This window comes from Nannobrachium achirus (genome assembly GCF_963921795.1).
Source record: "Nannobrachium achirus genome assembly, chromosome: 19".
Lineage (NCBI taxonomy): Eukaryota > Metazoa > Chordata > Actinopteri > Myctophiformes > Myctophidae > Nannobrachium > Nannobrachium achirus.
The window spans coordinates 14351337-14495515 of NC_137826.1; the positions used below are offsets into that span (position 1 = coordinate 14351337).

Sequence of the window (144179 nt, forward strand, 5' to 3'; positions counted from 1 at the left end):
AATAACGCAAAGGCCCTGCCCTCACCCTCATGTCAAAGTAGTCAAAGTAGATGTCATTATGTTGATGAGGACATGTGGAAATACACTTATGGACCCAGAGAAACTGCCCTAAAAGCTAACAGTTGCTGTTTGACAAATCTTGGGTTAATGGGTCTACATTATATCAAAATCCTACTCTGTGACCCTTATAGGTTACACCAGTGGTCCCCAAATTATTTTGTGGGGTCCCCAGATGATTACCTTAATGTAATTTTCCCACCCCCACTCAATGGCAAACAAACCAACAAACAGTATACCGGTAAGTGTATACAGGGTATCTGCACATTTATGAAGTGACAATTTAAGGACTTTCAAGATTAAGTAAGCAAGAGGCGAACATTGTGAAAATAGCCGATCTATATGCTCACAACGCCTCTTCACAATATTTATCTGTGGAACCGAGTCACATTAAATGTAATACCTACAATTCCAAGTGCTTGTCAGGGTGGGCGTCCCCAGTGCAAATATGTTTATTTTGGGGGTCACAGCCTAAAAAGGTTTGAAACCCCCTGGGTTGCAGCGAGGTTCTCTTACCTCTCATCCCCTCCCGCCTCTCCCTGCAGCTCCCTCCCCACAGAGTCTGGTGTCTGCTGCCCCGAGGACCTCTCGGCGCGCTCGTCGTCGTGTCCCATGTGGCACTGCGACGGCCACCGCGGGTCCTCCTCGCCCTCGCCCTGCTCGGTGGGCTCCAGCACGATGGAGGGCAGCCGGTTCCTGTGGTACAGGATCTCGTCGCTGAAGGGGCTGTCGGAGGAGTCCTTCTCCGTCGGCGTCTCAGGGAAGAGCTGGACGGAGGAGGTGAGGTGAGGTGAGGGGGGAAGGAAGGAGAGAGGTGATTAATGGATGATGAATGTGATGTGATGTGAAATGACAGTGAGCGCAGGAGTACTGGAGCATTGTTTGCACTGACATGGGGGATGTTACCGCAGACAATACAGGAAAACCGGGAAAGCATCTGTGGCATTTTAGATCTTAGCTATATACTGTACTAACGATATAGAAAATGAATCGACAAATCTATTTTAATTTGCAATGATCTAGCCTACTACTTACTGTATATCAATATGCAAAAGCAAAATATCGTACCGTTTGGCTTTGTATCGAATCGTATAGTATTATGTTACAATGCAGATAATCGGTATCGAATCGTATCGCCATGAATGAACCAATATCGTCCGTGTATCATATCGTCAACCATGTATCGTATCGCTATTAAATGTATCGTCACACCCCTACTATATACATGTATATATAGCAACATAAGCTTTTCAGAACAGCGGTTTAGAACAGTGCGGTTCACACAAATAGCAGATATACAAGCGTGTGCATCTGCTATTTTGGAACATGAATGAAAAATCTTGAAAGTGCTTGAAACATTTAGAATAAATTGTTTAACTTCTGAGGGTCCCTGGCCCAAAACACTTTCAGATGGTGGGTCCGCGGCCAAATACATATTATCTTGGGTGGTCCTTGGCACAAAAGAATTTGAGAACTACTTGTAGACTCTGCCTCAGGTTATGCTGGGTTAAGCCACAATGCGTGTGCAAGCCCACCACTCATGCTTCTCAGCGGGACAGAGTGCTGTGATGTGCGTCTGTGAGAAATGTACAGTACGTGTTCGTTAATAATGCACCTGGTAGACTCTGCTCCCTCTCCTGGGATTCTCTTCCATGGCTGAGTCGGCCGGGTTCAGAGCGGGGACCACACTGCAAGGACAAACCAAAGGTCAAGTCAAGTCAAGTCACATTTATTTATATAGCACATTTCACACGACAAGCGCAGACTCAATGTGCTTACAAGAAAATGCCAGAAAAGACAAAAAAAAAAATCCCAAATAAAATCCCAAATAAAATAAAAAACAGTTAAAAACAGACAAAGTGAACACAATTACATATGATTAAATAAGAGTTTAAGCAATACGTTCAAACCTAGATAAAAGCTTGTGAGAATAGGTAGGTCTTTAGTTTGCTTTTAAAAGAAGACACTGTTGTAACAGACCTTAGATCAGCTGGTATAGAATTCCACAGAGTGGGACCATAGTGACTGAAAGCACCATAACCTGATTTAGAATTGCTCCAGAATTCAGTGAGGATACCTTTGTCAGATGATCTAAGGGTTCTGGTAGGTATGGTTCAAGCATGTCAGAAACATAGGAGGGAGCCAAACCATTAAGAGATTTAAAAACATTAAGAAGAACTTTAAAATCAACTCTTTGCTTAACTGGGAGCCAGTGAAGAGAAGATAAAACAGGAGTAATATGTTCAAATGTCTTGGTAACTCTAGCAGCAGCATTCTGAACAAGCTGGGGTTTATGTTGGAACTGTTTTGTCAGTCCAGTGATAAGAACATTACAGTAATCTAATCTACTCAAAATAAAAGCATGAAGGTGTCACGTGTGTCACAATGTTCCTCGATGACAATGCTGTAACCGACGCACTCGCTACTTAGCTGTGCTTACAGATGGTATACAATCTCGCCAACTTCACAGATGTAAAAGAAAGGCTGGTAAAAAAGAAAACGTGACCAGAGATCAGAGAGAAACCTCTCAAGAGGGATTACAAACTCAAACCAAGCCTATAAAGCAATGTACCAAAAGTGAGCCTTACGTTGGGTTAGGTGAAGACTAAGGAAAGTATCGGTCTCTGTGCTTGCATGTACTGTATGTCTGTGTGGAAATTACCACATTATAGGAGGCAGCTAGGCTCTGGACAGACCCGACTGGATATGAGTATGGAACAGTAAATAGAAACCAGGCAGGCCGCGAGGTTAAGCCAAGACGCACTCAAGCACACGCTAACGCAAAAGGGGTTCAACTTAGGGCTGCAAGCAGGGCAACCGTTTCAACAATGCACTAATCTGCAAGTAAGAACTTAATGAGATAACAGACCTGAAGTAAGAGTGACTCTTCAACTTGTAGGAATGGAGGAATGGGGGGGAAGGGGTTGTACGATGATGAGGCAGAATATTGTGCATCCAAAACCATTTCCCGCCATTGGCTTGACTTTTAGATTTCAAATTGACTTACGTTTTCTCCAAAGTCATTAAAACGTTAGAATTTTGTTTGGAAATGCACCACAGACTATTTTCAGTTGGACTTTTCAAATCAATCCTGCATGCTCTAAAATGCATAAAGATGCTATGATAACATAACTAAGAATAACTGCACAGTGATATTTTGTGAGTTGGATTACCTATCTCGATTGAGTTTCAAGTCTTAAGGCTAGCTGAGTTTCGGGGCGCCCGCTGGCCTACTGGTCCAGGCGCATACAACAGGCATTGCCACATAGGTATTGATGCCTGGCGGCATCGCCGGTTCGATTTCCGATCTGGACGACCTTTGCCGCATGTCACTCCCCATCTCTCCCCCCATTTCCTGTCAGTCTACTGTCCTATCAAATAAAGGCCCAAAAACAAATCTTAAAAAAAGGCTAGTTGAGTTTCATACCATACTGAAATGAATGGAATCCAATTGCTTCCTCGAAAATCGAACAAACCATGTAAATGTTGGGCAGTAATATCAAGTGTATACCAATGAGTGATAGTCAATGGGCTGCACCACTAGTATGCAGATGGATAATGGACCTGTCATGGGTCTTCAGCAAGGCTTTAATACCACTTTTCTTTTTTTTTCTTTTTTGCGGTGCCTCAGCGCTCCAATGCTTGACCGAGTGTGTAGGTATGTAGGCCTACTCATACGCCTTAACATTAATGGACAACAGAATAATTCATATAGTTTAACAGTACTGCTCAAAGCATTCACTTACCCAATCACTGCACATCTATTGCAGTGTAAATTCTAACAAATCTAAGAAATTCCATAAATAAATCGTTATTATTAAGGAGTAGTGAAAATAGCAGATCTACAAGCGCTTGTAGAGCTGCTATTTTCAGTAGTTTGGGTCCCAGGCAAACTTCTAATCTCTGTTTTGGATCTCGAGCTGAAAGGTTTGGGAACCACAGGTACAGAGTGTAACATATGGTATACAGTGTAACATATGGTATACAGTGTAACATATGGTATATAGTGTAACATATCGTCACTGCCGGGCAGAAACCTCGTATCTCCAAGTTTCAAATTTGTACGTTTTTTCGCAAAGTAAAGCCCTGCTTCATCAGGCAAGGCCGTCGCACAAAAGTAGTGAAAACAGCAGATCTACAAGCACACAACGCCTCGCGGTGCGAGGCGTTGTGTGCTTGTAGATCGGCTGTTTTCAGTAGTTTAAATCATTTTTAAAATGATTAATGCAAAACAAATGGTTTTGGACATACAAGGTTTTCATCCGACAACAACGATATGGTACATACAGTGTAACATAAGGTATAGCCCGTGTCGAGGCGAGGCCTTACCTGTGTGATGCAGTGCAACTCATCTTCACTGGGCCTGACAAGGACCCACTTGACAGGAGCAGGGAATGGGGATACAGCGGTCCACTCCTGTGTGTAAGAAATCACTTTCCTTCAAAAACCAATGCAAGGTGCTCTGTCAGGTCTCATTCTTCCTCTGCATGTGGTCCTTTTCCCCTCCCTCTGTTCCAGGGATGTCTCATTTGGTGACGCACATGAGCGCACACACTGTACCGAGAGAGACACATGCAAGCCAGCTTTACCGACCAGCAGGCTTAGTGTCAGATCCAATTATTAACCAGGCGCTGGATTGCACTGAGTGTAGGCCCACAACAACGCGGGCACTCAGATTATGGTGAAACTCTCAGCAGGGATGGACTGCATGATTTGATATTTTACTGATTATTTTACATCATAACTACGCCACAGGCTCTTCCTTAACTGTGTGTCAATCGCCCTTAGTTGTTGCCTAAAAAGGCCACCAATTGGGGATCTTGGTAAGTTTCCTATCAACACTAAACTTCCTCCGTTTAATGAAATCAAGAAAAGAGGTTATTTAGTCCACAAGAGGCTTATAGCCACCAATAACACGTTTGTCATAAGATCTACATAAGTCTGCATGTTTTATTTGGACCTACATTTTGACAAACAAACCAACTCTGTTGTGGGTGGTATAGGTCCACTTAGTGCCAATGCAGAATTAAACTAAGGATCTGGAGACCAAAGGATAAAGACATCTCCTTCATTTCCTCCTGTACTGATTAATGTCCTTCACATGCAGTCAGTCAATCATCTATCTGCTCTGCAGTTATAGGTTAAAGCATTATAAGAATACACACATATCCATCCGGGCCTGTTACTCCAATCTGTTCCTCTGTTCCCTATTCAAGGCCTGACAGTATGCTGCCCCAAAGCTTTGAAATAGTTTGGCACTTTTTATGCCCCATCCTTTGAAATCCTGTAGCCTATAAAGAATTGTTTTCTTTTGTGTGTGTGTGTGTGTGTGTGTGTGTGTGTGTGTGTGTGTGTGTGTGTGTGTGTGGGTGTGTGCGCGTGCGTACGTGCGTGTGTGTGTGTGTGTGTGCGTGCGCGCGCGTGTGCGTGCGTGCGTGCGTGTGTGTGTGTGTGTGTGTGTGTGTGTGTGTGCGTGTGCGCCTGCATGCGTGCGTGCGTCTGTGTGTGTGTGTGTGTGTGTGTGTGTGTGTGTGTGTGTGTGTGTGTGTGTGTGTGTGCAAAGACTATAAAAATGGGACCCAATCAAGGGTTGGATTGGGGGGTTGATCACCACTAAGGTCCAGGGACTACAGATGAAAATTAGCCTGTGGCTAACTCTGGCTCATTTACATTGAAGTGGAAACTGACATGTCCATTAATGAGTACTGTCCCTGTCAAATAAACAAACTTTCAACTTTCAACTTAAAGTGATTAATAATGTTATAGCACTTTAGTCAACTTTTGTTGTTTTCAAATGTACTTCTTTACTTCATTTGAACACCTGTAAACACAGGTGATGTGGGTGGCGATGAGTAATGCCAAGGCACTTTGACCCAATCTGTCAACTCTAGATGCAGTTATAACCTTTTCATTTTCTCCACCTACACTGAAAGTCAATAGAAGTGTTCTGCTAATGCTGGGAGTGCTTGTTAGCGAACAAGTAATTGGTGTGACAAGTCATTTTCTGTCCCAGCCACAAGGAGGCACTAACACATTTGGGGCACTATTGGATTTAAGAACTATGATATGCTGTACTGGATAGGACACATACTAACACAATGACTTGTATGTATGTATTAACTCACAAATCACAACGACAACATTCCCTTTTATTAACCTGAAACTTTATGATAGACAGACAGACAGACAGGCAGACAGACAGACAGACAGACAGACAGACAGACAGACAGACAGACAGACAGACAGACAGACAGACAGACAGCTAGGCCTATATTGTTCAATCAATCGGTCATGTTTCCTAGAAAGCAATGCCAAAGTGAAACTGCAGTTATTTTATTTCAAACCCTTACACAGTGAACTTGTGGAGTGCTGTTCCCTAACTTTTTACAGTGCTTCTTTTATATGTATTGTTCATACTGTACAACTGTCCCAAACAGGTACACAAGAACTGCAGTAGAAGTCAAGTATCCTGCAAGACTGAGATTCAAATGGCGTATGTATGCAAGTAATTCAGTGAGGCCTTCTGAAGGCATTTGTGTCAAGGACCCCCAAAATGATAATATAGGCCTACATGTGGACCCTCCATCTAAAATGTGTTGTGCCAGGGACTCTCAGAAGGGAAACCTAAATATTTCAAACATTTTCAATATTTTTCAAAAATGTAAAAAAAAAAATACTTATATTAAAAAAACACCCATGGTATTCCATTTGAATGGGATCCTGGGTTATAGTTTTATAGAGTAGTCATTATAGAAGCATCTACAACTCTAAAAAGTTGAGAAAGGTAATGCTTTGTTTGAGGGCTATAATTTCCGTTAAAATGTCCTTTTCAAATCATCTAACATTTTAACATCATGTAACTGCCCAAATGGTTGTGAATAAAGTGCAATAATATTGTTCTGGTAATACTACTCCCCATGGCAAAAAAATAAATAAAGAAAAACACACACAAGCTCAAATGCAGACACAAAACACACGTGATGCTTATGTTTCCATGTGAGTGTGTACCCTCCCCTCTTCTGCAGGCTATAGGCAAAACAATAATACAAGCACATGTACAAGTGCCATGAAACACAAGTTCAGCCAAAGGAAAAAGGCACAACATTTTCAACCAGAGAGGAAAGAAATCACACCCAGTGTGAAATGAGTGGTGCTATTTATGAGATAATTTCATTAAGTGTCCCGCGAAGCTTGGCCAATATGTGACCCTGGTCATACAAACAGACACCAATTGACCAATCACAGTCCGGACAGACACAAGACAGACAAAGCCATGCAGATCAAAATCGAATTCACCACCAAAACCCCAGCATCCATATCAGGGGTCATCACCATGCAAGCTTGTGATGGACATTTTCATCTATATTTTATGTTTGCCACAGACATACAAAATATCTGATAATCTTTTCACATTATGAACTAGTTGTCTGTGCCACACATTTTACACTGATAGTCTTAACCACTGAGCCACAAAGAAACGTAAGCCATTGTTTTGAAAGCCAATCAACAAGTTCACAACACATTACATCATAATGAGAGATTGTAGACCCAAAATGGGAGGTGCTGGGGTTAAAGAGGTTACCTATTCTGAAGAAAACCTTAAGACTGCCAGGAGGCTAAGACAGGCATTAGTGGAATGGTGAAAGTCTATTCCGTATTTGGGATTTCAATAATCGGGTCTAGCGCTTCCATCGCACATTACATGAACAACGGCCATTTAGGTGCAGAGAGTTGGTGCGTGTCATATTTGTTGTAGATATTGCTGGATTTTCAGAGGACAGCTAAGGTCAGGAGAAGATCAAGTTCTACCAGTTCTAACCTTATCCAAAACTCTTTTTTGTATGGTAGCTTTGACAGTTGCGGTTTCTTCGGTGGATCTTGAAGACACATCTTTTATCATGATGAGGAAGTCTTAAACCATACAATGTAAGATACGTGGAACAATGGAAATAGAAAGGTCATGTACTGTACATAATGAGTACATGATACATGACCAGCGATTAAGGATAAAGGGCATGACAGGATTTAAAGGAATGCAGTGTCACTTTCAACTTTGCCTGCTGCACCAGCAGCTCTGTGGTCCCATTGTCTTTAGTTGTTTAAATGTCTGCCCACAGCATATGAATCCATTGTCTCAAAAAAGTAGGTTTCTCTCCAACAAAGGATTAAACCCAGTTTTCAGGGAATTAAAGTAGTTATTATCAAACATTACTTTTGGCTGTCTTGTCCTCACCTGATGCAATCATGTGCAGTAGCATGTACAATACCACAAATCTCCATGTGAATGAGCATGTCATCTTAACACAATTATGAGTCACCAAATGATTAAAAACAAATTGGATTCAAAGATTAGATTGTGAATATTTAATATGTTTTACATTATCATGAAAAAACAAAATCCATAGACTATACGTTTCATTAAAAAGAAATAAACTAAAATAAAATGGGCCACGGACATAGACAAGTCTTGCCACGGACGTTTGTCAGTGTACGTAAATGTTGATGACCCCTGATCCATATTGTGGGCTCGCGTTGTGAGCCTGTCGATCTGCTATTTTCAGCTAAAAAGAAAACATAAAAGACGCTGGTATAGAGCCCTGGGGAACCCCGCTCAACCATATGGGGTTTAAGTGGTTAATTCATTAAGTTACAGCGATGAAACGGAGAGGCTGACAAAAGCAACATGGGAGCGCGAGGCTGCACTGTGGCGTATCTGAACACAGAGAGGAGGAGAGGGAGGAGGAGGCAGGTCGTCCAAAAAAGTCAAAACAGAAAAGTTGGGAGGAGGGAGGGAGGGAGGGAGAGGGACAGTTTAGACTTTAGACACACAGGGAACCGCCACAGGGGAAGGACAGAGTGAGCAAGAGAGACAGTTTGGACAGACACACACTGAACCGCCACAGGGGAAGAGGAGAGGCGCAGAGTGAGCAAGAGAGACAGTTTGGACAGACACACACTGAACCTCCACACAGGCAACGAGGAGAGGGACAGCGACAATGAACGGATGAAGGGACACGTACTGAAGTGGAGGATTTTCAAAAACCAGTGAACTGGGGAGAGAGAGAGATCACTGCTGCATCAACAGAGTGAGTGTGTGTGTGAGGGAGGGAGAGAGAGAGAGAGAGAGAGAGAGAGAGAGAGAGAGAGAGAGAGAGAGAGCGAGAGAGAGAGAGAGAGAGAGGGACAAGGAAAGACAGAGAGAGAGAGAGGGACAAGGAAAGACAGAGGAAGGCCGAGGTTGACAGACACACAAGTGGGAAAAAAGAAGCGAGAGGGGTGGGACACACAAAAACTGAGACACCAACAAAGAGTTTGGATAGTTGGCAAAATAAGAGCTTTGCACACTTCCAAACACACACACACACACACACACACACACACACACACACACACACACACACACACACACACACACACACACACACACACACACACACACACACACAGAGGGTAAAGAGCGTCCCAGTGATCCAGGTCAGTGGTTCCTGTTTTCTCTGCTAACGGGGGAAGCTATGTCAGTGAATGAAGACAAGGTAATGACAGAGAATCATTAACACGTGAGCGGAACTTCATAGATCATTTTGAACGCGGATGCACACGTTTGTTTGTCTGTGTCTGTCGGCTTGTTGAGCTGCAAAGTTTTGGAGCACTTTGAATCAAGGGAGTGGGGGAACGGGTGAGGGAGAGAGAGAGAGAGAGAGAGAGAGAGAGAGAGAAAGTGAGTGAGACAGAGAGGCTGAGAGACACACACAGTGCACACACCAAAAAAGGTCTGGAGTCAGCGCTGGAAAAAATTGCAGGCTTGACAGATGCTGCACAACCATGGGGAGAGAGACATAAGGAGAGAGAGAGAGAGAGAAAGACAAAAGAGAGAGAGAGACACACACATAAAGACAAATAGGACAAGAGAACTAATCAAGAAGAGAACAAAAGAAGCAAAGGGAACAAAGTGGTAGAAACGAGGGGAACACAAACTGTTTTAAGAGGATGTGTGCATGGGAATATAGAGAACACACGACAACGGCCTAGATATAGAAAGAAGAGAGAGGGGGATTACCCAGAGAGAGAGAGAGAGAGAGAGAGAGAGAGAGAGAGAGAGAGAGAGAGGGAGACAGGGAGACACAGGGAGACACGGAGACAGAGACAAGAAGTCCAAAAAGATGGTGACAGGGGGAGCTATTACTGTAAGTGTGAAGGGGTGAGGGAGAGAGAGAGAGAGAGAGAGAGAGAGAGAGAGAGAGAGAGAGAGAGAGAGAGGGAGGGAGAGAGACAGCGGGTGACTGATATCAAGCAGCAGCAACCAGTGAGTCAAAGGTGCAGCAAAGCGCCAGCAGGCGTTTGCAGAGACGTTCCACCCATCAGCTTAACACACACACACACACCCAGCAGGACTAATAATGGACGCCAGCAGGGATTCCCACTCCCATCAGCACTGAAGCCCACAGCCCGGAGGCCCTCTACTCTGCGGCTGCTGCTGGGTGGTCATGTCGACAGGCCCGGGACACGGAGGGCATGAGTCACCAGGCCTGGTGGCGGCATCAGAGGGCATGATGCAGCTGTCCACGGGGCCGGTGGGCCTGCAGACACTGCTGGACCTGCTGGTCGGAGTGTACCAGGAGTTCTGCTCCTCGCCCCTCTCCAGGGAGAAGTACGTGTCAGGCTTCCTGCAGTGGGGTGAGTGCTCACAACTCATGGAGACAGCAGGGACGTGCTGAGAATGTTAGAGAGGCAGCGGCTGACATTTCTAAAATGGCCTTTTGGTGGAAATGTCGAAAATAGCAGGCCTCCAAGCTCACAACGCGTTGGAGGTCGGCTATTTTCTGTGCTTGATACCACACTAAACTAAGCATAATCAAGTGAATACTGGAGATGTGGTGTACTGCATGGATTCTACACGGAGAGGGAAATTCTTTCAACATAAGATGCTGCATTCAAGTTCAGGAGAGTTTGGACAAGGCAATTCTCTTGAATGCTGCCTTCAGGTATTGCATGAAAAGAGGGCATTTGCGTTTCTTTCACCCCAGTGAAAACTGCATTCATGGTCTGGAGAGGGCACTTTTTACAGATGGGTAAAAGGGCAGGGGCTCAAGCCCCATTTGATGTATATGTGTGCAGGTGACTGGTGCTCACAAGACGTATGGGTCAGGCTTCCTTCAGTGGTGTGACAGTGAGTGCTCCTCACAACTTCTGAAGCCACGATGATATGCTTTGTCGTACGGCTGTGTCATGTGCCGGAAATAGCAGATCTACCATGAGAGGCGAAGCAGAGTTTGTGAATTTTGCTATTTTTGGCACGCCACAACAGTGTACAACAGAATATGGAAAAGTGTGTGTGCATGTTTTAGAGAGAGAGAGAAATAAATTGTTTTAAACAATTAACCCAGGCAAGTTTATATGAGGGGGAAAAAAACAAGAAATTAAGGGTTTTATTTAACACCACAGTGACTTTTGTAAAGCTTCCACTCTTTCAGTTGGAACGTGTGACAAAGATTAACACACAAAATGTTGATATAAATAACCAGTTTTTAGATGTCTTCGTTTCCTAATCTCCCGACTATTTGCAGTCTCTGGTGGGTCTATACGTGCTCAGTGTAGCCTAGGCCACAGCACATTTGTTGACATCGCCAACAGGGTGGCACATGTGGTTCATCAGAGAGTACTACCACTCTGATTATCTGTTTTAACAGATGAGTTCAAATAGTTGCATGTACAGCTGTAAACAAGTTGTTTACTAATGGGTACAAAATGTCCATACATTTGACAAGCCATAGGTTAGAGATATATTATTGATCTACTCACGACCTATGGCCAAGAATACAGTTTACATTAGATAGCAGTACATTAGATAACGCATGGAAGCTCCCTGAGACACTTGAACATCTAGCCAATGTGCTCTGGCTAAAACCACTTACTGTATGGAGTCACATACAGCACACAGTATACAAACACATAACATAACCCACACTCAAGTGTCCATGGGGACATCCCCACAAACACATAATTTATTCTCAAACATACACATGCACATACAGTAGTGGGCACATGCACACACACACACACACACACACACACACACGCACGCACGCACGCACGCGCGCACACACACACACACACACACACACACACACACACACGATGGCTCAGAGAAATGTCCCATGGCACAGGCTTACTGGCTGACTGCCATGATCACCCTGTGTTCCTGCGCTGTCACCTGTCACATCTCAACTCCCCAGATCCATCATCCCTGTGCTCTTAATCTCTCTCTATCCCTCTCTGTTTGTCTTCTCTCTCTCTCACACTCTCTAACACTCTCTCTCTCCTGTGACTGTGCATTTGCGTCCTTATGAAGGGAGGGTGTCATGTGTCCGTAGTGATGGGACATTCCAGTTTTAACTGCAGCATGTGCCTGGAGATGAGGCTCCAGTGTCACGGCTGGCTAGCTGACCTATGATGATGAGGCAGGTTCCTGCATGGCTTCAGCCAGACGCGAGGCCTGCAATCTGGAGAGAACGAGCCTTGAATCCAGGGGTGACAGTGCCTTTTCTGCTGCTGCTGCCCCCACGATCTGTTACAGCCTACCTCTCCAAATTAGAAGGGCTCGATCAGTCTGTTGGGCTTTTCAAATCGCTCCTCAAGACTCATTTCTTTTCTCTCGCTTTTAATCATGTTTGAATCTTTGTCTTTTACCTTGTTTCAAATGTTTTCTTTTCTTTTTGCTCCATCCTGTGATTGTTGCACAGGTCTTTTTTTGTTGATGCCTTCCATGTACAGCACTTTGGTAAATTTTGATTGTTGTAAATTTGCTATACAAATAAAACTTGACTTGATTTGAATTCGCTGTAGGAGCAAGGCTCAAGACAACCTCATATATAGGGTGTATGTCTTGTCTAGCTTGTAGATCATCTGCTACATGTTCGGAGGGTATCACTAGCAGCCAGCGCCACCAAGTATAAATCAGACTGAAGTTTGCCATGGTTTAGACTTAGAGTAAAAAAGAAAGGTGGAACGATTACCGTAGACGTAGTGCAAGTCTGTAATGGAGGTGAATTCATTATAGATTATAGGGCACTGAGGTCTGACGTACTTCACGCAACCTACCTGGTTTATGTTATTTTCACCCTTTCTGAATTCCCATAGACGTGTTTAATATTGCGTCATATAAGAACTGTGTCCTAAAACTAAACAAATAAGTGACTGACTATCGTAAACGATACAGAGACACCTCCCTGAGAATAGCGTCGGGACAATTTGTTTATTCTTGTACCACGATTATTATATGAGTCGAGACAATTCCAAGATGACCCAATGTTATTCTCCATATAGAGAAATGACTTCTGTGACCGTGATCAGGACTTGGGTACCGAGCTGAAACATCCAAGATGACTGTGTTGAACGTGTCAACAGATCAAGTCGACAAATAGGATTCCTCTTATATCTGTTTTTGTCATGTTGTTTCATGCTACCTTTCAGTCTGTCGGTGTCTATGAGTCTGAATGTATAGGGTCTGGTCACTGTCTGTCAGTATCTCCCTCCTATTATGAGTCTTCCCACTATGAGTTGGTGAGCGTTCATGCTACCTTTTCAGTCTGTCGGTATCTACCTCCATGAGTCTGGGTGTATACTGTATAGTATCTTTGAGTTTGTTGGTACCTCGTTCCATCTATGAGTCTGGGTGTACATGGGGTACCTTTCCATCAGTTGGTATCTTCCTGCCTCTACCAGTCTGTGTGTGTGTGTGTGTGTGTGTGTGTGTGTGTGTGTGTGTGTGTGTGTGTGTGTGTGTGTGTGTGTGTGTGTGTGTGTGTGTGTGTGTGTGTGTGTGTGTGTGTGTGTGTGTGTGTGTGTGTGTGTATGGTCCGGTCACTCCCTACATGGCTTTCCGAACAGGACAAGCAGTCGATGGGGACAAGGCCAGAGTCAACATTCGCAGGAACAAGCCGTGACTCTGGCTGTTTTTCCACTCTGCTGTGTTTTGACCACAAAGAAATCGTTAGTAAAAGCAACGTTCTAATAGTGTTGACAGTTTATACGGGTGGTGCGTGTCCAGTGTGGTGGTAACTGGTAACATAATATAATTTTGGCCATTGGCCTATATACCGGTACGTAACTCTATAGTTAATACTCAAATTTGGAGTAGACCTATGCTCTCTGGTAAATGGAATTGATTTAGTCATTGATGAATAACCTCTTGTGCTTCAAATCAATGGTCCTGGTAGCCAAGTTTGGAAAATTTTATATTTCAATATATTATATGATTTGTGAACTCGCCTGTTTGATTTAACCTGATAGTGGGATGTATTATGACAGAAATGCTGGGTAAATGTGAATCATCGATATTTACCAGAAATGGTATAAAACAGGCTGAGGGCAAAATGTTGTTGCTTTTGCATCCTGCGCACATGAAGTAGCAGCAGTTATCAATTGATAATGCAAGATAATTGCCATCAAAATCTTGTCAAAGTAAATTAATGTGACATGGCTTTCCAAAATATCCCCATCATTAAAAGAGTGTATGGTACAGTAGTACAGTATGCGCCATTCAAAGCAAGAGTGAAAACACCCAGCAGTGGAAATTAACTGAAAGAACTGCCATAAAGTGTAGGTAAATTTGCACACATCCAAAAATAAATTATTGTGCTTTCGTGTCAAAATTGAGATGCTGAGTTCCATCCAATAGACATCATGTGAACAGCATCACTTTGGGCAGTGTTCCATGCACCATCAAAGCCAACTCTCTGAAGAGCAGCGACAGTTCAGCAATCGTGCGCGTGCAAGACACCAGTCATGTTGGCATACCTTAGCATACCTTAGCAACAGGCATGATGAATTTATTTTAAGAAGTACATTACATTACAAGCACATATATTTTTTCCCCCTGTAGCCAAGGTGTGGCAGCTGCCATTCCTTGCCATACCCAATTAGCCAGTAGTAGCTATGCCCCTCCCCAAAAGCTTTTGTCCAATGCTAGCTTAGCAACCGGCAGCTAGCATTGGACAAAAGCTTTTTGGGAGGGGCATAGCTACTGGCTAATTGACTACTCTGCAGCAAAGACCGGCCTGAAAATCAATGTGAAGATAGAAGCTATTTGACTAAACAACAGGAACTCCCAATCCACCTACAGTACAGGGAGAAAACATCAAAGAGATCCCATAGGTCATAGAACATCAAAGATGGTGGATCAGATGATGACGTCAAACAGAATCAACAAGAATCCACAGGGGAAGAGAAGCGTGGGGATGCCAAATCAGATCAGGAGAATAGGCAAAGACAAACAGACTAACTCTGGGCCCAGCTGAAGAAAACTGCCCAAAACGTCTGGCATGGTTGTGACTGCAGTGCCATGTTATAGTTCCGACCTCCCATTATTCCGACCCGACCATCTAAATCTAACCTTAACCCTAACCCTAACTCCAGAACTAATGCTGGTGAATGCTAACCTGGTGAAATGCTAACCTGGTGAAATGCTAACCTGCCGACGCTGGTGAAGGCTAACCTGGTGAAATGCTAACCTGCCGACGTTGGTTTAATGCTTACGTGGTGAATGTTAACCTGGTCGGACTATTGAGAGGTCGGAATTATGATCAGTCCCCGTGATCATAATAGAACCTTAATAGAACTACAGCAATAGGTCAGGTCAATTAAGTCAAGCACCAGTTTTCAAATACATGGACACTTGCATATATCGTCATTATAGTTTTAATTTTATGTTTAACCGTGGAAAGGCTTCCAGAGAGAGCGCTTAAATACAGCTGTTTTACAGTTACATTTTCAGAACTTAATTTCCATATATTAAAAAAATTATCTTGTCTATTATCTGAAGTTGTCCTTTAACTGTTGTCCTACAGTAGCTGCCTTAAAGCTATAGTGGTGTATAGAGGCATTCTAGAATGCATGACCCCAGTGGTATTTTCAGCGCACAACTTCACAGACATGTTTTGGGGACCTCGGAGACCTAGATTAACTTGTTGAAAAGGAGCATAAGTGACCTTGTAGCTCAGCGAGGTGCACGGCATGCTCGGCATGGTCACTTTATATGCACTTATAACAAAGCCCCAGAAGACCTAGAAAGTGAAAGTATTGTTGCACTTTGGTTTCCCAGATCTAGGTCATCCATTTCCATTTGCCTTTCAGACAGTAGGAGCCTGGAGCCAGTGACCATGAGCACACACGCTCTTCTATCAGTACTTGTGGATGGATAAATGATGCAAGACGTATGACAGTGTTTCTCTATAACAATGAGAAAAGCCTGACTTACAAGGTATTCCGTATAGGTCTAAGAATAGCATGCCATCATTCATGAATTAAGGCAAGGCATGTTTATTTTCCTTCCTTCCACCTCCTCTTGCGCCGTGGAATGCGAGCGAGACAAGAGGCATATTGTAAACTGTTTCTCAGAGGAGGAGACAGAGCAACTCCCAGACTCATTTTGTCACCCAGGCCTTAAAAGCTTCCCAAAGTGTAATACTGTGACAATAATCCTTTATAGCCTCTTATTATGGAGTCCCGTGGTGGAGCGCCAGACCGTGACGGGTGCTGTCCTGTGGTCTTGTGTTTGTCTTAGATGTCTCTGGCCATTAATGTTTCACAAAGCAAAACAGACATGATGGAGCTGCTTTTTGAGGCATTCTGAGGACAACCAAACCGCGAGCATGTCAGCAATTGTGGCCAATATCCCACTTTGTTCCAGTTATGTAACTTTCATTGTTTCCGCTGGATGAAACCTACCCGTCTAAAACCCATTATCTTTGTTATATAAGAAGAAAGAAAGACAACAACTCTGCCTGATACTGAAGATGTCCCTGTCAGTACAGTCTGAAGATTATTGATCCAGTTGTAGCTGTGTGATCAGTGCCTAATCGATCCTCCTTTTAGTACCAAGGATATGTTTGCATTGACTTCACTCCAGGTTTCAACTTGCTGACTGTCCCATTTCAAGTTTTCAAAATGTATAAACATCTTTTGAAAATAGCAGATCTACGTGGTTAATGTATGTTTTGTAATAATAATCTAAATCTATTTCTAAATAGTATAACCAAAGCTTTCAAAAGTACAGTGGTGGAAATTAACCAAGTACATTTACCTAAGTAAATGTACTTAGTTAATTTCCACCACTGGTTGACCCCTTGATGGGCCACATGCAGGAAAACGCTGAATGAGGAGTGAAAAGCAGAGAGAGTGGGTACTAGGAATGGGAGGAGGACAGTGGATCCTGTCCCATGTCCTTCCTGCAGCTGTATCCTCCCAGCGAGCGAGGCCTTGGCCTGTGTTGTGCATATCGTCGTTGTCGGGTGGAAACCTTGTATGTCCAAGACCGTTCGTTTTTATCATGTTAAAAATGAACTAAACTAGTGAAAACAGCCGATCTACAACGTTGTCTGCAAATGAGAGGTATTCAAGTTGTTTAACGAAGGTCCACAACAGGCACATGCACACATAGACATCAACGGGGGCTTGAGCCCCTGCCCTTTTACCCTTCTGTAAAAAGTGCCCTCTCCAAACCATGAATGCTGTTTTTACTATGGTAAAAGAAATACAAAATGACCTCTTTTCATGCCATTACTGAAGGCAGCATTCAAGAGAATTGCCTTGTCCAAACTCTCCTGAACTAGAATGCAGCATCTTATGTTGAAAGAATTGCCCTCTTTGTGTAGAAACCCATGCCGTTATGCCACATATCCAGTATCCACTTGATTATGTTTAGTTCAGTGTGTTATCAAGTACCGAAGATAGCCGACCTCCACACTACGCGTTGTGAAGGTCTGCTATTTTCAATATTTTCATCAAAAGGCCCTTTTAGAAATGTCAGCCCCTGCCTCTCTAACATTCACTGCACGTCCCTGGTCCACAACATGAAAATGAGCTGATGCTCCCCATGCTCACTCTGGAACTCATTACCTCCACACAGCTGTCATCTCATCCCCATGTCATATCGTTGCTGTTGGGCAGAAACCTCTTATGTATCTCCATCATTTTAAATGTGTGTATTTTTTCGTAAATTAGTGCTCTGCTTGATACCACAGCGTCACACAAAAGCATAAAAAATAACCCAACATTGCCTCTATCCGGACTATTTTAATTATTTCCCACTTGATGTAGCAGGGGGAGAGGCAGTCTGAATCTCAACGGCTTGTTGACATGTTTTCTTAGCTAGGCTAGGCAGTCCACAAGAAACATACTGGTTTGTCATATTTCACAGTTTAGGCACATCAGAGACCTAAAAGTATGTGCCACAGTACTGAAAAAAGTGAGTTTTTCATAATATGGGGCCTTTGGAGTTATTATTATGCCCAATCTGCCTAACAAAGGATAGACTGAGGTATTTTGAACAAAATGTGTTTTCTCTCATCTCCTCTCGGATCACAGCGGAGCCCCTGGTGAGGCAGGTGAAGAAGACTCGCATCAAACGGGACGACTTTCACATCTTGAAGGTGATTGGTCGAGGAACTTTCAGTGAGGTGAGAGCAGATTCGGTAATGGATGAATCAAGCTAAGCCAATCAGACACTTATACTTGAGAGCTTGTAGATCTGCTATTTTTGGCACAAGTTCTCCACGGAGTATAGGGATGCGAGGGTTCAATTGTTCATTTAAAATAATTATCCTATCACACAAGGATGTGGTGGCCCCCCTGCAGTAACTCTGGGGACCCCTAGGGGTCCCGGACCCCCTGTTGAAGACCCCTGGCATAGACCAATGTTAAATTGCTGCTCTGGGGGCATTTTGTCAATTGCTGCTCTCAGAGCAGCTTAATACAAATTAAAATAGTTGCCATTCTCAAACAGTGTCTCACGCACTGTACTTTATACTTTGTGTGCCTATGCCACGGCCAAACATGTTACATTTAAAGCTTGAAAACCAGTTATTATTATTGTTGTGCGACAAAGTATAAAATAGAGCTATATTATCCTGATAAATTCATTCATTGCTGGACACAATCTGTTGCCTCTCTTGCAGGTTGTTGTGGCAAGGATGCACAGTACCCAGCAAGTGTATGCCCTCAAGATTATGAATAAGTGGGATATGCTGAGGAGAGGAGAGGTAAAGAAGGACCCGTGACACATTCACAGCATTTCTTTGTGTTAAAGCTCAAGTCCAGAGAAATAGCTATAAGTAATATATGGAGTGGTAGGCAACTTGAAGCTATATTACTCCACATTTCCACAGTAAAATCTTACAAAACTATAATCAGAGGTACAGTGGGACATTGTTGAATGATTCCCATTGGAATGGTGAACAAACCTATGGAGGAAGTTTTTTTTGGTGTAAGCTCAAAGTCCAGAGAAATAGCCTAAGTAATATATTAGTTGTAGGCAACTTTGGAGCTATATTATTTTTAAGTAGTGACATGGTCATGTTTATCTGTGCACCTGTGTCTTTGTGGTTGTTCTGTTTCGAATGTCAATGTTACAAAGCTCCATCTGACTGGAACGATCTTCCTCTATCTCTTAGATCCATTTCATCCTTCTTTAGCTTCAGGACTTCCCTATATTCACATCTTGATTCAACTTGTTCATGCTTCTAATTGACTGTACTTGTAGGGACATATACATTATACACTGATGTATTTGCACTGTATCTATGTCTGTTGTTCATGTTTTTATGGGACCCCCTAAAAAATTAATTGCTGCATCTAAAGATCTGAAACTCTGTTTGTGTCGTGTGCAGACCGCCTGTTACCAGGAGGAGAGGGAGGTTTTGCTGAGGGCGATCGCCGCTGGATCACAGAGTTGCACTACGCCTTCCAGGACGACAACTACCTGGTAATACATGCAGTGTCACTATAGGGCTGTCACGGCTATGACATTTTACTTGACAATTAATTAATTTACGATTTCACTGTGTTGAACTTTGGAACAAGAATAAAATAATACATTTCCGTTTGGCTTTTAGGCTTTGAGAACAAAGTTGCAAAGTTGCACAGGGCAGATAAGACAAATAACATACATATTTAAAGTTGTAGGGCCGACACTTTGTTTACATCCTAGTCTATAGACTAGAATGTAAAAGTGTCAGTCTGACAATGGCCAAAATAATTATTTTATCATTATTTTACGCTTTTTGTGGTCATTTTTGAATAGAAACACATATATGAAGCTTATTTCTTTATAAAATATTTTCGAAACATTTTGGAAATGATTATGACCATTGACCCTAACTACTGTGACTATCTCAAAAGTTGCAATTGTTATGTAATAATGTGACAGGCCTAAGTCTCACATGACTGATTGATTATACCGTACGTTCATTCACTGCTGTCTGCTTAATTAAACACATGTCTTGTATTTTGATTGTTTATTTCGATCCTCATCAACAGTATCACATAACATCACACTCTGTAATCCAACACTTCAGCTGGTTGATCGAAAAGGCATAGGCTCAAGCTCAAGGCTTATTTATATCTATCCTTTATATACATGACATTCTGTTTAACATATACTGTAGCACTATACAATGTTCATAATGAACAAACACTCAAAACTGTTCCGCATTTATATCCAAGACTTGCATGCTCTAGTCTATATGCACACAAGCACTCACAAACCTAGATTATTACATCCATTTAAACACATTCAAATATACATAGGCCTAGACAGTGTTGTTTTTGACAGCAAATTTTGATTTAGTTTTAGTCATAGTCTTTTGAATAAAATGTAATTTAGTTTTAGTCATAATTTAGTCACCTGAAAAGTTTTAGTTTTTATGGCGACTAAATCTACAGTTGATTTAGTCAACTAAAAAGTATTTTGGCAGGCCTTGATGGCATCGTAATGACGATTTTACACTTGATGTGCATGCTGAAAATAGCCGATCTGCTATTTTCAGCATGCAACACCTGAGAGCAACCAAACATAAAATGACTCTTCAGCACTAGTCCCTCTCTAACGTTTTAGTCTAGTTTTTATTTTGTTGACAAAATTGTCAATATCATTATTTAGTCTTAGTTTTAGTCATCACAGCTTAGTTTTTATTTCGTTTTTATTTAGTTTTTGTCAGTGAAAAAAACGCGGTCGACAAACATTTTTCGTCATAGTTTTAGTCGACAAAATCAACACTGGGCCTAGATATACACACACTCATTTATCCACCTACGGCCCAGGCTGCAGCCGCTCTTCACTAAACCACACGGAAAATGCCTTCTTTTTCCAGTACTTGGTGATGGACTACTATGTGGGCGGTGACCTGCTGACGTTGCTCAGCAAGTTCGGAGACCACATCCCTGAGGACATGGCTCAGTTCTACCTGGCGGAGATGGTCATGGCCATCGACTCCGTCCACAAACTGGGCTACGTGCACAGGTAACACTACACAGGGGATGAGTCGCATCGTAGTTTTCAGTTGGAAATCTGTTGTCTTCAACGAACGCCATATGACGAAGTATGAAGCAGCCAGCAGAGTAGACCATTAGGCCAACATCATCATCATCAAGTCTAAAAATCCCATATAGCGGCTGTGCCACACTGGAGCATTGGTTTGAAAGGATGACATTGGCATCCTTAGAGGGGGGGCGCCCATTAGTCAGACAGATCTTTCTGATCTGTCCCAATAGTCCAGTGATACTTATTGGAACACTGGACTTAATGGTGCTGTGTGTGTGTGTGTGTGTGTGTGTGTGTGTGTGTGTGTGTGTGTGTGTGTGTGTGTGGGGGGGGGGGGGGGGGGGGGGGGGGGGCATGGGGTCACATAAATCAGTAGGGTTCATCCTACAATGTGCCAATTAAACTGAGATATGCATAGTTGACATTTTGTCCTGAAGGTCAACGCTGCTCATCCTGCATGCACTCAGCAGGTTTCATGCTAAGTGCAATTTTGAGATACCTGGGCTAAACAGCAGGCTCTTCCTGCCTTGTCCTGCCCTGGTTCCGCCTTTTTTATGTTGAATTTGCCAAAACATCATTTTTAAAACATTTAAAAACATGCCCAGTCACTATACTGCACCTGGGAGGCTCCTTATTTACTGAAACCAAGTTTAAAATGAGAATTGAATACACCGAATAACAATAAGAAGCAACTGCATTTCAATGGTAGTGGATGGGGAGAAAGGACCGTTGTCCCACCAAGACACAGCAACCAATGGGTGCGAAGAGGGACAACGGTGCGGGACTTGACCAAAGGTGAATTCCTCTGAAGTGTCAGGCTGTGAGATGTCACAGAACATCACAGCTTGTGGCTGTTTTGATACACGCACAGGTGATAGGCCAACTCCCTTGTAGGGGTGTTCTATTGTCTGCTGGAGGGGCGGAGTAATCACTCGTCATGCTGCTCAGCTTGCAAACACTTGCCTGTAGGAAGCATCAATGTTCCCTATGTCCTACCTCCTCATTGGTGCCTCCTGATCCTATTTTCCTATGTCCTTCGAGCAGGCATAAGAGACTTGGATGTAGGAGATAGGACAGGTCAGAACAGGGGCGTCAATTGGGTATGGCAGGGGTATGCAGCTGCCATACCCTGGGTCTAGGGGGAAGAATAAAAGTTACTTTTAAATATAAATAAATATCTCTTTGTCTTTCTGTAATGGTTATGTTGTTAAATTACAGTAAAATAACTACAAATGCAAAATTTTACAAAATGGTCACTTTAACAAGGTATTATAATTATATTCTCCACACTTTTATTCTCCCCATCTTGATAAAATGGTATAGTCCCAGGTTCCGCAGGTCAGCTGCACAGGTGCAATGCATTATTGTTAATTGTGGCACGTTTACTATATTATGCCAAGTTTAGCTGCACTTGAACAACCGTTCCAGGCAGCCATATCCAGCCCAAGAAACCATAGAAACAGGATAAAAGTAGAATGTACTTCTCAAAATTAATGTATCATGCAAAAAGCTAAGGTATGGCAACATGACTGGTGTCTTTGCAAGACACCAGTCATGTTGCCATACCTTAGCTTTTTCTGAACTGACGCCACTGGGTCAGAATAAGGACCTGAGACCCAGCCCTTGTGTGCATTGTAACGAAAAAGGCCAAGGCCACGGGCTCAGCTAAATCAATAGGGTTTATTCTCCCGGGAGCATGATGGAAATGCATGGCAAATTCCATGGCAATCCAGCCAGTCGTTTTTCACATTTAATACTGTAGCTATGTTGTTTGGGACCAAAATACTGTAATGAACCGACCAACAGACCAAAATAACTATCCTTAGAGCCTCTCCGCTAGCGGGGGCTAAAAATAGTGTTGACTACGCATTCTTGCGATTATGGGGCTTGTATCATGATAGCAAAAAGCTTATGCAACCGTGCTGCTATGAAGTGAGCTCGATACAAATCACCCACCCTCCATCAGTTTCTTATCAACCAAGCGAAATCTATAAACTATGTCTAAGCTCCTAATTCAAACTGACCCGAGATTAATGTCCCCCACAGAGACATTAAACCTGACAACATCCTGCTGACAGCAGATGGACACATCAGACTGGGGGACTTTGGCTCCTGTCTCAGACTTCTGGAGGATGGAATGGTAAGCGGACAGCCGGACATGAAAGGAATCTCACTACATGTGGCCAGGGGCGTCACAAGGGGGGGGAAAGTGGGACTGAGTTACTAGGGCCCAAGGTGGAGGGGCCTGAAATTATTTTATATTTTAGCCATTGAAAAATAGCAGATATACAATCTCACAGCAAGCTTGTAGATCTGCTATTTTTGAAAAGTTGTGAAAATGTGTGCAAATCTTTGAATATATATATATTTTTTAAGCGAACATTTGTAACTCAAATTTTGCTTCTGGGGGGTCCGTGGCCAAATACATATCATTTTGGGGGTCCTTCACATGAAAAGGTTTGAGCAGCACTGACATAGGATTTTCCATAAACCTCAGAAGGATTTGAAATTTTGAAATTTGGTGCGACACCCCTGGTAAGCAGACACGAAAGGAATCTCACTACATGTGGCTACCGACAACAAATATATATCCAGCAACAAGCGGGGGGCGCCGTGAAGGGGGTAAAGCACTGAATGATTCAGGGCCGAGACCCAGACATGCACCCTGGAACACCCAGACAAACGAGGCTAAAATGCATCCCCGAGGACCAGTTCTTGTTACTTTTGGAGTACTTGATGGTACCGTTTGATGCCATTTTTTGTTGCTTGTTGCCAGTAAATTTAAAGAGCTGTGTTTACAAGTGGCCCCCGAAGGGACAGCTGCGTGTTTCTAAGCAACATGATGGATCCCATAATTATTTAAGACTATAGGAGGGATGCGGCAGCTGTTCAAATACCATAACCTAGAGTTACGGGTGCATTGTAATTGACTTAGAGTCGTTAAACAACTGCTAGGCCATACGTAGTTAATGAGTCGTATACTTTTAGGATATCTTACTGTAACTTCAAGCCGTGGAAATCCTGCTCAGTGTTGCATTTCATACACTGTATTGGCGAGTACTTTAATGTGTCAGTTTATTTGTTTATTCATATTATTAACACATCGGATGCCCACGTGATCTCTGACGTCTAATTTGCTGGTGCCCATGGCAACGCGCCAAACGCGTCATTTTACCTACCGGCGAGAGTACTGGCGAGAAAAGTAATCCGAGTAAATGTAATCCGAGTATGTCCTGTTTATTTCGCGAAAATCTTTTCTTTCAGTCAGGACCGTTTTTTATCATTTCTAAGCCACAGTGTTTGTGTTACGGCAGGTAGAAGAGGCTGCCGTTTTAAAATGAAAGTGATTTAAAAGCTATTAGGAGAAAACAGCGTTTTTGTGCAGCCGCTAGACAGGACGTCAACGAGACACTTGCGCGCTGCATGTTGGGAAATGGAGTTTGTTTCATCACCGCGGTAGCCAAGTGCAGTAGCTACAGTACAGTATAGTTTACTGTACAACGCGTCAAACGCGTCGTGGGCCTCCAGCGACATCAAAGAAATTTACTTGTAGACACCACGTGGGCACCCGATGTGTTAAGGTACCCGGGAGCCCAGGATGTATATGCACACCTCTGACTATACTGTACTATCACTCCCACAAAGGGCTATATTTATTGTCTACTGTAAGTGGTGGGTGTACCAATAAATATAGATATTTGAGTTGACGATTGTCATACAAATAATTGCGATTAGAGATTGAGCTGTTTTTTTGGGGGGCATTGAAGTTGAACATTTGAACACAATGAATACAATATAATTTGTGTTTAGGCTTCGTAAATCGTAATCAAAAATTGCACACAGAAGATACAAAGAAATCACTGACAATAATTGTATACTTTCCAAAATGTTTTAAAATGGGTGCGTGTGTGTGTGTGTGTGTGTGTGTGTGTGTGTGTGTGTGTGTGTGTGTGTGTGTGTGTGTGTGTGTGTGTGTGTGTGTGTGTGTGTGTGTGTGTTTTGCAGGTGCACTCGACCCTGGCAGTGGGGACCCCTGACTATTTGTCTCCAGAGATCCTGAGGGCGGTGGAGGGAGGGGGAGGCTATGGCTCTGAGTGTGACTGGTGGGCCCTGGGCGTCTGTGCCTACGAGATGCTGCTGGGCACCACGCCCTTCTACGCAGAGTCCATCTCCCAAACGTATGCCAAGATCATACACTTTCAGGTTTGTTGGCCACCGGGCAAGTGCACACATAGAAAAAAAGTGCCCTCTCAAGACAATGGATGCAGTTTTTACTAAGGTGAAAGAAACACAAATGCCCTCTTTCCATGCCATACCTGAAGGCAGCATTCAAGAGAATTGCCTTGTCCAAACTCTCCTGAACTTGAATGCAGCATCTTATGTTGAAAGAAGTGCCCTCTCTGTGTAGAAGTCATGCATTGAAAATAGCCAAGCTGACCTCTAAGCTCACAACGCGTCGCAGCGCGACACGTAGTGAGCTTGGAGGTCGGCTATTTTCAATATTTTCACCGAAAGGCCCCTTAGACATTTCGGCCCCTGCCTCTCTAACATTCTCTGCAAGTCCCTGTTGGCCACTCATATGTTGAGTTCCACTGTATGGTACGAAGTGACAAGCTGTGAACTTATATATCTGCTATTTTTGAGAACCACTGTTCTAAACACTAGGAACAGTCCATGCAAGTCCAATTTGAACCACATTAGCCACGTTATGCTCATTTGTTAATCCAACATTCCATTCAGATTTATCCAAGGAGTATAATAAATATCAGCTTGGATGACAAGTGACAACACTTTAAAATTAGTTTAGAACTATTTTAAGTGTGAAGTATTATTCTTAAGTAACTACACTATTTTTAACATGAAGACTGAGTAACATAACAAATGTTGAATGGATATTTGCCAGTGACACTCAGAGGCAAGTTAATGTTAGCTAGCTAGCCAGCAAAAAAGAGGGAAAAATATATTTACTTAAGGGTGAAGTCATGACATCATTTTGAGGAAGAGACTCGAGAGGGAGGCCATTAAAGCGCCATTCATTCCGCTCGCACTTACTGTAACTAACGAGCGTTGCCAAGTCTGCTTATTATAAGGACTGTGGGCTTGTTTTTATGTAATAAAAGTATATAGTTGCTTATTTGGGCTTGTTTCCTAATGTTTAAAACAGTGGTTCCCCCAAGGACCCTAATATATACATTTCTATGCATCCCCATCTTAAAACATTTTGTGCCAGGGAGATTTGCGTTGTTTTCCCCAAACCTTTTCAGAAAATGGGTAATCTATTGTCATATAGCTGATGTATACAAGTTTAGAGTGCTCATGTGGCATAATCATAGTAGCTTCTTTTGGGTTTGTTTTCATAGACCTGGTTACTTACTGTATTCTGCTCACAAAATCTGGCAACACTGTAACTTACCCCAGCTGACCTCTCATGCAAGTTATGCTAAAAGAGACTTTGGTGAAGTTGGCTCTTTCCATATCTGCATGTTTACAATGCCTTGTCTTTTATTGTTTGGAAAGAGGATGTGTTTTTCAGCTATTCCAGTAACAGTCATGGATGACATGACACCACCACATTAATCACTGCTATAACTATAAAACATGATGTATGATGTGCAGCATTCTAGCAAAGCATACTGTACAAAGAGCGAAGGACCTGTCACAATTCTAATCCTGCAGAGAGAGAGAGAACAAAGGCCATATAGCAGGGGTCTTCAACGTTTTCAGGCCAAGGACCCCTTAGTTGAGAGATGAAGCAGGGACCCCCACAACCTGTTCATAGATTCCATATAGTTTCATTGTTTGACAGCACAATCATCAGTGTATTTTGGATTCATGTCGATTTGTGTTTTCAGTTATTTAACCAGTCATTACCTAATAAACTTGACCTTGCACTCTGTACTTAGTCTGCTCTTTTTCCCCTCTACACCAAACCTCTTTGCCGAAAATAGCTGATCTACAAGCTCACAACGTTGTGAGCTTGTAGATCTGCTTGTAGATCTGCTATTTTTGGCTACAGTTCTCAGAATATGGACACTAGGGTTCAAATTGTTAATATAAAAAGGATTGGAAGATTTGGAGGACCCCCTGTAGTAACTCTGAGGACCCCCTAGGGGTCCCGGACCCCCTGTTGAAGACCCCTGCCATATAGTATACAAGAATACATCACATTCAATTCAACGATAAATCTACAAAGAAAATCCACAAAGTATGAACATTATGGTGCCGAAGATGAAACATTGGATCACCATGATAGTAATGATTATTATTACTAACTCCCATATCATCATCATCTGTTCTTAACGTCCGGAGACTCCCTTCCAGGACGGGCTTCAGACGTGCCTCCTGCATGCAGACTTGGCTCAGATCTGAACCCGTTTTATTTGGCGTTAGGAACGCGTTGAGACTGCTCTCTGCACTTCCTTGCATGGACCCCGAGTATGGTTCCAACCCACAACCTTCCACATGAGAGGCGTATGCTCTAACCCAGTGGTTCTCAACCTGTGGTTCGGGACCCCCAGGGTGGTCCCCAAATTATTTTGGGGGGTCCCCAGATGATTAACTTGATGTGAAACATTGTTTTCTCCCTCAAAAGTAGATAAACTAACATGAAGTTTAAGTGTATAGAGGGTATCTGCACATTTCTAAAGTGACAATTTAAGGACTTTTTTAATAGAGGCAGAAATTGTGAAAATAGCCGTACTGTTCTATTTTCCCAATAGAACAGTACAAACAAAATGTAATGTCTCAACTATAGTGCTCGTCAGGGTGGGGGGTCCCCAGTTAAAATATGATTATTTTGGGGGTTGCGGCCTGAAAAGGTTGAGAACCACTGCTCTAACCCACTGTAAACATTTCCAAAAGATTTCCATGAATTAAAAATGGCATTAATAAATAAAAGAACAATCTAAGATATTCCATAGATTTGAAAACAAAATGTTTTAAAAAGTTATGAAAATAGTCGATCTCCAAGCTAACGACACTGTGCGAAGCGACGCGTTGTTGTGGGCTTGTAGAACTGCTGTTTTCAATAGTTTGGTTCCCTTGCAAACGTCTAATTTCTCCTTTGGGTCTCGAAGCGAAAAAGTTTGAAAAACCACTGCTCTAACCGCTATACACTAATATAAGACTTTCATTATATTTCCCTGAAATAAAAGTTTCCTTCTCGTTGCACAGGAGTGCTTTGAGATTCCACCGTCTGGCCCAGAGCTTTCGGAGGAGGCTCGGTCGTTCATCGCGGGGCTGATCTGCGAGAGGGACGTGCGTCTGGGAAACAAGGGTTTCAGCGACTTCAGGGGCCACGCCTTCTTCCACGGTCTGGACTGGGCCTCCCTGCATAAACTACCCGCGCCCTTCCGGCCGGAAGTGTCCAACTCAACCGACACCTCCAACTTTGACGTACTGGACGACTGTCTGAGTGACATGGTATTGTTTCCGCAGGATTATTTATAATCCTAGTCCTATACATGCCAGAATAGAGCCTAAAGCTGTGCTCGCAATAGTGGCGACAAAGTAACAGCCCAGTAAGCATTTTGAGGTGTATTAGTTGCCTAATAGTCGTGTTTTTATCTTCTACACCACGCGTTGAAAATCAGTGTTGTAAAGGTCTAGATTTGATATTTTTGACTAGTTGTTTAGTCGGCTATATTTACACGGGTTGCTACATATACCACTATTAGTCGGATACAAAAAGTCTACATTTCGCCGTTAGCGGCCGTCGAAAGTAGTGAAAAGTAGGGCGACGGTGGGATTCGATCCACTAATCTCTGACACTCAAGTCGGCGACGCTATCCACTCAGCCATCAATGCTGATATGATAGTATAGACTTTCTGGCCGTATTAAAAGGTGACATTGCCCACCTGTGTTCATTTTAGTGTAGTGCACATTGTTGAGGAAACTAAATGTTAGCGTGTGTGTGTGTGTGTGTGTGTGTGTGTGTGTGTGTGTGTGTGTGTGTGTGTGTGTGTGTGTGTGTGTGTGTGTGTGTGCGCGCGCGTGTGTGTGTGTACGCCCCGGACTCATTTTTGAAGCTTGTGATTGGCTGAACCGGACGTAGGGAGCGCTCCGTTGTAGTCACTTGGACCGCGCGAGGTGCACCAAAACCCAATTATCATGGCGTTTATCGTGCGCTTGCCCAGGCCGTAAATATAACGATTGCATTCACCACGGCTTCGTAACTCGCGCGGCGCTCCGCCGGCCGCTTGCAATGTCGTGGACAATAACTGAAAACGAGCGCTCTTTGCCGTTTCCATCCATCTTTCCCAGTTGGATCCATAATCACGCGGCACTGCACTGTCTGACTGACAGACGAGGAGTTCATTTCATCGTATATTTTTGTTTTAAATACTTTATATTGACATTGGTTTAAAAAAAGGCGTTGAAAAGCCGGCTATACAACGACTACACCCAGACAAATAGCTTAATGATCGGATGGCTATTGGAATCATTTTACACCAATATTTCGAGATCAGTTCTGCAACGTGGAGTTGTTTTTTTAAAGAAATGTTTATTGAAATATGGATTAAATCTAATTGTCTAAATTCGGTGTAAATATAAACGTTGATACGGCGACTATAATTAGTTGGCTAAATCTCGGCTAGATCTAAACTATACTTAATAATGATCAACGGATATTATAATTATGTTAGTCCAATATTAGGAGATCAGTTAAGCACCTTACTGTTGTTTTTTTTAATAAATTGTTATCGAATCATGGAATAAATTGCAAAGTATATTTTCGGTGTGAATATAACCGGAATCTAGCCGGGTGAAATTAAGGCTAAAAAAAAACTAGTCGTGTAAAAAACGACTATTGCTCAGTGGGAGACAAGTGTGGTGGAATTCAGATCAATCAATAATCATGAGAAAATGAGGAGATAATGTATTAGGTGGTTGGTGGTGGTCAAGTTTATCGTCACTGTCGGGCAGAAACCTCGTATCTCCAAGTTTCAAATGTGTAAGTTTTTTCGCGAAGTAAAGCCCTGCTTCATCAGACAAGGCCGTCGCACAAAAGTAGTGAAAACAGCCGATCTACAAGCACACAACGCCTCGCGGTGCGAGGCGTTGTGTGCTTGTAGATCGGCTGTTTTCACTAGTTTAGTTCATTTTTCTTTAATGATAAAAAACAAACGGTTTTGGACATACAAGGTTTCCACCCGACAACAACGTTATGTAACATGATATCAAGGACAGAAGTACAATTAACACTCTGGGCAGTGGTAAAGTAGTTCTGCCCAGAAGAATGGTCACTAAGTTATACTGGCTTCAAGGCCTCTGGGACGAGCTGTACCATAACAATAGCTACTCAGTCCTAGTGCGACATCTAGACTACTACAAGCTATCCAGTATCAATGCTGTATCATAAGAGCTAGGTATTAATATAATCAATGAACACATGATCTAACGTCACACATAATCAATCATGATAATCTCTAATCTACTACACAAGCTACACGTCATTTTCAATGGAAGCCATAATATGATGTGACAGTGGTGCAACAGCGATTGAGCGTCAGTGTTTGCTTTGCACCATTTTGTTGCCACTACTGGCCTACTTTATTAATACAGTAACAAAAGGATGACACAAAAAGCCTGGGGGCTTGTTTCCATTGTGGTGTCCCTATTTTGGGTAGACCATTATAGGTGAAAAACATATTGATTCATCTTTTCAAACATTACAAATTTGTCAAAATGTTCAAAAATAGTGAAAATAGCAGAGCCCACAACGGGTCCCAGTGTGATGTGTCCCAATGAGCTTGTAGATCAGATAGTTTCACTATTAAATAAACTTCAAGCATTTGTGTCATTTATGACAGCATACCCGTTGTTTCCTGTTGAGATTGGCACATTTCACCCAGGTTTTTTTTTTCATCTCACTCACGTCACTTTGTCTGCTGACCTCGCTCAGCAACGAAACGAACAGAAAATAAACAAAAATAAAAATAAAACAATTCACAGGAGGCAAGCAGTGCATCACCCCATGATGCACTTTTTGAGAGTGAAAAAATAAGAAGACACGTGTGACATGGGTGATCTGGGCAGCTTGCCCCAGGACATGTGCCAAGCTCAATAGGGAACAACGTATTAGAAATGGATGAGCAAATCATTTGAGCTCATAATTCGTGGGGATTCTTACATTTGAAATGCACTTTGTCGCCTACAGGAGACGCTGTCGGATGTTATGGACAGGGCTCCGATTGGGGTACACTTGGCTTTTGTGGGCTACTCCTACACGGCCACCAGGTGACTCTTAAATGTATAAATATTGACATGCATGAGGCAGACATGTTTTGCCTATAGGGCTGTCACGATATGACATTTTACATGACGATTAATTGTTGCTCAAATAATTGCCGATTAACGATTTAATTGTGTTTTTGTCGTTGACAATTACATTTCTGTTTGGCTTGTAGGCTTTGAAGTTGCACATGGCAGATACAACACATAACCTAAACATACAAAGAAATGACAGGCATATTTGACAATTTTATAATTAAAAAAGAACATCGATAGTGGAAATAGACGATCTACAAGCTCACAACGCGTCGCGATGCGACGCGTTGTGAGCTTGTAGATCTGCTATTTCCACTATTTCTTACGTTAAAAAAATATATGAAAAAGTTTCAACATGAAAAATAATTGCGATTATGTCAAATAATTGCGATTATGTCAAATAATTGCGATTAGACGATTATGTAATAATTGTGACAGCCCTATTTGCCTATGACGCTGCATGGCGTTCCTGTGGATTTGGGGGTCATAGCTGAACTGGGCCTTCCTTCTTTTAGCCTGACAGGTGCCGTGGACCGCAGTCGAGACATCATGATGCAGATCGACCACAGGAGGCTTGGGGAGTGCGAGAGGCCGTACTCCCCAGAGAAGCAGGTGAGAAGGCCCAGGGGCGTCAATTGGGTATGGCAGGGGTAGGTATGCAGCTGCCATACCCTGGGTTCAGTGTGGAAAATAAAAGTTACTTTAAATATAAATACATGAATGTCTCTTTGTCTATCTGTGCTGGTTATTATGTTGTTAAAGGTTTTATAATTGTATTCTCCACATTTCAGCTCCACAGGTGCAATGCATTATTGTTAATTGTGGCACGTTTACTAACATGCCAAGTTTAGCTGCAATTGAACAACTGTTCCAGGCTGCCATATCCAGCCCAAGAAACCGTAGAAACGGGCGGAAAAAAGAAAATGTACTTCTCAAAATGAATGAATCATGCCTGTTGATAAGGTATGGCAATGCCATGCCTTAGCTTTTTCTGAACTGACGCCACTGAGAAGGCCGCAGTCAGAATGAGTCGACGTGGGTGGGTGTACGAGTCGAGCTACACTATGTTTTGAAAAATATGTCACAGCAGCTGACCTCTTAACCTAACCACAGCCGAAATGTGGCGATCAGCTGTTCCGAAAGCAGCAAAGCTACTTCCTGAACAGATGCTGTCTTGAATTTGACAGGTGTGGCCTACAGTACTTCTGGCAGACTGATATGCTGGTATGCTGGGACACCATCTGATTACTGATTGCCTTGTCTTTGTGCCTGTATGCTTGTGCGTGTGTGTGTGTGCACGCGTGCGTGCGTACTTGTTTTGTGGGCTTCAGAATAATGTCTGGCAGCTTAGAGAAAACGTGCGGTTAAATCTGCCCGCCCTGCTGGAGCTCCCCCTAACACTGGGGCAGGGTACTGCATCCTCTACCCACTCTCCCCCAGCGGAGGAGGAAGAGGAGGAAGAGGAGGAGGAAGAGGAGACTGACCAAATATCAGGACTCGATGAAGACTTGCACAGGTGATTCAGTACTACCATATACACAAACAGTCACTGTGATGTTACTTAAGAAGGCAATTCCCAAACAATTTTCTTGCATGGTACAGTAAGCAAGCCATGATGTTAAGTCCCTGTAACACATAAAGCCATCATTGGGTGTCCATGTTTAATTGAACTGAATGAAGCACAAGTACATAATATGGTAATGAGGCTGTCTGACCAATAGGGTTGGGCAACTTTGATGATAGAGAGGGCCACTGTATTTCCACACTCACTCCAGGGGGCCACATTGCATACTGTTGCTGTCAACAGAAACCTCTTATCTGCATATTTGAACGTAACTTATTTCGTAAATTGATGTCCCACTCCATCGTTCTACTGTCACGAATGAGTAGCTAAAAATTGCCAGTCTACAAGCGCTAAACGTGTCGCAATGGGGCGTGTCCTTTATTTAGTTATACTTATATTATGTTAGGAATAAGTTGGATATTAAAAAAAATAGTAAAATATTAATACTAGTCATCAAACTACTAATATGGACTGAAGTAATTAAAGGAAGTCCTGTTTTGCATGTTTGGAATTCATATACCGGTAACATATCAGTATTCCGATATTAACCTGTGGTCCGCTTTAAGTGAAGGTGGGGGCCGCATGTGGCCCCTGGGCCGCCAGTTGCCCATGTATGATCTAAGTCACTCATATCTGTATTCTGTATGTCACTCGCAAACTTGGGGTCAAAACCCTGCTCAACTATGCACACCTCTAGTCGTTTTAATTTCAAGGACTCGATGGATGTGAGTATGCATGATTAGGCCACGGATCCGGAGTGTGTACAAATGTAAACACATGGACCCTCTCGGAGTTACAGACATCTATGGGTCCATTTGGTTCCCCAGCTATCAATCATTTGACCCCACTTTGTGAACCACCATTTACCATACCATACCTTACCCCCCCCCCCCCCCCCCACAAACACACACACACACACACACACACACAAACACACACAGACACACACACACACACACACACACACACACACACACACACACACACACACAGAGACACACACACACACACACACACACACACACACACACACACACACACACACACACACACACACACACACACACACACACACCCACACACACACACACACGCAGTGTGTATGACTGCATAACCCTCATACACCCATATTCCCATCCGCTTCCTATTTGAAAACCCTGCATTGCCCATCTGTCCTTCATTTCCTAGACGGTTACAAGAGGCAGAGAGGAGATACGGTGAGCTGGAGAAGGAGATGGAGAGCCTCAAAGGAGCCATGCAGGACCGGAGGACCCCCAAGGAGACAGGCAAGGAACCAACATCCATCCACGCTTCCTTGTGGCATCATCATCCTCACACCTACTGTAGTCTGTATCCATAACCACTCTTTTTCTATCATGACACTGACACGAATCATCGACAATGCAGTGTTGTGATCAAATCAGACGTTATCACGACATACTGTAGCAGAGAAGAGTATCACAGGTGGTTCATTCATACCACAGAAAATAATACTTAAGAAAATCTATTATACCACTTAAAACATCATAATACTTAAATGACGAGGTCCCCCAAGGGTCTGTGCTTGGCCCCTCATTTTCTCCGTCTACACCAAAAATAAAAAGATTCACAAGCACACAATGTGTTGTGTTGTGATGCACTGTGAGGTGGTTGGTCTGCTGTTTTTGGCAAATGAATGTTAGCCTAGCTATTATGATGACTAGGGCTGTCACGATTATGACATTTTACATGACGATTAATTTTCTCTCAAATAATTGCGATTAACGATTTAATTGTGTTTTTGTCGTTTGGCTTTTAGGCTTTGAAGTTACACATGGTAGATATGACACATAACCTAAACATACAAAGAAATTACATATTTGACAACTTTATACTTAAAAAAGAACATTGATAGTGGAAATAGCCGATCTACAAGCTCACAACGCGTCGCGATGCGACGCGTTGTGAGCTTGCAGATCTGCTACTTCCACTATTTTTGACATGGAAACGATTATGACGATTATGAAAAATAATCACGATTATATCAAATAATCACGATTAGACGATTATGTATTAATTGTGACAGCCCTAATGATGACCTTCTCAAAATAGGGACGCTCAGGTTTATGTGGTTAACCCACAATGTTAACAACACTGATCACTTTTCCACAGTGATGGAAGAAGTATTCATGTTTTAACAATGTGTTGCAAAGCGACTCATTGTGAGTTTTTCAAAAAGCCAAAGTATATAGGTAGAGAAGTGGTTGATGCATGTTTTGTAAAACTCGTGACTACTTCTTTCAAATAATTGTAGTGGAGTAAAAGTACAGTATTTGTCTCTGAGATGTAGTGGGGTAGAAGTAAAATTATTTAAAATGAGAAAACTCTTATAGTAAATTGAAAAATACCTCAAATTTGCACTGAACTACAGTACTTGAGTAAATGATAGCCTACTTGGCCTATCTTTCCACCACCGCTTTTCCACGCGTATTCATGGAAAATCTGTGAAACTGCAAACATTTTAAGCCGAGGCCATTTAGAGGTAGTGTTTGTATCCGCACAACGCATTCAAATAGTTACTGAGAGACTCTCGGGTCTATTTTCAGAATCCCAGGTATTTGTGTGATATTACCTAATCACACAGATATCCATACAACTTGAGGACTACTTTACAGCCCCCCCCCCCCCCCCCCACAGTACCTAAGAACAACATAACTGTTGAGATGGAAGGAGTTCCAGACAATATGAGCCACTCTGAATAAACAGAGAGCCGCTGGTGCCCCGGCAGCATCTGCTTATGTTGGAGACCTCAGCTAGAACAGGGGGGGATAAATATCCTCTCTAAGAATAGGCTTGGTATGCACTGCAAAGACCTCGTGTGCCCAGTTCCATAAATCAATAGAGTGTCATGAGCTTTTTAAAGACGCAATGTTAAGACGTCTCGTCTGAAGCCCGGGCCCATCAACCGACGGATGGCATTTATTATGCATTCTTGCCACAACGCTGATCGATAACAGCGTGCGGAGAAAGCATGATAATAAGCCCCAGCTCTCCACGTTCTATCCGAGAACGTGTGTGAGGCGGTGGCCTCCCTCCTTCGAGCAGTGGTGGAAAAAGTACTCACGATTTTTACTTCATACTTGAATATACAACAGTATTTGTATCAAAATGTATTTATTTTAAAGTACCAAAAATAAAAGTACTCATTATTATGCAGGATGTCCCATTTCAAGTTTTCAAAACTTATACAAATGATTTGAAAATAACAGATCTACAAGCTCACAATGTGTGTAGATATACCTCAATACCTGTACAATACTTGAGTAAATGTAGGCCTACCATTGCCTTCGAGTACACCCTCTTTCCCTCCACCACTCCTCCTCTGTCTGTCTGACTGTCCTCGTCAGCTTTTCACACACCCGCTCGCTCACTGCAAATCGATTGCAAACCTTTCCATCACCGCAAACCGTGTTGTTGTGGTTCTGTCTCTCTCTCTCTCTCTCTCTCTCTCTCTCTCTCTCTCTCTCTCTCTCTCTCTCTCTCTCTCTCTCTCTCGTGTGTGTTTCACCAATTTTTGGCTGGCCAGACGCGCGCCCAAGGCAGAATGCCTGCGACAGCGCCGCTGCCGCCTCACATCACTGGCTCTCTGATTGATGCACCTCTCTCTCCTCCACTCACAGAGCTGAGTATCTGCCCAGCATCTCTTGCTCTGCCTGCCCACTGTGTGCTGGACTCCCCGGGGGATGTAAGCCTCTTCACTCCACTCTTCATCGTCACCTTCCTTTTGTGAAATGTTTTAGTTTAAAAGAAGGCATGTAAACCTGTTTGGCTGTCTAATTCGGTGTTTCTCAACCTTTTTTTCTGCATGGGCACACTTTTCATGTCCCAAGAATCCATGGGCACACCAACATAATACGGGGGTGTAAATATCGTCACTGTCGGGAAGAAACCTCGTATCTCCAGGTTTTAAATGTGTACGTTTTTTCACAAAGTAAAGCCCTGCTTCATCATTAAGGCCGTCGCACAACAGTAGTGAAAACATCAGATCTACAAGCACACCTAAGTGTGCTTGTAGATCGGCTGATTTCACTCGTTTAAATCATTTTTAAAATGATAAATACAATACCAGCTTTCAGGCAGTTTCAAGGGGCACACTTGACCCTTCTCAGGGGCACACCAAAGCCGGTCCCCAGGCATAGTGGTTGAGAAACACTGGTCTAATTCAAGTGTTTCCCATACACTGGGTTGGGACCCTTTCGTGGGTCGCAGACAAATTTTTCTGGGTCCCTTTGTTTTTTGTTTCCTACCTTCCTATATGTGTATATATGTGTGTGTGTGTGTGTGTGTGTGTGTGTGTGTGTGTGTGTGTGTGTGTGTGTGTGTGTGTGTGTGTGTGTGTTTTTAATCATGAATTAAAAACAAAGTATATGATTTTTTTCTATGATTTTTTCAGTAATTTCTTGAAGAAATCAAAGATTCCATAAAGTAGAAAACAAAAGTTTAAGAATTAGTGAAAATAGCCGATCTATACGCTCACAACGCATGTGTTGTGAGCTTGTAGATCTGCTGTTTTTTGCTAGTTTGGGTCCCTGGCAAACATCTCATTTCTCTTTTGGGTCTCTTGAGCTAAAACGTTTAGGAACCCTAATTCATTGTCAAGACACCTCTGTTGTTGTTGTGAACACAAGAGGTCATATTTATCATGGAAATAGAGGTGAAAATAGAGGTGCCGAGGCCCCTTTGTCTTGTGTGACCGTGCCTCTATTTATATTCTCGCAGAGAGGCTGTTGTCCGTTCACCTGCCTGACTTAACTGTGTTGCAGAAGCAGAGAGCGCCCCCTGCCTGCCATTACCCACTGGTGACTGCTCTACACCGCCACCTGCTCCTGTTCAACAGGGTATGTCATATGATGGACATGACTATGTGAAGTAGGCATGGGGAGTCACAAGGGGGGGAAGTGGGACTGAGTTACTAGGGCCCAAGGTGGAGGGGCCTTAATTATACAAGCTCACCCAGCTTGTAGATCTGCTATTTTTGAAAAGTCGTGAAAATGTGTGGGAATCTTTGAATATAATATGTAGTTTTTAAGCGAACATTCTTAACTCAAATTTTGCTTCTGGGGGGGGTCCCTGGAATTAAATATTTTGAGATGGGGGTCCGTGGCCAAATACGTATCATTTTGGGGGTCCTTCACATGAAAAGGTTTGAGCACCACTGACTAACATAGAAAGAAGGATCTGAATCCCCTATGAAGAACATTCATGGGGGGCCGCGGTGAATCCTTGTACCCAGGGCCCAGAATTTGGTGCGAAACCCCTGGAAGTATAGGCCTATAGAGCATCGCAGCGGAAGTGGATTCCTGGGGTCACTTAATATTCCCCATTCATTTTCGCCATAGACTTTTACAAATATATTTATAACAATTATGTTAAGCCTCGAACCAAGCCATCCAGGATGGAGGTGAATCATGATCATATAACCTTTGATCCTATGTGAAAACATATTTTAATATTACATTATTTGATATACTACATTTAATAACCCTTTGTTTAGCGATTTTCAAAATGTTCTTTTCATAGAAAAAACGGTTATATGATCATGATTCACCTCCATCCTGGATGGCTTGGTTCGAGGCTTAACATAATTGTTATAAATATTTTTGTAAAAGTCTATGGCGAAAATGAATGGGGAATATTAAGTGACCCCAGGAATCCACTTCCGCTGCGATGCTCTATGGGGCTGTTAAGTCTGACATCATTTTGTAGGCAGAGGAGAACTCTGCCCCCAGCGGCCGTGAATCTTTTTACTATTTTTACTGTTTACTAATTTTTCTACTCTTTGTTGTTGACAGGAAAGTGGTAGAATTATACTTTAGTCGTTATTTTTGTCTCGGATCTGTTGAAATAGCGAGGGACAGAAAATCCTCTGGGGGCAGAGTTCTCCTCTGCCTACAAAATGATGTCACAGCTTAAAAGCCCCATAGCTAAAGCTATCTGAGGGATGATCCTCCTGACTGCCTCGTTTCTTCACTATTAAGCAATTTTCTGTTGTTTTGTTTGTTTGAGGATGGACCCGCGAGCATCCCTCCCTAAAACATGATTATCAGGAATTATGATTATACTAGGAGGAAGATTTTTTTTTCCAAAAAAGTGTACAGAAAGAGTTAAAATTATGTTTTTATGTGGCCACACCCACCAGTTCATTAAGTTGTCTGGTGCCTGGTTGTCTGGTGGGTGGTGACAGCTGAAGTTAACCACACCCACAGTGTTGGGTCTATGGTAAAAGGGGAGGGGATGAGTTTATGATGTCATTAAATATGTGTTTTTGATCTGGCCTTTTGATTCAGTGGCTTTCAGCTTTCAGGAAGAAACCAAAAATACACAGGGAAGGCATATTTGCCTTCCCTGTGTATTTTTTGTTTCTTCCCACATACCACACCTGGGGTTCTGTTAGAGTAATGTTAACTCCATAGACACATACAAAACAGAAAAGGTATACAAAACTATGCTGCCCTACAAAGGCAGAGTGCAGTAACTACGACTACGTACAAGAATTTCACTGAAAAATGGGTTTAAAAGTGTTACAGCTGAGCAGCCAAATGAGACACAGACATATAAGTGATATTACACTGATTATATATCTGTTCTTGAGCTAATTGTTCATCCCCCAATATCATGAAGACACAAATAAGTCGTGGTGTGTCCGAAAACGTAGTTACTGCACTCTTGCCTTTGTAGGGCAGTATGGCACCACCTCTTCAACGTGTCACTGCCCTTACAGCAGAGATGTAAAAGAGTCTTTGATCTCGAGTCAAGTCCGAGTCACGAGTCTTTGATCTCGAGTCACGAGTCGAGTCGAGTCTTTAGTGGTCAGCCCGAGTCGAGTCACGAGTCTTTCATCACGAGTCACGAGTCGAGTCACGACTCACGAGTCACATAAATACCAAGTTAGCTGAAGTAAAATAGCTGATGATGAGCTAAACATGTGTGTGTTTTATTTCGCCGTTTTAATATTTAAATCTTACAATGAAAGGTCCATGCAGACGGCTGTGTCTGTGGCACCAGAGAGGAAAGAAGAAAGGAGAAGTAAAGGCCAATATATGTCGGGCTTGTCATGCATTATAGTGCTTAAAATAAAGATTGTTCACAAGTCTTATGAGCTCGAGTCGAGTCGAGTCGAGTCTCGAGTCTTTGAGGGGCGAGTCCGAGTCGAGTCTCGAGTCTTTGAGGGGCGAGTCCGAGTCGAGTGACGAGTCTCCAAAAACGCGACTCGAGTTGACTCGAGTCGCGAGTCTTTAACTCGAGTCCCCATCTCTGCCTTACAGGTGCACCTGCCACAGGTGAGGAGTGAGTCGTACCTGCTGGTGTGTGCAGTGGGTGGAGAGCTCCAAGCCTGGGAGAGACAGCGCTACACCGAGCTCTCCTGAGGGCCCCCCATGCCCTCTCCGTCACCCTCTCCCAGTCCTACCATACTATTGCACTCACTGTCCTTCCCTGGAACCCCAAAGGCCTCCAAAAAAACAAAAACTCTCAAGACTATAGAAGGCTGCAAAGTGGGGAGAAGGATGGGGGGAACCATGAGAAGAAGAGAAGGCTTCAGGAACGCTCGAAGGAGATTTGTGTATATCAAATATTTACTTGCAGGGGCGTCACAAGGGGTAGGGAAGTGGGACTGTGTTACTAGGGCCCAAGATGGTGGAGGGGCCTTAATTATTTTATATTAGCTATTGAAAAATAGCAGATATACAAGCTCACAGCGCGGCACCGAGTGCCGCGCTGCAAGCTTGTAGATCTGCTATTTTTGAAAAGTCGTGGAAAATGTGTGCAAATCTTTGAATATAATGTATTTTTAAGCGAACATTTGTAACTCAAATTTTGCTTCTGGGAGGGTCCCTGGGACTCAATAGTTTGTCTGTAGCCAAATACATACCATTTTGGGGGTCCTTCACATGAAAAGGTTTGAGCTCCACTGACATCGAAACATAGGTTTTTCAAAAAAAAAAACCTTAGAAGGATTTTAAATATTCAAAGATTTTCATGATTTTTCAGAAATAGCAGATCTACAAGCTCGCAGCGCGGCACTCGGTGCCGCGCTGTGAGCTTGTATATCTGCTATTTTTCAATAGTTAAAGCACAGGGGCCCCACAGTGAATCCTTGTACCCGGGGCCCAGAATTTGGTGCGACACCCCTGTTTACCTGTGAATGTTACGGATTATGAAAGTTCAAATGCGAACTGACCGTCTGAGATGATCGTTCATCATGTATTCACAGTTCAGTCCTTGGGTGTGGTGTGATGTGTCGTGAACACTAATAACAGGGAAATGGAATTAAACCAGCCAGGAGCTGTGGAATGGTCAGGCTGGCATGGATAAAAAGGGACAGAAGACACCACAAAGTAGTGGAAGAAATATGTAACAAAAATAGGCTAATGTGTTCACTTCCGGCAGAAAGCGTGAAAATTTGCACCTAGGGGTATTTTTGTGCGCCGAATTCAAAAATTGACGGTCCCAAGCCCTTTTCCCATGGGATCTGGTGGCTCTAATTCACTTACCATACTAGGGAAAAAAGACCCCCCAAAAATCTTCTTTAAATAGCATGTGAGGGGTCTATCTAGGGGGTTTTCATGATTCTGAATCCATTGCAAGCATTTGTTTTGCACGAAAAACATTCCTTGGGCAAGAAATGGACCCTACACAACTGTGAAAAGTGATGACTCATCACTAAACCATAGTTTTGTGGGGTCCATTTCTTGCCCAAGGAATGTTTTTGTGCAAAACAAATTCAGAATCATGAAAACCCCCTAGATAGACTCCTCACATGCTACTTAAAGAAGATTTTGGGGGGTCTTTTTTTCCTAACCCTAACCCTATGGTAAGTGAATTAGAGAAAAGTGAATTTGAGAAAAGTGCTTGGGACCGTCAATTTTTGAATTCAGCGCACAAAAATACCCCTAGGTGCAAATTTTCACGCTTTCTGCCGGAAGTGAACACCTTTTTCACATATTTCTCCCACTAAAGGAAAAAAAGCTTATAGTGACATCTGCTGGTCACATGGGAGAGCAACAGTCTCAAAGGATCATTTGATACCTGGCAACAATAAACAAGCAGGGTATAACAGGCCCGTGAGGCCCATCGGCTGTGCGTCTATCACCAGCCAACTTTAGATTTTACTGGTGCATTTAGTTGTTACAGTGAATATGATTTCTTCTTTGTATCCTCCTGTATCTGCACTCGGGGGTTTGGTTTGTATGTACTTGGTGTGTTGCACTACTATAGGCATGTTTTTGTTGTGCCTGTTTTGAGTAATTCAAGAGATTAATTATTAGTGGCTCTTGGTGTTTTAACGGTATCTGCATATCAATTAAAGCTGTAAATGAATGGCTTTCAGGGTTAAAAAGGTGTGCACTGTGATTAAAGGAACACATGGTCAGAGTCCCAAAGAACACAAAACACTGGTTTCAAAACCAACGGATAGAGAGTTTTCATGAAAGAATGTGATGTCATGATCATTTCTGCATGCACTATTCACAGGGCTCCTTGTTATATTAGATCAGGCAACATCAGGTGATTAAACAAATATTTTGAATATTTATTTACAGTGTCAACAGAGGTAATAGAAATATAGATATACCCCTACACATGCTGGAAAGACTTTGTATATACAGTAGTGCATTAAAAGAAACGTATCACTCACAATGGAGGTTAATTTACACTTATGTATTAAGTAAATATTAACATTTTGAGTATTTGGCAGGATTCTTGGTCATATGTGGTAACAAAATCTGTTTTAACTAATAGCCTCTATCACACATGATTTGTAATAGAGAATACATTGTGCCTTTTACATCGCGTCTTATAATATATTGCATTACATTTTAGGCTATTAATTAGAGGCCCTACAATGTAATTGAACATTGTGTTGTTCCTATTAAACAGTAAGAATCAATCAAGCTTTGACAAAGGGTTAAAGCGATTAGTCTTTTTAATTATTACATTCTAGATTCTAGAAACGTATTCAAAGCCTTTCTGTTTTTCAGAGAAATGACTTGAAGCAGTGATTGAAATTATTTTGGATTAGAGTGACTGGGACATAAACCTAGATTTATCATTCCGATTGAGCTAAAAGCCTCCTAAAAGCCTTTAGACTTCTAAACTGTTATGTATAATATACTATATTATGTCATATTGTGTGGCATACCCACAAACACGTGAGAGACAAGCAAGATTTCCGTAGTATATGTGTTTTCTACAACTCTTTTCCTATTCCCCAATACAGGATCCATGTCCCCTTTTTCTGTATCTGTCCTGTTTTACACTGCTGTATTGCAAATGAATTCCGCACGTAGGATCAATGAAGGCCTATCTATCCCAGGTCCAGAGAAAGGGACCAGCTATGTTCATCAGCTTGGGGTTGGTGTTAGTCAGGGCTGAACATACTGTACTGTAGTGCTGAGGGACTATACTAGGTAGTATGCAGTACTACTAGGGGATTACACCAAAGCCAATGAAGTCATAATATTTGGTAAGCGGTAGGGCATTAACGAAAAAGCCGACAAGACTTTTTCTCTATCATTATTTTTGCTCCATGTGTGCGTCTGCAGCATTCAAACAGTAGGATTGCTTATATTGTCAAGGACGGAATGATCCAATATTACAGTGCTACATTACATTTGGTTCTATTGTGAAAATATTTTCACAATAGAATAGAAGAGGCAGAAATTTCTCACAATTTCTGCCTCTAATATTTGACAATTTGGACAACGTTTAATTTGTCATTTTAGAGGTATTAAAAAGTCCTTAAATTGTCACTTTAGAAATGTGAAGATACCCTCTATATACTTAAACTTTATGTTGGATTGTTTACAGTTGAGTGAGAAAACAATGTTGCACATTAAGTTAATCATCTGGGGACCCCCAAAATAATTGGGGGGTCGTGTGTGATGTGATGACGTCATCAAACGATAAAGTCGACTTCAACTCAACTTTTTACTGAGTCCAGTCGACTTGCAAAAATCACAAGTCGTTAATGCCCTAGTAAGCGGCCCATTGTGCACACTTGAATGTATATTCAAATCTTTGGCCATAGTGTATGTCGTAAACAGATCTCTTTCCCATTAATGATCACTGATGGTTAATATGCATATCATTGCCCAGTTAATAAGTCATGGGGTTAGGGCAAGCCCCCAGAACCCAGGGCTAGATTTGAAGCAACCCCTATGGTGGCCAAAGTTGGAACTGCAGCCTAAACGCGCATTTTGGCCCCGCCCCCTCCACTCCAGACAATCCTTCCTCTGAGCGGAGAGCAGCGTGATGTCATTTTTGGCCACTAGGTAGTGGCCAATTTCCCCCAGAATGCACCTGGATTAGCTACATGCTAGCATGTAGCCGTTGCTTCAAAACGCCACTGAGCACTTGCATTGAAATGATAGTGGGGGCGGGGCCGGTCCGCTCTCTATTTTATATATACTCTATGGGTTAGGGTCATGTTTGAATGTAGTTCCTAATTCTACCACTTTTTCTAGTCACATGTTCAAATACTGGATTCTGATTGGTTTAAAACAGTGGTAAATAGGCCAACAACCTTGAGTTGGCTCATGGACCCCGCCCACTGAAACAATTAAGTTACAACTGTGTTTTCTTTCAATTATATGGAAAAAGTGGTAGAAAAGCAATTTACCATTCGAGGTCGTGGTTGCGGCTCGTGGCACAACCCTGAAACAGTGGTAAATCAGCCAACAACCCACTCCCTCTCATGGTAAATGGCTTACATTAACCACCAAACTACCAAGCTATTACTTGACAGTTTTATATGACAGTTACACCCTCTGTTGCACTCTGTTTAACACTCTTAATATCTGTCTGACTTTTCAAGTCACTGAAATGCCCTTTTGTCCATCACATTATATTTTACACTAGACATTATTTGATATTGAAATGTATTGTTTATTGTTCTGCACTGATCTCATTGAGCTCACCTTTTTTTTTTTTATCTCCGCCAGGCCAAAAGGCAACAGGGGGATTATGTCTCACCCGTCTGTCTGTTTGTTGTCTGTCCTGTTTGACTGTCCGCGCCTATAATCTCGCAAAGCACTGGACCAACCAGCACCAAGTTCTTGTTCTCGCCGCCAATAGGCCAAGGAAGTACCTCTGTCCACATACCAAATGTTATACTGCTTACGTTTTTTTTGTTTGTTTGTTTTGTTTATTTTTTTTTAACTTATTTTACAATGCAGGGGTCTTCAACAGGGGGTCCGGGACCCCTAAGGGGTCCTCAGAGTTACTACAGGGGGTCCTCCAAATCTTTGTGTGATAGAAGCTTTTTTTCTCCTTTTCTATATTAACCACTTGAACCCATATTCTGAGAACTTTAGCCAAAAATAGCCGATCTACAAGCTCACAACGCCTCGCGCTGCGAGGCGTTGTGAGCTTGTAGATCGGCTATTTTTTGCAAAGAGGTTTGGTGTGGAGGGGGAAAAGAGCAGACTAAGTACAGAGTGAAAGGTCAAGTTTATTAAACATTGATGGTTCAAGTGGTTAAATATCTGAAAACACAAATTGACATGAATCCAAAATACACTGACGATTGTGCTGTAAACTATATGGAATCTATGAAAAGGTTGTGGGGGTCCCTGCTTCATCTCTCTCTCAACTTGGCCTGAAAACGTTGAAGACCCCTGTTATAATGGATGTGAATGGTCATAGATGACTGACGTCACAGATTGGACACCCGGCCTGGTGGAGATAAAATGTGCTCCACCTCCACCTGTCGTTTGTGAATACATTCCAGTGATAGATTTATTGCTGGGAGGTTATTTATCCATCACACCAAAAGGACTCAAACAACTGATTGATTCTGATGGACACAGAAAATGAAGATGACAGACATGCTTGGGTCCTTATGGTTAAGAATGTGAATATACTGTCCATATCACCAATGCTAAGGATGAAAATAAATAAATGTCACCGATTGCATTTTCTTTGAGGGGTGTTCTATTTACAACTTAGCAGCAAGAACTAAAATAAAGACAGCAATCTAACATACATGATTACAAAATAATGAATTAATACAATACTAATACAGGCTAAAAAGAAAAACAGCAACAAAGATTAAAAAAAAGTGTAAAAGTGAAAACGGCAAAGTGCAGTAAACATGAGAAAACTCACATTCATATTAATATCAATCTCCTTCCTTAAAGGAGTAGTTCAGCACCAAAATGACTTTTTTTTTTATTGATTACTCATGCCATGGAGACTTGAGTTCAGTAATATTTTTTTGATTCATAAGAAAAAATAAATAAAATAAAAAGTACCCTGACGGTTTCTCCATCCACTGCCATTCATTTGGGTCCCCATCCAGAATCAATGGGGGTAAATTTACTATAATCACATTTTTGTCTCAGGAATGCGACAAATACAAAAAAGTATGATTGAACTCATGAGTAATCAATAGAAAAAAAGACAGTTTGGGGGTGAACTAAAAAAAAACTTTAAACAACGTTATATTCAGTCTCACATGAAGTATCCGGGTGTCGAGTAGAGCAAATAAGGGTTGAGTTTACGTTCGGCCGGGACAAAAGTGGCGTTCTCGTGGGCCTGGCGTCGGTAATAGCGCCGCAGGGCGGGGCTTCCCGGGTGACACTGGCGCATGTGGAGGAAGTACTCGTCGGGCCGGTTGGAGGTGTAGCCGCAGTCCTCGCAGACGAAGATCTTGGAGCGTCGCTGGCGATAGGCGTACTGCTGCTGCACCCCGTGGATCTTCCTCATGTGGGACTCCAGAGAGCAGCGCTGCGTGAAGGCCTTGTCGCACAGCTCACACCTGTATGGACGGATGCCTGCAGCAGCAGAAAGGTTGCTTTAGTCCAGTTTAGTTCTCCAAACTCCCATCTGAAGATGTTTTGTGCCTGGGACCTCCAGCAAAGGAGTTCAGTTAAAAAATGTATATATTCAAAGATCTGCACAAATGTTTTTCAAAAATCGCGGATCTACAAGCTCATAGTCACACATGATTATATATATATATATATATATATATATATATATATATATATATATATATATCGTCACTGTCGGGCAGAAACCTTGTATCTCCAAGTTTCATATGTGTACATATTTTCCTGAAGAAAAGCCCTGCTTCATCAGACAAGGCTGTTGATCAAAAGTAGTGAAAACAGCAGATCTACAAGCACACAACGCCTCGCAACACGAGGCGTTGTGTGCTTGTAGGTCGGCTGTTTTCACTAGTTTAGTTCATTTTTTTAAATGAGAAAAACAAACAGTTTCGGACATACAAGGTTTCCCCCCGACAACGACGATATATATATATGTTACCGGATGTTTGGGTAACGCAGGACGTTCTATGTAAGAGCGCTTGTTTTGTCGTTCACCACACACCAATCACCACCAGGTGGCGACAACAGCCATTCACTAGTGAAGGCGCTGACGTCACTCGTGTGCGACTCTATTTGCGACTTTATTTACTAACCTAGCCTAGCCTAGCCTAGCCTAGCTTAGCCATTAGCTCCATTGTAGTCACTTGGACAGGGCGTTTATCGTGGGCTTGCCCAGGCCTTACGGCCTGGACATAAATATAACGATTGCATTCACCACGGCTTCGTAACTCGCGCGGCGCTCCGCCGGCCGCGCGGCCCTGGCCCGCTCTTCGCGGCCACTCGCACCTGCGGTGCTCGGGGGCGAAGAGCAGGACCAAGGTCCGCTGGCCTGCGCGCCGCTTGCAATGTCGTGGACAATCGAGCGGCTCCGCTCCGCCCCGTGCTGCATGACGAGTGCTACGTTTCTCGACCGTCCTGTTTCTCTATCATCCGGTGACATATATATATATATATATATATATATATATATGATCTGCTATTTAAATGATTGTGGCGCTAATTTTGCTGGGGGTCCCCGGACGCCACTTTGTCTATTGTCTATGTATTCTGCTTCTAGGAATCGGAGAGATACTTTGCATATGTGAAATCTAGGGGCAGGAACAAGCTTATTATATGTAAACCACCTGGAAAATTCACTAATACAGTATGGCTGTGAGTATATTATATGATGATATGATGATGAACACTGAAGTGACTTGGACAGTTGGAGCCTTTTCTTACATTTTCTCAAGGGTGCAAGAATATGTTACAACTTCTATTAATCATCCTCAGGTTATGATGTGACGAAGATGTACTGACATGACAAAATAATAATAATTGCATTTTCCCCCCTGGACCCAGGGTATGGCAGCTGCATGCCCCTGCCATACCCAATTGACGCCCCTGGACGGGACTGAACCTGGCCTGTAGTAGTAAATCTGGGTGTGTCCCTCACCTGTGTGTGTACGCATATGCCTCTTGAGGTCAAATGTGTCGTTGAACCCCTTGCCACAGAACCTGCAAGGGTGTCTCTTGAGGAGGCTGTGGCACTTGAGGTGCCGCGTCAACATGCGCTGCAGGGGGAACACTTTGTGGCACACCGAACACAGGAAGTCCCCGGAGCCAGGGGACGAGCGTGGACGGGACTATGGATGGGAAAGAGACAGTAGTACTGGGTGTTTTGAACTGCTCACTTAAAAGCAATGAAACACCCGCAATAAAAACAAATCCAAATCAGAACTATTTCGATTTCAGATTTGTATTGAAGGGATATCCCCTTGAGATGCAGCATCTAATTCAAGGGGGACCCATAAAAACATGACAAACTAAAGAACATTGACAGCAGACATAGATACATACAACACAAGTATACAGATACATTCAAGCTCCATTAAATGTTTTGTTTAATTTGGAGCAACAAACATAATCTAGGAACTTCATTTATCCATGTAAACGATACATTTGTGTTTTTAATTGAAATATTGATCAATGTTATTCAGATTAGCCATTAACAAATGTTTTTGATCAGGTATAGCTTTAGCAAGCAACTGATTTTGACTTTTTCCCCCCGGGAAAAGCGAGAGCAGAAGTCAGCCCACATAAAGAGGGGCGTCACAAGGGGGGAAAAGTGAGTTACCAGGGCCCAAGGTGGAGGGGCCTTAATTATTTTATGCTTTAACGATTGAAAAATAGCAGATCTACAAGCTCACAGCTGCGAGCTTGTAGATCTGCTGTTTTTGAAAAGTCGTGAAAATGTTTGCAAATCTTTGAATATATGTATTTTTTAAGCGAACATTTGTAACTCAAATCTTTCTTCTGGAGGGTCCCTGGAACAAAATATTTTTAGATAAGGGTCCGCGGCCAAATGCATATCATTTTGGGGGTCCTTGAAATGAAAAGGTTCGAGCACCACTGACATAGAAACATAGGTTTTTCAAAAAACCTTAGAAGGATTTGAAATATTCAAAGACTTTAATAATGCGTAATAATGCGTTCCCATGTTTACAAGGGTTAAACCCCCTCCCCCATATGAAGAACATTCATGGGGGGCCCCGCAGTGAATCCTACCCAGGGCCCAGAATTTGGTGCGACGGCCCCAGGGACGTGCTGGCCATTGGGAAAAGCGGGACAACTCCCGAACGGCCGGTTCATTCCCGGCCGGTCCAGGCCGGCCATTAGGAAAAAAATTAAAATAAAGTGTTCCATTTTGGGGTCTGGGCGGCCAACAAAGTAAATCGTCACTGTCGGGCAGAAACCTCGTATCTCCAAGTTTCAAATGTATACATTTTTTCGCAAAGTAAGCCCTGCTTCATCATAAGGCTGTTGCACAAAGTATAGTGAAAACAGCGCTAGAGAGAGATCTCTATAGCGCGCAATGAGGGCCTCTACAACTCTTTTTCTCCGGCTGAATCAGGGGCCCAGCATGTCCCTGGACGGCCCTGCACATAAACAACACTTCACAAACATACCTTAGCTCGTGTTGCAAGTGCCAGTGCGTTAGCGTGGTAAAAGGGGCCCTGGGGCAGCATGGTGGGCCAGTCCAGGCTTGTTTCTGCAGCTGATCCCCCTGGTCCTCCTCCTGACGGTGGCTCTGGACCTTCAAGCCCCGGTGTCGCCACAGACTCTAAGGCAAGCAATGGCTGAGTGAGAGAGGCAGGCTTCGGGGCACCGGTGTTGACGAGGATCTGCTCATTGGCTTTGCGTGAAAAGAATACAAGGAAACAATTGACATTGTCAATATACAGTAGTAGTACATTTTTGTTTGACCTAAATAGCATGAATTTACTTTATCGAGAATCGCAAAGGTCCAAAACATTATGATAAAAATCTCACCTATTGCATTATGCTCTTTCCACTCAGTGTGCTCTGGCTCTTTCCATCGCCACGCTCCACAGGCTGCCTGCTTCTTTTTAACAAGGAATGACCGTGGCATCCTTCCTCCCAGTTCCACTTCTTCCTTACGATTATATTTCCTCTGATCTGATCCGAGTCACAATGCTCCACCACTTTTACTTTTTGATCAGCCTAACCGGGGTCTGGATATTACCTTCCCCCTCGAGCTTAACATCCTACAGTAAGTTCAACTTGCACCAAGCTACAGATCAACCCAACCAAAATCACTGTGATCATTTACATAACACTCTCTGCGATGAGTGGCGAAGACATGGATCTCGGGGAGGATGGTTGGTGTTTTGACTGGTGCACACCTGTGCTGACTGTGTGCATGTGCCTCTTTAACTGGTCCCCCGCTGGTTTTGCATGTCAGGCATTGAGAATCCGGGGTCCTGCGCATTCAAGTGGCCCTCGGCATGCAAATACGGCTCCCGGCCAAGCCCTGGTCCCAGACAAAGGGCACGGTCTGAGTAACAGGAGCATACACAGAGGAGCCACAATCTTAACTGCTAGGTAAATCAGCCATTTCGCTTTTTCTCCACCTCCTGTTGTTTTAATTGTTTTGTGGGATTAAGGAGATTCAGAAAATGCAGACAAAAAGCTTTTCAAACGCATTCAAAAGATGTCAAGCCAAGCGTATACTTTTTACTCTGTTGACAGTATTGTCTAAGTAATGGCATTCACCATCCCTGTGGATTATATAAACACACACACACACACACACCACTCTGCTTCTAAGAGTGCACAATCTAAATATTTCAGGTGCAATGAAATACATATAACTGTCCAAAATTGGTTAATGATTTAACATTTCTTAGACTGTCTCTCTTTTAAATATTAAATAAATGGATAAAGCTCTAATCCTTGTATTTGACTCAAATTGTGCTCGATACATTGTCTGAAAGGGGGTAAAAACTGCTGTTGAAGAATCAAACGTTAAAGCTGTCCACCTTGTCAGTTGTCTAATGATCTGCGTGGCAGAGCGTGCCGTGCATGTGAGAGTGTGCATGTGAGTGAGCTGCCTGTGTCTTATTTCACTGGACTCTGCATGGCAAATGCAGCTGCTACCGGCAGCTAAACCCCATCATGCAAATACCAACAGAGGTCACTCCAAGAACGCCAACACATCAGACCAATTATACACTAACCCAGGGCTGTCGCACCAAATTCTGGGCCCTGGGTACAAGGATTCACTGCAGGCCCCCCATGAATGTTCTTCATAGGGGAGGGGGTTTAACCCATTTATACTGGGAGCGCATTATTACACATTACTTTGTGCTTTAACTATTGAAAAATAGCAGATATACAAGCTCACAGTGCGGCGCTGCAAGCTTGTAGATCTGCTATTTTTGAAAAATCGATTCATAGTTCCAATGACTATAAGTCACATCTGCACAGTGTTGAGGTATTTTCTTTTTAAACTTTACTGAAATGTTTCCAATTTGTTATACTTTTTTTTTTTTTTAAGATTTGTTATTGGGCTTTTATGCCTTTATTGGATAGAACAGTAGACTGACAGGAAATGGGGGTAGAAATGGGGAGTGACACGTGGCAAAGGCCGTCCGGATCGGGAATCGAACCAGCGACACCACCAGGCATCCATCTTATACTTTTACTTCTACTACCTACCATTACTTCTTTCTACTCCATTACATCTCATATTGTACTTTGTCTTTTACTCCATTACTGTTATTTGAAAACTTAAGTTTAGCTACTTTGTAGATTTTGATTATTATTATTATTAATTAATTAAATAAACCATCTACAAGCTCACTGGGCGATGTATACTGTAGAAATACTCGCAACAAGTATTGTGTGCATGGGTGCAATATATTGTGTTGGATGGCAGATATGTCATGTTAAAATTGTATTCTATGAGATATGAGTTTGGTGCAACATTATTGTTTGCAACAAAAGACAACTTTAAAGGAGTAGTTCACCCCCAAAATGACTTTTCTATTGGTTACTTATGCCATGCAGACTTGAGTTCAATAAAATGCATTTTGGGTCCCCACCCGGAATCAATGGGGGTATATTTACTTTTTGTCTTAGGAATGCGACAAATACAAAACATATTTGGGGTGAACTACTCCTTTAAGTTAAAAAGATACTAGTTAAATTGCAGGAACTCTGAGACTAGAAGCCTACTATTTTATTTTACTTTAAATATCTCTGTGGCCTGAAGCATTTTAATTTGTGCAATATATAAGGCTTTGCCTTTGCTGTTAAACAGAATAATAAAGAGCTCTTGTAGTAGGCTCATTATTCAAAATCAACGTGCATCACGCTACTGAACGTATCGTATCGTATTGTGATCTGTGTATCATGATGCTAAGTATCATATCATGAGGTTGTAGGCAATGTCCTAAACTTGGTATTCCCCAAAATCTCTTCAATGATGTTAACATGCAGTGTAAGCATTGTTACTGACAGGAGACTGTTGACTGTACTGTGTCATGCTGCCGTCCGGAGCTGCGCTCTAACTGTATGCAAAGTTCCATCCCTCTGCAGCAGCAGCATGGAAATCAAATGGTAAAAAGGCAGATCCTCTTCAATTTGCACACAGATATACAGAGATGGGCCAAATCAGCTCTTAGTAGGCTACTCTCATCAAAAACAGCCGACAGAATGGCTCTCTGATCCCACTGAGGATTTCTTGTGCTTGCCGACACAGGTATCGATTCGATACAGACAACAGAGGTATCGATACGGAGGCTACTGTATTGATACAATTACTGGTAATTCTGTGTATGATGCAGTTTTTGAAAATATACTGATGACATCAGGGATCTCCATATACGGGCATAAAAGGGACAAGTACTGACCAATCTATCAGCTTCATATGAGGGCAAAAAAGGGGAGAATGCCCATATATGGGCATATACTGATGATATCAGGGTTCTCCATATATGTGCATAAAAGGGACAAGGACTGACCAATCTGTCAGCTCCATATAAGGGCAAAAAGGGGGAATGCCCATATATGGGCAAATACTGATGACACGAGGGATCTCCATCCATGTATGGGTATAAAAAAAGAAAAGGACAAAGAATTACATAGGCTAATAGATCTCCATATATGGGCAATTGGGCATATCAGCATGCCCATATATGGGCATATATTGATGATATCAGAGATCTCCATATATGGGCATGGACTTACAAATAAATAAATCTCCATATTTGGGCATATCAGCATTACCATATATGTGCATATACTGATGACATCAGGGAATTCCATATATGGACATAAAAGGGCCAAGGCCTGACAGATACAGATATCTCCATATATGGGCATAAAGGGGACTTGGATTGACAAATACAGATACCTCCATATATGGGCATATCAGTCAGATCGGCGCTGCGATGTAGGAGTGAGGGCCTCGTAGCGGTCCGAACCTCTTATAGGTTAGTTGTAAATTGTGTAATAATGTCTTCCATAACGTAGAACTGCAATATGACTTATTTAGTCATAGTTTTAGTGATCATAGCTTAGTTTAACATTTTTGTCAGTGAAAAAACATAGTTGACATAGTTTTTAGGCAACAAAATGTACATGTGCTTTGGAATGAGAAAGGAGATTTACACTTAGTGAACAGATATGCCAGGGTACAAAGGAAATCCCTGATGCCATCAGTATATACCCATGAATAAGCAAGACCCTTTTGTGCCCATATATGGAGCTGACTGATTTGCTTGTGCCTGAATGCCATCACAACACAATAAACTAATACCCCTACAGTATATGGAGATCTCTGATGTCATCAATATGATGTCATAGCACAACCGGATCTCCATACTCCATACATACTGTATATGCCCAGACTGTATATGGGCATATCGGTCGGATCTGTCTATTTCCCTTTTACTGTGTGCCCATACAGTATGGAGATCACTGTAATTGTCTGTCTGCCTGTGTCATGCCCATATGGGGAGATTTGTGTATGGTCTGTCTGTGTCCCTTTAAAGCCCCTATATGGAGATCTCTGATATCATAAATATGACGTCATAGCACAACCAGATCTCCATATATGCCCATATATCGGTTGGATAGGTGGTTCTGGACAAACTAAGTCCTCATTGCAAACTGCAAGGGCGCCTGAAAAAATCGGCTTTGTTAGGAATGCACGGCAACGGTTTGTGTTGACGTGTGTGATGTCAGACCAGGTCTGCTGATGTCAGACCAGATCAGAGTGTGATGTCAGACAAACCTACCTGTATAAAAGGGGCTTGTAGGGGAAGACATATTATCATTGATGACCAAGAGAGATACAGTGAAATAGAAATACAGACAAAGCCAAAGCGAGAGAGAAGAAGAGATAAACTTTTATCATTTTACCCTAAGCCATGTCTCCCCGGTATGCCTTGGGCATTCTCTATGCCTTGTGCATTCTTTGTGGATTCCTTCTCCCTTCTTGTAGCGCATTCAACAGTCGCGACAGCATTCCACGAAAGACTGTGGCCTACCACAACGAGTTGAAGATGTTCCGAGAGGATGGCGTATGGAACTATACCACCATGCTCATGAGAGAGGATTTGGGTTTGCTGCTTCTTGGGGCCAGAGATGCAATCTATGCCCTGAATATCGACGACATCACTGACATGGAAGCTGCAGAATATTGGCCAGTTACTGAAGCTCAACGGACGGAGTGTGAAACGAAGGGACTGGATCTTGACGTGAAATGCCGTAACTACATTCGGACCCTACACACACTGGATGACACCAGAATGCATGTGTGCGGGACAAATGCTTTCAACCCCAAATGCCGTAACTTGGCGTATTCTGATGGAAAGTTGAGTCTGGAGAAACTGGATGACGGTAAAGGGAAGTGTCCCTACAGCCCTTCCTATAGTTCCACCTCCCTCATGGTTGGAAATGACCTGTATTCCGCTACAGAAACCAACTTCCTGGGCACTGTACACAGTTTCAGCAGGTTCAACATAACTCAGCCTTCAACGCAGAAGGCCTTGAAGACTGAGGACGGGTGGCTCAAGAATCCCAAATTCATCTCCATGGACCAAAGTGATGGTGAAGGTGATGACGATAAGGTCTATTTGTTCTTCACAGAAGTGGAATATGCCCCCCACAGCAATAGCGTGGTGTCAAGAGTGGCTCGTGTCTGCAAGGGGGATATGGGAGGAGAGAGGGAATTGCAAGGGAAATGGACTTCATTTCTGAAGGCTCCCCTCAACTGCTCCGTAGAGGCCAACAGCCTGCCCTCCCTTGTCCAGGATGTGTTCCTGCTTAAACACCACAACTGGAAAGAGAGCGTCTTCTATGCCGCCTTTACACCGCAGCCGAGCTCGTCAAACATGTCTGCAGTATGTGCATACAGCGTGTCTGACGTTGAAAAGGTGTTTAACGAAGGAGCTTTTAAGAAGCCTGTCATTATTGAGGGAACATTAGAGGAATGGTGGGTGAAGGACTTGGGTGATGTACCTAAAAACAGACCAGGAGCTTGCACCAAACACTCATTGGCCCCTACAGACATTGACAAATCCCAGATGTTCATCAAGAAAAAGCCCATCATGGATGAGACTGTTCAGCCACTCACAGGGGGCCCGCTGGTGGTGAAAAAGGGGCCCTTGATGACGCGGATTGTAGTGGATACTGTGTTGGCACTAGATGGAGAGAGATACCCAGTTATGTTCATCGGCACTGAAAACGGCTACATTCAGAAGGCTGTGAACCACGAAGGGGAGATGTTCATTATCGAAGAGATTCAGCTGTATGAGGACTCTACTCCTGTCAAGACTCTGCGCCTCTCTTCCAGCAAGGGCCAGTTGTACGCAGGATCAGATGTTGGTGCTGTTCAAATGCCAGTCAGTGACTGCGGTCGCTATGCGTCCTGTGTGGACTGTGTCCTGGCCAGAGATCCTTACTGTGCCTGGGACTCCACCTCTGACCTCTGCCGCCAAGTCTCCAGCTTGTCTTCCTCTGACACTGCCATTCAGAGTCTAAGGGAGGGGGACATTTCACAATGTCCTCGTCCAGGAGAGCCAGTCGTAGTTGCTGAAGACGTCACCCTGGTTCCAGGGAACAATATTCTTCTGCCTTGCCAGCCAGACTCCAACTTGGCACAGGTCCACTGGCGTTTGTCGGACCAAACGCTTCACTCCGACAGCAAATACCACATCTACAATGGACACCTCGTCATTCTGCACACCTCAGAATCAGATGCTGGCTTGTACACCTGTGAATCCATAGAGGAGGTCAATAAGAGAAGCTACAAGAGGACCATGGCAGTGTATCGACTACAGCCTCACACTGGGGGTCTTCCTACAGTGGGTCTTATAGTTGCTGTGGTTCTGCTGTCTTTGCTGCTTCTATCCCTAATTGGGGGATTTTTGATGTTGGACCGCTGCAGAGGATATTTTGGGAAGGTTCAGAATCCCACTACTACTGTTTAATGACATTACTGCGAGACTGAAGGGAATGATTGTACTGTAGTTTTATGGGTCGCGAGTACATGTACCCCTATTTCATTTCCTACATTTTCAAAAAAAAATCTAAAATGTAAAAAAAAATTAAAAATCGCACCCGTGCGAAGTGAGCGGTGCAAATATATTTAGGGAGATACATTGTGGACAATTTTCAAGCCTTGTTTTTCTTTAAACTAGACCAGGTCAACCTGGTTGTGCCAGACCCCCTGTCTGTCATCATCATTTATGACATCATGCCTTTTGTAGGCATGTCATCATCATGTCATCATCATATATACCCTTTATATAGAAAACCCGGACAGACCGACATTTGCTTATGTAGGCCTACCCATTTCATGGGTCTGGCAATAATCATATATGCTTTGTGTGTCTTCAATCAAATGGCCGTGATCAATCAATAGCTGTTCTAACCATGAATTAGCCGAATTCAACATGAGCAGTTTAGTATTCACAATCACAACAAGTCAGCATTTATCAGCATCGTCAAGCTAGCATTCACAATCACTAGGTTAATAATTAATATTCACAATATACATCATCAATATAAACCAATTCCATTCAATCATTTACATGATGTCATTTCTACATCACAATAGATGATATATAGGAAACATGATCAGACTTCCAACAATTAGGAAGTCTCCATAATAGGGTTAAGGTTAGGGTTAGGGTTAGGGTCAGAAGACAGTGTTGTTAAAGAGGTGGTGCCACAGTTTTGTACTAGTATAATACCTGATGATCGTATTTTAGGGGGAGTGAAATCATGGCACTTCATCTTTAAACCAGTATCGGTTTGAAATTTAGTGCACTGCTAACAGCCAGTTAGCCAGCAAGAGGAGCCTCGGGCAAAGTCTCTGCCAGAAAGAGACCAGAAGGCAGGGGATGGGATAGACGGTGCGTGGCCTGCCTGGCGGAGGACTGTCAGCTAGGTCCCGAGATCTAACTAGGAGCTTTTGAGGGGGGGCTATTGGTCCGTGCACGTGCACTGCTGGCTCACCTGCTCCAAGGAACCTGACCCACAAAAGGCCACCCTGGCAAAGTTGGTACATACGCCAAATAACGGTTCTGCTGAGCTCGTGGCTCTCCAGAGGGACCAGGGTGAGGATGGCGAGGAGATTCTGTCCTTTGAGTTTCAGAAGATCCGCTACGTCTTCGACCGAGAGGAGAAGAAATGTTTCCTCTCTGTCTCTCTGTCACTCAGTGCTGACATCCGCAAGGATCTGCCAAACATGACATTATTATAGGTATCACCTTCATGATCACTGTCCCAGTTTAGCCAGAAGGCCGGCAAGATGAGAGACCGATTGTACAAAATTCAACAGTAGTTGCAGATCCAAAGAGGAGAAGGAGGTTCTACTGTATTTTCGCTCCCATGAAGTGTCCAGGATATGGAGTTGGTTAGGCGTGGTAAAGCTCGTACTTCGATCTACATGATAATCATAAGCTGTTTATTTATATTCTTTGAATTTCAAAATTGTCTTGAGCTGGATATCTCTATAATACATGAAAACAAACCACACTTTTAGACAGGGCCCTGTGATTAAAGCGCTCTGTCTAAAAGTGTGGTTTGTTTTCATGTATTATAGATAATAAATACATGACTCATACAATTGAGAAATTCAAAGAACATCCTGACCTGACTCCTGTCCTGTCCTGATCTAATACAATTTTGAAATTCAAGGTTAGCACCGCTCAATAATTTTTTATGACGTATTTAGGCAGCCTAAACGCGTTCTAAATCAGAGTTAACCAATCGGGTGCCTATGTGACTATGACATCATGGACAGATCAACAGAATCGAAGTGTTTCATTGGTCTAGCGGACTCATGTCATCATCATTTGTGACATCATGGTTTTGGTAAAAAAGCGGTCTATAGGAGCGGTTAGCACCGCTCAAAAATAATACTACTCTCTCAAAATGTTTCGTCCAAAAATATGTAATAAAATACAAAAACAAAAAAAGATCTACAACCTCACTGATATTGTAGATCGGCTATCTTCACTGGTTTTGGTCCCAGAGAGACTTCAAATTTGACTGACTGTTAGTTTTATGGGTCGCAAGTAAATATCCCCTTATTTCATTTCCTACATTTTCTAAAATTTCTAAAATGTGAAAAAAGAAATCAAAAAGGTTTTGTCCAAAAAAATGTTGGAAAAATACAAATAAAAAAAATGTATAAAAAAAGAATTAAGACAAATTTTTAAAAATTATCACTTGTGATATTGTGGATCGGCTATCTTCACTGGTTTTGGTCCCAGGGAGACTTCAAATTTCTCTCGGTCCTCAAGCTAAAATGTTTGGGAACCACTGGTACAGACCTTTCCGTATGGATTCCCAGATTGTGTGATTTCAAGTACGTTTAAATTTGTTATATAAATGTAATTTTATATTTAAACTTAATGCAAACAGATATCTCCGAACAGATATTGGATTACGCTGACAATGTTAATCTTATTACATTCTCTTGTTAGTGCATCTCTGGTAACGTCATCATTAACAGCCAATGAGGGACCAGCATTCCTGGTGATGCCACTGGTGATGTCAGCAGAGTTCGGTACATAAGAGCATTCCTAGACCTGGTAATGTCTTCATGAAGAGCACACCTCATGACACGCTCTGCTGGCGCACAAATGGACCATGTATGGCCTACTTGTGCACAAGAGGCAAGTTGGTACCTCGACAAAGTGCAGTTCTAGTTTATGTTTTTGAGTAGTGCTCCTACATCTGGCTTTGTCTCAGTGGCGTCAGTTCAGCAAAAGCTGGGTATGGCAAAGATGGGAGTCCTCATGGAAAATAGGCATTACATTTCGGATAACACGGTTCTATTGACAAAGAGACATTCATGGATTTATATTTAAAAGTAACATTTATTTTCCCCCCTGGACCCAGGGTATGGCAGCTGCATACCCCTGCCATACCCAATTGACGCCCCTGCTTTGTCTGTATGCAAATATGTCCCACGCATGTCCCGCCATCCCACATTGGCAAAGCTTCACGGGACGCTTAATTAAATTAACTCATAAATAGCGCTGCTCATTTCACACTGGGTGTGATTTTTATATTGATATTGATATAACCGGAATATGTATTTATTTCTTTGTTTTATGTGTTTTGTAATATGTTTTTGTGTAAAGCCCAGTAAGACTGATTGACATGGCATCAGCTACTGGGGATCCCTTTCAAATAAACAAATCAAATTTAAAATAATAAAGGTTTTACACCTGTATCAATTTTGTTGTTTTATTGATTCTGATACTATTGTTTCAGATTTGTTAAGCTGGTACGATTGGGCTACGGTCTACAACAAGAGGAGACACCGACATACATACATACATACCCAGCCGATTACAGTACACACACACACACACACACACACACACACACACACACACACACACACACACACACACACACACACACAAACACACACACACACACACACAGATATCTCCATATATGGGCATAAATGGGCCACAGACACAGACGGGTACAATGGGTATAGCATAACTGGGTGGGGCATGCATTTTCAACTTGCAGTGTTGCCGACTCGCATTGTTTGAGTAAGCAGAAAGATATGATAATAAATTAGACGGTTCAAGTAATAGTTGCAGAAAAGGCAGTGTGCACCTAATACTAAATACTGACACTACTCCTAAATCATTATATAATCAATTCCATTTCCATCACAGCCGATCATCCGATCTGGTTCTGTTTTGTGCGTCTTCCTCAATCACTCCAGTCCGTCCTGCCACATGCATGCCCTGCCTCCCCCACCTCATCCATAAACCTCCTCTTGGCCTTCCTTTTCCTTCTCATATGCAGCTATATATAGGTATAGTGCAATATGTAGTGCAAAACTGAATAACATAATTGCGCAATGTGTCATTTCCTTCACAGAATAAATGTATGCCTGCCAACCCATAGACAGACTGTTAGTTTTGCTCATATTATAGGAGGATGAAGACATTGTTGACCTACATTACTTGGCTTCTCAAGTCTGACAGACTTCCTCTGACAACAAGAAATTACAGTCCTTTTATTCCAGCTTGTGCCTTGGACTAGCCTTGTGGAGCAATTTAGTGGCCTTGTGGAATCCACTGGGAACTGAATTCCGTCTAACCATTTATATTATAAATGGTAAGATATTATAATATCAAATAATAATATATACATTCACACTTGTTCTCCTCCTTCTTAGCCATATGTGGTAAGAATTCTGGAGATGTTGCCATACTGGATGACGTCATCGGCTGATTATCTGTAGAAGACCAGCCTTGCAAGCTGGTAAAAAGAACCCCACAGGTGTCCATCTGATGAAATCCAAGAGCATCATCATTCAGGTATAATTGTTTATTTTACTGGCGTTTGCATATCCTGCATCACCATGCCTATTACGGTCAAGTATGTTATCTTAGATAACATACTTGACCGTAATAGGCATGTATCTATGGGGTAATTGTCACATACTTGACCGTAATAGGCATGTATCTATGGGGTAATTGTCTTTTAGATAACTTATCTACTTACAATTACCCCATAGAGAGGGGTCTGTATTTATGTTGGCTAATAAGTGTGATTGCTATAGGCAAGAACTTTTGTGTCACCTAAAGTAAACCTGTTTTCATCTAACTTTTCTTTAATCCCAAAAGTCCATTGAGTTCAATGGAAGTTTTTTGTAACCTTTTCTGTAACCCAAAACCCCAAAAGTCCTTTGTGTTCAATGGACTTTTTCTGTCCCTTTTCCGATTGGACAATATCATGTCCTTTTATGCAACAATGTTACACAAACATACTGTTATTATGTATGTTCAAGCCAGACTTCAGTCAATTGCATCTATTTTATTAGTATTCATTTTGCCTGTGTGAAAATAAACGATATATTTGATTGGTTTAAGTGGTATTCTAAGTTGCATGTCGTGCCAATGCTTGCCCAGCAGGTGGTATCACATGAGAATAATGAAACTGTGACACAAAATGTGACATTGTGGCATTTGGAGGTTCTCAGCTTAATGGGCCAACAGCGCAGGTGCAAGACACACATTCACACCCACACGCACACGCACACGCACACACACACACACACACACACACACACACACACACACACACACACACACAGGGAGGCCATGGTTAGTCTGGAAGAGGCACCACATGTTCTGTAAACAAACAACATAACATCTCAACTCCCACAAAGGCATGAAGGGAAAGGGTGGGTTGAGAATATGCAGTTGAAAATCACACAATAAAAGCCTTATTAGTGTCAATTTGTAATCCTGAGAGTGCACAAACAGTAGTAACCACATGGACTGTGAAAGGTGTGACAGGTCTATTTGGTTGTATTCATTCAGTGTTAAATTACTTTTTTATGATGGGTTTTACAGTGTATGTGAAGGGGGGTTGGGGTGGCAGTCATGAACATGTATTGAACGTGCAGCGTGCTGCTATGCGCAGAGATGAGACTAATGCAGGAGGAAGAGCGAGCAAACAAAAGCGGTCTAGGAAGTGAGCAGCAGACAAGGTCAGAGGTTGTGGCCGTGTTGGCTGAGAGCAGAGAGAGGTGTAGCACAGTGTGACAGCGCATTGAGCTCGACAGAAGGGGAACTGACGAGGAAAGAGGAAGCAAGTGAACTTAAAAGTCACTGAAAGACGTAGATGCATGGTTGAGTCGAGCTAGATTTGCCACCAGGCAATCATCACAGTATCGCAAACATGGGGTGAGTACAGCTGGCTATATGGTCCATATTTCTGTCTCTACTGATACTATAGCGTGCCTGGTAGTGTAGAAGCTTAGATTCATACTTTATAAATCAGGCAGAAGTCAGGAAAGAGGAGATATTAGCACCTGTCATGGTGAGCTATTATTCCAGTATTCATTATATGTAATCAGAGTGGTGTTGGTAAACCATTATTTAATGTATTTCTCATGCAAATTTGTTTGTCTGTGCATGAGGAATTGAATATGTTATCCATAACAGGAAACAGCTGTCGAAATATTATGCTTCCTATACTCTTCGGACGTGCATCCATTTCATGAATTATCTGCAACACTGAGTGGATGTTGTCTTGATTGCAGTTGTCATTGTAGATCATGAAAATGCATCTGATATTCATAATCAGTTGGTAAGATACTGAGATCAGTGAGGCCACATCAATGTGTGTGCGTGTGTGCGTGTGTGCGTGTGTGTGTGTGCGCGTGTGTGTGTGTGTGTGTGTGTGTGTGTGTGTGTGTGTGTGTGTGTGTGTGTGTGTGTGTGTAACTCTACTTGTTTCAGCTAGAGATTACTTCTGCTTCAGAACAGTTAATAAGAATGTATTTGTATATATTTGGACATCTAACAATGTTTAGTTATTAGTCAGTTTAGTATCACTACCTGGCAGGGACACTGAGCCACTCCATATTAGGCAGTGTGGTGGTAAACACAGGAAGTGGTCAGACGAACCTGAGAAACTCTGGGGAGGAAGCAGAGCTTTTACAAAGGCTTCGTGTCTAAAACTGTAACCCTTGTCTTGGCACTTGTCGGGATGCCAAGACTACAATTCACTTTCTCACGGATAGTTTACACATTTCCACAGTTTATTACCTTAATATGTGACACATTGAGCACATGCTCACATAAAAATGACATCATATATAATGATAATTATAACAATGTTGTTATAACATTGTCCTGAGGACTTATTTTAAATTCATTATTATAAATACTGTACATGGGTCTTTTTCTCCTCTCCTCTCCTCTCCTCTCCTCTCCTCTCCTCTCCTCTCCTCTCCTCTCCTCTCACAGTGAGAACAGTGTCTGCCAGGTGCGGGCTACAGTCATGATGTATGATGACACCAACAAGCGCTGGGTGCCAGCAGGATCTGATGGCCCGGCTGTATTGAGTCGTGTTCAGATATATCACAACCCTGCCAACAACACCTTTCGGGTGGTGGGCCGCAAAATGACGGCCGATCAGCAGGTAGGTCCCGACATATGCATACTGTATTAGTCCAGGAGTCTTCAACGTTTTCAGGCCAAGGACCCCTTAGTTGAGAGAGAGATGAAGCAGGGACCCCCCACAACCTTTTCATAAATGTAGTTTCATTGTCTGACCGCACCATCAACTGTGTGTTTTGGATTCATGTTAATATATGTTTTCAGATATTTAACCACTTGAGCCGTCAATACTTAATAAACTTACACTGTACTTAGTCTGCTCTTTTCCTCCTCCAAAGCTTTTTGCCGAAAATAGCCGATCTACAAGCTCACAACTGCGAGGCGTTGTGAGCTTGTAGATCTGCTATTTTTGGCTAAAGTTCTCAGAACGTGGACGCTAGGGTTCAAGTGGTTAATATAAGAAAGGGGACAAAAAACGAGTTCCTATCACACAAATATTTGGAGGACCCCCTGTAGTAACTCTGAGGACCCCCTAGGGGTCCCAGACCCCCTGTTGAAGACCCCTGCTGTATAGTCCCTATAGGGCAGAGAGGGCACTGTTCTTCCCTTTTCTTTGATGGCTAGCCAAATTGCTATAGGGCAGAAAACGGTTGCTTTCCCTGAAGTGGAAAATAAAATAACCAGTGCAGTTATCATTTACATTCTCTCTCGATTAATGCTAGCGCCTGACCAAGATATGGCTACTATATACAGACATATCTTGGTCACTGCATTCTCATGTTGTGTTTCTTAGTTTTGTTTTCTTGACCATGGTTTAACTGGTATCCTGTTCCTTGAGGCGTTACACCAGTAAAGCCCCACGCATACTCCAGTTTTAGGTGAGTAGCATCTCACCTTTTGGGTGATAACACTGTTGCGTTGGTGATTCAATGTTTGAATGCAACACTGGGTGATAACCTTATCACCTAAATGGTGATAAGGTTTAGAAAACTACAACGCAGTGAGTTGCTATTCACCTAAAACTGGAGTATGCATAGGCCTTCAGTGGGGTCCAGGGAACCCCAGGGGTCCTTGGGGGGTTTCCAGGGGGTCCCCAGCATAAATAGTTAATATAGCATCACAATCATTTTAACCATTAAATCCAACTAGAAAATACATTTTCGAAGATATTTTAAGTGTGCCTGCAGCTCGCTACTTTGGCTATTCATCATAAATAGTAGATCAGTGCATCACTTTCTGCAGCGCAAAATATTTTCAGATGGGGGTCCGTGCCCAGATACATATCAATTTGGGGGTCCTTGACATGCAAAGGCTTGATAACCACTGCTCTACACCACTCTCTCTGCGATTATTTGTGATTATTTAGCCTTGCATATGTTGTGCATTGCTCTGGATAAGAGCTTCTGCTAAATACCTACATTGTAAAAGGTCTCAGTCATTACTAGTCTCAAATTTCTCAATAGTGCAAGGCATTCCAGTGAACTCAAACCACACAGTATTTCACAAGCTAGTTTTGGTGAAGAAACAACATTGCATATTGCTAGTGTGAACTACAGTTATAGATCTATGAGGTGGGTTTAAACATAGGCCTACCTTGTTGAAAGCAAATTCTTTGTGCAAACCTTTTTTCTTGGACTAAGATTCCCTACAAATGTGTGCTTGTATGCATGCCTAAGATTTTCAGACACATTTTAAACCACTTAAAGGGATATTCCACTTTCAAAAAAACTTTTGGTCATTTTATCGTCTAATCAGGCTTTTATGAACACCCTGAACAGTTTTTAATTTACTTCATTCAATATTTAGATATTTGATGTAAATGTTATCAGGCCCTTCAGGCCCAGTTCCTCTCCACATACACACCCATTGTAACTTCAAACTCCATTTTAACCATGATAGATTAATTAAAAACACCCATTATTTTTCTGGTGACTCATAGTAACCTCCTAATACGTGAGCAGGCCGTGTTTTTTCAATAACTTCTTTAATTTATTTTTAATAATCCTTTTGGAAAATGGAAAAAATATTATTAAAAATAAATGAAAAGGTTATCGAAAAAACACGGCCTGCTCAAGTATTAGGAGGGTATTATTATGAGTCACCAGAAAAGATAACAGGTGTTTTTAATGAATCTATCATGGTTAAAATGGAGTTTGAAGTTACAATGGGTGTGTATGTGGAGGCCTCCTGCTGGAGGAGGGCCTGGTAACATTTTCATCAAATATCTAAATATTCAATCAAGCTAATTAAAAACTGTTCAGGGTGTTCATAAAAGCCTGATTAGACAATAAAATGACCAAAAGTTTTTTTGAAAGTGAAATATCCCTTTAAGCTCCATACTTATCGCACGATTAACACAGAAAACAGCTGAGATAGCTTGTAGACATGCTATTTTAGCTATTTTAGATTGTTTTGAAACATTTTCAAAAATATATATTTCCAGGGTCCCCAGTTAAAATATGATTATTTTGGGTGTCACGGCCACGAGCTGAAAAGGTTGAGAACACTGCTGTAATGTGTTCAGTTTAGCAAGCACAGGTGGAAGTTAGTGGTTGTGTAGTCTGGTGGCGTTATGAAGCACCATGACTAACTTCCTGCTCTCCAAAATCTCCTTTCAGTGCTTGAGGTTTTACAGCACGATCACACCACACTTTTATTCTACCTGGATGCATTTCAATGGGAATGGTGCGTCTTTTCGCAGAAATCCACAACTGACAGTAAACCGCTCCATTCCCATTCAAAGCAGCCAAAGGTATGGCTCCTCCATACCTCCAAAACCTGATCAACCCCTAGTCCCCTACAACCCCACCCGTTCACTCAGATCAGCCAACACAGGGATGCTGACAGAACCCTCGCTAAAAACCCCAGGACAAAAATCCACTCGTCCTAGACAATTTGCCCTCCTGGCCCCCAAAAACTGTGGAATAAACTCCCTGTCGCACTTAGAACTACAGACTCACTCCCTAGCTTCCGCCGTGGACTGAAGACTCACCTCTTCAGACTCCACCTAAACCCATAGCACTACTGTAACACTCCCCTTCCCTCAATGACCATACATGAAGCTAAATAGCATTTTTAGGTTTTAGAATTTTATTTTTACTGATTAGGTGCATGGTCTACCTATGTTATTGTTTTTCTAGATTGATATTCCTATGCATTTGTTGCTTTGGATTAAAAGCGTCTGCTAAATGCCTAAATGCCTAAATATTTAAATGCATTGGCAGAATCCACCCTCATAAGTACAATAAAGGTGCGGTGTGACTGTGCCCTTGCTGTATTTTCTCCAATGGTGGAAAAAGTAGTCAGATTGTTTTACTGAAATAAAAGTACCAATACTGCAATATAAAAATAGCCTACTCTGTTACAAATAGATGTCTGGAATTCAAAATGTACTTGTGTAAAAGTACAAAAGTATTGGCATCAAAAGTAAAATGTATACTGTTTTTGAAAATGGCAGATCTACAAGTTAGCAATGCTTCGCATCACATTGTGAGCTTGTATATCGGCTACTTTCAGATGGCCACACATAGGGCTGAAGTGGTTAGGCCTGCCCTACTGTAGGTTTTATAATAATAATCAAAATCTACAAAGTAACTCAAAGTTTCAAATAATTGAACAAACAATATTTGCCTCTGAGATGTAGTGGATTAGAAGAAGTATTGAAATTTGGTAATACTCGTACTTTAATACTAGTAAAATACCTCAAAATTGTACAGTAAGTAGTAAAGTAAGCCTTGAGTAAGTACTTAGTAAATGTACTTACTGTAGTTATTTAAAACCACTGCTACAGTAACTTCCTGCTCTCCAAAGTTTCAGTGCTTGAGGTTTTACTGTATTTTCTCTGCTTCCTGTCTCCTACCAACACAGTCCCTGCATGGTGCGTTCTTTCTGGAACCTCTACTAGGTTCTAAGCTAAATGCTGGTGATGCATACTGTACATAGATGCTTCTTAATATTCATCTTAAATAGATGGTTCATATTTCAGTAAAGTGCAATGTTCTGGTAGAAACACACACCAAAAATAAATAGGTGCACACACTGGGCTCTGAATTTACCAACATTTACATAAATACATTGAAAATGTACAAACGTTTGAATCACATTTTCCTTTTTATGGGGCTAACATTTGGCGAAGATAGCAGCTCTATAAGCTCAGAGCGCGTCCCATTTGTGATGCGTTGTGAGCTTGCAGAGCGGCATGAATTGGTGCAGAGGGGAAACATTGCAGAAGTACAGAGCCGATTCTTATCAACTATTATAGACGGATATGTTGCCCTCTTATAATGAGCATTTAGTGGAGACCAATTAGCCAAATCAGCAAATTTCTCAGCAACTTCCTGGTGCTGACGTCAGTTTTGAAGGGGAAACTAACACAGAAATCGCTGGACTTAAAGCCAACAAATCATTATTTTGAACGGTAAAGTAAATTATAATGCTTTGTGCCTTTTACTATCTTATGTTGTTGATCATGCTAGCCGTATTTTATACTTTACTATTCGGAAATTGCATTAAATTTGCGATTCCTGTGTTAACTCTATGGGCTTTTAGCAGGGTTATACCCTTCAAAACGTGACTCCAGCACCAGGAAGTAGCTGAGTGCGCAGGCCGTGAATAGGGCTAATTATATATAGATATGGTTGAAAAAGGCAAAGTGTTCCTTTAAACATAATTTCCAGGGTCCCCAGTTAAAATATGATTATTTTGGGGGTCACGGCCACGAGCTGAAAAGGTTGAGAACCACTGCTGTAATGTGTTCAGTTTAGCAAGCACAGGTGGAAGTTAGTGGTTGTGTAGTCTGGTGGCGTTATGAAGCACCATGACTAACTTCCTGCTCTCCAAAATCTCCTTTCAGTGCTTGAGGTTTTACAGCACAATCACACCACACTTTTATTCTACCTGGATGCATTTCAATGGGAATGGTGCGTCTTTTCGCAGAAATCCACAACTGACAGTAAACCGCTCCATTCCCATTCAAAGCAGCCAAAGGTATGGCTCCATATACCTCCAAAACCTGATCAACCCCTACAACCCCACCCGTTCACTCAGATCAGCCAACACAGGGATGCTGACAGAACCCTCGCTAAAAACCCCAGGACAAAAATCCCCTCGTCCTAGACAATTTGCCCTCCTGGACCCAAAAAACTGTGGAATAAACTCCCTGTCGCACTTAGAACTACAGACTCACTCCCTAGCTTCCGCTGTGGACTGAAGACTCACCTCTTCAGACTCCACCTAAACCCATAGCACTACTGTAACACTCCCCTTCCCTCAATGACCATACATGAAGCTAAATAGCATTTTTAGGTTTTAGAATTTTATTTTTACTGATTAGGTGCATGGACTACCTATGTTATTGTTTTTCTAGATTGATATTCCTATGCATTTGTTGCTTTGGATTAAAAGCGTCTGCTAAATGCCTAAATGCCTAAATATTTAAATGCATTGGCAGAATCCACCCTCATAAGTACAATAAAGGTGCGGTGTGACTGTGCCCTTGCTGTATTTTCTCCAATGGTGGAAAAAGTAGTCAGATTGTTTTACTGAAATAAAAGTACCAATACTGCAATATAAAAATAGCCTACTCTGTTACAAATAGAAGTCTGGAATTCAAAATGTACTTGTGTAAAAGTACAAAAGTATTGGCATCAAAAGTAAAATGTATACTGTTTTTGAAAATGGCAGATCTACAAGCTAGCAATGCTTCGCATCACATTGTGAGCTTGTATATCGGCTATACTTTCAGATGGCCACATATAGGGCTGAAGTGGTTAGGCCTGCCCTACTGTATGTTTTATAATAATAATCAAAATCTACAAAGTAACTAAAAGTTTCAAATAATTGAACAAACAATATTTGCCTCTGAGATGTAGTGGATTAGAAGAAGTATTGAAATTTGGTAATACTCGTACTTTAATACTAGTAAAAATACCTCAACATTGTACTTAAGTACAGTAAGTAGTAAGTAAGCCTTGAGTAAGTACTTAGTAAATGTACTTACTGTAGTTATTTAAAACCACTGCTACAGTAACTTCCTGCTCTCCAAAGTTTCAGTGCTTGAGGTTTCACTGTATTGTATCTGCTTCCTGTCTCCTACCAACACAGTCCCTGCATGGTGCGTTCTTTTTGGAACCTCTCCAAGGTTCTAAGCTAAATGCTGGTGATGCATACTGTACATAGATGCTTCTTAATCTTCATCTTAAATAGATGGTTCATATTTCAGTAAAGTGCAATGTTCTGGTAGAAACAAACACCAAAAATAAATAGGTGCACACACTGGGCTCTGAATTTACCAACATTTACATAAATACATTGAAAATGTACAAACGTTTGAATCACATTTTCCTTTTTATGGGGCTAACATTTGGCGAAGATAGCAGCTCTATAAGCTCAGAGCGCGTCCCATTTGTGATGCGTTGTGAGCTTGCAGAGCGGCATGAATTGGTGCAGAGGGGAAACATTGCAGAAGTACAGAGCCGATTCTTATCAACTATTATAGACGGATATGTTGCCCTCTTATAATGAGCATTTAGTGGAGACCAATTAGCCAAATCAGCAAATTTCTCAGCAACTTCCTGGTGCTGACGTCAGTTTTGAAGGGGAAACTAACACAGAAATCGCTGGACTTAAAGCCAACAAATCATTATTTTGAACGGTAAAGTAAATTATAATGCTTTGTGCCTTTTACTATCTTATGTTGTTGATCATGCTAGCCGTATTTTATACTTTACTATTCGGAAATTGCATTAAATTTGCGATTCCTGTGTTAACTCTATGGGCTTTTAGCAGGGTTATACCCTTCAAAACGTGACTCCAGCACCAGGAAGTAGCTGAGTGCGCAGGCCGTGAATAGGGCTAATTATATATAGATATGGTTGAAAAAGGCAAAGTGTTCCTTTAAACATAATTATAGGCAACTTTAAGGGACAACTTTTACATATTATTTACATGCTAGACGATATCTAAGCAACAATATATTTTTGCTCTTTTGGAAACGACAAAAAAAGATTGAAACATTGTAGGTATAAAGATCCATTACTCCAGCCAAAGACACTATTGATAAAAGAGGAGCACATAAGGTCAATTTGTTACTTTTGACTTTTGTCTCAGCCCCATCTAGTGGGCATTTACCCGTATTGCAGTTAGTTCAAACTAATTTATATTGTGACACAAAGGTAGGACACACACTGGAAATTCACATCCTCCCTGCAACCTCGCAACCTCTCAATTCAACTTGTCTTTTTTTTTTCTTTCTATTTCTTCGTTTTGTGCCAGGTGGTTATCAACTGTCCAATCGCTAAAGGGCTGAAGTACAACCAAGCTACTCCAAACTTCCACCAGTGGCGGGATAGCAGAGGGGTGTGGGGGCTGAACTTTGGCACCACTGATGATGCCACTTTGTTTGCCAACACTATGACACATGCATTACAGGTGGTCAGTGGAACAGACTCGGGTAAGTGCAGCAAAGTGAGGATTGGACCATACATATGGTTTGGATTGCATAGCTGCACTGAACATAAACATAGATGCATATTAGGCCTGAAAGGATTGTGAATAGTGGGTCTTAAACCACCATTTATAATTATTATTTATTTTGCATTGAAAGTGGGGCTTTCAAACATTTCTCTACAAAAAAGGAGAGCCTTTAAGATTATTAAAGATTGAAAAAGAAAAGCTTCATCATGATTGACTAATCAAAGTCTATAGCACAGAAACTCTCAGATTGTAACCATTGAAATGTTTTGTCTAATGGGGGGGTTTTAAAGTAATTTTCAGGACAATTATAATCTCAGAATTAGGGGTGCCTAATTTTATGTAGAGAATATGATGGCTCATATGGCTTGACAACAGTCCCGTTAACATCTGCTCTCCACCAGGTCAGTCGTCTCTTCCCCGTCCGAGGAGTGGACCCACCCCAGAGGAGATTGAACAACAGAGGAGGTATTTATACCTGTCATATTCATTGGCCACCATTGCCGCTCTAGATCAGTGGTTCGCAAACTTTTTAGCCCTTGACCCAAAAGAGAAATTAGACATTTACCCCTCAACCCAAACCAAACTAGCGAAAATAGCAGATCTACAAGCTCACAACGCATCGCTTCACTCCGCGTTGTGAGCTTGTTTATCAGCTATTTTCACTACTTCTTAAACATTTGTTTTCTAATTGATAGAATTACTTAGAATTGTCTTTTATTTATTCATTCATCTTTTTGGGTCATGATTTCTTTTTTAATAATAACCAAAAACAAAATGAAGGAAACAAAACATTAAGGGACCCATAAAAATGTGTCCGCGACCCACTGTTAGGGAACCAGTGGTCTAAATAAAACGTATCCGTCTCGTCACACACAGACTAGAGCAACAGAGGCAAGAGGAACAGGAGCGGGAACGCCTCGAGAAGGAAAGGCAGGCCGCCGCCGCCAGACAGGCCGCCGCTGCCCCACCTCCTCCTCCCCCTCCGCCCGCGCCTCCCAGTGGCGGCCCCGCCCCACCGCCGGCCCCACCCCCGCCCCCGGCCGGGGGACCGCCCCCGCCCGCACCTCCACCGCCTCCCATGGGTGGGGGCGGTGGAGGTCCACCAGCACCCCCACCACCCCCAGCCGGAGGAGGAGGTGGTGGTGGTGGTGGTGGGGGAGGAGGGGGGCTCGGCGGAGCCGGAGGGCTGGCATCGGCTTTGTCCGGGGCTAAGCTGCGCAAGGTGGCCAAGGTAAGGGCTCTCCAGAAAACGTTATTCTACATCAGTGTTTCTCAAACTTTCAAATTTCAAGGTCGTCCCCATAATATAACTCTGACAGTGTACAAATGGAACCAAATGAACCCGTGAGGGTTCATTTGGTTCCATTTGTACACTGTCAGAGTTACAGATTTGTGTGGGTCAATTTAGACCCCCCCTAATTTCGTGTGTGGGGCCTCTTAAAGCTTCGGACAAAAGCTTTTAGGGGAGGGGCATAGCTACTGGACTTAAATTAAGTAATGCAAATGTTTAACAATAATTTAACTCTTGAGAGTTGAGACTGTAAACTGAAAACCAAATGGACCCGTATGGATCTATTTGGTTTCATTTACATCCCCGTCATTTAGCTGGGGACCACCTGGAACCCTCCCAAGGACCACTGCATGGTGGTCCCTGGACCACTGGCTGAAAACCACTGTTCTACATGACCAGCTCGAAATAAGCTGCTGTTGAAACGCAACGGCTTCATGCAATGTCTCTGTGTGCTCATAGGCTACGGATGGAACGCCTGCCCCAGCAGCAGCTTCCTCTTCAGCTTCATCTGGAGGAGGAGGAAGGGGAGGAGGGGGAGGAGGAGGAGGAGGAGGAATGATGGGAGAGATGGGTGCCATCCTTGCCAGACGGTAACTTAACCACTTATAAGTCCTATTATGTACATCCTCAGAAATAGTTGGTGATCTTGCCTGGGGCAGTGGTTCAAAACCTTTTCAGGCTGCGACCCCCAAAATAATCATATTTTAACATGGAACCCCCCCCCACCCTGAAGAGCACTAAGAGTTGAGGAATTACATTTTTATGACACGGTTCTATTGTGAAAATACCGTAGCAGATTTACATGCTCTGTGAGCATGTAGATCGGCTATTTTCACAATTTCTGCCTCTGATATTTGACAACTTGGCCTATGTTTAATTTGCCATTTTAGAGGTATTCTAGGTATTAATAAGTCCTTGAATGAATGTAATAATGTCTCAATAGTAAAGAAATATGACTTATCACTAACTTTTCTCTCTGTGCCTAAGACAGCAATGTGCCAAACCACACCTAATTTTAATACATACGGGGCGTGCAGATGATGCAAAAGTACACTAAACAAAAATTGTAAGAGAGAAAGGTGGGATCTGAACAGGAATTGTCTAAAAAAAGCAATCAATGTTCGCTCGGTACAGTAAGTGGTAAGGACGGTTGTGGTATGGCTATGTGTACCTGTGCACTGGAGCTAAGGTACGCGTGTCTGAATGCGTGTGTTGTGTCTCTCATTTAAATAGAAAGAAGGCTTCAGAATTGGCAAAGACGGCGGAACCTAACAATGTAAGTCTCCTGTCAGTTACGTTCTGTTGAGCAGCACTTATTTGTGATCACATGGCACAATACAATGTAATCTAATATTACCTGTGTCTACAGGATGTTTCTGAATCCAACAAACCTCAGGAAAAGTCTGCCACCATGCCTAGGTAAGATTCCATTCCTTTAATTGTATATACTGTAGGCCTACAGTACATAGTTGCAGCCGTACAATCAGGTGCAGATATTTCAGTTAATTACAGAACATCACGGCCAAGCATTAACATAATGAACAATAAACTATGCCCATGGAAATATGACAAGCATGATGCATTGTGAGCTTGTAGATGTACTATTTTATTTAGTTGTGTATTTTATACTTTTAAAATGTTCGCCTACAATGATGTGCCCAAAATAGGGAAGTCATGAGTGAAAGTGGTTCATTTTGTTTCTGCATGTTTTGAAACAGACCCAAGACCTCGTCAATGAACAACCACGGTCCCAGCTCCTCTGCTACCTCGAATACCACTTCTACACCATCCTGGTATACACTCCTTTATATTTTGTCACTTATCTTGGCTACACAATCAAATCAGCAGTGTCAATGAGAGTGTTCAAATGTTTTTTTATACACTGCCATGGTGTCAAACAGTGAAGTGAATAGTTCAATAGCATTTAGTGGAGGCTGTGGAGTACTTGCCGAAGTGTTGCTACAGCAGTTGGTGAACATTGTTTTGTGTCCGGCCTTGTAAATAAGAATTTGTTCTTAGGTGACCTGCCTGATGAAATAATTTTTTTTGTTTTGTTTTAAGAATAATGACGAGTGCGTGGTCAGCCATGTACAGTTGGCCTACTGCTTTGGCAGTACAATATTCTGAACTACTGCCCAGTGGTCTTTTGCCAAAACGGCAATGCCCACTGCTGTATTTTAGTCAACAACTCGCCTTGATTCAATATTTTTTTACGCTCAATACGTTGCTCCCCTGCACAGTACAGCTTGTGCTATGGTACAGAATACTCTTCTGTTCACTGTTGTTTAGCTGAATGCTCAACTTAAGGTAAAAATGAGGTTACTTATATGTGACATCTTTACATCATTTTAAATTGGAATGCCACTTTTCATTCCTTTGTGAACTTTTTAGACCAGTGGGTTTTCAGAGTTATCTGGTTCAGGGCACACTTGAACATCTTGAATGGGTGGGCGGCATTTGCATTTACAGAGCATGTTTATTCCGGCTTGGATCAAGTAAATACAGTACTTCGAGTTCCAATGTATCTGTATCACAATGACAATTCAACATTTTAAAGGAACAATATCATGACATTCTAAGTATATATATATTTTTATATTAATGTTATGCATCAATACAATCATTGTGTGTTGCCCATTATTTGGGGGGCAATTGCAATATCCTTATGGCCCACCAGTGGTTGGGAATAGCTGGGTTAGACATTAAAGCAGTTGTTGTTCTCTGTCTGCCATTTTTTTTTTATCTTTATGAATTTTTATACATAAATATAGTGTGTAATGATTATCATGTAATGTGTCCTGTCCCTCTCTATCTATCAGGAAGAAGCCTGTGAATAAGGCCCCGTCCTCAGATGCCGGTGCAGGAAGTGACCGAGCTGACATGGAACAATTGAAACAGGTTGGCCATCCACTTCTGCTCAGGGCACATCACAAACCCAAAGGCATAATGGTATGCTGTGTTTTTCCATACTGTACAGGCGACTAGCTTATCTGTCCAATGATGTCTGTTTATTTGTGTGTTTTTAAAGGAAATCCTTGAAGAAATGAGAAAGGAGCTTCAAAAAGTTAAAGACGAAATCATCGCAGGTGAGTTCCAAAGGAGGATGGATTATCACACTCTGTTTAATGGCATTATTATTAGCTTTTGAATCCCACATAAAAGCAGTTGTTACTGTTTCTCTCTGGACATTGGGAAATCAGAGTGGTATTCCATTAATTGTCATTAACATAGCTAAAGTATTATGTATTAAGTTATTCTTTTAGTTTCCTCAGTGTTGTATTAAGGATTTATACATGTGTTGTTATCATATAAAAAGGAAGCAGCTGAACTGATGTAAATTGTGTCTTATGCATGTTATTCCTCACTGTCTTCCAGCATTTATTCAACACATGCAAGACAGGGCGGTTCACGGATGAATAATCTACTTGCACACACATCCGGTCATCAGGCAATAGAAGACAAATAGATGTCAACTTTCAAGATTCCAGAAAGACCCAAACATGGATATAGAATTTTTTCTTATTCTTTTTTTAATCTCCAGTACCCAAGTTGGCTATTTTGTATTGTACCATTTTCACATAGCCTAAATATTTATTTTATTTGTATTTTATCTTTTATTTAATCAGGTGAATCCCATACTGAGATTGTTATCTCTTTTACAAGGGAACCCTGGCCAAGAAAGAAAACAAGCAAGGTTTAGAACATAAAATACAATACAACGCATAGCCAAAAACTGAAATTACACATGAATACTTATTACACATTAGTACAAACACAAGTAAAACAGCTGCAGATTCTGTAGACGGGTAGTGGCAGTTGATGGCTTTACAAATGTCGCATTGTGATCTTTATATATATATATATATATATATATATATATATATATATATATATATATATATATATATAAAATGTTTTTTAGCACTGTTATTAGTGTGCTTCACATGAGCTAGCAGCTAGCTATGCTTTTGTGCAACATGTTCGACTACCAAACAGGGCATCATATCCCCCCGTGATCTTTGGCGCCCCCTCAAGGGCGGCCCGGAAGTGGTTGGGAAACATTGCTGTATAATGATAAAATCCAAACGTATGCTTCTTTTCATCAGGTTTCTGTAACTTAGGCCTACAACCTGCTTTCCTCGGCATGCTATGTGCTGTGCACCAATTGTACTGCACTTTTGTATTTTTACTGCAAGCACTGTGAAACAAAATGGAAACTACTCTTTTAATGATAATAAATTAACATTTTTATTTAAATATCATTGAAAGATGTTTTTATTATGCATGTTCAAATTGATTTGGAGAAATTCACCAATGCCCAGCACAAATAATGCCTAATTTATCCTCCATCTCATGCCAGTGTCACATGCTGAAAATATCAATTCTCCAAGCTCAAAATATGCTGCATCCATGACACCTGTATGCAAGAATGTTGTATGATGAACTATAGATCAGGCTTATTGCTGTGTGAGAGGGTTATGAACTATGGGTTAGAAAATGCTACTGTATTGCCATGGAAGGGGCGTATCAGACAACAGACCTCCAGGCTCCAGCACACTCATCTTATATCTTGTTAAGCACTGATTTATCATTAATGTGAAAATAACAATGTATCTGTAGCAAGCAGGGACGTGCAGAGGATGTTAGAGAGGCAGGGGCTGACATTTCTAAAAGGGCCTTTTGGTGAAAATATATATAATATATAATGTGCTCCTTCTATTTGTGCTGTGTTTTTTCTGTATGGGCTATGGGATACCTGAATTTCCCTTCTGGGATTAATAAAGTATCTATCTACAGTATTGAAAAACCTCAGCACTTGAGTCAAAGTAGATATTCCTGGTCAAAAGGGAAAGTTGCTCTGTCAAATTTGTTAGTGACCACAGAGAAACTGTCAATGCAAATCAGTAAGTCCATGTCCAAAAGAGAAGATTGTGATTACTGTGTCCTAGTGTGATTGTGTAAAGAAAAGAAAAGAAACAAAACACGTTTGTTTAACTTAGTAATCTGTGCAGTTTGCAAGAAGTTAATAATTGTGTAAATCTCAAAAAATGGCAAGCAAAGGTTACTAGCAGGGGCATATGTTGTTCCTCAAGAATATTTGTTTGACAATGTGTGCAATGCAGTCTAGGACAGTGATGTCCAACTTCAGGCAAGGTGGATTTCTTCTCTAAAAACAGTAATAATATTATTACTGTTAATATCGGCAAAATCGCGCTCATTCGAACGACCATCATTTCGACCAGAGGATTAGTGACTCACTCCACGGAGGTTAGGGTTAGGGTGAGGGTTAGAGTCGGGTGTCGAAAAGATGACATATAGTAACAGTGACACGCGCCCGTTAATATATGCCATTTTTGAAAACAAGAAAAAGAAAAGAAAATTAACAAAGCATGTATTGGAGTTAAGACTCACAATGCTTCCAAGGAAATTAACAGCAAGACATTATTGTCATATAATATCATACAGTATGTAGGCCTAATACATCTGCATTATAACTCCTATGGAATATACCAGGGGTGTCGCACCAAATTCTGGGCCCTGGGTACAAGGATTCACTGCGGGCCCCCCATGAATGTTCTTCATAGGGGGAGAGGGTTTAACCCATTTAGACTGGGAACGCATTATTACGCTACAATTTTGTGCTTTAACTATCGAAAAATAGCAGATATACAAGCTCACAGCGCGGCACCGAGTTCTGCGCTGCAAGCTTGTAGATCTGCTATTTTTGAAGAGTTGTGAAAATGGGTGCAAATCTTTAAATATATTTTTTTAAGCGAACATTTGTAACTCAAATTTTGTTTCAGGGGTCCTGGAATGTCAGTTTGGTGGTGAACTACTCCTTTAATGGTCAAATCTTAACTAAAACACTGGTTCTCTACCCATGGGTTGGGACCCCCAGGGGCGGTCCCCAAATTATTTTGGGGGGTCCCCAGATTATTAGCTTAATGTGAAACATAGTTTTCTCACTCAACAGTAAACAAACCAACATACAGTAAGTGTATTAGAGGGTAGGCCTATCTGCACATTTCTAAAGTGACAATTTAAGGACTTTTAAGACCCTTTTAATACCTCTAAAAGTCAAAGTCAAATAGGCAGAAATTGTGAAAATAGCCGATTGTGAGCATGTAGATCTGCTATTTTCAGATTTTTCACAATAGAATCTACCAAATGTAATGCCTCAACTCTTAGTGCTCGTCATAATTGGGGGCTGGGGGGGTCCCCAGTTAAAATATATGATAATTTTGGGGGTCGCGGCCTGAAAAGGTTGAGAACCAGTGGACTAAAAGACCAGAGGCGTCAATTGGGTATGGCAAGCAAGTATACCTTGGCTACAGGGGGAAATAATAAAATGTACTTTTCATCGTGCCAGTTGCTAAAGTATGGCAACATGACTGGTGTCTTGCACGCGCTTGAGGGCGCGCGTGCAAGACACCAGTCATGTTGCCATATACCTTAGCTTTTGCTGAACTGACGCCACTGTAAAAGACGAAGCAAAAGAAGAAGACTACTGCCACCTACAGGGGGCAGTGTTCCCTTCAGTAGTCCTACCGTGTTGTAGAGTCCGGACCGGGTAGAAGAAGACAGATTCCATGGTGTTTTGCAGTTCTCGGGTGGATGGATGGCCTGCTCTGGATTTATCCTGTCAAAACTGCCCTGAGAGACACCCGCAACGTGGGGTAAACACACGCACGCACGCAGACACTCACTCACACACCGCTTAAACACCATTAAACATACATTAACTGTACGTTTTCCGTGGGACGGGGCGACACGACACTCGCCGCAGATACACGCACAACGTAAAGCTACTCTGGAGAGGAGCCTCCATTCGCTGCTAGCAAGCTAGCAAGTTCATGTATGTAAGACACCGTTTGTTTACTAATAAAACACAAAAAAAGACGTTGTTAAGGTTGCTTTTTAAGAGCACGGAGCGCCGTGGTGTTTGAGTGCGTTAGTAATACAAGTATTGGAGGTGAACGAGGTGAAATAGTTTGGTTCTGAGGATAGATAAACTGTCTTGTCTTGTGTGATAATGGTTAACTGCAAGGCTATTGTTGTTGGGCAAAGTGGAGGTTAAATATAAACGTGTCCCACGTCGCTCTACGGTCCAACTAACTGCCGCGTTGTTGACTTTTCGTCCAGTCTAGCGTTCGTGTGTTGTTTTATGGTGACTTGAATCTCGCTGCTGCTGTTTGAAGTATTGTACGTTAATTGGTGTTGCTGCTGTTTGTTAGCTCGATGCTAACTGCTGTCAACTGTAGCTCCAGACAGTTGTTGTTGGCGTCCATGAGAAAACAGCTCTACGTCATTTCACTGGACGTAAATGACGTCATGGCCTGCTCTCAGTACATGCATGCTGCATGTGATCGGTTACAGAGTAGATCCTGAGTGTTACTTTAACTCTGATATGAGACATGAGTGTACAATTGGATGGACGGCTTCTATTTGTACAGTCTAAAAGTCTACAGTTAAACATTTACAAATTGACACTTTGTTGTGACTCGTCATCAACAAAGCAAATCTAATTTAGTTTAAGAAGATTCCTTCTATAATAATGGCTCTCAATTAAACAGACATAATTGATTAACCCTTATCTTGTGTCTTATAATGCACTGCAAAACACACTTGATGGTATGTAGCTCATATAAAGTATGTCAGAGAGTAAAACTGAAATATAATTAGATATATCCTGAATTTGGTGTTGTAATAGTCAGTGTGATTTTGCCAAACAGATTGTTGCAACTATTAATTCTTTTTGATAGATCAATAGAACAAATGTTTCCTTTTTCGATTGATCGAATAAGCATGGAGCGTGATTTCTTTGTATATATGTTATTTTTTTATTTATATATATCAATGAATCGATTAAGCACTACTTACTTAACCACTAAAGCATCTGTATTCTGGAAACAAAGTAGCAGATTGATAAGGTCAGATTTCAGCAGAGGTATTTAATGTAGAGTGAAAACAGAAAAGACACTAGTATATCGCCCTGACTCGTATGGGGTTTAATATTTTATAGATCATCACACAATTATGTAATGCAAAAATTGTTAAAATTGCCGTTCTTCAAGCTCACAACATGTCATGGCGCGTTTTAACTACTTTACTTTAGATTAATATATTTTCTTTATTTTTTTTTGGGATGCAATGAGTGACATGCCCAAAATAGCCTTCATCATTATTGTATTAAATATCGGTTACCGTTTATTTATTTATTATAAGTAATCGATTACATTGATTAGTTCAATTAAATTGTTACAGTCCTAGTTCCAACGTTAATACGGTGCTGCATGAAATGAAATCTCACCCATCATCTTTTGTCTCGTGTTACGATTTGTGCCATTCCACAGGTGCTGTTAGAAGAAGACACTGAATAAAAGCTGAGCAGCAACAACAAGACGACAAAAAGACAAGATCCCCTCCCCCGTCCTCCTGTTCCTGACCCTCTCTGAAACAAACCCATTTCACCATGAATGAAGTCAGTGTAGTCAGAGAGGGCTGGCTCCACAAACGAGGTGAGAGAATCTGTATCGAGGTTTTGCTATGCTAACAATTAATGCTATAAAGTTGCGTTTCGGAAGTGGAGGAACCGTATGCAACATTGAGTCAACCATAGTTATGAGAGTGTACAAATGGGGTCCATTTCCCACCTATCCACCTGTTTCCGTGAGAATTTACTGTAGAATTATGTGTGGGACACATCCGGAGAACAGCAGACATACAAGCTCACGTCGCATTGCAGATGCAACGGTTGTGAGCTTGTAGATCACACTCAGCTGCGACACCGGAACTGCCGCACACCTTCTGCGCAATGCACGATGGGACGTTGGAAACTTGTGGATAGGAATCGTCAAATCCTAAAGGATCCCAACCCTAATCATGTTATCAGTAGGAATTGAGTTGTAGCTGCGTTTGATTGGAGTTCATGGTTAAAATGCTCACAAAGGATATAATTAAACATGTAGCCTTCTCAACAATGCATCTTCTTGTCTTGTCAAGGTGAGTACATCAAGACGTGGAGACCGAGGTACTTCATCTTGAAGAGCGATGGGTCCTTCATTGGCTACAAGGAGAAGCCTGATCTAACGGACCAGAGCTTACCTCCACTCAACAACTTTTCAGTGGCAGGTCAGTAAGACGGCTGCATACCAATTGCAAGAACCTCACGGTTTCACATTGCTCTGGACTATTATTGGCATCTCTTCGATTTCTTTCATACATACATTTCCTGATACAGACCCTGATCTCAAACTATGAACTAACTAAATGTTGAATTGTTCTTTACATACAACTAGAATGCCAGTTAATGAAGACTGAACGACCCCGTCCCAACACATTTGTCATTCGTTGCCTGCAGTGGACCACAGTTATTGAACGCACCTTCCATGTGGACAGCAACGACGAGAGGTGAGAGCGCAGTTATGTCACCGAATGTGTTTAAACGAATGAACCTTAAGTGTCCCTATGAAACAAAATTTGAACTGTACCGAAAGTTATGTTTTCTGTCATGGTGGACAGCATGGCAAAATGTTCACTTTACTGGAGTATATCCAATTGTATGTACTTCTACTGAGAAAAACAACAACAACTATAAAACCAGCCTAGGGTTTCATGCCCCTTCTAAAGGGGAACACACACCGGAGGCGGCACGGACGCAGCGTGTCAAAACATACGCCCCCATTATTTTCAATGAACTAACCCACACCGATACGCCGCTGTTCTATTTTTCCAGCGGCACTACGCGCACGTCAATACTGTGACGCGACGCTGCGCAGCCACCCGCGTCCAGTGTGTGTACCCCTTAAGGACTCATGCAGAGCGGTTATGGGTAATCTGTGATGTGAGATTGTGCGTTTTTTTGTGCCACAGAGAGGAATGGATGCGAGCGATTCAGTCCGTGGCCAATGGCCTCAAGATGCGTGAGCAAGAGGACGAGGAACCCATGGATGTGTTTGGCTCCCCCAGTGAATCCAGCCTGGAGGAGATGGAGGTGGCTATGTCCAAGAGCCGGAGCAAAGTGGTGAGAGGCCCTGCTGTCATGGGGTGTCGCACCAAATTCTGGGCCCTGGGTACAAGGATTCACTGCGTCATTTTGTGCTTTAACTATTGAAACATAGCAGATATACAAGCTCACAGTGCGGCACCGAGTGCTGCGCTGCAAGCTTGTAGATCTACTATTTTTGAAAAAAATTGAAAATCTTTGCAAGTCTTTGAAGGTTTTTTGAAAAACCTATGTTTCTATGTCAGTGGTGCTCAAACCTTTTCATGTGAAGGACCCCCAAAATTACATGTATTTGGCCTTGGACCTCCATCTCAAAATATTTAGTTCCAGGGACCCCCCAGAAGCAAAGTTTTAGTTACAAATGTTCGCTTAAAAAATGCATATATTCAAAGATTTGCACACATTTTCGACACGACTTTTCAAAAATAGCAGATCTATAAGCTTGCAGCACGGCGCTGTGAGCTTGTATATCTGCTATTTTTCAATTGCTGAAGTATACAATAATTAAGGCCCCTCCACCTTGGGCCCTGGTAACTCAGTCCCACTTCACCCCCCTTGTGACGCCCCTGCCTGCTGTCATGCAGCGGGAAACACAATTATGTTTAGGAATGCAAATGATTTATGTATGAATAATTGATTGTAGGAAATGTAGCACTGTACTAATCTTGTGACTCTATTTGCGAGTTGTGGCACACCAAAGACATAAAATATAAAGGAGTGTCCTCTTGTTGCTACATAGTGTGACAACAGTATTGTGTCTAAACAGAGTTCATCCTGAAGTAAGATGATGACTTGATTAGAATGAAGGGCTGGGCGATGTGGACAAACTCACCTCTACCTATTTTGTGGCCATATAATATCATATTGTAATAATGATATATACAACATTTTTGTCATATGCTATATTCTCCCCAAATCCCAGACGATATCCGGTCTCGTGACAAGATATCGATATATTTCCCAGTCCTCATTCAACTCCACAATTCATGTTCATGTCATTGGTAAGGTATTTTAATGCAGCCCTTTTCTGCTTTACAGACAATGAGCGACTTTGAGTACCTGAAGCTGCTGGGTAAGGGAACGTTCGGGAAAGTCATCCTGGTCAAAGAGAGATCCACTGGTGTACATTATGCCATGAAGATACTACGCAAAGAGGTTATCATAGCCAAGGTTAGTCGGCACATTTAAAACCATATTATTGATTGTATCTTTAACCATATGAACCATATTCTGGGCACGTCATAATAGGCAAATATTTGGAAGACATTGCAGATCTACAAGCTCACAACAGTCTCTCAAAGGACCTACGTCAAATGACAGATTGACTTTGTTACGTAGTAGTTGATACAGTTTTCACTTTTTTTTCGTCAAGATTTTTTTCACCCTGTGTCAATGTCTAATGTAATCATGGGCGCTACACTCCCTCTGCCAACTTGGGGAGAGCAACGTCAGAGCAACCTATACACGAGGAGTCCAAGCTGCTTCTTGGGGGAGTTTCCCCAGTTTGACTTAGCGTGTGGATTGTGAAATCATCGGGCGCCCCGGCTGGCCAGGGGGAGGCAGTATAGACACCAGGATTACTGCATGGTTTTTGTGAGGGTAATACCTACCCTAGCGGACACGGGGAGAACATGCAAACTCCACACAGAAAGGCCCTTTTGCCAACTCCACCTAGGGTACTGATGACACGGAGGCGGGTATCGGACCCCGGACCTTCTAGCTGTGAGGTGACAGCTAGAAGGTCCACTTAAGCACTTAAACCCAATACTCCATTGACTGGAGTTCCCCAAGGGTCTATGTTTGTCCCCCTCCCTTATCCCCTCTACAACCCAAACTATTTGCTGAAAACAGCCGATCTACAAGCCCACAACGTTGTGAGCGCTAAGAGCTTGTAGAACTGCCATTTTTCCTGAATGTTCACCCCAGAATAGGAGTGCAAGGGTTCATATGGTTACGTTTTATCAGCATTACTACATGATTATTACAATCGTATCAGGTTTACACGTAATCTTGCTGCTTCTTATTGTGTGTGTGTGTGTGTGTGTGTGTGTGTGTGTGTGTGTGTGTGTGTGTGTGTGTGTGTGTGTGTGTGTGTGTGTGTGTGTGTGTGTGTGTGTGTGTGTGTGTGTGTGTGTGTGTGTGTGTGTGTGTGTGTTTGTGTGCAGGATGAGGTGGCCCACACAGTTACAGAAAGTAGAGTGTTACAAAACACGAGACACCCTTTCCTCACGGTGAGTACACCATGCTTTCTTTAGTTTTGACTCTCCATATAGGCCTGGGCATTATATCACAAATGTATCATCTGTCATTGTGGGATCCATTTAATATTGTGAATCTTGATACACGATTTTGTTAAATTAACACTGCCAGTTCTGTGTTAGTGCAGTCCATTGTGATGAACATCAACTAGATAATTTAAACCACATCAATATATATCGCTAGATATTTATCACTATCTGAACTGAAGAACGTCTGTTGAATAAACAGAAGATTATTTTAATAATCAGTTAATCATTTGTTATTGTTTTGATTAGGTACATTTACAATTATGACAGTAAAATAAAAATGGTAATACAGTAGAAAGTGATGGTAAAAGTTCTCAACCTAAACAGACATCTAGACATTGTTTAATAACAGAATTTAGTAACGGCAAAGCATTTGAATTTTGGTTAGGTTGTTAAGAGCAGATACATAATTCATTGCTAAACCAAACTAACTAAATTAAAAAAATAAATGCCAATAATTCCTGTTTTCCAGACACTGAAATATGCTTTCCAAACCCACGATCGGCTGTGCTTTGTAATGGAATATGCCAACGGAGGCGAGGTGGGCACACAAACACATGTTCAAACACAAATGTCACACTACGGTTTCAAATGACATAAGCGGTTTGGCATGCTCATAGAAGCACATTGGGTGTTGTTATTCTTAGGCCTGTCACAATTATTACATAATCATCTAATCACAATTATTTGACATAATCGCAAATATTTTGTCATAATCATCATAATTGTGAATGTTGAAAAATCTTCATATATTTACAAACATTTTCAGAAATAGTGGGAATAGCAGATCTACAAGCTCACAACGTGTCGCGATGCGACGCGTTGTGAGCTTGTAGATCGGCTATTTCCACTATCAATGTTATTTTTTAAGTATAAAGTTGTCAAATATGTCAGTAATTTCTTTGTATATTTAGGTAATGTGTCATATCTGCCATGTGCAACCTCAAAGCCTAAAAGCCGAACAGAAATGTAATTATCAACGACAAAAACACAATTAAATCGTTAATCGCAATTATTTGAGTGACAATTAATCGTCATGAAAAATTTCATATCGTGACAGCCCTAGTCTGAATGCAATTATTTGGGATGATCACATTCATGACTTGTTGCTTGTAGATCAGCTATTTCCGCATTCCAATTTTTGAAACTTTTTTTGGTATAAAATGTATAAATGTCAGTAATTTCTTTGTATATTTTAGTTATTTGTTCCATCTGCCCTGTGCATTGTTTGATTACAATGGCAAACCAAAATTCTTTTTTTTTTTAAATTCATATGTTCCAATGTTCAATGCCAAAAACTATTATTCGTGTGACAATTAATCATCAATGTAATTGTTTTAATTGTGACGGCCCTAGTTATTCTTCCTCTCTGCCTCCCCTCCTCTAGCTCTTCTTCCACCTGTCACGGGAACGGGTGTTCACGGAGGACAGGGCGCGCTTCTACGGTGCTGAGATTGTGTCTGCGCTGGAGTACCTCCATTCACGTGATGTCGTTTACAGGGATCTAAAGGTGAGAACGACAAACCTGTCGCTGCTCTCTTAGCTCTGATTTACTTTACAGACTTGGGGTTTTTACAGCAGTGGTTCCCAAACTGGGGGAACCACATTATTTTTTTAATTTATTTTTTATGCTAATCATCCCCAAAGGATAAGCATAATGATTAGCATTATGTGCAACATTGTTTTCAAACTCAACAATAAACAAACCAACATACTGTATAAGTTTATACAGGGTATCTGCACATTTCTAAAGTTACAATTGAATGACCTTTTTAACACTTTTTGGGCTGCCTAACACGTCCAGGAACTTGATTAACCCCCGTGGAGTGCCGCGACCCCGTTATCACGTCCAGGGACGTGTTAACTGGTTACCATGGTAACCGATAGCCCCACCACGGAAATGGTGGTTCCTCATTGGCTAAATGTTACTCCATAAACTGATAACAATAGTGCGTTGCCCTTCAGGCAACCACACTAACTAGAAAGTTAAATAGGTTTGGTGTAGAGGTAAAAAAGAAAGCAGACCAAGTAAAGAGTGAAAGGTCAAGTTTACTTAAGTATTGACGATTTATGATTTTAATAAAGTCGGACAGGAACTATAGTCTGGTTGCCCTGTAGGCAACCACACTAAGGGCTTGTTTTTGCGCCGATTATGCTGTCGCCGACCATTTATGTCGCTGATCTGCCGAGGTTTTGCTCATTGTGTGTGAAAGGCACTGCGAGAAGATCTGGCTGCGATAATGGCGCTCGGCGATCCCTTCCCGAGCGTTTCTAGATATCTAGCACATTTGATTATTTGGCTCTGTGGAAAATTGGACATCATACAGTATGAAAGAGGTTGCGAGCGCACCCTGAGAACTTGAGAAGATCCGTGACAGCCAATGTGAGCACAGGACAGCTGTGCTCACAGACAGAAAGTCTGTCTGTCTGTATGGATATATCCTGAAGAACGAGGGTGGCGAAAAGACTGGTGACCATAATGAATAGGCTATAGACCTTTATTCCGATAGTAAATTCAGGTGTCTTATTGGTATTAATATTGCTGTTAAATAATGGTGCGTTTCATAATAATATAGATGCTGTTTCATAGCAATATAAAACAAACGCCTCTCTCTGTTGATAAAACCATGCAGCACTGCATTGAATATATGCGCAGTGCGCTCTCTATCTCTGTGTGTGTGTGTGTGTGTGTGTGTGTGTGTGTGTGTGTGTGTGTGTGTGTGTGTGTGTGTGTGTGTGTGTGTGTGTGTGTGTGTGTGTGTGTGTGTGTGTGTGTGTGTGTGTGTGTGTGTGTGTGTGTGTGTGTGTGTGTGCGCGCTGCTCTCCCATCACATGTGGGTTCCGAAGTGAGTTAGCCCACTCATTCTGTGGGGCCCATTTCTACTTGCGAGGCCCAAACGCTGGAACTTTCAAGGAAGTTTTTTCCTTGAAATCAAGTTATTATGCTCCCACGGTGCTATGGTGTGTGTGTGTTTTGGAGAGACAAAATCATTAGCGTCCTGCCTCGCTCTCATGCACATATGAATTAGAATAAAAACAAATGTTGGCTATGTAGTCTAATACAGTATGGGGTCTGGATCGCATCCTGATATATCTGGCAGTGTGTGATCCCTTGTCGGCGATCAATCTTAAAGTGTGAAAACCACAGCGACATATGACAGCCGATTTCAAGAAAGAGACTCTTATAATGTGAAATACTTTAACGATCTGTCGACGACACTTCCAATATCGTACAGTGTGTCCAAGCCTTAACTGATAGTCAACTACCCCACTAGTACATAAATAACACCCACCCACCCACACGTTATTGAAATATAATTGATGTGGTTCATGGAGACTTCTGTTCCTGTGTGTATTCCGTTTACAGCTGGAGAATCTGATGCTGGACAAAGACGGTCACATCAAAATAACTGATTTTGGCCTTTGTAAGGAGGGCATTACTCCTGATGCTACCATGAAGACCTTCTGCGGAACTCCTGAGTACCTTGCACCTGAGGTAAGTCACTGATGCTAAGACAAGGGAAATGACATGTGTTGCGAATATGATCCTTACTCCCACCGTTATGTTATTACTAAGGCTGGGACTTTAACTGATTAATTGCGATTAATTAATTACAGAAAATTAACGTGATTAAAAAAATTAACACATTTGAATCGCACTTAGTTTTTGCACCACAGAACCTTCAGTTTCGGGCATACCGATCATAGCGATGCACCAACCAAGAAGAGACAACAAACGCAAAGGGAGAAGTAGCCGATCTAAGCGCTTTGCTTGGCCCAGTGGATACGAAATTTAGATTTAAAAAACTCACTCATTGATTCACTTGGAAAAAAAAATGCTTCTCAGGTCAAATATCGATGTGCGATTAAAATGCGATTAATTGCGATTAATTAATCACAGAGCCTGTAATTAATTAGATTAAAATTTGTAATCGCATCCCAGCCCTAGTTATTACACACCTCCATGTGTCTTCCCATCACACGTACCATAACACGTCACTTGTTTTACTCAAAACCAAATCACTAGTATATTTTAGGGTCCGACGTCGGTAGTCGCCCCATTAATCAGTGTTCACACAATTGCGCTGCCAGTCTATGACATCAGTACATACATTTGGGCAAGGTTTCAGCTCTATTCAACTGCCTTTGACTTAACATTTTAGATTAAAAGAAAAAAAAAGGTTATCATGTGGATCTTGTAATCCACAGTTGAACTGTGTGGACTGTCTGTGAGACATTTAAATAAAGACAATAATATGCAAAACAGCATATATGAGAAGTAATAAAAAAGAAAGATATGTACAGTAAACAGTTGGGGGGGGGGGGGGGGCATTTCCAGTCATGAGCTTAGACTCAAAGCGCATTTGAGCCTGTAGATTGGCAATTTCCACACTATTCATGTTTTCCTGGTATAAAGTTATTCAATTATGTAAGTTATTTGTCATATCTGCCCTGTGCAACTTTTGTTTACAAGGCCTAAAGCCAAACAGAATTGTAATTTGTATTCATAATGGTCCAATGTTCAACGACAGAAACGCAATTAAGTCGTTAATCAAAATTATTTGAGCGACAATTAATCGCCAATTAAAATGTAATAATGGTGACAGCCCTATGTAGGACTGTATGTACCTAAGCTAGAGTATCATTATAGTATATTATGCCATGACAACATGACGAGAACAACAACTGGATGTTTGGAAAATGTCCCTTTTACTTCTCTGGTAAAATGTAACTCCGCTGATTGGCTTGAACTTTACCGACTACAGTTGATAGTCAGCCCCGCTTTTCGTCATAAGAGACATAAATGGTTTCTAATGGTGCCTAATCACACTTCAATTTCATTTCATTACAGATTCAGAAATGCATGACTCAGTCTACACTAACTCTAATGACCAGACCTTTCTAAATCACTTCACAAGTTCATGAGGGAATCTTTTTAATGGCCTTCATTTTATTTCCTAGGTCCTAGAGGACAATGACTATGGCCGTGCAGTGGACTGGTGGGGTCTGGGTGTGGTCATGTATGAGATGATGTGTGGTCGGCTGCCCTTCTACAACCAGGACCATGAACGCCTGTTTGAGCTCATCCTCATGGAAGAGATCCGCTTTCCTAGGAATTTAGCCCCTGAGGCCAAGGCCCTGCTGGCTGGCCTACTCAAGAAGGACCCCAAGCAGAGGTACCATTCCCTGGCACGCTTGTGTGCGCGGGTTATTAAAACTCTTAATGCCAAAAGCGTATTAAGCGCCTTTTGATTAACTCATAGGAGGTCCACGACGTGTCAACAGTAACACGCCAAACTCTTTGATGTGGCCATTGACGCGTACAGTAGATACTGTACAATAGGGCTGCAAGCGAACCTTCGGGGATTCGAACGTTCGTTCGTTACGTTGGCAATCGAAGTTCGAAATTAATGGGTTCAGGTTTTTTTCTTTTTTTTTATCTTCTTTTTTTACACGAAAAATAATTAGCAGAATGTGAATATCACAGTAGTAGAGATAGCCAAATACGAAAGAAGTTAGGCCTACCGGTAAACACTGGTGACTGTTATAGTAGTTATAAAATGCACCAGAACAGCTTGGAGCGATCAAGGACCGTCCTTCGCTCCAATTCAGCTCCTATTTGGGGCCGCGCACACACGCTTGATGACAGTATAGTGAGAGCAGCTGAGCTGGGCAGAGACAGACGTGTGTGTGTGTGTGTGTGCCGCTGTGCTCTGAACAGCGAACACCCATCCATGCACCCAAAGATTAAACAGCCTTTCTCCTAAGCATGAGCAAAGATGGATTTCATTGCAACCCCCTAAAGGATTATAATGCGATTTCTGGGGTTGTTACATCGAGTGATCGAGACCAGTTCAGCCCGAACGCGACGCGCTCCGACGCAGTCACCAAGTCTAATCATCATACGTGCAACTCCGCTATACATTGAGCCTGTTCGTCAACAAACTGCGTGACATTTTCTCCGATTGGGTTGGATTTTCCAAGTGTTAGCCTAGGTGTTAATGCGGCCACGCATCCACGCGTTTTCAATGGATAAAACAGCGCATTTAAAACATTTCCTACACTGTTTTAGCTGGTTAAAGGTAGACCTACTGTACGTTCGATGGTTCGAACGTTCGAACGTTCGGTTATTGAACGAACCATCTAAGGTTCGATGGTCCGTTCGGAAAATCCCCCCGAAGTTCGAATCCCTAAAACAGGGCTAGATTACAGCCCTACTGTACAAAGCTACCGCGGTGACGAAAAACACTCCATTTCCCAAAAATGCAGCGCGAGATCATGTGACCGGGAAGTCCTGTCTCCTCCCATTCACGTCAGTGTAAGGGTCGTTTCATACCGTTATAAGGAGCCTAACTAATTTCGGTTCGGGAGGACGCCCCGACCCGAAATTATTTCGGTTTGGGGGGAGTTCATCCATACTTTCTTAACGGCTAGTGCCGAAGTTGCTTGTAAATATTGGAGGTCCGTGGCATGACAACGTTTGTGGCCGATGAATGAGCATTGCAGGGGGATACAAATTTGACTTTCCCTCGCGCTGCACGCTGAATGACTGGAGGTCCAGTGAGTGAGTAGCAGCTCCAGCGGGGCCGGGGTCTCTTCTCTCTCTCACACTCACAAACGCTCGATCGAGCTCTGTAAAAACATTTAATCTACAAGCTCACATTATAGACTTGCCGCCTCCCTTGCTGCATGCATGTCATCACACAGTCACAACTCGTCGTGGAAAACCTATCAACACGGAACAATAGCAAATAGCAATTAGCAAAGTTGTGTTTAAGCTCTTCTTTTGTCTTTAAAACGGTCGGCGACGCGGCGATACACAGCTGTGTGTGTGTGTGTGTGTGTGTGTGTGTGTGTGTGTGTGTGTGTGTGTGTGTGTGTGTGTGTGTGTGTGTGTGTGTGTGTGTGTGTGTGTGTGTGTGTGTGTGTGTGTGTGTGTGTGTGTGTGTGTGTGTGTGTGTGTGTGTGTGTGTGTGTGTGTGTGTGTCGCGCGCGCGCGCCTCCCAGTCCACCACTCTTCGTCTCCAGCCAGAGCGAGAGACAGCTCAGCTGACTTGTGTCCGCTCTGCGAAGCCCAATACACGGCCACACAAGCATTTGAAAGTCGGCGTGTCTCCCTCCCAAACGACCGCTGTTTCCTTGGATTCACAGCCGAGAATATGAACGTGAAGCCGGGCTGAATGAATGAGAAGACACCGCTGAGTACCGAAATTAAGTCGGGAGGTCACAACATTTCGTCAGCACCGTAGAGCCGAATTTAGTCAGTTGACGCCCCCCCGAACCGGGGGATGCGAACCATGTTTGGATTTGCCTAGTGCCGAACCGAACTTAGTTAGGCTCCTTATAACGGTATGGATCGACCCTAACGCTGCTGCACAAATGAGCATTTTTATCCTAATCTAACTTTTAAATCATCTTCATGTTTAAAACACGCCTTCTCTACCGGCCATTTCAAAAGCACTGTGGTCTGCGATTGTTAGAAAACCGTCCTGACTGAAAGAAAATACTATCGTGAAAATAAACAGGACATACTCGGATTACATTTACTGGAATTACTAAAATGGCGGGTTGCCATGGGCACCTGCCGATTAATGTTGAATAATCCTGGGCACCCTATGTGTTGATTTTGAAGTCAAAGCAAAATTAAAACGAATGAAAATATCAAAACTGTAATAACCGGCCCGAGTCGTCGGCGTGATGGTTCGGTCACCCAGCCTGCAATGCCAGCCTGGCGTCATGGGTTTGAATCCCGATCCCGACGACCTTTGCTGCTTGTCACTCTCCATCTCTCTCCCCATTCTGTCAATCTAATGTCCTATCAATAAAGGCCCCAAAACAAATCTAAAAAGAAAAAAATGTAATAACCTTGGTGTTTGTTTTGTTCTGGGATCAAACTGTATATTTTGCCTTGACGTTATTACGCTTCCATTGACAGGTTAGGAGGAAGCGCTAACGATGCCAAAGAAGTAATGAGCCACAAATTCTTCACCACCATCAACTGGCAAGACGTGGTGCAGAGGAAGGTAGGAACAAAGATCGCAATGATTTTAAGTTAAATTCCATGTGGATCAAATCACATTTGTAGTCCAGTTGTCTTCAATGTTTTCAGGCCAAGGACCCCTTACTTGACAGCACAATTCCATAGTTTCATTGTTTGACACCAGTGTATTTTGGATTCATGTCAATTGGTGTTTTCAGATATTTAACCACTTGAACCGTCAATACTTAATAAACTTGACCTTTCACTGTACTTAGTCTGCTCTTTTTCCCCTCTACACCAAACCTCTTTGCTGCGAGGCGTTGTGAGCTTGTAGATCTATTTTTGGCTAAAGTTCTCAGAATATGGACGCTATGGTTCAAATGGTTAATATAAAAAAGGAGAAAGAAGTTTCTATCACACAAAGATTTGGAGGACCCCCTGTAGTAACTCTGAGAAACCCATAGGGGTCCCAGACCCCCTGTTGAAGACCCCATGTCTATATTACAGCTAGCTATTACAATTACCTGTGGAAACTTTACTTAATATGTTGTGCTATTATCCCTTTGAGTCATCCATGCAAAAGGCTTTTATTCAACCACCCTACGTACACAAAAACAGGCAAAGATAGAACATTAGCATAGATTTTTAATAACGTTTTCTTATGAAAATTGAATTGAAATGCTGCTCACTTAAAGCAGCACCAAGATTGCAATGCACTTACAGAACTAACAGTCTTTGGCCCCTACGGAATACCAGAGGTGAAATCTGCAAATGATTATATGTATCAGTGTGTACACCCATACTCAGTAACCGTCCTCGGTCATTGCTCCATCCCACCTCAGCTTACCCCGCCCTTCAAGCCGCAAGTGACATCGGAGACAGACACCCGGTACTTTGATGACGAGTTCACAGCACAGACCATCACACTCACACCTCCAGATAAGTGTAAGTATTATCGTGTGTGTTATGGGGTTGTTCTCACTCCGCTTTACAGTCTGGAAAGCCTCCCATCTCTGTACCCAAACGAGTGAAAACGACTTTTGGCTTCTGATTGGTCTGTGGAGGTGGCGGGACCAGTGTTGTCAAATGTAAAACTCGAGTCACTTCCTGACTTGCCTACGTAATGGAATTACGAGTCAAGTGGACCCTGGCTGCGTCATCCCAAAACCTAAACCACTTTTTTACCACGTTGTGATTGGCTAATATGCTTGTGCAAGGACGCGCTGAGATTGGCCAGTAGCCACTTTGAGTGGCAGTTGGCAAACGCTCTGCGTCATCCCAAAACCTATCCCACTTGTGCAAGGACACACTGTGATTGGTTAGTATACTTGTTCAACGACGCACTGTGATTGTTCAGTAGCCACTTGGAGTGGCAGTTGGGACAAACGCTCTCTCCAAAACATGACTTACTATTCTGTCCCTATCGGGACGCTACTCGGCGCTGATTCTGCTCAAACTACCTTCACACCGTTCGTCACGGCGACTCTGCTCGCTTTAGCTCGCTCGGTGGTGACTCTCGTGGATCACGGTCGCTTGAGACGGCGTGCCTCCATCGCGGTCAAAAACGACTTTTTTTTATCTGGCTAAAAGACTGCCACAGAAGCAGCGTGTGATTATAAGCACAAGCCCACAAGGGGGGTTGACATTTTATCTTTGTGGACTAAACTGTCACCCAGGTCAACCACTTTTGACAGTTTGCACGCACTGACATTTCCTGTTTTTGTTTGTTTTTCAGATGACAGTCTGGATTGTGAGGACCCCAGCCAGCAAGCACATTTCCCACAATTCTCCTATTCGGCTAGCATAAGAGAGTGATACTATCTCAGCCACACACGCTCATACACACACAAACAACCTAAAACACACACTTAGGACATGGACACAGACGGCTCCTGTGGCCATACCTAAGCAGCTTTTCAGTGACCAGTATTGCCATACAACATACTGGAGGTTTGGTCCTGGCAAGATATAACCCCTGATTTATATTTGGTTGCGCGCAGTGACGCGCACCGGATATATAGACAATCTACATACTCAGAGCGTGTCGTAGCGTGACACGTCGTTGGCTTGTAGATCGTCTATTCTCGGTGTGCGACACCCGACGTGTATAAATCAGGCTTAAGTGCCTAGACTTGGTGGCCATATTGTTCTTTATGAACCCCCTTATCCACACTACGGACAAAGCCTGGCTGCATTGGCTGTACTGTAACAAACTGGACTTCAGAACCTCATACTATCCTCAGCACAAAACACCATTTTCAGGACTTGGCCTAATACCTTCAGATGGCCTATAGATACCTGCTGCTGCTTCTTTGGACTATACCCCCACACCCCCATTTATTTCTAAAGCAACTGTCTCTCTCATTTTTATGGTCTTATAAAAAGCCATACGGTTTCTCTATGACTTTTCCAAGTGCTCTTCTCGGGAACTGTCACCAGTGGTGACAGACTAGTCTTTAAATGAGGGAGGATGAAGTGTGGCAAGTTATCCGCTATGTTTTTTTCTCCTACATTTTGTGTTTCTCAAGAAAACCAGGGGCATAGAATGCAAACTGAATGTCATCATTTTAGTCACGGCGTGTGTGAGAGGATGAGGTTTTGTGTGTGCGTGTACACGTGTTTAGATGATGCTTGCCCACTATGCCTCAGCAACAACTCGAATTTATGAATTGGTTAGCATGGCAAAATACAAGTGATTCTGTCATGGAATTCTATCACAAAGCAAAAAAAAAGAAAAAAAAGAAAAGTGGAGTGATGGGGAGAGAGATCCTTTTTAAAATGTATGCAATGAAAAAAAGAAATTGTGTAATTAGTGTGCTCTTGTCTCGGAATGTGATCTGTTAATAAATCTATGTCAAGTGCTACACAGCAATGAATGGGAACTGGGAATAGCTAAATGCACAAGGTGTATATGTTTTTTTTTATGTTTTTAATTCTAACATTGTTTTTAAATCATTTAATCAGTGAACGAAACACCAGCCATGTGATTTTCAAGAGGGTCAAAGAGCACTTAAAAGTTACTTAAAGATAGCAGACCTCATTCTTCTCAAATGGACCATGTGAATACTGTAGCTTACAGCTTCCTGCTTTAATGTCCGAAACCTTTTTCATACCTGTAGTACCAGGTGTCCAGTTGCCAGGTGCACTGGAAAATTGGGAATTCTAGAAGAATGGAAAATATTATAATAATGATAAACCCTGTACTGTACATTCAGCATGCCAGTACATATTTTCAGTGTCATTCAGTTGTATCTGATCATATTTATCTTTACATGGTTTACAGTCTCGACAGAACATTTTAAGAAGATTCCTGCCACCTAAAAATAATGAAATAGTGTTCAGATGACAACTCACTAACTTCTAATTTGCTAGTCTTAAATAAATAAATTTGACATTTTGTCAAATTGTGACATCATACTGTACCTACCTTTTGACTGTGTGTGCAGATCCTTCTAATGTTGTTCCAAAGGAACCAAAGTGCTGTTTTCTTATTTTTCTTTGTGCCCAACTTTGACTTTGAATTCAATCAGAAATGCTCTTGCTGGATTGTGTGTGGGAAGGCGCTGGAAAAAAGGACGAATTAATCATCTTATCCAAGGCTGACATAACTCTGTGAACACGGTCCGTTGCGAGATTGTGTTTCTGTGCAATTGTTTGCGACTTGCAAAGATGTTTTGTTTTGTTTTTTGTGTGTTTGTTTTATTTTCAGTTCTCTCATTCGTCTATCAATACCGGCCACCACAAGTGGAACATCATTGATTAATAATGACTGGGGCGTGCCATTTCAGTTTCAATAAGGGGTGTATGATTAAAAAATGAGGATGCATCCACTATTGTATCTGGCGCAAGGCTGTTGAGTGGCTAGCGATAAGTAAAGGGCAGGTGCAGAACATCCAGTTAAACTTCCCTTGCACTCATCAAGCCTTCTGCCCCATGTGCTGTTTTGAAATGATTTCCGTTATTTTTGGTATGTTTCTTTTGTTTTTATTTTCCAACTTGCCGTTTCCCCTGTGTTCCTTTACCCTTAAACTTAATACATAGTCTGAAATTAAGGAAATTCATAATGGTTGAAAGAAATGTATGTTTTTCAATTGCATTATGCTATTCAAACAATCCATTTCTATTCGTCTATGAATGTAATTCTGAAAGACAATGAATGAATACACATTTTTATCTCTGTATTTGTCTTAATTGCATGTCTGTTCATGATTGTATGCATAGAAGTATGCACATTTTCCCTATAATTCCCTGTTATTTGATATGTTTTAGGGATACATTTGTTTTAACCTTGGTGGGATCCATCACCATGACATTGTATTGAATTAAATAATGCATTGCAGACACATCATAGCACCAAGATGCTCACAAGGACAAAATAGCAATTTTATCTACATAATTATCTAGCATCCAAATAGCATCAGCTTAGACAAGTGAATGCAATGTGGGATCCAGAGATAATAATACAGTATGTCAATTATGATATAGGCTACAGCAGTGATACTCAAACTCAGGCCCATGGCACAATTTTGACTGGCCCACCAATCAATAACAAAAATTAAAAAGCATCTTTATATCTTTAGCCTAATTAATTAGATCACATGTTGCATGAATAATCATCCAGAAAGGGAAAACAGGGCACATTCAGAGCAGCAGCAAAGATGAGCCTCAGCAAGCACTGAAAAGTTGATTTAGAGAACCGGCAATTTAACCCAAAATGGATGGATGCTTTTGCTTCCATTTTACCATCTCATGCAAATTCAATACCATTATGTTTCATTTGAGAGAAAACAGTGTCAGTTGTTAAGATTGACAATAAGATAAGGCGCCAATGAGAGACAGAAGTTTATCAAGAGTCATTAATGTTGTCATTCTATCAACTGGCCCCTTGTCATTTTTGTAATGTGGCCCACAGATTCAACTGTTTGAGTATCCCTGAGCTACGTAGGCTATGTTAAATGTCATCACCCATGACCCATCTCTTCTTGCTATCAGACCATGTGCTTAACTTGGGGCTTAGGCAGGCTATACAATATCAAGGAGAGTTTGAGCCAAGGAAGAAGCATTTCAAATGCATTACAAAGAGGGGGTAGACCGACGCTCCAGGCGACTATACAGCAGTCTTTGTTGTTCACCTGGAGGCACCAAGAAATCCAGCTGCATTACGTAATAAGTAATGACATTTCTGTACTTTTCACGGAGCCAGCGTGCGGTGCGGTGCGGACATGACGTCCACTTGGCCACTCTAGCCCCACTGCCCCCTCACCGGCCGCATGGAATCGAATGGAACATGTGCTCTAGCTGCCTCTGACGGGAACGACCCTGAACGACCCCGCCTCTGTCTGTTCCCTTCTCACATGTCACCGGTGTTGTTGCCATGTTGGCTTATTTATTATAAGCGACTTTGGGCTTATTTGGCTGTAAAATTGCTTTAATATTATATATATTATATATTTAATATAAAGTGACCCATTATTTTGTGCTTTAACTCTTGAAAAATAGCAGATATACAAGCTCACAGCGCTGCGAGCTTATAGATCTGCCTTTTTGGAAAAACCGTGAAAATCTTCACGAATAGCCTATTCATCTGAATATTTCAAATCCTTCTAAGGTTTTTTGCAAAACCTATGTGTCAGTGCAGTGGTGAAGTTTTTCACGTGAAGGACCCTCAAAATGATATGTATTTGGTCACGGACCCCCATCTCAAAATATTTAGTTCCAGGGACCCAGGGAGGCAAAGTTACAAAAGTAAAAATACTCAAAGATTTGCACGACTTTTCAAAAATAGCAGATCTACAAGCTCGCACTTGGTGCCGCGCTGTGAGCTTGTATATCTGCTATTTTCAATAGCTAAAGTATAAAATAATTAAGGCCCATCCACCTTGGGCCCTAGTAACTCAGTCCCAATTTCCCCCCCTTGTGACGCCCCTGAGATGTGAGCTTGTAGTAGACCCTACTCAGACATTTTGTAGAGGAGTTGCTCTGTTGCTGCTGGTAATTAATTGATATCTGTCTGCTGTCATTCTGACTGATAGGTCTATGATACATTTATTTATTTATTCATATTTATTCATTCATATGCATTGATTGAATTGCCATGTATTTATTTGTTTGTGATGTTATTGATTTTTTAAGCTATGTTTGCATTGAATTATCGGTGTATTATTTTTTATTTTTTATATTCAAACACAACTGTGTGTCTGTGTGCCCGCAGAAGACCACTTCTGTTGGCTTTTTGGCTTCAAGAGTGTTTATTTGTTGTCCCTCACCACCTCACTCACTCACTCACTCACGTGGACTCTACAGTGTTTCCGCCCACACACGTGTTTCCACACGGGATTGGCCAGGGCGCCGCTGTCTGGCATGACTACGTCAATGCCGACATTACTATGCAAATGAGGGGCGTGTCCATGCGTAATAGCCATCATGGATGATGTTTTCTGTCTGTGGTCTGTGCACCAAATGTGGGAAAAAGTGCTTTCAAGGGCACACAGCAGGTACCTCCTCCAGTCGACTCACAACAGCCTTATAATGTATCCTCTCAAGGAGTCACCTGCCTCTGGATCCCGTGTAACCGGGTTAACGCATATTTTGTTACAATTCTGTTCTGGTGAAGACTCCTGGCCAGTTGGAGGGAAATAGAAGCATTTGTTCTACATGATGAATATAATACTACATACTTCGTAAAGGCAGAATATGTTATGTTATGGATGGATGTGCCCAAAACGAGCAAGGATGGATAAAGCACATTCGTGGAATATAGGGCTACAAACTGGTGAGTAACAGATACTTGCCCCATAACTTTTGTACACTGTTACAGCTGTGTGTGTGTGTGTGTGTGTGTGTGTGTGTGTGTGTGTGTGTGTGTGTGTGTTAGAGAGAGAGAGAGAGAGAGTGAGTCAGTGTGATATACAACCTGTATTATGTAGGCTACATGCAAATAAATAACTTTATTCTGGGTGGAGATGAAATCATGGTAACTTTGTCCCAAGCTTACACTGTTACTCATCACATCAGTGTTATAACTAAGGAACAGGAGGAGCATTATTCTAAGACAGTGGTTCTCATTCTCAAAGTGGGGTGCCTGGACCCCCAGGGGTCCTCTCTCTGGGGTACAGCCCTGTAACTCACAGAGAGTTTACAAATGGAACTTTGCGTACACTATCAGTTAAATTAAAGGTAAGTAATTTTTGTTTTTTGTTTAAAGGTATAGCGTTGTGTTAGTTCAGTAACAGGGGTCTCTCCGTCTCTCAAAGTCTTTAATAAACAGAAAATTACATTTTCAGATGCCATCTTAGTGTTTCATTTCCAATGTTGTCTGCTCATTTCCTTGTCATCACTTCAAATTTCACTGTTTTTTCCTGTATCCCGTACGAGTTCTCTCTCCTGATTGGTTATAACCAGTATCCTGAATGCATTCCCTGTTTACTAATGATTGGTTGATTTCAATGAATGATTGAGTGATTGAATACTTTATTTACAGTTTGCTGCAAAAACAGCAAAGAAAGTAGGCCTACATTTCTATACAAAAGGATGCTAAAAGGATTAAACCCAAGAAAGCACTCTATGGCTTGTTTCCATTTGGGCCAAGGAGCTGGGGACTGGGAGACAGGGAGACCCTTGTTATTGAACAAAGTACAAACACTCTAAAGCAACAATTACTATCAGAATATAGAGATATTTATCATTAATTACAACATTAAGAAAAAGAAAAACGCTTACCCTACCACTGATGTTTTTGTGTGTGTGTGTGTGTGTGTGTGTGTGTGTGTGTGTGTGTGTGTGTTTTTTTTTAAAGATATTTTTGCGGGCTTTTTCTGCCTTTATTGATAGATGTATAGTAGGCTGACAGGAAACAGGGAGAGAGATGAGGGGTGACACACAGCAAATGCTGGTCTGGATTACCAGCCTAGGTGCCTAGACCACTACCCTGTGGCCCAGTCCACTGATGATTTTACTGTGTCGATTTGGGACACCCAGAGATAAACATCACAACAAACATGGGGTCCTTGAAATTAAAGTAATTGAAGACCACTGTTTCAAAGACATGTACGGTATACGGTTCATTGTGATCTGCCGGGGCTGTTATTGCCATGTACCGGCAGGAGCAGGCGATTACATAATAGGCAGGGGTGGTAAGCAATAGTCTTCTTCCCATAGATGATTTTGATTAGGTTACTGCTGTCTCATCCGCATGCGTGTGCACATTCTGCTGTTTACACAGCCTGCACTATTGGGCCACGTACGCAGCAAAAAGCCAACACTGCACAAACAATCACAGAATGAATCACAAGTTACTTACTATTACTATCTCAACTCCATTTGGATTTACGTGCAAGACTATTTATGCTGGGATGTTTTGCAGGTTTTTACGATAACCGGAAAGCTCGCCCCAAAACAGGTTCGCTCCCCAGCAGTTCTTGGAGTATTCATTTTACCAAGGATAAGGTTAGAAATAAGTTTAGGGTTTGGCACCGTTTTACTGAGGTTACTTTTAGGAATAAGGTAGGTTTGGGCATACTTTTACTGAGATTACATCTAGGAGTACCTGGTGGCGACTGTTCAGAGGTCGCCCGATTTGTCCTGGGGTGAGCATTCTTCATTATTACTGTATAATTGGTGATATTACAAACATTGAACTGTTAACAAAACCAGTCACAGTAAAACGAGAAAAAAAAAGATCAAGTCAATTATGGATACCTAAACCCACCAGATTAAAACATTTCCTGATGCATTCTCTCCAACCCAGAGTGTCAGGGCTACTGGGCTGGTGGAAATGTATAAATATTATAAAGGATTTTGACGTTGAGGGCTGTTTATGTTACTGTTATTATATGATTGTTTTATGTGTTATGTGGTCTACTGGTGGGACGTCCCTTCAGCCATGAGTTAAAGGACCACATCCCTTCCCCAGAGTCCCTGTCTCCCGTATAGAGAAACAGTGTGTTGTGTCTGTGACAGTGGACATATCTGCATGACGCTTCTCTGTCATTTCCATTAGGGTCTCCTTGAACTCAGGTGAGGAGGATTGCTCCAAGAAGTATTACCTCTTGAACCCAAGCGCCCCTCAGGAGTAGGAGATGCTTCATTCCCAGAAGAACGCCTCACATCAGGGAGAGGCGAGGTGCGGTATCTGTGTATTTGCGCTTTTGAGTACACAGCATGTACTCTACATTTAAGATAAATGTGTTCCACATACTATTTTTAATTGTATCTGAAGTTGTGATATCCTGGGAGATAGATGTCTTATTTGAATGTTTTATTTTGTTTTGTTTTGTTTTGTTTTGTTACATTCAGTATAAACTAAAGCTGACAAATTACTCCCAGGTATCATAAATAAAAAAATCACACCCGTGTGAACTGAGCGGTGGTTCCCCCCCCCGTGTGTGTGTGTGTGTGTGTGTGTGTGTGTGTGTGTGTGTGTGTGTGTGTGGCCTGGCCTGAACAACAGCGCCCCTCCCTTAACATGTGTGGTCAGAAAAGGTACTACACCACAGGCTTGAGGCTACATACAGACCCACATACAAACCCACATACAAACAAACAAACATACCTACACACACGGCCACGCTATGGAGACGGTGTGACCACCGCTCAAAAGGAAACCTTTATAGAGGACAACTGTTGGGATAAACAATCTCCTTCACACCAGCTCATAGTGATCTAAGGAAGTTAGTCATGCCTGAAAAGTATCAAAGAAAACTTTAATTCCATTAGATGCACAGCTGTTCTTAAACCATACAAATCCAGTTCAAAGATGTTGTGAAGGTAACTGATTGCTTATGTAACCAGCCCCACCATTGACTTTCTGGATTTAACTCCCACAAACATTTCCTCCATCTGGCAGTGTTCGATAACAAGCAGCATAAACTAGAACACGTGCAAATCAGTAATTGTTTTTTACATTGGCTTCTCTTTTATTTCAAAGGTTTGTAACACCAAAGGAAGAGAGACACTTTGGGAAGCGTATTTCCCGCAGCACCTCAAAGAATGCTAAGGATAAGAGTAACAGTGCCACTCTCCGAGCGTCTCAGGGTACCTCTCACAGGCATCTGTTGGGAATGGAGAACATGAGTAGCAGGACGTCGCATTGTGACTCCGAGAAGGACTCTGGATACTCAGGTGAACAAAGGGTCCTTTTGATGTATGGAAAATTGGAAATACATTTAATAAATGTCAACATCACATTTTTACAGAATGCATGTCCCCCAGAATAGGGACAGTACTAGGGTTCGTGCAAATAATCTTTTCTGTCATTCATGAATTGCTTCTTTCTGTTCCACTTCCATTATTCTTCCTTTTTATTCCCCCTGCAGAGGCTGGCTCTGACTCGCTGCAGAATGATACAGATGAACAGTTAAGCAGCGTGAGCGGCCATCAGAGAGAAAGCGACAGCGGATGTAACAAGAACTGTGGTGACGCTCCAGGCTGCCTCAACGTGCCCCCTTATGAGGAGCTCACCCCCATCTACGTCATCAAGAACCTGCTGCCGGTGAGACACTCAGTCACATTTAAGCCATTAATATATATGGGTCATTCCTAGTATTCTGTGCCATTTCAGCCTAGAAACCTTTAAAAAAAAAAAGTATTTTGACGTTATTTTCTGAAAGAGGGCATGTTCTTCTGTCAGAAAAATATGTCTGCCCAGCTAAATTAATTATTTCCAAATTCCTTTGACCAAATGCATCACATTTGTCCCCCCTGTTACAGGTTTGTAACAGGTGGGACCATAACAGGGGGGACATTTTTTGCTTTTTTATTTTATTACTCCTCATGTAATGAAGAATAATAGATCTTTTATATATTTATCAACCATATTTTCAGAATTGTGAAAATGTATCAATTTACTCTATATTTAAGTGTAACAGGGTGGACATGTTATGCTTTACCACAACAGTAATGTAACCTAAAACATTGATGATAAGGCAAATGAAACCATGATACTTATACTTCTTCTGGTATATGGCTTCCTATCAAAAAGATATGCTACTTTCTGAAGTCATGTGGCTCAAGGAATTCGTCAGGGGACATTTACAGGTGGATTTGCATCAGCGTTAACAGGGGGACAGTCAACTGAGGGACACACATTGATTTAAAGATTTGAAACATAAAAAATACATTAATCACAATTAATAACATTTTGTGAGAAACATTAGAATATATACCATATAACCTTTTTTCTTTTTTTACATTTGTTTGTTTGAATTGTATTATATTTGTAACTGAAGCTGAGTAAATATGATCTGGGACATGGCATTTAGCTTACTTCTAAGTGATTATCTAACCCATATTTAATTCACCCTGAGTGAAGAATACTTAGAAATACTAGGAATGTCTTATCAAAGCCAAATGGTCAGTATGTGACACAATAATACAACTATTATGTTTGTTATGTTTTCAGTAAATAGCTTTACATTGACTGTATTGTCTTGTTAAAAGTCCCTAAAAAGCAGGGTACTCAGTGAGATGCCTCACACAAATCGTAGTAGAAGGTGTTTTGTTTGGAGGGGATGTGCAAATCAGAAAAAACTAACAAACAAAAACCGATGAAAAGCCATTGTTGAATAGTAGCACATGTTTGAACCACTTCCTCAGTTTCCCTGCACAAGGCCAGTATGTGGCCTTGTACTTTTTTTTTTCTTTTTCTTTTTTTCTTTATAGTTGCTTTGCTACAGGGCCATTCTGATATTTCAACAGCTTCGTCTTTTCATACCTTTCTGGACTTGAATATTTTGATGTGCTCTAGTTATAATCTTTACTAACTTTACCACCCTCCCCATCTTTTGCTCTTTGTCCTACTCTCATCCTCACATGCTGCTCACAAAACACCCCTGGCTCACAACCTCCACATGGTACAGTCCAGGCCGGAGCAGCTTCTGCACAACCACCTGGCATGGGGCAGAGGATGGCACAGTCTTACTGGTACCAAGGCACCCGCCCAGCTCTTACTGATCCAGCAGCCGCCGATACCCACTCCCACCTCCTCTTCCCCAACTGTCTCCACCAGTGTGGCTGTCCCGCAGGGCCAACCCAAGAAAGGGGTCAGACGAAGCAAGAAGAACCACAGCAGTAAGCTTTCTTACCTCCCCATCCTCAACTCGTACCCTCGCATCGCACCCCACCCCAGGAAAGATGGCCATGACAAGTGCAAGGGTGTCCCCGCGGCAGGGACATGCAAGGAGAGTGGTGGACATAGCCTGAGTAAGAGGGTGTGTACCGAAGAGGAGAAGATGGAGGCTGTGTCGACCACCAGCCACCTTCTGACGCCCCGGCAGCTGCAGAACCAGAGAGAGGGCAGTCAGCCCCGGTTCAAAAACAGAAGTAACCACAGTTCCTCCCACAACCCACCTCACCACCCTCTGACTACAGCCTCCCCTGCTACCCAACACAAAACCCACCGCCGCCACCACAACTCCCGCTCTGCCAGTGTGGGCTCACCCTCTGTGACCAGCTCACACACATCTTCACCACCTGCCTTTTCGGACTCCCCGCCATCGTCCTCTTCTTCCTCCTCCTCCTCGTCAGTCTCGCACAGACCCTACCGACCGGCCCCGGACGACCCAGCAACAGGCAGCTTTTCGAACTCCCAGTCAGAATGTTCGTCTGTGCGGCAGAGGCGATTCCTCAACACGGCAGAGATCCTTAACCAGTCGGGCTTGCTGACCATCACGCTACGCACCAAGGAGCTGCTGCAGCAGAGTGCCGCCACCGAGAGGGAGATCGCCCAGCTCCGTCAGCACGCGCTTCTTCTCTGTCAGATAGCACAGGCAGGGCAGCAGGGTTCCAGTGATAGCACCAACACCCTGGAAAAACTCCTCCAAGCCATGTCCCAGTCAGGCTCCTACCCAAACCTGGACCCAAACAAGTTCAAAGTGCTCTGTGACCGTCACCCACAGGCCGAGAAGGGAGACGAGGGCGATGAGAAGCGGGAAAGAGGCAGAAGAAAGAGTAAGGCAGACAACGGTGCACCTCAACCCCTGGTGTCTCTAAGTGACCTTTTTGAAGGAATATCACAACCTTCGCCTCTGTTTGCCCCTTCTCCTGAAGCAGAGAGGATAGAACCTGCCGATAGCATGTCTTGCCGTTCTGCCTATCCACCAGCTAGGCCTCCGCCAGATCAAGGATGTAGACAGGCAGGCTTGGATAATGTCCTAACAGATCTTATTATGATACCAGAGAGCTCTTCCCACAATAACTATCTACTCTAGCCCCCAACGGAAAAGGGTATTGATGACAAATGATTGGCAAGTGGACCTAACTGAAATGGGTGGCATTCTTTTTCTTCTTCTTCTTATTATTATCTCTTTATTTTTTATTCTGCAGAATATCAATCAACATATAAGTAATTTGAAAGAGTGCAAGAAATAATTATTTTTGTTACAGGACATCCATTTTATGATTTACAGCAATATGATTTGTTTTCTTTAAATGTATAACATCTGGAATTACAGTATTCCAAAGAGGTGACTTTCTCCAGAGATGCAGTCAAATGTGTAACAAACCTTAATGTAAAATTGTAAAAAAGAAGAAGAAAAAAAAGCACTATATTCTGATAGTAATCATTGCTATAGTAGACTATATGTCTACTATGTATGTTCAGTAGTAACAGGGATCTCCCTCTCCACCTCTTTAATAAACAGAAAATACATTTTCAGGGTGAAGCAGGACAGTCTTTGCAGTTTTTGTTTGTTTCTCTCTTTCTACCATGTCTGCCTATTATTCCTGACATTACTTAGTAGGAGATAGCCAGATACGGTAGGAACAAATAAAAACGTGCCAAAAGACACTTGACAGTTATCACTAATCAGCTTCATTTTTGGTTCAGATTTCAACAGTTTGTAGGTAGCGATGCTTCTGTCAAACTGCTGCTTTTTGTAGTTTGCTTGAAAACTTTGACAAAAGCGATTCACTTTATCACTTGACTATAATTGTCAGTACACAAGGTTTGCTAATGAAGAACAGGACTGGTAGTGTTTCTGTAAGATACTGGTCATAATCCTCTGCTACTGTATGATGTAAATTTCTGAATTTTATCATCTGTAAATGATTAGGCAGAATCCATTCTTTATTTGCAGACTTCCTGTGTGACGCAACGATATTGTCGCTGTCGGGCAGAAAACGTATCTCCATATTCCAACTTTTTATGTTTTTAAAAATATATATAAATGAATACGCTAGCAACAAAAAAAATGCTTGTTTCACAAATGTTTTGTGGAAGAAGTTATGTTTGTCTGTGTTTTTTGTAAATATTGAACAGAGCTTGCGACTACACAATAACTACCCGGTACATTCAATTAGAATTCTGAAAAGTGACGTTTTTGTCCATACAGGGTTTCAGCCTGACAACAACAATATGCTATATTGCAGAGGAACATACAGTACAGTACAGTACAGTACAGTACAGTACAGTACAGTATTAGTACAGTACAGTACAGTACAGTACAGTACAGTACAATACAGTACAGTACAGTACAGTACAGTACAGTATTAGTACAGTACAGTACAGTACAGTACAGTACAGTACAGTACAGAACAGTACAGAACAGTACAGTACAGAAGTATGACTTAATGAATCACTAAAATCAAATAGTTTCTTTCGATGGACATTTTCCATAGTCATGCTAGTTGTTTAGTTCTGTAATATAGTGGGCTATTCAGGTTCATTTTGGAATGACTGACCTCTTTACTCATGTTCCAATGTCTTTACCGTATGTACATGTATGTGTGTACAGATCAGTTTAAACATAGTGATATTTGATGATTGAGATAATTTATTAATAGATCAGGTAAATTAAACTAGTTTGACAGTAGATATGAGAGATGGATCACAATAATACTGTATGACTGGAATATTTTCAAAAATAGATGTATCCTTTTGCTTGCTGTAAAAACAACACTATTATTCAGAAACAATAAAAACATTGTTTTGTCAAATGCGTGGATGTATTTTTTAAAGATAGCTCTATATTGGCTAGTTGTAGTTAAGTGTTTAATAAAGATAGCTCTACATTAACTAAACAAAGCTTGGCTTAGCAGCACTGGTATACAGGGACTGCAGAATACCTGATTAAAGGCTAAACTAATATAGACCCTACATTTTATACTATTTGGCACTATGGTTCTCAACCTCATTTCTTAACTGGGGAACCCCCAAAATAATCATATTTGAATGATCAAGGCATATCTGTCCAATTTTTCATATTCCATCCTGATTGGCGAATTCCGAACATTTCTTACAAAAATACAAAAACAGCTAGTTAGTTGCTCCTCAGTGAGAAGTGGGGCTATTTTTGAAAACCAGCTACTGGGCATTGATAATTCAAACCAGAACATGAACAGGAATAGGTCTATGAGATCTATCCATTGAGAAATAATCTATGAAAGATGGACTAGACTCACTAGAGCCTATTATTAGACCCAACTTCTACTCACAATTGCATAGCCTACTCATACTCTTTACTTACATACTCTACATAATAATTATTGAGAGAGTATTCATTCCTTTGAAAAGTTTATTTCTCACAATGCACAGCAATAGCATTTTAAAAAGTATTTTAGGCTTAGCGCACACAAACCAATGGAGTCTAATTCAGGCCAGTCTCATAATATAATTTATCAAACATTGTATACAAATGCATATATTGATGAATATTATCTAAAGGTTGGAAATGAATCAATCAGTCAATCAATCCACATAATTGCTCAGTCACTTCTCCCAGTTAGATGCATCTTGATTACTTTTCACAATCAAAAAATAGTAGCATAATCTATAACTAGAAATACTGTTCCTACGAAACAGTGTGGGCTCGCATGGAACACCATGTATGGGCACAAAGATCTACCCAACAGGCACTCCAACATATATGGGAATAACCTTGGTCTATAAAGTTTTGGTATAATATACTGGTCTCGCCTTTCAGCGAGCCCACAATAAATGTCAGAAAATGCACACACATGCAGCCATATTGGTTACTTTTCCATAAGAAAAGTACAAATAAAATGACTGATATTAAAGCACAATTAATCTATTAATTAAATCAATTTATCAAAGTAAATGTGTTATCTATAAATTGGCATGCTCACAAGCCACATAATGTACATTTGCTGTATAAAACTTAATCTGTCCCTTGTCTACAGCAGTCGCAGCAACAGCGGCAACAGCAGCAGTGAAAACAGTAATGTCTTAGCAGGCCCAGCAGTCCGCTGGATTCTTGAGTTGACATGTCTTCTTGAGCTGATGTGTCTTCTTGCACACCCATCACTGCTTCCTCTTGGACATTTGCCCACTTTCTTTGTGTCCATGTCTTCTTTGGTGTCAATCCAAGTGTCTTGGTAGGTGTAGTATCACCCTGTTCCCCCATCCCCTGTAACATTGAATCTTCTGTGGATATGTCCACCAGGAAAGTTTGTATGGCTTTGTTCACAGTTTTGAGTGTAGATTTATTTTCTTGGGAATTTAGTTTTTCAGTCTCTATGAGCATCTGAACTTTTAATGATTCAAGCTCTTGGCATTTGTCATGTAGTATACACAGGTCTCTTTCTAATTTGTGTTGGAGAATTAGGTTTCCTTGTTCCAGTTTTGCCTCAAATTTCTCTGATGTACCTTTCTTTCTCTGTAATCTTACTCTTTGAAGAAATTTGTGGACAGACTTTAGTCTGGTTTCCAGACTTGCTCTCATCTCATAGCCTTTGTTTCTCATCTTGGTGACCTCCCTTCGTTTCAATTCAGTCTCTTTCCAGATTTCCCGCAAATAATCCGCCTTTGAGATGTCCTCCGTCCGCACTGGTGTTCCGTCAGCTTCTTCTTCAGCTTGCCTTTGTTTATCAATCTCATCAACCTCCAGTTCAACAGAACTCATTTCAGGATGTTTCTTAGGGTCTTTCTGCTCGAGCTTCTCTTTGGATATTTGACTTTTCCTCTCTTTTGTTTCCAGTTGGAACTGAACAATGTCTCCAGGTTGTGTTTGTAAATCTGCTTTAATCTTCTCCAGATTTTTCTTTGCCGTTTGCACCTCATTCATTTTGTCTCGCAATTCTTGCTGTTGTTTTCTGATCTCCACATTGTGCCTGTCAATATCCATCAGTGAGACTTCCAACTCTTTGTTTTTGACCTTCCAGAGTTCCAGATCACCTGCCTTTTCCTGGATATATTTCAAAAGGCATTCGGTTGTCTCCCTCAGTTGTTGGATAGCCATGTCATCAACCTTTCCCTTCTCCCTTTTTGCCTCCTCCGTGAAGTAGGCAACATTCTCAGTTTGTGTTTGCGAATCAGCTTTAATCTGTTCAGCATTGGTCTTCTCTTGTTCCACTTCCTCCTTATGGTAGTGTATTTCTTCCCACTGCCTCTGATTCTGCATATCAACAAGCATTCCAACCTTGTCTTTGACTTTGTCAGTGATCTCATGTGTACCTCTCTCTGAGACTTCTGTTCCAGGAACTGCCCTTTCCACTTCATATTTTCCACTTTCAATATCACATTTTGTCTTCTTCAGACGTGCCATATCTCTGGCAATCTGGTTCCTGATATTGGCAATTTGTTGCTGCTTCCTTTCCATTTCACACCTAATTTGGTTAATGTTGTGTCTCACTTCTGACACAGTGAATGTCATATCATTCGTCTCTTGTTTCTTCTCCTTCATCTGAACTTCGAGGCCATCTGCCATTTTAATAAAATGCTCAGCATGTGCTTGCAGGTGTGTCTGCAGAGCCAAGTCCTCCATACTGACACTGTCTTTCTTTCCCCCAATCATGGGGTAATCAAAATCGTCTAGTTGTTGTTGAATTTCAACCTGTTCTATGCTGGGCGTTTCCATTTGTGTTTTGAGTTTGTTATCTTCTCTTTCAATTTTCAGATCTTTGGCTTGTTCTCTTGTTGCCTCCTCAATGACTTCTTGCCCTTGTTGTATTTCAGTGCTTTGGACATGGGCCTTTGTCTCTTCCAACTCTTTCTCATCTCTTTTTAAAGTGTGAAGTGTGTCGGTCTTCTTAATCATTTGAAGATTCATTTGGTCATGGTTCTCTTTATCTTTTGATATCATGGCCTTATTGTTATCAATGATCTGTTTTTCATATGCTACATTAGCATTCAACTGTGTTTGTGCATCTTTATGATCATCCATTTCCTCAAGTTCAATCTTTTCTTTCCTCTGTGTCTTTAATTCCATTTGCTCCTGTTCTTGAGTGATATCTGGCTGCATTTTTCTCTCAATGTCATCCTTCTGCTCCAATATTTCAACAATGATTTGTTCAAGGTAGTCTTTTATCTTATCAATAATCTCTTTAAGACTTTGTTCTCTTTCTTTCAATTCAGTAGGCCATCTTCCTTCACCTTTCCCTTTTTCCAACAATGACATTTTCTGTGTCAGATAGACAGCAAAACGGAACATCTCGCATTTGAAATCATCAATTAGTTCTTGTTCTCTTTCTATTTCTATTCTGAATTGAAACAGCTTGTTCTTCTCCTCTTCCATGTGTTGCTTCTGCTGACCTATTTCGTTCATTTGGTCTTGCTTGAAAGACAGCATGAACTCTGAGTCAATATTCTTATGTGACATCATGGTTTTAACATTGACCTCATCCTGCCTTTCGCTCTCTTTCCTTCGTCGATCAGGTTCAAGGCCTTCAACTACAAACTGGTCCATTGGTTCAATCTCCATTGCTTCTGTTTGTGTAGCTGTCTCAGAGATCAGGTGCGTCAGCGCGATTCTTGTCTTGTTCACATTGTATTGATAATTGTTCATATGTTTCTCTTTTCTCATTACTTCATTTTCTCGTCTTTTCACGCCAGACTTTAATAGTTCCAATTTCTCTCTCTCTGCACTGAGGGATTCAAGACTATTTTGTAAGTGCCTTATTTGTGTTTTGATAACGTCATCTTTAATTTGCTGTTCTGTTTGTTTCAAAGAAATGTCATTCTTCCTTCTGTCAAGTTCATCCCTTTCCTTTGCAACTTGGGCAAGCTGCTCCTTTATCAACGGCTCTCTGTGGATCTCTTCAGGGACACAATCAACATCCAAATGCTTCTGAAAGTCGGCCATCATGATCTCACACCTGTTTTTATCATCCTTGACAACTTGATCCAACATGTCACTTTGATTCGGTGTGTCTGGCTCTCTAATTTTCATTTGTTTGGGTTCTTTGTCTTGAGTGAGTGTCTCCATGAGGATTTCATTATCTGCTTTCTTCTGCAAGACATCATTCTTTACTTTGTCCAGTTCTGCTCTCTCCACTTGAATCAAGGCAATATTGTCTTGCAGGTCTTTTGTTTGTCTTTTGATGTCACTGTCTTTCATTTCCTGTTCCATTTGTTTGGTAGAAACTTGGGCCATCTGGTCCTTTATCATCTCCTTCTCTCTGTTTACCTGCTCAAATAAGATGTCACACTTTTCTGATTTGTTCATTAGGTCGACCTTCATGGCTTCCAATTTTTCCCTTTCTCCTTGCAGGTCTTCTTTAATATGATCCAATTCATCCGACTGTCTTTGGAGTTCAGCCTTCATCATGTCAATGTCAACTTTATCTTTGACATTCTGAGTCTTTGTCCTATCAAGTTCTTCTCGCTCTGTTGCCAACTCTTCCATGACCATGGCAATTTCTTGTTCTTTCACCAAAAGGTCCTGCTTCCATTCATTTCTCATGTCCTCTTTGACTATTGTCATGTCTGACTTCATTCTCAACAGAGCATCGATCTCTTTCATTATCATGGCAAGGTGTGCATCCAATCCTTTCTTCTGTTCATTTAGCTCAGTGAATTGATGCTCCAGTGTGACCTTAAGTCTTTCTAAATCATAATTTTTGTGGCCAATGCTGTCCATTTTCCTTTTGATTTCTTCATTTGTTTTCTTGCTAAGCTCTTTGAGTTTTGTTCTTTGGTTCCCAATGGTATTCAAAGTTGTCAACATATCATCCTGTTTCGTTTTCAACATATCATCCTGTTTCGTTTTCAATTCTGACAAATCCTTTTCCATATTAACCCTCTGCTGATCCACGTCAGTTTTCATATGTTTGAGATGTTCTTTTTCTTGAGTGATGGTCTCCATGAGGATTTCATTATCTGCTTTCTTCTGCATGACATCGTTCTTTACTTTGTCCAGTTCTGCTCTCTCCACTTGGATCAAGGCAATATTGTCTTGCAGGTCTTTTGTTTGTCTTTTGAGGTCACTGTCATTCATTTCTTGTTCAGTTTGTTTGGTAGAAATATCATCCTTCACTTTCTTAAGATCTTCCTTTTCTTTTTCAACTTGGGCCATCTGGTCCTTTATCATCTCCTTCTCTCTGTTTAGGTCGACCTTCATGGCTTCTAATTTTTCCTTTTCTCCTTGCATGTCTTCTTTAATATGATCCAATTCATCCGACTGCTTTTGGAGTTCAGCCTTGATAATCTCAATGTCAACTTTATCTTTGACATTCTGATTCTTTGTCCTATTGAGTGCTTCTCGCTCTGTTGCCAACTCTTCCATGACCATGGCAAATTCTTGTTCTTTCACCAAAAGGTCCTGCTTCCATTCATTTCTCATGTCCTCTTTGACTATTCTCATGTTGGATTTCATTCTCAACAGAGAATCCATCTCTTTCTTTATCATAGCAAGTTGTGCATCCAATCCTTTCTTCTGTTCATTTAGCTCATTGAATTGATGCTCCAGTGTGACCTTAAGTCGTTCTAAATCATAATTTTTGTGGCCAATGCTGTCCATTTTCCTTTTGATTTCTTCATTTGTTTTCTTGCTAAGCTCTTTGAGTTTTGTTCTTTGGTTTTCAATGGTATTCAAAGTTGTCAACATATCATCCTCTTTCGTTTTCAATTCTGACAAATCCTTTTCCATATTAAACCTCTTCTGATCCACGTCAGTCTTCATATGTTTGAGATGTTCTTTTTCTCGAGTGATGGTCTCCTTGAGGATTTCATTATCTGCTTTCTTCTGCATGACATCGTTCTTTACTTTGTCCAGTTCTGCTCTCTCCACTTGGATCAAGGCAATATTGTCTTGCAGGTCTTTTGTTTGTCTTTTGAGGTCACTGTCTTTCATTTCTTGTTCAGTTTCTTTGGTAGAAATATCATCCTTCACTTTCTCAAGATCTTCCTTTTCTTTTTCAACTTGGGCGATCTGGTCCTTTATCATCTCCTTCTCTCTGTTTACCTGCTCAAATAAGATGTCACACTTTTCTGATTTGTTCATTAGGTCGACCTTCATGGCTTCCAATTTTTCCCTTTCTCCTTGCAGGTCTTCTTTAATATGATCCAATTCATCCGACTGTCTTTGGAATTCAGCCTTCATCATGTCAATGTCAACTTTTTCATTGACATTCTGAGTCTTTGCCCTATCAAGTTCTTCTCGCTCTGTTGCCAACTCTTCCATGACCATGGCAATTTCTTTTTCTTTCACCAAAAGGTTGTGCTTCCATTCATTTCTCATGTCCTCTTTGACTATTCTCATGTTGGATTTCATTCTCAACAGAGAATCCATCTCTTTCTTTATCATAGCAAGTTGTGCATCCAATCCTTTCTTCTGTTCATTTAGCTCATTGAATTGATGCTCCAGTGTGACCTTAAGTCGTTCTAAATCATATTTTTTGTGGCCAATAATGTCAATTTTCCTTTTGATTTCTTCATTTGTTTTCTTGCTAAGCTCTTTGAGTTTTGTTCTCTGGTTTTCAATGGTATTCAATGTTGTCAACATATCATCCTGTTTCGTTTTCAATTCTGACAAATCCTTTTCCATATTAACCCTCTGCTGATCCACATCAGTTTTCATATGTTTGAGATGTTCTTTTTCTTGAGTGATGGTCTCCATGAGGATTTCATTATCTGCTTTCTTCTGCATGACATCGTTCTTTACTTTGTCCAGTTCTGCTCTCTCCACTTGGATCAAGGCAATATTGTCTTGCAGGTCTTTTGTTTGTCTTTTGAGGTCACTGTCATTCATTTCTTGTTCAGTTTGTTTGGTAGAAATATCATCCTTCACTTTCTTAAGATCTTCCTTTTCTTTTTCAACTTGGGCCATCTGGTCCTTTATCATCGCCTTCTCTCTGTTTAGGTCGACCTTCATGGCTTCCAATTTTTCCTTTTCTCCTTGCATGTCTTCTTTAATATGATCCAATTCATCCGACTGCTTTTGGAGTTCAGCCTTGATAATCTCAATGTCAACTTTATCTTTGACATTCTGATTCTTTGTCCTATCGAGTGCTTCTCGCTCTGTTGCCAACTCTTCCATGACCATGGCAATTTCTTGTTCTTTCACCAAAAGGTCCTGCTTCCATTCATTTCTCATGTCCTCTTTGACTATTCTCATGTTGGATTTCATTCTCAACAGCGAATCCATCTCTTTCATTATCATGGCAAGGTGTGCATCCAATCCTTTCTTCTTTTCATTTAGCTCATTGAATTGATGGTCCAGTGTGACCTTAAGTCTTTCTAAATCATAATTTTTGTGGCCAATGCTGTCCATTTTCCTTTTGATTTCTTCATTTGTTTTCTTGCTAAGCTCTTTGAGTTTTGTTCTTTGGTTTTCAATGGTATTCAAAGTTGTCAACATATCATCCTCTTTCGTTTTCAATTCTGACAAATCCTTTTCCATATTAATCCTCTGCTGATCCACGTCAGTTTTCATATGTTTGAGATGTTCTTTTTCTCGAGTGATGGTCTCCATGAGGATTTCATTGTCTGCTTTCTTCTGCATGACATCGTTCTTTACTTTGTCCAGTTCTGCTCTCTCCACTTGAATCAAGGCAATATTGTCTTGTAGGTTTTTTGTTTGTCTTTTGAGGTCACTGTCTTTCATTTCCTGTGCCATTTGTTTGGTAGAAATATCATCCTTCACTTTCTCAAGATCTTCCTTTTCTTTTTCAACTTGGGCCATCTGGTCCTTTATCATCTCCTTCTCTCTGTTTACCTGCTCAAATAAGATGTCACACTTTTCTGATTTGTTCATTAGGTCGGCCTTCATGGCTTCCAATTTTTCCCATTCTCCTTGCAGGTCTTCTTTAATATGATCCAATTTATCCGACTGTCTTTGGAATTCAGCCTTCATCATGTCAATGTCTACTTTATCTTTGACATTCTGAGTCTTTGCCCTATCAAGTTCTTCTCTCTCTGTTGCCAACTCTTCCATGACCATGGCAATTTCTTGTTCTTTCACCAAAAGGTCCTGCTTCCATTCATTTCTCATGTCCTCTTTGACTATTGTCATGTCTGACTTCATTCTCAACAGAGCATCGATCTCTTTCATTATCATGGCAAGGTGTGCATCCAATCCTTTCTTCTGTTCATTTAGCTCATTGGATTGATGGTCCAGTGTGACCTTAAGTCTTTCTAAATCATAATTTTTGTGGCCAATGCTGTCCATTTTCCTTTTGATTTCTTCATTTGTTTTCTTGCTAAGCTCTTTGAGTTTTGTTCTTTGGTTTTCAATGGTATTCAAAGTTGTCAACATATCATCCTCTTTCGTTTTCAATTCTGACAAATCCTTTTCCATATTAACCCTCTGCTGATCCACGTCAGTTTTCATATGTTTGAGATGTTCTTTTTCTTGAGTGATGGTCTCCATGAGGATTTCATTGTCTGCTTTCTTCTGCATGACATCGTTCTTTACTTTGTCCAGTTCTGCTCTCTCCACTTGAATCAAGGCAATATTGTCTTGCAGGTTTTTTGTTTGTCTTTTGAGGTCACTGTCTTTCATTTCCTGTGCCATTTGTTTGGTAGAAATATCATCCTTCACTTTCTCAAGATCTTCCTTTTCTTTTTCAACTTGGGCCATCTGGTCTTTTATCATCTCCTTCTCTCTGTTTACCTGCTCAAATAAGATGTCACACTTTTCTGATTTGTTCATTAGGTCGGCCTTCATGGCTTCCAATTTTTCCCATTCTCCTTGCAGGTCTTCTTTAATATGATCCAATTTATCCGACTGTCTTTGGAATTCAGCCTTCATCATGTCAATGTCTACTTTATCTTTGACATTCTGAGTCTTTGCCCTATCAAGTTCTTCTCTCTCTGTTGCCAACTCTTCCATGACCATGGCAATTTCTTGTTCTTTCACCAAAAGGTCCTGCTTCCATTCATTTCTCATGTCCTCTTTGACTATTGTCATGTCTGACTTCATTCTCAACAGAGCATCGATCTCTTTCATTATCATGGCAAGGTGTGCATCCAATCCTTTCTTCTGTTCATTTAGCTCATTGGATTGATGGTCCAGTGTGACCTTAAGTCTTTCTAAATCATAATTTTTGTGGCCAATGCTGTCCATTTTCCTTTTGATTTCTTCATTTGTTTTCTTGCTAAGCTCTTTGAGTTTTGTTCTTTGGTTTTCAATGGTATTCAAAGTTGTCAACATATCATCCTCTTTCGTTTTCAATTCTGACAAATCCTTTTCCATATTAACCCTCTGCTGATCCACGTCAGTTTTCATATGTTTGAGATGTTCTTTTTCTTGAGTGATGGTCTCCATGAGGATTTCATTGTCTGCTTTCTTCTGCATGACATCGTTCTTTACTTTGTCCAGTTCTGCTCTCTCCACTTGAATCAAGGCAATATTGTCTTGCAGGTTTTTTGTTTGTCTTTTGAGGTCACTGTCTTTCATTTCCTGTGCCATTTGTTTGGTAGAAATATCATCCTTCACTTTCTCAAGATCTTCCTTTTCTTTTTCAACTTGGGCCATCTGGTCTTTTATCATCTCCTTCTCTCTGTTTACCTGCTCAAATAAGATGTCACACTTTTCTGATTTGTTCATTAGGTCGGCCTTCATGGCTTCCAATTTTTCCCATTCTCCTTGCAGGTCTTCTTTAATATGATCCAATTTATCCGACTGTCTTTGGAATTCAGCCTTCATCATGTCAATGTCTACTTTATCTTTGACATTCTGAGTCTTTGCCCTATCAAGTTCTTCTCTCTCTGTTGCCAACTCTTCCATGACCATGGCAATGTCTTGTTCTTTCACCAAAAGGTCCCGCTTCCATTCATTTCTCATGTCCACTTTGACTATTGTCATGTCTGACTTCATTCTCAACAGAGCATCGATCTCTTTCATTATCATGGCAAGGTGTGCATCCAATCCTTTCTTCTGTTCATTTAGCTCATTGAATTGATGGTCCAGTGTGACCTTGAGTCGTTCTAAATCATAATTTTTGTGGCCAATGCTGTCCATTTTCCTTTTGATTTCTTCATTTGTTTTCTTGCTAAGCTCTTTGAGTTTTGTTCTTTGGTTTTCAATGGTATTCAAAGTTGTCAACATATCATCCTGTTTCGTTTTCAATTCTGACAAATCCTTTTCCATATTAACCCTCTGCTGATCCACGTCAGTCTTCATATGTTTGAGATGTTCTTTTTCTCGACTGATGGTCTCCATGAGGATTTCATTGTCTGCTTTCTTCTGCATGACATCGTTCTTTACTTTGTCCAGTTCTGCTCTCTCCACTTGAATCAAGGCAATATTGTCTTGCAGGTCTTTTGTTTGTCTTTTGAGGTTGCTGTCTTTCATTCCTTGTTCAGCTTGTTTGGTAGAAATATCATCCTTCACTTTCTCAAGATCTTCCTTTTCTTTTTCAACTTGGGCCATCTGGTCCTTTATCATCTCCTTCTCTCTGTTTACCTGCTCAAATAAGATGTCACACTTTTCTGATTTGTTCATTAGGTCAACCTTCATGGCTTCCAATTTTTCCCTTTCTCCTTGCAGGTCTTTTTTAATATGATCCAATTCATCCGACTGCTTTTGGAGTTCAGCCTTGATAATCTCAATGTCAACTTCATCTTTGACATTCTGATTCTTTGTCCTATCGAGTTCTTCTCGCTCTGTTGCCAACTCTTCCATGACCATGGCAATTTCTTGTTCTTTCACCAAAAGGTCCTGCTTCCATTCATTTCTCATGTCCTCTTTGACTATTGTCATGTCTGACTTCATTCTCAACAGAGCATCGATCTCTTTCATTATCATGGCAAGGTGTGCATCCAATCCTTTCTTCTGTTCATTTAGCTCATTGGATTGATGGTCCAGTGTGACCTTAAGTCTTTCTAAATCATAATTTTTGTGGCCAATGCTGTCCATTTTCCTTTTGATTTCTTCATTTGTTTTCTTGCTAAGCTCTTTGAGTTTTGTTCTTTGGTTTTCAATGGTATTCAAAGTTGTCAACATATCATCCTCTTTCGTTTTCAATTCTGACAAATCCTTTTCCATATTAACCCTCTGCTGATCCACGTCAGTTTTCATATGTTTGAGATGTTCTTTTTCTTGAGTGATGGTCTCCATGAGGATTTCATTGTCTGCTTTCTTCTGCATGACATCGTTCTTTACTTTGTCCAGTTCTGCTCTCTCCACTTGAATCAAGGCAATATTGTCTTGCAGGTTTTTTGTTTGTCTTTTGAGGTCACTGTCTTTCATTTCCTGTGCCATTTGTTTGGTAGAAATATCATCCTTCACTTTCTCAAGATCTTCCTTTTCTTTTTCAACTTGGGCCATCTGGTCCTTTAGCATCTCCTTCTCTCTGTTTACCTGCTCAAATAAGATGTCACACTTTTCTGATTTGTTCATTAGGTCGGCCTTCATGGCTTCCAATTTTTCCCATTCTCCTTGCAGGTCTTCTTTAATATGATCCAATTTATCCGACTGTCTTTGGAATTCAGCCTTCATCATGTCAATGTCTACTTTATCTTTGACATTCTGAGTCTTTGCCCTATCAAGTTCTTCTCTCTCTGTTGCCAACTCTTCCATGACCATGGCAATGTCTTGTTCTTTCACCAAAAGGTCCCGCTTCCATTCATTTCTCATGTCCACTTTGACTATTGTCATGTCTGACTTCATTCTCAACAGAGCATCGATCTCTTTCATTATCATGGCAAGGTGTGCATCCAATCCTTTCTTCTGTTCATTTAGCTCATTGAATTGATGGTCCAGTGTGACCTTGAGTCGTTCTAAATCATAATTTTTGTGGCCAATGCTGTCCATTTTCCTTTTGATTTCTTCATTTGTTTTCTTGCTAAGCTCTTTGAGTTTTGTTCTTTGGTTTTCAATGGTATTCAAAGTTGTCAACATATCATCCTGTTTCGTTTTCAATTCTGACAAATCCTTTTCCATATTAACCCTCTGCTGATCCACGTCAGTCTTCATATGTTTGAGATGTTCTTTTTCTCGACTGATGGTCTCCATGAGGATTTCATTGTCTGCTTTCTTCTGCATGACATCGTTCTTTACTTTGTCCAGTTCTGCTCTCTCCACTTGAATCAAGGCAATATTGTCTTGCAGGTCTTTTGTTTGTCTTTTGAGGTTGCTGTCTTTCATTCCTTGTTCAGCTTGTTTGGTAGAAATATCATCCTTCACTTTCTCAAGATCTTCCTTTTCTTTTTCAACTTGGGCCATCTGGTCCTTTATCATCTCCTTCTCTCTGTTTACCTGCTCAAATAAGATGTCACACTTTTCTGATTTGTTCATTAGGTCAACCTTCATGGCTTCCAATTTTTCCCTTTCTCCTTGCAGGTCTTTTTTAATATGATCCAATTCATCCGACTGCTTTTGGAGTTCAGCCTTGATAATCTCAATGTCAACTTCATCTTTGACATTCTGATTCTTTGTCCTATCGAGTTCTTCTCGCTCTGTTGCCAACTCTTCCATGACCATGGCAATTTCTTGTTCTTTCACCAAAAGGTCCTGCTTCCATTCATTTCTCATGTCCTCTTTGACTATTGTCATGTCTGACTTCATTCTCAACAGAGCATCGATCTCTTTCATTATCATGGCAAGGTGTGCATCCAATCCTTTCTTCTGTTCATTTAGCTCATTGGATTGATGGTCCAGTGTGACCTTAAGTCTTTCTAAATCATAATTTTTGTGGCCAATGCTGTCCATTTTCCTTTTGATTTCTTCATTTGTTTTCTTGCTAAGCTCTTTGAGTTTTGTTCTTTGGTTTTCAATGGTATTCAAAGTTGTCAACATATCATCCTCTTTCGTTTTCAATTCTGACAAATCCTTTTCCATATTAACCCTCTGCTGATCCACGTCAGTTTTCATATGTTTGAGATGTTCTTTTTCTTGAGTGATGGTCTCCATGAGGATTTCATTGTCTGCTTTCTTCTGCATGACATCGTTCTTTACTTTGTCCAGTTCTGCTCTCTCCACTTGAATCAAGGCAATATTGTCTTGCAGGTTTTTTGTTTGTCTTTTGAGGTCACTGTCTTTCATTTCCTGTGCCATTTGTTTGGTAGAAATATCATCCTTCACTTTCTCAAGATCTTCCTTTTCTTTTTCAACTTGGGCCATCTGGTCCTTTAGCATCTCCTTCTCTCTGTTTACCTGCTCAAATAAGATGTCACACTTTTCTGATTTGTTCATTAGGTCGGCCTTCATGGCTTCCAATTTTTCCCATTCTCCTTGCAGGTCTTCTTTAATATGATCCAATTTATCCGACTGTCTTTGGAATTCAGCCTTCATCATGTCAATGTCTACTTTATCTTTGACATTCTGAGTCTTTGCCCTATCAAGTTCTTCTCTCTCTGTTGCCAACTCTTCCATGACCATGGCAATGTCTTGTTCTTTCACCAAAAGGTCCTGCTTCCATTCATTTCTCATGTCCACTTTGACTATTGTCATGTCTGACTTCATTCTCAACAGAGCATCGATCTCTTTCATTATCATGGCAAGGTGTGCATCCAATCCTTTCTTCTGTTCATTTAGCTCATTGAATTGATGGTCCAGTGTGACCTTGAGTCGTTCTAAATCATAATTTTTGTGGCCAATGCTGTCCATTTTCCTTTTGATTTCTTCATTTGTTTTCTTGCTAAGCTCTTTGAGTTTTGTTCTTTGGTTTTCAATGGTATTCAAAGTTGTCAACATATCATCCTCTTTCGTTTTCAATTCTGACAAATCCTTTTCCATATTAACCCTCTGCTGATCCACGTCAGTCTTCATATGTTTGAGATGTTCTTTTTCTCGACTGATGGTCTCCATGAGGATTTCATTGTCTGCTTTCTTCTGCATGACATCGTTCTTTACTTTGTCCAGTTCTGCTCTCTCCACTTGAATCAAGGCAATATTGTCTTGCAGGTCTTTTGTTTGTCTTTTGAGGTTGCTGTCTTTCATTCCTTGTTCAGCTTGTTTGGTAGAAATATCATCCTTCACTTTCTCAAGATCTTCCTTTTCTTTTTCAACTTGGGCCATCTGGTCCTTTATCATCTCCTTCTCTCTGTTTACCTGCTCAAATAAGATGTCACACTTTTCTGATTTGTTCATTAGGTCAACCTTCATGGCTTCCAATTTTTCCCTTTCTCCTTGCAGGTCTTTTTTAATATGATCCAATTCATCCGACTGCTTTTGGAGTTCAGCCTTGATAATCTCAATGTCAACTTCATCTTTGACATTCTGATTCTTTGTCCTATCGAGTTCTTCTCGCTCTGTTGCCAACTCTTCCATGACCATGGCAATTTCTTGTTCTTTCACGAAAAGGTCCTGCTTCCATTCATTTCTCATGTCCTCTTTGACTATTGTCATGTCTGACTTCATTCTCAACAGAGCATCGATCTCTTTCATTATCATGGCAAGGTGTGCATCCAATCCTTTCTTCTGTTCATTTAGCTCATTGAATTGATGGTCCAGTGTGACCTTAAGTCTTTCTAAATTATAATTTTTGTGGCCAATGCTGTCCATTTTCCTTTTGATTTCTTCATTTGTTTTCTTGCTAAGCTCTTTGAGTTTTGTTCTTTGGTTTTCAATGGTATTCAAAGTTGTCAACATATCATCCTCTTTCGTTTTCAATTCTGACAAATCCTTTTCCATATTAACCCTCTGCTGATCCACGTCAGTTTTCATATGTTTGAGATGTTCTTTTTCTCGAGTGATGGTCTCCATGAGGATTTCATTGTCTGCTTTCTTCTGCATGACATCGTTCTTTACTTTGTCCAGTTCTGCTCTCTCCACTTGAATCAAGGCAATATTGTCTTGCAGGTCTTTTGTTTGTCTTTTGATGTCACTGTCTTTCATTTCCTGTGCCATTTGTTTGGTAGAAATATCATCCTTCACTTTCTCAAGATCTTCCTTTTCTTTTTCAACTTGGGCCATCTGGTCCTTTATCATCTCCTTCTCTCTGTTTACCTGCTCAAATAAGATGTCACACTTTTCTGATTTGTTCACTAGGTCGGCCTTCATGGCTTCCAATTTTTCCCTTTCTCCTTGAAGGTCTTCTTTAATATGATCCAATTTATCCGACTGTCTTTGGAATTCAGCCTTCATCATGTCAATGTCTACTTTATCTTTGACATTCTGAGTCTTTGCCCTATCAAGTTCTTCTCTCTCTGTTGCCAACTCTTCCATGACCATGGAAATTTCTTGTTCTTTCAACAAAAGGTCCTGCTTCCATTCATTTCTCATGTCCTCTTTGACTATTGTCATGTCTGACTTCATTCTCAACAGAGCATCGATCTCTTTCATTATCATGGCAAGGTGTGCATCCAATCCTTTCTTCTGTTCATTCAGCTCATTGAATTGATGCTCCAGTGTGACCTTAAGTCGTTCTAAATCATAATTTTTGTGGCCAATTCTGTCCATTTTCCTTTTGATTTCTTCATGTGTTTTCTTGCTAAGCTCTTTGAGTTTTGTTCTTTGGTTTTCAATGGTATTCAATGTTGTCAACATATCATCCTGTTTCGTTTTCAATTCTGACAAATCCTTTTCCATATTAACCCTTTGCTGATCCACCTCAGTTTTCATATGTTTGAGATGTTCTTTTTCTTGAGTGATGGTCTCCATGAGGATTTCATTATCTGCTTTCTTCTGCATGACATCGTTCTTTACTTTGTCCAGTTCTGCTCTCTCCACTTGGATCAAGGCAATATTGTCTTGCAGGTTTTTTGTTTGTCTTTTGAGGTCACTGTCTTTCATTTCCTGTGCCATTTGTTTGGTAGAAATATCATCCTTCACTTTCTCAAGATCTTCCTTTTCTTTTTCAACTTGGGCCATCTGGTCTTTTATCATCTCCTTCTCTCTGTTTACCTGCTCAAATAAGATGTCACACTTTTCTGATTTGTTCATTAGGTCGGCCTTCATGGCTTCCAATTTTTCCCATTCTCCTTGCAGGTCTTCTTTAATATGATCCAATTTATCCGACTGTCTTTGGAATTCAGCCTTCATCATGTCAATGTCTACTTTATCTTTGACATTCTGAGTCTTTGCCCTATCAAGTTCTTCTCTCTCTGTTGCCAACTCTTCCATGACCATGGCAATTTCTTGTTCTTTCACCAAAAGGTCCTGCTTCCATTCATTTCTCATGTCCTCTTTGACTATTGTCATGTCTGACTTCATTCTCAACAGAGCATCGATCTCTTTCATTATCATGGCAAGGTGTGCATCCAATCCTTTCTTCTGTTCATTTAGCTCATTGGATTGATGGTCCAGTGTGACCTTAAGTCTTTCTAAATCATAATTTTTGTGGCCAATGCTGTCCATTTTCCTTTTGATTTCTTCATTTGTTTTCTTGCTAAGCTCTTTGAGTTTTGTTCTTTGGTTTTCAATGGTATTCAAAGTTGTCAACATATCATCCTCTTTCGTTTTCAATTCTGACAAATCCTTTTCCATATTAACCCTCTGCTGATCCACGTCAGTTTTCATATGTTTGAGATGTTCTTTTTCTTGAGTGATGGTCTCCATGAGGATGTCATTGTCTGCTTTCTTCTGCATGACATCGTTCTTTACTTTGTCCAGTTCTGCTCTCTCCACTTGAATCAAGGCAATATTGTCTTGCAGGTTTTTTGTTTGTCTTTTGAGGTCACTGTCTTTCATTTCCTGTGCCATTTGTTTGGTAGAAATATCATCCTTCACTTTCTCAAGATCTTCCTTTTCTTTTTCAACTTGGGCCATCTGGTCTTTTATCATCTCCTTCTCTCTGTTTACCTGCTCAAATAAGATGTCACACTTTTCTGATTTGTTCATTAGGTCGGCCTTCATGGCTTCCAATTTTTCCCATTCTCCTTGCAGGTCTTCTTTAATATGATCCAATTTATCCGACTGTCTTTGGAATTCAGCCTTCATCATGTCAATGTCTACTTTATCTTTGACATTCTGAGTCTTTGCCCTATCAAGTTCTTCTCTCTCTGTTGCCAACTCTTCCATGACCATGGCAATGTCTTGTTCTTTCACCAAAAGGTCCTGCTTCCATTCATTTCTCATGTCCACTTTGACTATTGTCATGTCTGACTTCATTCTCAACAGAGCATCGATCTCTTTCATTATCATGGCAAGGTGTGCATCCAATCCTTTCTTCTGTTCATTTAGCTCATTGAATTGATGGTCCAGTGTGACCTTGAGTCGTTCTAAATCATAATTTTTGTGGCCAATGCTGTCCATTTTCCTTTTGATTTCTTCATTTGTTTTCTTGCTAAGCTCTTTGAGTTTTGTTCTTTGGTTTTCAATGGTATTCAAAGTTGTCAACATATCATCCTGTTTCGTTTTCAATTCTGACAAATCCTTTTCCATATTAACCCTCTGCTGATCCACGTCAGTCTTCATATGTTTGAGATGTTCTTTTTCTCGACTGATGGTCTCCATGAGGATTTCATTGTCTGCTTTCTTCTGCATGACATCGTTCTTTACTTTGTCCAGTTCTGCTCTCTCCACTTGAATCAAGGCAATATTGTCTTGCAGGTCTTTTGTTTGTCTTTTGAGGTTGCTGTCTTTCATTCCTTGTTCAGCTTGTTTGGTAGAAATATCATCCTTCACTTTCTCAAGATCTTCCTTTTCTTTTTCAACTTGGGCCATCTGGTCCTTTATCATCTCCTTCTCTCTGTTTACCTGCTCAAATAAGATGTCACACTTTTCTGATTTGTTCATTAGGTCAACCTTCATGGCTTCCAATTTTTCCCTTTCTCCTTGCAGGTCTTTTTTAATATGATCCAATTCATCCGACTGCTTTTGGAGTTCAGCCTTGATAATCTCAATGTCAACTTCATCTTTGACATTCTGATTCTTTGTCCTATCGAGTTCTTCTCGCTCTGTTGCCAACTCTTCCATGACCATGGCAATTTCTTGTTCTTTCACCAAAAGGTCCTGCTTCCATTCATTTCTCATGTCCTCTTTGACTATTGTCATGTCTGACTTCATTCTCAACAGAGCATCGATCTCTTTCATTATCATGGCAAGGTGTGCATCCAATCCTTTCTTCTGTTCATTTAGCTCATTGGATTGATGGTCCAGTGTGACCTTAAGTCTTTCTAAATCATAATTTTTGTGGCCAATGCTGTCCATTTTCCTTTTGATTTCTTCATTTGTTTTCTTGCTAAGCTCTTTGAGTTTTGTTCTTTGGTTTTCAATGGTATTCAAAGTTGTCAACATATCATCCTCTTTCGTTTTCAATTCTGACAAATCCTTTTCCATATTAACCCTCTGCTGATCCACGTCAGTTTTCATATGTTTGAGATGTTCTTTTTCTTGAGTGATGGTCTCCATGAGGATTTCATTGTCTGCTTTCTTCTGCATGACATCGTTCTTTACTTTGTCCAGTTCTGCTCTCTCCACTTGAATCAAGGCAATATTGTCTTGCAGGTTTTTTGTTTGTCTTTTGAGGTCACTGTCTTTCATTTCCTGTGCCATTTGTTTGGTAGAAATATCATCCTTCACTTTCTCAAGATCTTCCTTTTCTTTTTCAACTTGGGCCATCTGGTCCTTTATCATCTCCTTCTCTCTGTTTACCTGCTCAAATAAGATGTCACACTTTTCTGATTTGTTCATTAGGTCGGCCTTCATGGCTTCCAATTTTTCCCATTCTCCTTGCAGGTCTTCTATAATATGATCCAATTTATCCGACTGTCTTTGGAATTCAGCCTTCATCATGTCAATGTCTACTTTATCTTTGACATTCTGAGTCTTTGCCCTATCAAGTTCTTCTCTCTCTGTTGCCAACTCTTCCATGACCATGGCAATGTCTTGTTCTTTCACCAAAAGGTCCTGCTTCCATTCATTTCTCATGTCCACTTTGACTATTGTCATGTCTGACTTCATTCTCAACAGAGCATCGATCTCTTTCATTATCATGGCAAGGTGTGCATCCAATCCTTTCTTCTGTTCATTTAGCTCATTGAATTGATGGTCCAGTGTGACCTTGAGTCGTTCTAAATCATAATTTTTGTGGCCAATGCTGTCCATTTTCCTTTTGATTTCTTCATTTGTTTTCTTGCTAAGCTCTTTGAGTTTTGTTCTTTGGTTTTCAATGGTATTCAAAGTTGTCAACATATCATCCTGTTTCGTTTTCAATTCTGACAAATCCTTTTCCATATTAACCCTCTGCTGATCCACGTCAGTCTTCATATGTTTGAGATGTTCTTTTTCTCGACTGATGGTCTCCATGAGGATTTCATTGTCTGCTTTCTTCTGCATGACATCGTTCTTTACTTTGTCCAGTTCTGCTCTCTCCACTTGAATCAAGGCAATATTGTCTTGCAGGTCTTTTGTTTGTCTTTTGAGGTTGCTGTCTTTCATTCCTTGTTCAGCTTGTTTGGTAGAAATATCATCCTTCACTTTCTCAAGATCTTCCTTTTCTTTTTCAACTTGGGCCATCTGGTCCTTTATCATCTCCTTCTCTCTGTTTACCTGCTCAAATAAGATGTCACACTTTTCTGATTTGTTCATTAGGTCAACCTTCATGGCTTCCAATTTTTCCCTTTCTCCTTGCAGGTCTTTTTTAATATGATCCAATTCATCCGACTGCTTTTGGAGTTCAGCCTTGATAATCTCAATGTCAACTTCATCTTTGACATTCTGATTCTTTGTCCTATCGAGTTCTTCTCGCTCTGTTGCCAACTCTTCCATGACCATGGCAATTTCTTGTTCTTTCACGAAAAGGTCCTGCTTCCATTCATTTCTCATGTCCTCTTTGACTATTGTCATGTCTGACTTCATTCTCAACAGAGCATCGATCTCTTTCATTATCATGGCAAGGTGTGCATCCAATCCTTTCTTCTGTTCATTTAGCTCATTGAATTGATGGTCCAGTGTGACCTTAAGTCTTTCTAAATTATAATTTTTGTGGCCAATGCTGTCCATTTTCCTTTTGATTTCTTCATTTGTTTTCTTGCTAAGCTCTTTGAGTTTTGTTCTTTGGTTTTCAATGGTATTCAAAGTTGTCAACATATCATCCTCTTTCGTTTTCAATTCTGACAAATCCTTTTCCATATTAACCCTCTGCTGATCCACGTCAGTTTTCATATGTTTGAGATGTTCTTTTTCTCGAGTGATGGTCTCCATGAGGATTTCATTGTCTGCTTTCTTCTGCATGACATCGTTCTTTACTTTGTCCAGTTCTGCTCTCTCCACTTGAATCAAGGCAATATTGTCTTGCAGGTCTTTTGTTTGTCTTTTGATGTCACTGTCTTTCATTTCCTGTGCCATTTGTTTGGTAGAAATATCATCCTTCACTTTCTCAAGATCTTCCTTTTCTTTTTCAACTTGGGCCATCTGGTCCTTTATCATCTCCTTCTCTCTGTTTACCTGCTCAAATAAGATGTCACACTTTTCTGATTTGTTCACTAGGTCGGCCTTCATGGCTTCCAATTTTTCCCTTTCTCCTTGAAGGTCTTCTTTAATATGATCCAATTTATCCGACTGTCTTTGGAATTCAGCCTTCATCATGTCAATGTCTACTTTATCTTTGACATTCTGAGTCTTTGCCCTATCAAGTTCTTCTCTCTCTGTTGCCAACTCTTCCATGACCATGGAAATTTCTTGTTCTTTCAACAAAAGGTCCTGCTTCCATTCATTTCTCATGTCCTCTTTGACTATTGTCATGTCTGACTTCATTCTCAACAGAGCATCGATCTCTTTCATTATCATGGCAAGGTGTGCATCCAATCCTTTCTTCTGTTCATTCAGCTCATTGAATTGATGCTCCAGTGTGACCTTAAGTCGTTCTAAATCATAATTTTTGTGGCCTATTCTGTCCATTTTCCTTTTGATTTCTTCATTTGTTTTCTTGCTAAGCTCTTTGAGTTTTGTTCTTTGGTTTTCAATGGTATTCAAAGTTGTCAACATATCATCCTCTTTCGTTTTCAATTCTGACAAATCCTTTTCCATATTAACCCTCTGCTGATCCACGTCAGTTTTCATATGTTTGAGATGTTCTTTTTCTCGAGTGATGGTCTCCATGAGGATTTCATTGTCTGCTTTCTTCTGCATGACATCGTTCTTTACTTTGTCCAGTTCTGCTCTCTCCACTTGAATCAAGGCAATATTGTCTTGCAGGTCTTTTGTTTGTCTTTTGATGTCACTGTCTTTCATTTCCTGTGCCATTTGTTTGGTAGAAATATCATCCTTCACTTTCTCAAGATCTTCCTTTTCTTTTTCAACTTGGGCCATCTGGTCCTTTATCATCTCCTTCTCTCTGTTTACCTGCTCAAATAAGATGTCACACTTTTCTGATTTGTTCACTAGGTCGGCCTTCATGGCTTCCAATTTTTCCCTTTCTCCTTGAAGGTCTTCTTTAATATGATCCAATTTATCCGACTGTCTTTGGAATTCAGCCTTCATCATGTCAATGTCTACTTTATCTTTGACATTCTGAGTCTTTGCCCTATCAAGTTCTTCTCTCTCTGTTGCCAACTCTTCCATGACCATGGAAATTTCTTGTTCTTTCAACAAAAGGTCCTGCTTCCATTCATTTCTCATGTCCTCTTTGACTATTGTCATGTCTGACTTCATTCTCAACAGAGCATCGATCTCTTTCATTATCATGGCAAGGTGTGCATCCAATCCTTTCTTCTGTTCATTCAGCTCATTGAATTGATGCTCCAGTGTGACCTTAAGTCGTTCTAAATCATAATTTTTGTGGCCTATTCTGTCCATTTTCCTTTTGATTTCTTCATGTGTTTTCTTGCTAAGCTCTTTGAGTTTTGTTCTTTGGTTTTCAATGGTATTCAATGTTGTCAACATATCATCCTGTTTCGTTTTCAATTCTGACAAATCCTTTTCCATATTAACCCTTTGCTGATCCACCTCAGTTTTCATATGTTTGAGATGTTCTTTTTCTTGAGTGATGGTCTCCATGAGGATTTCATTATCTGCTTTCTTCTGCATGACATCGTTCTTTACTTTGTCCAGTTCTGCTCTCTCCACTTGGATCAAGGCAATATTGTATTGCAGGTCTTTTGTTTGTCTTTTGATGTCACTGTCTTTCATTTCTTGTTCAGTTTGTTTGGTAGAAATATCATCCTTCACTTTCTCAAGATCTTCCTTTTCTTTTTCAACTTGGGCCATCTGGTCCTTTATCATCTCCTTCTCTCTGTTTACCTGCTCAAATAAGATGTCACACTTTTCTGATTTGTTCATTAGGTCGGCCTTCATGGCTTCCAATTTTTCCCATTCTCCTTGCAGGTCTTCTTTAATATGATCCAATTTATCCGACTGTCTTTGGAATTCAGCCTTCATCATGTCAATGTCTACTTTATCTTTGACATTCTGAGTCTTTGCCCTATCAAGTTCTTCTCTCTCTGTTGCCAACTCTTCCATGACCATGGCAATTTCTTGTTCTTTCACCAAAAGGTCCTGCTTCCATTCATTTCTCATGTCCTCTTTGACTATTGTCATGTCTGACTTCATTCTCAACAGAGCATCGATCTCTTTCATTATCATGGCAAGGTGTGCATCCAATCCTTTCTTCTGTTCATTTAGCTCATTGGATTGATGGTCCAGTGTGACCTTAAGTCTTTCTAAATCATAATTTTTGGGGCCAATGCTGTCCATTTTCCTTTTGATTTCTTCATTTGTTTTCTTGCTAAGCTCTTTGAGTTTTGTTCTTTGGTTTTCAATGGTATTCAAAGTTGTCAACATATCATCCTCTTTCGTTTTCAATTCTGACAAATCCTTTTCCATATTAACCCTCTGCTGATCCACGTCAGTTTTCATATGTTTGAGATGTTCTTTTTCTTGAGTGATGGTCTCCATGAGGATTTCATTGTCTGCTTTCTTCTGCATGACATCGTTCTTTACTTTGTCCAGTTCTGCTCTCTCCACTTGAATCAAGGCAATATTGTCTTGCAGGTTTTTTGTTTGTCTTTTGAGGTCACTGTCTTTCATTTCCTGTGCCATTTGTTTGGTAGAAATATCATCCTTCACTTTCTCAAGATCTTCCTTTTCTTTTTCAACTTGGGCCATCTGGTCTTTTATCATCTCCTTCTCTCTGTTTACCTGCTCAAATAAGATGTCACACTTTTCTGATTTGTTCATTAGGTCGGCCTTCATGGCTTCCAATTTTTCCCATTCTCCTTGCAGGTCTTCTTTAATATGATCCAATTTATCCGACTGTCTTTGGAATTCAGCCTTCATCATGTCAATGTCTACTTTATCTTTGACATTCTGAGTCTTTGCCCTATCAAGTTCTTCTCTCTCTGTTGCCAACTCTTCCATGACCATGGCAATGTCTTGTTCTTTCACCAAAAGGTCCTGCTTCCATTCATTTCTCATGTCCACTTTGACTATTGTCATGTCTGACTTCATTCTCAACAGAGCATCGATCTCTTTCATTATCATGGCAAGGTGTGCATCCAATCCTTTCTTCTGTTCATTCAGCTCATTGAATTGATGCTCCAGTGTGACCTTAAGTCGTTCTAAATCATAATTTTTGTGGCCTATTCTGTCCATTTTCCTTTTGATTTCTTCATGTGTTTTCTTGCTAAGCTCTTTGAGTTTTGTTCTTTGGTTTTCAATGGTATTCAATGTTGTCAACATATCATCCTGTTTCGTTTTCAATTCTGACAAATCCTTTTCCATATTAACCCTTTGCTGATCCACCTCAGTTTTCATATGTTTGAGATGTTCTTTTTCTTGAGTGATGGTCTCCATGAGGATTTCATTATCTGCTTTCTTCTGCATGACATCGTTCTTTACTTTGTCCAGTTCTGCTCTCTCCACTTGGATCAAGGCAATATTGTATTGCAGGTCTTTTGTTTGTCTTTTGATGTCACTGTCTTTCATTTCTTGTTCAGTTTGTTTGGTAGAAATATCATCCTTCACTTTCTCAAGATCTTCCTTTTCTTTTTCAACTTGGGCCATCTGGTCCTTTATCATCTCCTTCTCTCTGTTTACCTGCTCAAATAAGATGTCACACTTTTCTGATTTGTTCATTAGGTCGGCCTTCATGGCTTCCAATTTTTCCCATTCTCCTTGCAGGTCTTCTTTAATATGATCCAATTTATCCGACTGTCTTTGGAATTCAGCCTTCATCATGTCAATGTCTACTTTATCTTTGACATTCTGAGTCTTTGCCCTATCAAGTTCTTCTCTCTCTGTTGCCAACTCTTCCATGACCATGGCAATTTCTTGTTCTTTCACCAAAAGGTCCTGCTTCCATTCATTTCTCATGTCCTCTTTGACTATTGTCATGTCTGACTTCATTCTCAACAGAGCATCGATCTCTTTCATTATCATGGCAAGGTGTGCATCCAATCCTTTCTTCTGTTCATTTAGCTCATTGGATTGATGGTCCAGTGTGACCTTAAGTCTTTCTAAATCATAATTTTTGTGGCCAATGCTGTCCATTTTCCTTTTGATTTCTTCATTTGTTTTCTTGCTAAGCTCTTTGAGTTTTGTTCTTTGGTTTTCAATGGTATTCAAAGTTGTCAACATATCATCCTCTTTCGTTTTCAATTCTGACAAATCCTTTTCCATATTAACCCTTTGCTGATCCACCTCAGTTTTCATATGTTTGAGATGTTCTTTTTCTTGAGTGATGGTCTCCATGAGGATTTCATTATCTGCTTTCTTCTGCATGACATCGTTCTTTACTTTGTCCAGTTCTGCTCTCTCCACTTGGATCAAGGCAATATTGTATTGCAGGTCTTTTGTTTGTCTTTTGATGTCACTGTCTTTCATTTCTTGTTCAGTTTGTTTGGTAGAAATATCATCCTTCACTTTCTCAAGATCTTCCTTTTCTTTTTCAACTTGGGCCATCTGGTCCTTTATCATCTCCTTCTCTCTGTTTACCTGCTCAAATAAGATGTCACACTTTTCTGATTTGTTCATTAGGTCGGCCTTCATGGCTTCCAATTTTTCCCATTCTCCTTGCAGGTCTTCTTTAATATGATCCAATTTATCCGACTGTCTTTGGAATTCAGCCTTCATCATGTCAATGTCTACTTTATCTTTGACATTCTGAGTCTTTGCCCTATCAAGTTCTTCTCTCTCTGTTGCCAACTCTTCCATGACCATGGCAATGTCTTGTTCTTTCACCAAAAGGTCCTGCTTCCATTCATTTCTCATGTCCACTTTGACTATTGTCATGTCTGACTTCATTCTCAACAGAGCATCGATCTCTTTCATTATCATGGCAAGGTGTGCATCCAATCCTTTCTTCTGTTCATTCAGCTCATTGAATTGATGCTCCAGTGTGACCTTAAGTCGTTCTAAATCATAATTTTTGTGGCCTATTCTGTCCATTTTCCTTTTGATTTCTTCATGTGTTTTCTTGCTAAGCTCTTTGAGTTTTGTTCTTTGGTTTTCAATGGTATTCAATGTTGTCAACATATCATCCTGTTTCGTTTTCAATTCTGACAAATCCTTTTCCATATTAACCCTTTGCTGATCCACCTCAGTTTTCATATGTTTGAGATGTTCTTTTTCTTGAGTGATGGTCTCCATGAGGATTTCATTATCTGCTTTCTTCTGCATGACATCGTTCTTTACTTTGTCCAGTTCTGCTCTCTCCACTTGGATCAAGGCAATATTGTATTGCAGGTCTTTTGTTTGTCTTTTGATGTCACTGTCTTTCATTTCTTGTTCAGTTTGTTTGGTAGAAATATCATCCTTCACTTTCTCAAGATCTTCCTTTTCTTTTTCAACTTGGGCCATCTGGTCCTTTATCATCTCCTTCTCTCTGTTTACCTGCTCAAATAAGATGTCACACTTTTCTGATTTGTTCATTAGGTCGGCCTTCATGGCTTCCAATTTTTCCCATTCTCCTTGCAGGTCTTCTTTAATATGATCCAATTTATCCGACTGTCTTTGGAATTCAGCCTTCATCATGTCAATGTCTACTTTATCTTTGACATTCTGAGTCTTTGTCCTATCAAGTTCTTCTCTCTCTGTTGCCAACTCTTCCATGACCATGGCAATTTCTTGTTCTTTCACCAAAAGGTCCTGCTTCCATTCATTTCTCATGTCCTCTTTGACTATTGTCATGTCTGACTTCATTCTCAACAGAGCATCGATCTCTTTCATTATCATGGCAAGGTGTGCATCCAATCCTTTCTTCTGTTCATTTAGCTCATTGGATTGATGGTCCAGTGTGACCTTAAGTCTTTCTAAATCATAATTTTTGTGGCCAATGCTGTCCATTTTCCTTTTGATTTCTTCATTTGTTTTCTTGCTAAGCTCTTTGAGTTTTGTTCTTTGGTTTTCAATGGTATTCAAAGTTGTCAACATATCATCCTCTTTCGTTTTCAATTCTGACAAATCCTTTTCCATATTAACCCTCTGCTGATCCACGTCAGTTTTCATATGTTTGAGATGTTCTTTTTCTTGAGTGATGGTCTCCATGAGGATTTCATTGTCTGCTTTCTTCTGCATGACATCGTTCTTTACTTTGTCCAGTTCTGCTCTCTCCACTTGAATCAAGGCAATATTGTCTTGCAGGTTTTTTGTTTGTCTTTTGAGGTCACTGTCTTTCATTTCCTGTGCCATTTGTTTGGTAGAAATATCATCCTTCACTTTCTCAAGATCTTCCTTTTCTTTTTCAACTTGGGCCATCTGGTCTTTTATCATCTCCTTCTCTCTGTTTACCTGCTCAAATAAGATGTCACACTTTTCTGATTTGTTCATTAGGTCGGCCTTCATGGCTTCCAATTTTTCCCATTCTCCTTGCAGGTCTTCTTTAATATGATCCAATTTATCCGACTGTCTTTGGAATTCAGCCTTCATCATGTCAATGTCTACTTTATCTTTGACATTCTGAGTCTTTGCCCTATCAAGTTCTTCTCTCTCTGTTGCCAACTCTTCCATGACCATGGCAATGTCTTGTTCTTTCACCAAAAGGTCCTGCTTCCATTCATTTCTCATGTCCACTTTGACTATTGTCATGTCTGACTTCATTCTCAACAGAGCATCAATCTCTTTCATTATCATGGCAAGGTGTGCATCCAATCCTTTCTTCTGTTCATTTAGCTCATTGAATTGATGGTCCAGTGTGACCTTGAGTCGTTCTAAATCATAATTTTTGTGGCCAATGCTGTCCATTTTCCTTTTGATTTCTTCATTTGTTTTCTTGCTAAGCTCTTTGAGTTTTGTTCTTTGGTTTTCAATGGTATTCAAAGTTGTCAACATATCATCCTGTTTCGTTTTCAATTCTGACAAATCCTTTTCCATATTAACCCTCTGCTGATCCACGTCAGTCTTCATATGTTTGAGATGTTCTTTTTCTCGACTGATGGTCTCCATGAGGATTTCATTGTCTGCTTTCTTCTGCATGACATCGTTCTTTACTTTGTCCAGTTCTGCTCTCTCCACTTGAATCAAGGCAATATTGTCTTGCAGGTCTTTTGTTTGTCTTTTGAGGTTGCTGTCTTTCATTCCTTGTTCAGCTTGTTTGGTAGAAATATCATCCTTCACTTTCTCAAGATCTTCCTTTTCTTTTTCAACTTGGGCCATCTGGTCCTTTATCATCTCCTTCTCTCTGTTTACCTGCTCAAATAAGATGTCACACTTTTCTGATTTGTTCATTAGGTCAACCTTCATGGCTTCCAATTTTTCCCTTTCTCCTTGCAGGTCTTTTTTAATATGATCCAATTCATCCGACTGCTTTTGGAGTTCAGCCTTGATAATCTCAATGTCAACTTCATCTTTGACATTCTGATTCTTTGTCCTATCGAGTTCTTCTCGCTCTGTTGCCAACTCTTCCATGACCATGGCAATTTCTTGTTCTTTCACCAAAAGGTCCTGCTTCCATTCATTTCTCATGTCCTCTTTGACTATTGTCATGTCTGACTTCATTCTCAACAGAGCATCGATCTCTTTCATTATCATGGCAAGGTGTGCATCCAATCCTTTCTTCTGTTCATTTAGCTCATTGGATTGATGGTCCAGTGTGACCTTAAGTCTTTCTAAATCATAATTTTTGTGGCCAATGCTGTCCATTTTCCTTTTGATTTCTTCATTTGTTTTCTTGCTAAGCTCTTTGAGTTTTGTTCTTTGGTTTTCAATGGTATTCAAAGTTGTCAACATATCATCCTCTTTCGTTTTCAATTCTGACAAATCCTTTTCCATATTAACCCTCTGCTGATCCACGTCAGTTTTCATATGTTTGAGATGTTCTTTTTCTTGAGTGATGGTCTCCATGAGGATTTCATTGTCTGCTTTCTTCTGCATGACATCGTTCTTTACTTTGTCCAGTTCTGCTCTCTCCACTTGAATCAAGGCAATATTGTCTTGCAGGTTTTTTGTTTGTCTTTTGAGGTCACTGTCTTTCATTTCCTGTGCCATTTGTTTGGTAGAAATATCATCCTTCACTTTCTCAAGATCTTCCTTTTCTTTTTCAACTTGGGCCATCTGGTCCTTTATCATCTCCTTCTCTCTGTTTACCTGCTCAAATAAGATGTCACACTTTTCTGATTTGTTCATTAGGTCGGCCTTCATGGCTTCCAATTTTTCCCATTCTCCTTGCAGGTCTTCTTTAATATGATCCAATTTATCCGACTGTCTTTGGAATTCAGCCTTCATCATGTCAATGTCTACTTTATCTTTGACATTCTGAGTCTTTGCCCTATCAAGTTCTTCTCTCTCTGTTGCCAACTCTTCCATGAACATGGCAATGTCTTGTTCTTTCACCAAAAGGTCCTGCTTCCATTCATTTCTCATGTCCACTTTGACTATTGTCATGTCTGACTTCATTCTCAACAGAGCATCGATCTCTTTCATTATCATGGCAAGGTGTGCATCCAATCCTTTCTTCTGTTCATTTAGCTCATTGAATTGATGGTCCAGTGTGACCTTGAGTCGTTCTAAATCATAATTTTTGTGGCCAATGCTGTCCATTTTCCTTTTGATTTCTTCATTTGTTTTCTTGCTAAGCTCTTTGAGTTTTGTTCTTTGGTTTTCAATGGTATTCAAAGTTGTCAACATATCATCCTGTTTCGTTTTCAATTCTGACAAATCCTTTTCCATATTAACCCTCTGCTGATCCACGTCAGTCTTCATATGTTTGAGATGTTCTTTTTCTCGACTGATGGTCTCCATGAGGATTTCATTGTCTGCTTTCTTCTGCATGACATCGTTCTTTACTTTGTCCAGTTCTGCTCTCTCCACTTGAATCAAGGCAATATTGTCTTGCAGGTCTTTTGTTTGTCTTTTGAGGTTGCTTTCTTTCATTCCTTGTTCAGCTTGTTTGGTAGAAATATCATCCTTCACTTTCTCAAGATCTTCCTTTTCTTTTTCAACTTGGGCCATCTGGTCCTTTATCATCTCCTTCTCTCTGTTTACCTGCTCAAATAAGATGTCACACTTTTCTGATTTGTTCATTAGGTCAACCTTCATGGCTTCCAATTTTTCCCTTTCTCCTTGCAGGTCTTTTTTAATATGATCCAATTCATCCGACTGCTTTTGGAGTTCAGCCTTGATAATCTCAATGTCAACTTCATCTTTGACATTCTGATTCTTTGTCCTATCGAGTTCTTCTCGCTCTGTTGCCAACTCTTCCATGACCATGGCAATTTCTTGTTCTTTCACGAAAAGGTCCTGCTTCCATTCATTTCTCATGTCCTCTTTGACTATTGTCATGTCTGACTTCATTCTCAACAGAGCATCGATCTCTTTCATTATCATGGCAAGGTGTGCATCCAATCCTTTCTTCTGTTCATTTAGCTCATTGAATTGATGGTCCAGTGTGACCTTAAGTCTTTCTAAATTATAATTTTTGTGGCCAATGCTGTCCATTTTCCTTTTGATTTCTTCATTTGTTTTCTTGCTAAGCTCTTTGAGTTTTGTTCTTTGGTTTTCAATGGTATTCAAAGTTGTCAACATATCATCCTCTTTCGTTTTCAATTCTGACAAATCCTTTTCCATATTAACCCTCTGCTGATCCACGTCAGTTTTCATATGTTTGAGATGTTCTTTTTCTCGAGTGATGGTCTCCATGAGGATTTCATTGTCTGCTTTCTTCTGCATGACATCGTTCTTTACTTTGTCCAGTTCTGCTCTCTCCACTTGAATCAAGGCAATATTGTCTTGCAGGTCTTTTGTTTGTCTTTTGATGTCACTGTCTTTCATTTCCTGTGCCATTTGTTTGGTAGAAATATCATCCTTCACTTTCTCAAGATCTTCCTTTTCTTTTTCAACTTGGGCCATCTGGTCCTTTATCATCTCCTTCTCTCTGTTTACCTGCTCAAATAAGATGTCACACTTTTCTGATTTGTTCACTAGGTCGGCCTTCATGGCTTCCAATTTTTCCCTTTCTCCTTGAAGGTCTTCTTTAATATGATCCAATTTATCCGACTGTCTTTGGAATTCAGCCTTCATCATGTCAATGTCTACTTTATCTTTGACATTCTGAGTCTTTGCCCTATCAAGTTCTTCTCTCTCTGTTGCCAACTCTTCCATGACCATGGAAATTTCTTGTTCTTTCAACAAAAGGTCCTGCTTCCATTCATTTCTCATGTCCTCTTTGACTATTGTCATGTCTGACTTCATTCTCAACAGAGCATCGATCTCTTTCATTATCATGGCAAGGTGTGCATCCAATCCTTTCTTCTGTTCATTCAGCTCATTGAATTGATGCTCCAGTGTGACCTTAAGTCGTTCTAAATCATAATTTTTGTGGCCTATTCTGTCCATTTTCCTTTTGATTTCTTCATGTGTTTTCTTGCTAAGCTCTTTGAGTTTTGTTCTTTGGTTTTCAATGGTATTCAATGTTGTCAACATATCATCCTGTTTCGTTTTCAATTCTGACAAATCCTTTTCCATATTAACCCTTTGCTGATCCACCTCAGTTTTCATATGTTTGAGATGTTCTTTTTCTTGAGTGATGGTCTCCATGAGGATTTCATTATCTGCTTTCTTCTGCATGACATCGTTCTTTACTTTGTCCAGTTCTGCTCTCTCCACTTGGATCAAGGCAATATTGTATTGCAGGTCTTTTGTTTGTCTTTTGATGTCACTGTCTTTCATTTCTTGTTCAGTTTGTTTGGTAGAAATATCATCCTTCACTTTCTCAAGATCTTCCTTTTCTTTTTCAACTTGGGCCATCTGGTCCTTTATCATCTCCTTCTCTCTGTTTACCTGCTCAAATAAGATGTCACACTTTTCTGATTTGTTCATTAGGTCGGCCTTCATGGCTTCCAATTTTTCCCATTCTCCTTGCAGGTCTTCTTTAATATGATCCAATTTATCCGACTGTCTTTGGAATTCAGCCTTCATCATGTCAATGTCTACTTTATCTTTGACATTCTGAGTCTTTGCCCTATCAAGTTCTTCTCTCTCTGTTGCCAACTCTTCCATGACCATGGCAATTTCTTGTTCTTTCACCAAAAGGTCCTGCTTCCATTCATTTCTCATGTCCTCTTTGACTATTGTCATGTCTGACTTCATTCTCAACAGAGCATCGATCTCTTTCATTATCATGGCAAGGTGTGCATCCAATCCTTTCTTCTGTTCATTTAGCTCATTGGATTGATGGTCCAGTGTGACCTTAAGTCTTTCTAAATCATAATTTTTGTGGCCAATGCTGTCCATTTTCCTTTTGATTTCTTCATTTGTTTTCTTGCTAAGCTCTTTGAGTTTTGTTCTTTGGTTTTCAATGGTATTCAAAGTTGTCAACATATCATCCTCTTTCGTTTTCAATTCTGACAAATCCTTTTCCATATTAACCCTCTGCTGATCCATGTCAGTTTTCATATGTTTGAGATGTTCTTTTTCTTGAGTGATGGTCTCCATGAGGATTTCATTGTCTGCTTTCTTCTGCATGACATAGTTCTTTACTTTGTCCAGTTCTGCTCTCTCCACTTGAATCAAGGCAATATTGTCTTGCAGGTTTTTTGTTTGTCTTTTGAGGTCACTGTCTTTCATTTCCTGTGCCATTTGTTTGGTAGAAATATCATCCTTCACTTTCTCAAGATCTTCCTTTTCTTTTTCAACTTGGGCCATCTGGTCTTTTATCATCTCCTTCTCTCTGTTTACCTGCTCAAATAAGATGTCACACTTTTCTGATTTGTTCACTAGGTCGGCCTTCATGGCTTCCAATTTTTCCCTTTCTCCTTGAAGGTCTTCTTTAATATGATCCAATTTATCCGACTGTCTTTGGAATTCAGCCTTCATCATGTCAATGTCTACTTTATCTTTGACATTCTGAGTCTTTGCCCTATCAAGTTCTTCTCTCTCTGTTGCCAACTCTTCCATGACCATGGCAATGTCTTGTTCTTTCACCAAAAGGTCCTGCTTCCATTCATTTCTCATGTCCACTTTGACTATTGTCATGTCTGACTTCATTCTCAACAGAGCATCGATCTCTTTCATTATCATGGCAAGGTGTGCATCCAATCCTTTCTTCTGTTCATTTAGCTCATTGAATTGATGGTCCAGTGTGACCTTGAGTCGTTCTAAATCATAATTTTTGTGGCCAATGCTGTCCATTTTCCTTTTGATTTCTTCATTTGTTTTCTTGCTAAGCTCTTTGAGTTTTGTTCTTTGGTTTTCAATGGTATTCAAAGTTGTCAACATATCATCCTGTTTCGTTTTCAATTCTGACAAATCCTTTTCCATATTAACCCTCTGCTGATCCACGTCAGTCTTCATATGTTTGAGATGTTCTTTTTCTCGACTGATGGTCTCCATGAGGATTTCATTGTCTGCTTTCTTCTGCATGACATCGTTCTTTACTTTGTCCAGTTCTGCTCTCTCCACTTGAATCAAGGCAATATTGTCTTGCAGGTTTTTTGTTTGTCTTTTGAGGTCACTGTCTTTCATTTCCTGTGCCATTTGTTTGGTAGAAATATCATCCTTCACTTTCTCAAGATCTTCCTTTTCTTTTTCAACTTGGGCCATCTGGTCTTTTATCATCTCCTTCTCTCTGTTTACCTGCTCAAATAAGATGTCACACTTTTCTGATTTGTTCATTAGGTCGGCCTTCATGGCTTCCAATTTTTCCCATTCTCCTTGCAGGTCTTCTTTAATATGATCCAATTTATCCGACTGTCTTTGGAATTCAGCCTTCATCATGTCAATGTCTACTTTATCTTTGACATTCTGAGTCTTTGCCCTATCAAGTTCTTCTCTCTCTGTTGCCAACTCTTCCATGACCATGGCAATGTCTTGTTCTTTCACCAAAAGGTCCTGCTTCCATTCATTTCTCATGTCCACTTTGACTATTGTCATGTCTGACTTCATTCTCAACAGAGCATCAATCTCTTTCATTATCATGGCAAGGTGTGCATCCAATCCTTTCTTCTGTTCATTTAGCTCATTGAATTGATGGTCCAGTGTGACCTTGAGTCGTTCTAAATCATAATTTTTGTGGCCAATGCTGTCCATTTTCCTTTTGATTTCTTCATTTGTTTTCTTGCTAAGCTCTTTGAGTTTTGTTCTTTGGTTTTCAATGGTATTCAAAGTTGTCAACATATCATCCTGTTTCGTTTTCAATTCTGACAAATCCTTTTCCATATTAACCCTCTGCTGATCCACGTCAGTCTTCATATGTTTGAGATGTTCTTTTTCTCGACTGATGGTCTCCATGAGGATTTCATTGTCTGCTTTCTTCTGCATGACATCGTTCTTTACTTTGTCCAGTTCTGCTCTCTCCACTTGAATCAAGGCAATATTGTCTTGCAGGTCTTTTGTTTGTCTTTTGAGGTTGCTGTCTTTCATTCCTTGTTCAGCTTGTTTGGTAGAAATATCATCCTTCACTTTCTCAAGATCTTCCTTTTCTTTTTCAACTTGGGCCATCTGGTCCTTTATCATCTCCTTCTCTCTGTTTACCTGCTCAAATAAGATGTCACACTTTTCTGATTTGTTCATTAGGTCAACCTTCATGGCTTCCAATTTTTCCCTTTCTCCTTGCAGGTCTTTTTTAATATGATCCAATTCATCCGACTGCTTTTGGAGTTCAGCCTTGATAATCTCAATGTCAACTTCATCTTTGACATTCTGATTCTTTGTCCTATCGAGTTCTTCTCGCTCTGTTGCCAACTCTTCCATGACCATGGCAATTTCTTGTTCTTTCACCAAAAGGTCCTGCTTCCATTCATTTCTCATGTCCTCTTTGACTATTGTCATGTCTGACTTCATTCTCAACAGAGCATCGATCTCTTTCATTATCATGGCAAGGTGTGCATCCAATCCTTTCTTCTGTTCATTTAGCTCATTGGATTGATGGTCCAGTGTGACCTTAAGTCTTTCTAAATCATAATTTTTGTGGCCAATGCTGTCCATTTTCCTTTTGATTTCTTCATTTGTTTTCTTGCTAAGCTCTTTGAGTTTTGTTCTTTGGTTTTCAATGGTATTCAAAGTTGTCAACATATCATCCTCTTTCGTTTTCAATTCTGACAAATCCTTTTCCATATTAACCCTCTGCTGATCCACGTCAGTTTTCATATGTTTGAGATGTTCTTTTTCTTGAGTGATGGTCTCCATGAGGATTTCATTGTCTGCTTTCTTCTGCATGACATCGTTCTTTACTTTGTCCAGTTCTGCTCTCTCCACTTGAATCAAGGCAATATTGTCTTGCAGGTTTTTTGTTTGTCTTTTGAGGTCACTGTCTTTCATTTCCTGTGCCATTTGTTTGGTAGAAATATCATCCTTCACTTTCTCAAGATCTTCCTTTTCTTTTTCAACTTGGGCCATCTGGTCCTTTATCATCTCCTTCTCTCTGTTTACCTGCTCAAATAAGATGTCACACTTTTCTGATTTGTTCATTAGGTCGGCCTTCATGGCTTCCAATTTTTCCCATTCTCCTTGCAGGTCTTCTTTAATATGATCCAATTTATCCGACTGTCTTTGGAATTCAGCCTTCATCATGTCAATGTCTACTTTATCTTTGACATTCTGAGTCTTTGCCCTATCAAGTTCTTCTCTCTCTGTTGCCAACTCTTCCATGAACATGGCAATGTCTTGTTCTTTCACCAAAAGGTCCTGCTTCCATTCATTTCTCATGTCCACTTTGACTATTGTCATGTCTGACTTCATTCTCAACAGAGCATCGATCTCTTTCATTATCATGGCAAGGTGTGCATCCAATCCTTTCTTCTGTTCATTTAGCTCATTGAATTGATGGTCCAGTGTGACCTTGAGTCGTTCTAAATCATAATTTTTGTGGCCAATGCTGTCCATTTTCCTTTTGATTTCTTCATTTGTTTTCTTGCTAAGCTCTTTGAGTTTTGTTCTTTGGTTTTCAATGGTATTCAAAGTTGTCAACATATCATCCTGTTTCGTTTTCAATTCTGACAAATCCTTTTCCATATTAACCCTCTGCTGATCCACGTCAGTCTTCATATGTTTGAGATGTTCTTTTTCTCGACTGATGGTCTCCATGAGGATTTCATTGTCTGCTTTCTTCTGCATGACATCGTTCTTTACTTTGTCCAGTTCTGCTCTCTCCACTTGAATCAAGGCAATATTGTCTTGCAGGTCTTTTGTTTGTCTTTTGAGGTTGCTTTCTTTCATTCCTTGTTCAGCTTGTTTGGTAGAAATATCATCCTTCACTTTCTCAAGATCTTCCTTTTCTTTTTCAACTTGGGCCATCTGGTCCTTTATCATCTCCTTCTCTCTGTTTACCTGCTCAAATAAGATGTCACACTTTTCTGATTTGTTCATTAGGTCAACCTTCATGGCTTCCAATTTTTCCCTTTCTCCTTGCAGGTCTTTTTTAATATGATCCAATTCATCCGACTGCTTTTGGAGTTCAGCCTTGATAATCTCAATGTCAACTTCATCTTTGACATTCTGATTCTTTGTCCTATCGAGTTCTTCTCGCTCTGTTGCCAACTCTTCCATGACCATGGCAATTTCTTGTTCTTTCACGAAAAGGTCCTGCTTCCATTCATTTCTCATGTCCTCTTTGACTATTGTCATGTCTGACTTCATTCTCAACAGAGCATCGATCTCTTTCATTATCATGGCAAGGTGTGCATCCAATCCTTTCTTCTGTTCATTTAGCTCATTGAATTGATGGTCCAGTGTGACCTTAAGTCTTTCTAAATTATAATTTTTGTGGCCAATGCTGTCCATTTTCCTTTTGATTTCTTCATTTGTTTTCTTGCTAAGCTCTTTGAGTTTTGTTCTTTGGTTTTCAATGGTATTCAAAGTTGTCAACATATCATCCTCTTTCGTTTTCAATTCTGACAAATCCTTTTCCATATTAACCCTCTGCTGATCCACGTCAGTTTTCATATGTTTGAGATGTTCTTTTTCTCGAGTGATGGTCTCCATGAGGATTTCATTGTCTGCTTTCTTCTGCAT

The 144179-nt window shown here is 41.1% G+C and overlaps 6 protein-coding genes across 9 annotated transcripts; 5 read left to right on the forward strand and 1 right to left on the reverse strand.

Moving 5' to 3' along the window:
- Positions 1 to 9791: 9791 nt before the first annotated feature.
- LOC308304240 (myotonin-protein kinase-like) lies at positions 9792 to 40772 on the forward strand. Its single transcript, XM_080748806.1, is given in 16 exon segments — positions 9792 to 10731; positions 18421 to 18512; positions 19011 to 19094; positions 19722 to 19755; positions 19758 to 19816; positions 21204 to 21352; positions 23420 to 23513; positions 25379 to 25576; positions 28547 to 28795; positions 31534 to 31613; positions 32159 to 32255; positions 32975 to 33159; positions 34396 to 34493; positions 36867 to 36931; positions 38010 to 38084; positions 40512 to 40772. Coding segments are annotated over 16 exon segments (1851 nt in total). The 5' UTR covers positions 9792 to 10541; the 3' UTR covers positions 40614 to 40772.
- A 5923-nt stretch (positions 40773 to 46695) lies between these two features.
- On the reverse strand, positions 46696 to 50487 carry LOC308304625 (transcription factor Ovo-like 2; the record flags this gene model as incomplete). Its single annotated transcript, XM_080749249.1, has 4 exons — positions 46696 to 47018; positions 48511 to 48700; positions 50024 to 50250; positions 50388 to 50487. The coding sequence occupies 4 exons, from the start codon at positions 50485 to 50487 to the stop codon at positions 46696 to 46698; spliced, it is 840 nt and encodes a 279-aa protein (XP_080605375.1).
- A 231-nt stretch (positions 50488 to 50718) lies between these two features.
- Positions 50719 to 59398, forward strand: LOC308304626 (semaphorin-4E-like; the record flags this gene model as incomplete). Its single annotated transcript, XM_080749250.1, has 5 exons — positions 50719 to 50737; positions 50821 to 50911; positions 54868 to 56731; positions 57979 to 58074; positions 59363 to 59398. 5 exons carry the CDS (start codon positions 50719 to 50721, stop codon positions 59396 to 59398), a joined length of 2106 nt encoding a protein of 701 aa, XP_080605376.1.
- A 3067-nt stretch (positions 59399 to 62465) lies between these two features.
- Positions 62466 to 76348, forward strand: LOC308303982 (uncharacterized protein). Its single transcript, XM_080748531.1, has 12 exons — positions 62466 to 62605; positions 63674 to 63848; positions 71039 to 71216; positions 71641 to 71704; positions 72116 to 72470; positions 72990 to 73120; positions 73764 to 73806; positions 73900 to 73949; positions 74249 to 74323; positions 75350 to 75428; positions 75559 to 75616; positions 75906 to 76348. Exons 1-12 carry the CDS (start codon positions 62601 to 62603, stop codon positions 75944 to 75946), a joined length of 1254 nt encoding a protein of 417 aa, XP_080604657.1. The 5' UTR covers positions 62466 to 62600; the 3' UTR covers positions 75947 to 76348.
- A 2762-nt stretch (positions 76349 to 79110) lies between these two features.
- Positions 79111 to 96981, forward strand: LOC308305105 (RAC-beta serine/threonine-protein kinase-like). 2 transcript variants are annotated; one of them, XM_080749772.1, is made up of 14 exons: positions 79111 to 79207; positions 80885 to 81049; positions 81534 to 81662; positions 81830 to 81941; positions 82404 to 82554; positions 83575 to 83706; positions 84702 to 84767; positions 85294 to 85362; positions 86209 to 86331; positions 88189 to 88317; positions 89784 to 89998; positions 92758 to 92845; positions 93645 to 93747; positions 94538 to 96981. In XM_080749772.1, the coding sequence occupies exons 2-14, from the start codon at positions 81004 to 81006 to the stop codon at positions 94615 to 94617; spliced, it is 1443 nt and encodes a 480-aa protein (XP_080605898.1). In that variant the 5' UTR covers positions 79111 to 79207; positions 80885 to 81003; the 3' UTR covers positions 94618 to 96981. The 2 variants fall into 2 exon arrangements, with proteins under 2 accessions (XP_080605898.1, XP_080605899.1); XM_080749773.1 differs by lacking the exon at positions 79111 to 79207 and adding an exon at positions 79232 to 79386.
- Positions 96982 to 99331: 2350 nt separating this feature from the next.
- LOC308304393 (CLOCK-interacting pacemaker-like) lies at positions 99332 to 107733 on the forward strand. 3 transcript variants are annotated; one of them, XM_080748981.1, is made up of 6 exons: positions 101082 to 101286; positions 101331 to 101387; positions 101801 to 101923; positions 102728 to 102921; positions 103116 to 103291; positions 104658 to 107733. In XM_080748981.1, the coding sequence occupies exons 3-6, from the start codon at positions 101880 to 101882 to the stop codon at positions 106005 to 106007; spliced, it is 1764 nt and encodes a 587-aa protein (XP_080605107.1). In that variant the 5' UTR covers positions 101082 to 101286; positions 101331 to 101387; positions 101801 to 101879; the 3' UTR covers positions 106008 to 107733. The 3 variants fall into 3 exon arrangements, with proteins under 3 accessions (XP_080605108.1, XP_080605107.1, XP_080605109.1); XM_080748982.1 differs by lacking the exons at positions 101082 to 101286; positions 101331 to 101387 and adding an exon at positions 99332 to 99574; XM_080748983.1 differs by lacking the exon at positions 101331 to 101387 and having other exon boundaries at positions 101154 to 101200.
- Positions 107734 to 144179: the final 36446 nt, after the last annotated feature.

Coding starts and splice junctions, on each gene's coding strand:
- LOC308303982 (XM_080748531.1), top strand. Junction 63,849..71,038: donor AAATGACGGCCGATCAGCAG/GTAGGTCCCGAC, acceptor GTTTTGTGCCAG/GTGGTTATCAACTGTCCAAT. Junction 73,121..73,763: donor GGTGCCATCCTTGCCAGACG/GTAACTTAACCA, acceptor TCATTTAAATAG/AAAGAAGGCTTCAGAATTGG.
- LOC308305105 (XM_080749772.1), top strand. CDS start 81,004: ATGAATGAAGTCAGTGTAGTCAGAGAGGGCTGGCTCCACAAACGAG. Junction 89,999..92,757: donor AAGAAGGACCCCAAGCAGAG/GTACCATTCCCT, acceptor TTCCATTGACAG/GTTAGGAGGAAGCGCTAACG. Junction 93,748..94,537: donor ACTCACACCTCCAGATAAGT/GTAAGTATTATC, acceptor TTTGTTTTTCAG/ATGACAGTCTGGATTGTGAG.
- LOC308304393 (XM_080748982.1), top strand. CDS start 101,880: ATGCTTCATTCCCAGAAGAACGCCTCACATCAGGGAGAGGCGAG. Junction 101,924..102,727: donor TCACATCAGGGAGAGGCGAG/GTGCGGTATCTG, acceptor TTTATTTCAAAG/GTTTGTAACACCAAAGGAAG. Junction 102,922..103,115: donor GAAGGACTCTGGATACTCAG/GTGAACAAAGGG, acceptor TTCCCCCTGCAG/AGGCTGGCTCTGACTCGCTG.